This window comes from Streptopelia decaocto (genome assembly GCF_964273445.1).
Source record: "Streptopelia decaocto genome assembly, chromosome: 1".
Classification (NCBI taxonomy): Eukaryota; Metazoa; Chordata; class Aves; order Columbiformes; family Columbidae; genus Streptopelia; species Streptopelia decaocto.
In genome coordinates, this window is record NC_138663.1 from 157,580,286 (window position 1) to 157,724,464 (window position 144,179).

The 144,179-nt window shown below is 41.3% G+C and overlaps 1 protein-coding gene across 8 annotated transcripts; it reads right to left on the reverse strand.

Moving 5' to 3' along the window:
- Positions 1-769: 769 nt before the first annotated feature.
- MBNL2 (muscleblind like splicing regulator 2) lies at positions 770-113,209 on the reverse strand. 8 transcript variants are annotated; one of them, XM_082050000.1, is made up of 9 exons: positions 113,060-113,209; positions 74,722-75,528; positions 34,759-34,923; positions 31,523-31,723; positions 30,074-30,337; positions 25,850-25,903; positions 25,029-25,182; positions 19,344-19,438; positions 770-3,753 (listed from the first exon to the last, which is right to left on the reverse strand). In XM_082050000.1, exons 2-9 carry the CDS (start codon positions 74,893-74,895, stop codon positions 3,739-3,741), a joined length of 1,122 nt encoding a protein of 373 aa, XP_081906126.1. In that variant the 5' UTR covers positions 74,896-75,528; positions 113,060-113,209; the 3' UTR covers positions 770-3,738. The 8 variants fall into 8 exon arrangements, with proteins under 8 accessions (XP_081906126.1, XP_081906124.1, XP_081906122.1 ...); XM_082049998.1 differs by lacking the exon at positions 19,344-19,438 and adding an exon at positions 93,713-93,799; XM_082049996.1 differs by lacking the exons at positions 19,344-19,438; positions 113,060-113,209 and adding exons at positions 93,713-93,799; positions 96,405-97,376.
- Positions 113,210-144,179: the final 30,970 nt, after the last annotated feature.

A 144,179-nucleotide genomic window follows, 5' to 3' on the forward strand; every position in this document is an offset into this window, starting at 1 on the left:
CCACATCACTTCTGACCTTGGGCTCCCTTCAAACCAGCCCTGTGCTGATGCAATGTTTACAGCCTTATAGCACAAACTCTTTGTGATTCTGCAGCAACTGTACCTCCTTTAAAACATTAAAAAAAAATTTAGAGAAGATTGTGTGAAAAAACCATGGAGCTGCATGCCAGAGGTTTTAATCCCTCCTCTGTCACTAGCTTGCTGCGTGATCTCTGCCCTTGGGCACACAACTCCTCTGCAACGCCGCTCTCCCAGGAGGAACAAGTAGATAACGGGGATTTATTTGTTGGTTTAATATTCTGAGATGTAGGCAAGAAAAGAGGATGGAGAGGATGCGCCAGTGAAAAGGTCCCCCAAAGATTAGGCATCTGCGTGCCACACCGCTGAGATAACCACAGCCTTCCTGCGCCCCAGCGCGCATGGGCAGGCAAAAAGGGCACAAAATCAGTGTCTGGGACTAAAGCCGGGCAGTGAGGTGGTGTCCTCGGCACACCATTCCCAGCAGAGGAGTATGTGCTGCCTCATACAGCAACTGTGGGCATCCCGAACCAGGGGATTGCACTTAGGGATTTGTTCCTGGAACGTGCAAGTCAGAAAAAAAATAAAAAGAAAAGTTTTTTATATATATATATATATATATATAAAATAAAAAAATACAATAATATAATTATGTACTTTTAAAAGGCTCTTCCACTTCAGCTATTTTTTGTTACCCCAGGCCCCTGTTCCCAGAGCCGTGCCACGAGAAAGGATCGCCCCGACTCCACTCTCATTTTAAAATGCTTCTTTTTATTTCAGTGGTTGTACATTGGGTGAATGAATTTAACGTCACAACAGAAATAGAATGGCTATTTAACAGACCACTAGTAGTTATATGCTGAAAAAGAGTGAATGGAGGGGTTTCTTTTAACTATTACTGAAATATTCATCGTACGCATCGTCAATTATGCTGGATGAGAGAGGCAAACAAAATGTATTTTGGTGAAGTGCTGTATCCTTTGAAGAAAATAAACAGTGAGACATCTCAAGTAACTTGAAACCATGTCCCAGCTACAGTATTCACTGTCTCTGTGTTGGCCCATCTCATGGTTCTTTTAGGGGGTTTTATTTGTTGGGTTTTTTTTGTTAATTAAACATAGCATTTAAAATTTAATCATTTTCATTAGACTTTTTTTTTTAAATATAAACAAAGTTTTGGCAAATAATATTTATACAGAAAAATAGTTTTAGATCTTCCCAAATTTTGAAATAGTCTATAAAATTACTTTGTAAATAAATAAAATGCAGAATCTGTTGTACACATATTTGCACATCTGTAATTGCCTCCTTACTGCTAGCATAGGTTTGTACTTGTACAGTTTCCAAGAATATTACAAAGTCATAAAGTCGGAAAGTGGATCTCTTATTAAAAATACATTTTCTCTTTTTGTCTGTCAGTTTATCTGGATGAAAGACCTGATGTATCTGAAGCTTCGTCATCCATGGGCAAAAAATAGTAGCACTGGATTAATTGTAAAAAACATAGAATAACAGTTATTTTGAAACATAAAAAGTTCACACAAAACAATGTCTTGAAGTGTTATCTACATAAAATATTTAAACAACATGGATAATTTACCATTTAGTATTATACAGTACGCTACCCAAATGCCTAAATTAACTATTATAAAAAAATAAAAACAACTTTGACAGATATAGGCAAGTTGCAGTGTCAACTACCTAGTTATAATGACTGAGAAAGTCTACAAATATTAGTGTTTTAATATTATATAATGGTGATACCTTAACTGCTAAAGTAACGAGTTAAGATACATTGTTTTTCCACAAATTAAAACTAACGCAACGTTACAAGCACTATGTTAATTTTACAATCGAATTGTGATTATTTGCTTTTCTTTCGGATGATCAAATCTCCAGCTTTATATATAAATAGATAGTAATTAGACATCGGACAAACAAGATTTAGCCCGGAAGATGATTTCCTGGGCAAATAATTACATGGTTAGTGCCTTCAGTCTTTCAGAACAGGCAGTGCTGCCGAAGTTTAAAATAGTTTACAATCAATCTGAAGAGGTTAAGTTAAAATACTGCAATCACTAATAATGTCCACATAGAAAACTTATGCTGCAAACAATTATACATAATATCCACTTATAACAGCTGTCCTGTTTTTTTTAAACAATAATTTAAAAACTATGTCATTTATGTGATACATGTGCAACATACAAAATGTGAAATATGAAATATTTGGTACAATAGTGCTTGAAACAAATCTCAAATCAAACAAATGAAAGTTTAATTATACATATATAATTACCTTGTGAATCAACAAAGTATTTAAAAAAGTAAACAACATTAAAATCTGCTTCATCCATATATATGTATGTATGTATGTATATATAATATGTATATAATTGTATTAAAGATATCTTCATACTTTTGTGACATAAAATATGTTTTTAAACAAAAACACTTAAAAGAACTATTTTTTCTCCACTCTAATCTGGTTACAATCTTATAATCCAATTTTAAAAAAATGCAAGTACAGTAATGATTTATTAAACTGAATCTCATTCTACATTCTTAGTGTTCAGTTAATAGTCTAGATTAAAGTCACCTACAAAGCTTCAGTGACTCAACTGAATTTAATTAAATTAGAGTATCATACACATCTCTTCATCTACAGCTGTCTTTTTCACCTTTTGTTTTGTTAGTTTGGTCTTTGTTTGTTTGTCTGTCTGTTTGATTTTACACTCCTAGAAGTTATTTCTTAACAGCTTGGCTCTTTTTGGTAACCTGACTATGAGTTTGAAGGATTATTCGCTTCTGGTGAGATTTGACTGTTGGCATCAGGCTCACTTTCATCAAGTCTGATGTGACAAAATTTAGGCACTTCTGCAAAGTCTCTTTTAAAAACATTATAAATATACTCGTAAAATAATATTCTCAAGACTTTGTTCTTTTGGGGATTGAAAGGGGTATGAAGTTCATACTGTGCAAAATTTTTAGATTTTCTTCTGCTACTCTGCTATGATTCAAATGCAACTTTCTCCATACAAGTCAAACACCAACCATGTGCATCTAAACAATTTGTGCTTTACTTTGGGCTTCTGGCTAAAAGTATTCAGATTGGCAGGGTGACGTGCAGGACACGGGGCTGCATTTCACTTCTTCTGTCTTGGAATCAACTCGCAAGGGGAACAAAACCAAGAGTGTTATTTTAACCGAGAAGAAAAACCCCAACCGTAGTTAGGGTGAAAATTAAACCTGCAACTGGGATAAGTTTGTAGCCAATACAACTTAATTATTGCTGAGCTCGAAAGACTCATAAACACTGAATCTCGCGAGACTAACTTAACTGGACCATTTCCGTTAGGTATAGTTATGGAGAAAAGACAATATTTGCAAGAATTAAACTATGCTTAGAAAACCTTTAAAACTAAATGTTACCCTTTATGTCTTGAAACATCACAGCTGGTATCAGGTAGTTAACTATTTTAGGTTGGAGTATAGTAAGCATACCATATTTAATATTCATATATGACATAGCAGCACTAGCTTTTTTTTGTTGTTTTTTTTTTTTTTTTTCGAGTTTGTGATTTGTCCATCAGAACAAATTCTTGACTTAGCATGCAGTTTGTGGCAACTCTAGAGAGGAGGAGACGGGGTAGTATGTACAGTAGCCGTGCTTGGCCGTCCGCAGGGAGGCTTCGTGACACTCCGTTCCGCTCCTGCCGGCTATTTCAGGATTATCTGCCAAGAGAAAGGAAAGTGTGATCGCGCTTTTTAGGCGACGCGGGGAGGGCAGTTCGCCCAACGGGACAGAGCTGGACTAACTAAGCTTGGGCGCAGCTCATCCGGGACAGCATCCCATAGGGGACGGCATCCCGTACCCTCACGCTGCCTGGCATGCGTTTGCATTTCACAAACCTGGTCGTCCTCCTCCCGCGCACACGTCCTCAACGTGTGTGAGAACACGCAGAGGGGGCTATTTTACGTGTCAAAATGCAGGAGATGGCACCGAAGCCACAAAGGAAGGGCCCAGCTCCTCTCGAGGAGGCTCATGAGCGCATCGGTGCCTGGTGCGAGGCTCCAGCTCCCAGCCTGCTCCCACCAAGTCAGGAATGACCAGGGAAAAGGTGGAGGTGGAGCCCCTCACCACTATCAAGCAAAAAAAAAAACGTACGGCGTTGTGTGTTTTCAGCCAGCTAAAGTGCCTTTTCAATGCACTTTTAGCAGCTGCTCATTTCCTAAAAAAAATCCAAACACCTGCACGTCAGCAAACTTGAGAGATTTTTCACGCTTCCTTATGTCAGTAGATGCAGGGGGATGATGGCAATGGTATCTCTGTGCACCTAGCTAGTCACTAACCTTGCTGCTTTACTTCCAACAATCTCTCAAACTGAGGGTGAAGCAACCATTATACAGATGCAAGCTCTCATGCTTCCAATATTGCGAAGGTTAAATGCACAATGTGCCCGGCAACCGGCTCAACCTGCTCACAGTATTGGAAAACAGTCCAGATTTCCATCACCTGCCTGAAATAGCTGTCGGTGAAAGTCATGTCAAAAGCCAGGGGCGTGATGTTTTATCACGCCACTGCTAGTCTGTGCTCCAGACTTCAGCACAAGTCAAGGAATTAAGAGTGCATCACCTGCTCTTGCTGTTCAATCTGGCACTCGGCGTATTTTTAAACTGTATTTGTAGGTGGTGTGCAAGACAGTCATGACAGCACTTTGTCCCACTTGCGTATTATGAAGCTAGACCGCTGCTTAATGCGGTGTTTATTTTAAAAGGTATAAAAAAAGGTGTTTAGAAAATAACTTCAGCAACATACTACCTCTGACATACAGATTGCCAAAAAGAAACACCCTCGCCTCTGCCTGGAAAGTGCTTGTTGGGGTTCCCTGCCCCATTGTACCTGCAGTCTCTACGTGCAGGCTCCTCTGGCAGCACAGAGGATGCTGTGTCCCAGGTACAGCGTGGCATGGTGTGCCAGCAAAACTCCTACCTGCTGCAGACAACTGCTCAGAGCGCTCAGTTCAACGAAAATATTGCCAATGAGATGAAGGAAGCATTTGCAGGAGCGAGGAGGAGGGCAAGAGCCCAGTCCTGGAGAGAGGCAGGATATGCAAAACCTTTGTACCCCAATTCCTAGAGCACCTATGACGTGTCCCTTCTGCTCAAGCTTGGCACTTGACCCACATTAGCAAAGGTGAGACCTCCTGTTGCTCTAGGGGGCCAGAAACCTTCTGCCATCGCTGTTCCCTTTCTACACACAACTACCAGCCTCCTGACCCCACCTAACCTGGTGGTGTGCCAAAAGGTCACCTTTGATTGCCATCAGCACTGAAAATCTGGTGACACACGAGGCCCCATTGTAATGGTACAAATGCACAAATGTACAAACACCTGCTGCTCCAAAGGGCTCCACATCCAAATACACCATACATACAACAAGGGCATACATTTTTAATGAACTTTCACCCATTGTGAGTGTTTTAGCTTATCGCCTATCTTCTGTTTCCTACTGAAATAACAAATAAATACCTTTGCTGACACAATAAATCCCCGCCTGCGATAGCCCTGGTCCATCTACAACACTGTGATTTGATGGGGCACACAAAGAACGCAGCTGTGCTGAAAATAAGAAGTGACCAAGATTATCAGCACTGATATTTTTAGAGTGCTACAACCCAGCATGTCAATGTAATTAATAAAGCATCTTTAGCTATACTGGGTTAGCCATAATCACACAAATGTATTTAAGGGATCCTAAGGTCTGATTTAATGGAACACAACCTGAAATCTACTCAGTGTAAAAAATCTGAATTTCAGACACTGCAGCCACTTCTTTTGTCTGCCAACTTTTGGGAAGATAAGCTTGCATTTTCCTATAGCTTTTTTCTCCCTGTACCATTTCAGAAACACAGAGAAAAGACAGAGGCAGATCACTGCTCCTTGTGCTGAGATGTCCTAAAAGGTCAAACAGCCCCACAAGACTGATGCTCCTATTATAATTCCTCCAAGACGTGTGACAGAGGAGGCAGAGGGCTTAACTTCAGGTTGTATCTTGGGAAAAGGGAGGATTAACCCAAGTGCAACTCACTCTACAGGGTGTCAGGCAGGACAGAGGGGCCCTGGGCAGTGGGAAGGAGCGGAGACCCCATCCCTGCCCCGCTCCGGCAAGCGGCAGAGCCCAGGTAAGGGTTTCCACTGCCCCGTCTCCATCCCCGACGCTTCTCCCCTCCTCTGAAAACTCAGGGAACAGTAAAGACAATGCGAACACTTTCCTTTTGTGCACCAGCACGTCCTGTTTATGTGGCCGTGGGTGCGGGAGGAACAGCTGGAGCTCTTCCCTGCTTCTCCCACCGCCAGCGGCCATGGGGCCAGCTCGTTCCCATCGCATCGTCCTCGCTGCGCTGCCGCCCGTGCAGGGATTTAACTAGGACATCTTGCACCCTGGCTATTTCTAGCACACGTAGGAGTCCTCCTAGGAAAAAAACCCCTCAAGTTTCTCCTTCAGAACAAGCTTCTCCAGCACAGAGATGCAGAACTGAAGAGCTACTTGTTTTTTTTTAATCTTAGCCACAAAGTGTAAAATGTATCCCGTAGTCTTTAATTATATGTTCACACCCTATTTCTCAGAAGATATCACAACTCTGCCATAGCTACATACACAGGTAGCAGCTTCTGCAACTGTTTTTTTTCACTGTGTCTGACAGAGAAACATCAAATGTTAAACTACTCTACATGGAAAACACACTGTGAACCTCTTCTGTTTAATCTACAAATGAAGTAATAAACTGTGATGGAAGACAGAGGCTAAGTGTGCATTGCTGCTAATTGCTCCATCGCTTGCATACTGAAAAAGAAGCTACACAGAACATACCGACCAAGGAACATCCCTGCAAATACCCATTGCAGAGTCTGCACTCCCTTGTTACTTGTAAATATGTCCCACAACCTTCACGCTTTCTACTGTTTGAAGGATTACAGCTCAAATGTACATACATATGACTCATACTTGCAGTGATACTATTATAGTCTTATATTTCACAGCAACTTGATATAATGTATTGACATTTTTACTGGAGTATATATAAGCATTATAAAAATGAAAAATAAGATTATACAATGAGAGTGTGTGTGTGTGTGTGTACATACGCACACCTGCAGACACAGTTCCCTGTACACAGCTCTACAGGTCAAGCATGGGACAGCACCTTCTCATGCTCCATACGGATAAGATCGTATCCATGTCCACAGGTGTGCATACCGACATTCCAGAAAACATATTTTTGCTAGTGCAGTAAGAGATCTGGTAAGAAGACCATTTCAGGCAGAAGTAAAATGGCCTGGCACTTACAGCCTGGGGTAGTAATGCACAGAAGATTTACTAACAGCAAAGGGCATTTTTTGGAGGCAAACACAGACATAGAGCATTTGCTCTTCCAAATTTTCCAGCTCTTTAGAGGTGGCATTTTCAACTCCCAAATGCCAAGACTTTCCCTCTTTTCTATCAGAGCATGGTTCTTTTAGAATGCTACCTTCAGGACCTCTGCGTGACCACAGTGGTCATCAAGCCTGCCATGCAAGACAGAACATCCCTAAATTACGCCAGGGTTGCTGCTAAGGGCAATAAGAGTTCTGCAGGGTCACCCACGTGAATGACAACCAAGAGAGACGTTGCCACCAATGGTTTTAGCTTCTCTCCAAACTACCAACCCATGGAACACAGCAGATGAATTGACATCAGCTGGGATTTTCCTCAGACCCAGCAAAGGTGTCTGTGACTGGTTATTGCCTCAAGGCTTAAAAAGTAAAACTGAGATTCTCTTTTCAATTAGGGTGGAAATTTCACCTTTGTGAACCCAGTTTTCTGACACCCAGGTTACTATGTGCACTGCTTTAATTGATACAGTTCACAGAATTAACCAAATTACCCAGAATCATGACTAGGTATTATGAATTTCAAGAACACCATTTGGCTTGAGATTTTCTGTTTTGAAGCTGCAACTCACGAAGCCTCTTTATTCTCAGTGTGTTAAAGTCTGTATCCACTCCCAGATTTATTATACAATGATGAATACAGAAAACCTACCACCCTGCATGAATTCAGTGTACATGAACTCTTGTTCAACTAAAGACCAGTCACAGTGGATCAGCTGGAAAACATGACTTGGCATCTACCTCTGAGATGTTTCTCTTTCAGAAGTTCTGAAATTATTTCTCCAAATCATACTTTATATTAATAGATTTTAAGGGGGTATCGAGATCAATTTTGACTTCCAGATTGCAAGCACTTATCCCTCCAAGAACATTTTAGGCTGTTCAGCCTTTCATTTTAAGAGCCATATAGTATATTACTGTAGTGTATTTTTTTCTTGTACACAAGATTAGTCTCAGATGATTTCAAACATGCACGCCTCAAATGGTCACCTATTTTACATCTTCCTAGCCTACCTTGGGCAACTTCTTTTATCGTGAGACAGATTATCAACTCATTATGCCTTTTTCCCTTCCACCCAATATAAGAGTTCTGCAGCAAACAGTTCACACTGAGGTTTTTAACTTTTAGACACCTGCGTCAGGGCAGATGAATCCTTCCACAGTGACATTTTCTATTTTCATGTTTTTCACATGAGTAGCAGACTGGTCAGATATATCTAGGGTATACATTAAAAACGACAGATATTTTCACACAGCCAACTCATATCAGGCTGTCTCATAACTTCTCCTGCTTTCTAAAAATAAAACTAACACCAAGTATTTTTTCCCTTTGACATGAAACCCAGGACTATTTATATTCCTCCATGCCTTTGGGAAATCTTTATTTTTCATTTTCTCTTAGAATGCTCTTTTGTGACATGCACCCTGTTCTTTTTCTTCCAAATAAATCAATCTTCTTTAATCAAAAGTGGAAAAGGATGAGTGAATATTCAGGAATTTACTGAGAGTAATCACTATTTCAACAGTTACACTTGGTCTTAATTTTTACATAGCCTTACAAATGGACTTCTTCAGCTCCTGTTTCTCCATGGAGCAGCAGCACCTCCGTGGAGCATCAACCCAAGCTTTCCAATCGCCCACCCCAGGACTTCCACCGACACTCCCCCCAGGATGGGATTTGCCCCTGTCCTCAACTGGCTGACAGCTGAGATGGTTCCAACTCTCACTTGCCTCGCTCGTTTGTCCCTTTCTGCTTTCAAAGTTCATGGTTACCAGTTGGTACCCCTGCAAAACTAGCACCAAACTAGCATCTCCCTACAGGGTCATCTGCAAAGACTGAAAAGAAAAAAAAACAAACCCAACCAAACAACAACAAAAACAATGAATAAACATAATTCCAAATAAAACCTAAAGGAACTACTAGTAGGGTTGGAAGGAGCTGCTGAAAGCAATTTGTTACCCGCACTGTCACTGCCAAATGTGCTTCGTTTTTCTCTCTAACTGTGGACCTTTCCTTAATTCAGGGGTGAAGGAGGATTTTTATCTTGTTGCCTCTCCATTAATCCAAGGCATCCCCATACATTTGCCTACTTTGCTTATCAATAAGGTGACCTCTGATTTGTATATAAAGGATGAGATGTCTAGGCCGCAGATAAGCTCCTTGGTTGCCTGCCCATGCAGTGATTAACATGGGGACATCAGTTGGTTCCTGAGGGGTGGTGGAGGTCCTATTTGCCTGGCTTTCTCATGGCCCAGCCCCTGACATGGTAATTCTGGTGCCCTGCTCCATCATCTCTTTCCTCCCCTAAATCTGAGTGTGCCCAGTTCTGCCTGTCCCATACATTGCTAATATGCCTCTAGAAATGTCTGAGGCTCAGATGTCCATGCTGAAGTGGACACATCTGCTAGCACATTTTCATTCCATCAGGCACAAGCTGTTGGCCACCAGGGTGTCATAAAGCTGACAAAGACCTTGTCTGAATCCAGCTCTTCATGATGACCTAAAAAAGCTATCAAGTCAACTATGTGATCCCAAAAGGCTCAAGGCTTCAACGGCATCATTCTTCTCACTTAATATTCGCAAGGTCCTGAAAGAGAATCCGAAGCCATCTATGCTGCCAACTCCTTAGCATGCTTATGAGCTTCAGTGGGTATTTACTCAAGTAATAATGTATAATATTTAAGTTCAATTTAATAGGCATTTACTCACTCTGAAGAAACAGGACTAGTTGTTTTAAAAATGAAAGCAATCTGGCTTTATTTATTTTTCTTTAAAGTAATAAATAATGCAGTACTAGAAATTGATCATAACACACTCTAATATATTCTACCAAAATCTATTTTAACTACTCACACAGGCAGCAGACGGACTACACAGAAATGAGAAAACTGCTGCTGTAATATTTTAGGAGCAACTGTACAGTGACTGTTTCGAACAGCCATTCAATTTCACCTTTCAGCAGGTCTGAGCCACTGCAATTACCTGTGCTCTTTACTTCCTACTTTCAGGTCATTTTCCTTCTCTTCCTGAATTTTATAAACTCTCAGAATAGGCTTATGCAGATGAACTGAGAGCACAAAGGAGCAAAAGGCCGAGCACAAGTTGCACATCACCCATGAAATGTCTGTATTCCTCTTGTAGGGGCGCTGCTTCTCCAAACCCACATTCTCCTAGGTGCCCTCACCTAGCATTTCTTTTTCTTTTAACAAAACCTGCTTTTTATGTTCCTCTTACACACCATGCAGGCCCAAATCATGCGAGATGAGGCTGCACTTCTGCAGGTCCCCCAGCAGTAACCACCGCTCTGAGAGATGCTGTCTCCCAAAACTTAACCTGAACACAGAAAGGCAGCAAATCTATAGTCAAGGTTACTCATCAGATATCACGTGTACAACACCTGCGTCAGTTTTATAAAATTCACTATACTTATAACTTCTCTGAGGAAATCTTAATGTTCCTGATTTTTGACTGCTTAACGCTTCCTTAACTTTCTTCTTATCTGAATACTCTCACATAAACAGACATACATACTATTGTCTGTCACTGCAGATAATATTGCACCAAAAATGAAGTCAAAGTTAACGGATCTCTGCCTCAAGTGGAAAGTCATGACAGGTGCAACAAAGAAATAAAAAAACCCAAATAGATGTTTCCACTGCAGTTATGTGGGCAGCATTCTGTACACTCTAAGTAGAAGATGGGCATTTCTGGTGGGCAATAAATCATACATTGAGATAAAAATACAATATTGGTTTATTTCAAGGGCAAATAGTTGGAGCAGATAGAGGTGTCCAGATGCAATTGTTTCAAAGAGCAGAGAACTACATCGGGAGTCTCCTTCTCTGGAGGCATTCAAGACCTGCCTGGACACCCTCCTGTGTAACCTCATCTAGGTGTTCCTGCTCCGGCAGGGGGATTGGACTGGATGATCTTTTGAGGTCCCTTCCAATCCCTGACATTCTGTGGTTCTGTGATTCTGTGAGCTCTGCACTGCACTGTGTTGTTAAAATTTTATGATGGAAAAAAACAGACTCACATGAGCTGTGTCTACATGCTAAGCACAGTGAAACAAAATCAATCTTCCCCAAATGCCTACAAAATCAGTTGACCTCAGAAAAAAATTTCCCATGTTTAATAAATAAATACATGCCCCAAAAGACTTTTACTCAACTTGTCAAAGTATCATTTGTTGAATAATTGAAAGTAAGAAGACAAAAGGAAGTTATCATATAAAATATAAATACTGGGTTTTTTTAAATTGCAAGGATATGAAAGCTAAAACAGTCTATAACAGGAAAGGGAAGTATGTCTTGATTTTTGTTATATGAAAGAAATTAGTGTTTGCCTTTGCTTACTGCTCATGTTATGCGATACTGCCATCTAGCAGGCTATCAGGCAAAGTCAGGTTTCAGCCCTCTGCTGGACCAGGGGTGTATGAGGGGGGAATTTCTAAAAAAATAAAAACGAAACAGAACAGATTTTCCATTTCTTCCCACTGGCTTTCTATATGAGCATGTGATCTAAAATACTGTATGCAAGCCTGCCAGAAGGCTTTATCATCTACACAAGAGGTTCCACTTAGATATGAGAAGAAACTTCTCAGTGAGGGTGCCAGAGCACTGGAACAGGCTGCCCAGGGGGGTTGTGGAGTCTCCTTCTCTGGAGACATTCAAAACCCACCTGGACACATTCCTGTGTAGCGTCACCTAGGTGTTCCTGCTCCGGCAGGGGGATTGGACTGGATGATCTTTTGAGGCCCCCTTCCAATCCCTAACATTCTGTGATTCTGTGATCTACACAGAAAAAACGCACTGTCTTAGGAGACCAAAAAATTTGATTGAAAGTAAAACAAAATACTTGGTTAAAGTCTACATGAGACTTAAAACAGAACTTCTTCAGATTTTCCAGGGTAATTTTTTGGCTTTGCTTCTTTGCTGCCTAACTGTTCACAAAAACGAAGTTTTGCCACATATTTCATAACATCACTTGTTTTAAGGCAATTCAAAGCGTCTTTTCTTGACGCCGCTTGAGATTTGTTGTGGGCTTCAAGATTGGAAACTCACTTCTTGAATCTGCAAACTTAATTCTGAACTTTACAGCTACTTACACATAATTCAGTGTCTTCAGACAACACTAACTTGATTGAATTGAGGCTTGTGATTCTTGGGTGTCTAGCATGAAAGAGGCAGCGAGTGGTTTGCATTTGCCTTTCCTAACGTGACAAGCTATTGCTATTCAGATACCTGCTCTAGAGAAATGACTCTTCATAATCAAGGATTGTTTAGGTTCACTTTTCCAGCCTGGAGCAGACAAAAGGTGAGATGTTCTGCCCAGGGCTTGCTCCCTGCAACCATCCCCTCTGATAATGTATCTGAGAAAGGAACCTATTCTTCTATCTCTTTGTTGGAATTTTTCATTTAAATCGCCTTTTCCATTGTTAGCACAGAATCTTCTACAGGAGTATTTAATGTGGGACTTTATGGATTTTCTAGACCAAATCTTTCAGTCAAAAAAAAAAAAAGACAAAAATTGGTTAGATAGTTATTATTCACAGCAGAAGTTCTTTCCTACCTGTTCCCTCATTCCCTTAGACACTGAAATTAAAGCTTTTCAAATCACTAAAAAGAATTTTGCACAGGCTCTTATTTGTAACATTGTTGAATATTGGCACTGAAGATGTAAATAACATTTGTTCCCCCTTCCTACCTTCCTTCTCAAAAGCCAGATTTTAACCAACAAAAAGGCTGTTTCCTACTACCTTCCACATTTTTTCGATACATTTTCTCAGTATATTGCTACTCTGTTCCCCATTTACAAGTTCAGCAGGTCTTCACAAGGGAGAAAGGGAACGCGAGGCAGAAAATGCTCTGGCAGCCATGCTGAGGACAAACCTCTGCCCTGCCAGGTGGCTTCCTGGGGCCAGATGGGTGGACCGGAGAGGACGCCCTTTTTGGGGACACCAGGGAATATTCGCAAGAGGGAGCAACTGGCGCTTCTGCCTTTTGCAGAAGGGGAAATGAGCTTGAGTAGGTGTCACATGAGATTTTGGTCTAAGGAGAATCTGCCTCCTTTGGGAGCGGTGGCTGCCTTTGCAGGCACCTTGGCAAGGAGAGATGCTCTGATGCCGCATGTCCCGGCTCCCCTCCCTTGGGAGCTGCCACACGTGGCGCCTCAAATCCCCATTAAATGCTCGGCACGTTCGTATTTTACGCTATGTTAACTACTTTTTTGAATTCTCGGGCAAATATTTTAATTGTCCTTTTGTCTGTGGCACTCAAATGTAACACAACTATTTTTATTTGCATTGCATTGTAGTTTTACAGATTTTGACAAAACTGAAGGCTACTGAATGATTTCATAATTAATAGCTGCATAATTGCCACCTAATTTAGCGTAAACGCTGATGCATAATTTAAAACAGCTGTGCTAGATAATCATAAGTCTTAGCATGAGACAGCCTGTTGATCTCATATTTCTTTTCAGACATGGCCTATGAGTATTTCATTTTCTTTTGATATCATTTGCCTTTTAATTTTTCCTTCTTGGTGAAAGGTCATACAACGAGTAGAATAATGTTGTCACTAAATAACATCCTTAAGCAGCATTTTCTATAATGCTATTTTTGTACTGTCAGTCTTTGGCCCATTTTCTTTGCTACAGAACTTAAAACCACATACTGCTCTATACTGAAATGATGGGAGCGAGACTATTTTCTTTAAAATCATTTGGAATTTGGTAATTGCCCTGTAATAATCAAGAACTAAGGAAGCATCCACTGAGCTTGAAGACCCAGATTAAGACACAGAAATGCTAGTGTCTTAACCTCTCATTGCAGTCAATGGTGTGATACAACCTTGTCAGTTTGCCAACAGAGCCTGGAGATCATTTCTCGGGATCAGTCTTTTGGGCTAGGGTCTCCTGCCCGTCATCCAGCTACCAGTTCAGAATTCTGCACGTCTGTCTGTATTGCATCTGCCAAGCTTGTCAAAATGTTTTGGATAACCTCGACATCCAAGATCACATTAAATGTCAGTAGACACACGTTTAAGCAACTGAACCAAGCCCTGTGTGACTCTTGAAGGGTGAGCCAAGCTATTCTCCAGACTTCATCTGACCGTGTTGATAACCTTCACAGTCTACAATGGGTACTTAAAACTTCCAGCTTGCATGTAGATATCCACACTCAGACACCAACACTTAGGTGTCTTAATTTGGGGCTGAGTCCTAACCTTTTAATTCTTGTAGGACTCACCAATACATATATATACAGTGTCACAAGGATGGAGCCAGGCTCTTCTCGGTGACAACCAACGGTAAGACAAGGGGTAATGGGTGCAAACTGGAACATGAGAGGTTTCACTTAAATATGAGAAGAAACTTGTTCTCAGTGAGGGTGCCAGAGCACTGGAACAGGCTGCCCAGGGGGGTTGTGGAGTCTCCTTCTCTGGAGACATTCAAAACCCACCTGGACACATTCCTGAGTAGCCTCATCTGGGTGTTCCGGTTCTGGCAGGGGGATTGGACTAGATGATCTTTCGAGGTCTCTTCCAATCCCTAACATTCTGTGACATATATAAACGAAGCAACAGTAAGGCTTTCTACTTAGAAATTTAAAGCTCACCATTCCCCTGGCAGGTGTTGGCATTATTTAAAACTGAAATTCCATCCCAGAATTCAGAATAACACCTCTCTCAAATAACATTAGTATAGATCATCCTTTGTGTATGGCTACAGGTGAGTGAAGCTGAGCAGGTAACAGTTTCCTTGCTTGCTCCAGTACTGCTAGTCCACTAGCTACAGCAGTAACAATTAAAGATCTCTGAAGTATCTATTTACACACAATTACTGTATTAATATTTTAAATAAGATGTTTTACATACTTCTGCCCACAGGCATGCACTAGAGGGAGCCAGGACCAAACCCTCTGTACACACACCCTAATGCTGCTTCTCACTGTCATTTCACGCTACTTGGAAATTTGCTGGTTCCATCCTCCAAGAAAACGCTGTCAAGCATCTCCAAACAACAACTGGACTTAAGTTCATTAAGGATCTAATCCTGAAGCGAGGTTAAGCAGCTGTGGCTTCCAGCCACACTGTGGTGGAAACGATTAGAGCAGTTGTGAAGGGAGGAAAAGGGGAAGCACCTCTCATCTGTGACCCACCATGCTCCTGGACTCTGCACATACCTTTGGAAGTCCACCTGCCTTTCACTGGAAATCTCAAACTGAAGCCTCCCCTCCATCCCCTCTCATCACAGCCTGGCAGCCAGAGTGAGCGGGGATACCCGCTCACAAGATGCCCACACGCAGCGACCTGCAGCACCACCAGCTCTTGTATTGACAGAGTTAGTTTTTTTATCAGGATTTGTAAAACAGGGTTTGCTAAAGCACTTTTGCTCCATCCTGTTTCCATTGCACTGAGCCAAAGCGATTCTCCTCTCCTCCGAAGTAAACTGCAAGAAAATTATTTGGGTTTTAAAACTAACTTCTTTAAGGCAGGAAAAGCAAGAGACTTCCAGTTTTTCATATATTCTTAACTGGTGTCACCCTCCATGGATGTACTACAGCATAGCCTTGAATCTACACAATCCTCTCATCTCTCGTGCCATACACTGAACACACAACACATAGAATTTCTGGCCAAGCCTGACCGACTGTCCATGTGTCAATGCAGGCACGTTTTGAGTTATTACTCCTGTTATTTTCAGAAAGAAATGACATACAGAAGACCTGAGATACAGTTCATATTTTTTCAAAATACAAGCTGATAGCATATACTAAATAATTTACTGGACACAAAAGAGTTGGTAGGGTTTTTTAGCTGTCAGCTGAGACTCTGTAACTTTTGAGATGTTGACTTTTCCTTCCATCGGTGCTTCAGGGACACCAGGATCATCACACTCAACCCACGGAAGTCCAGCAACCTTTCCCCAAGCCGAATAATATCGAGCTAAAGGATTAACCCCTGCTACAATTTCTTGTCATGCGTGGCACTGTAAGGACAAGCTGCGGGAGCTGAAATGGGACAGGCTGAAGGCTGCAGGTTGATTTAAAAGGGCAGTAGAGACACTGCAAAGAGGAAACTGCATCCCAGAGATATGTGAAGTAACATGGCACAGATCATGGGCTACCATCGGCCCCTCTGGCACTCAGGAGTGCAGGTGGCAGAGTGCCTAGGTGGCATTCCTACACTGGAGAGGGTCCCCAGCACACCCCCACCCCAAATTTTATCTAGATGGGAATAAAAAAAGTAGTTTTCTGAAATACGCAGTAGAGTTTAAATCTATAAAAAGGACATGAACAACTGATGTTAGAAAGAAGTCTCAAGAAGAAAGTCTTAACTCAGGTTAATTACCTGCTCCTTCTGTGCTTCTTGGTCTAAAGAAATACTGAGTTAGGGCCACAGAGTTACTATGGGGCCTTTCCCAGTGTTGTAGGTTTGTCTCCAACTCTTAAGAGGTTGTAAATAAACAGCAAATCTGAAGATTTGCCTCTTACAAAGCAGAAGTAACTACTACTACTTTACCTACTTCCAAACACACAGTTTTTTTACAGTAGCTTTTTTTTTTTTTCCTGCTACATTTGCGATGACTAAAACAAAGACAGGAGTGAGAATAAAAAGACAATGATGACACATGCTACAGAAGCCAACGAGAAAAGCTGCTGGATGGGACTCATCTTGTCCATGTGCAGCAGTGCAGAGTTCTGGGTATGTACCTACACTCCTTCCACAGGCAAGAGAGAGAGGCAGGACCCTTCAGGGCAGCTTAACTTGCCCTAACATGGACTTCCAGAAAAGCAGATGAACTGGATACCGAAGTTCCAAACAGCTGAAGTTAAAACAAGTGGAAACCCATCCCCATGCTAAACCGCCTTTTAATTTCAGACGTATACACACAGACACAAATATATGCAACTAAATAAATACAGACAGACACTTTTTACAACCCCTGTTAAATTTAAAATGCTCTGCTCCTCCAAGGCAAACAAAATCTGCGCTGGGAAAGGAAGGGCTCTGCCTGCCGTCCTGCTAGGTGAGAAAGTGCATTTGGGGACACCTGTGCCTCCCCAGCGGCACCGGTGCCTTGTGTGAAAGTATTCCCACTAGCTAAACAAGGACTGCTTACTACTCCCTTTTGTAGGTGGACGGGTACTTCTGCAACTTCAGCTACCATCGGCCCCTCTGGCACTCAGGAGTGCGGGTGGCAGACTGCCTCAGTGGCATTCCCACACTGGAGAGGATCCCCAGCCCACCCCCACTCCAAACCACCCCCTTTTCTCATGGTCCCTTGGCACCTTCAAGTCTCTCTGACACCTCTTTGGGTTAATAAAATTACACTGGATTCCGCAAAAAAGTTTTCTGCTGCAGACACTGTTCCACAAAGGGCAATGAAATGCACCATTTGCTTGCTGCACTTTCCTCCTTGAACCAAGCATTTTTTCACTAGAAACAAGCTAGCTCTCAGAAAAGAACATACAAAAAGACAACCCTCTTTTGAAGAAAATGCTAGAAGCACGAACACCACAATTTTGGCAAATTAACCTTTAAAAAAAAACAGAGAAAATGGACTGGCTTGTGTTTCTTTAAGAAAGCAGGGTGTATTTCAGAGGTAGTATATTTTTCCTAAATTATTATAAATAAACTCTTGCGGCAACTTCTGTTTTTCCATGGAATACTTAAATAGTTTTGTGCCCAACAGTATAACTAACTAACTAACTAACTAACTAAATCTGCTCGTATGACATAATTAAGCAAAACATTTTCACTGATTTCTTTGTAACTCCTTGGCAGGTGGAGGAGAGTCAATCAACAGGTGAGCATTTCTACTGGGTCCGCTGCAGCTTGTTGGTCTGGCCAGGAGTAACCCAAGGAAAGGCGATAGGGACTTAGCCTTCTGCTTTCCCTTGGTGAGCAAACCTGCTTTGCTTCCCCCTCGGTTTGACCTCTCAAAATCTGAGGGAAAACAGCTCTCGGGTTCAAGTGCTCGAGTGTGGTCCTGAAGCAACAGAAAAGCCAGAGAGACCCAAGTGCTGCGCAAACCCCTCTCCGGGCAGATTCCAGGTGGAGTGGGCTGGGAATCTCTACAGCCCCAGCGCAGGAATCAAAGCTGCACACTCTGAGCTGCCACAGATGTGGCTTCCCTGGGAATCAGGTCCTACAGGTGGAGGGGGAGACCCTACCAAAATGAGAACTGTCATTAACATAACAAAACGCATAAGAAAAGGAGAAAGTGTCACCTTTCCTAGCCTGCCTCTGTCAATAACCCCCGGGGGTTCTTTGTACAAAATTCCTAGGTTAAAGATACACTTCCAAACATGAAGCAGGCATCGTCATAAATATCTCAAGTGCTGTTTTGATCACTAGCATTTACAGAAGACATTCAGTTTTGTTCCTCTCTTCCTTTGTTTTTCAGCTGCTTTTTCCCACTTGTGATTTTAGACAGCTTCCATGCTTACAAATTAGTCGCTTCCACACATGGCATGGAGAAGGCTACATTAACACATCAGAACGTTTGAAACCTGTGATGATCTTCGTTTTTGAACTCAAGAGTTCATAATAGATTTTTGTAAGCAGTCCAGTACTACGGTGATTCTAATTCCAGCTTGGTTAATTACACAGTAATTAGGTACAAACATCGCAACACAAAACACAGCTACATCATTATTTGCAACAAATGTTAACTCTAAATAAGTGCAACCTGTCCCACAAACACTTGCTATAAACGACTTAAAAATAAAAGTAAAATTTGATGGGGTAAACACAGAAGAAAAAAAAAAATTCTCCGTGAGAATTTTTTTTGTTAAAAAAAAAATAAATTAAAATAAAAAAATCTCAGCACTCATTTAGAGTTTGGGATCTTGTGAAAGAAAGCTTTAAAAGGAGCAAACCTGATTTGCTGTGGCTGTTGCGGCGAAGGGAACACTTGTTGCAGGAGTTGTTGCTGCAGAGACAGTGGCGGCCGTAGCGTTGTGCATCATGGGTACTTTCAGGAGGGGAACCATGGAAGCAATGAACAGGAGGGTGCAGCATTATGGTAAGAGAAGTGGTATTTTTTGGCATGGTGAATATCAAGAGCGGCAAGCCATCGTCATGGGTTAAAACCGGCAGATGGCATGCAATCACAGTGCAAAGCGAGAAAGCGTGGCGGAGAAATAATAAAAAAAAAAAAAGAAAAAAAGAAAAAAAAAAAAAAGGGAAAATAGCTTATTACAAGTACAATTAAAGGAAGGTTGTCAACACAATCGGCGATTCCCAGAAAAAAAAGAGCGAGGACCATTAAAAACGCAGGGGTTGTCTCTAACAAGAGGATTACTTGTGCAAACGAGGTCTCTACCAAAACAGCCCAGTACCTGAGAATTGTTACATGAGCAATTTGTTTCCCCCAGTATTGATATAAAGCACTGCAAGCCAAAATTCTACTTGAAAAAATATAGTGGCTTGTACTGGGAAGGAAAATGATAAACGTTTATCTAAGTTTTAAACACAATTTAAAAATTACTTTCATGTATCTTCATTTTGAATTAAGCCAGATACTTGCCGTCTTTATAATCCAATTTATGCCTTTTTTTTCCTACTAGCACTGCATAACTGTTAGACTTTATCAGAGTTAAATTACCGTCTGCTTTGAAGCAAAAATCAGGAGAAGGATGATAATAGTTTTCCTGATTTAAATACTACTTTGTTTGATCTAAAAAAGCAAGGTCGATTTTGTGAAAGTCGCTGCTTTTGCTCATTTCAAGAACAAATTTAATCAGCATCTTCATGAGAGAATTATTAACTTGATGTTTTAAGGCTTGATATTTTAACTGCTCATCTGAGTGGTCACTGGGATAGGGCTATAGAATAACAGAAACATTACTTTTCTGTCTTAGAGGCTGTTGCACTGGGCTTGCATTTTGCTTGTTAATGTTAATTTCAAGCTGCAAATATATTTAAAGGAGGAGCAAGATTCAGATCATGGGTTTCAACAGAACCTCTGCGGATCAAAGTTGGCATTTCTGGGAAACGCTGATAAAACTTTCTAACACACAGCAAAAAGGAGAAATAGGCACACCACTATGAAACTTTAAAACACTGATGAAATTTGCTGGCTTTTCCCAGTATTTTATGATTTTACAGTACTAGACAATATAAAATATAAAGAGAAATAAAACTTGAAAACTGAAAAGCAGACTGGAATTCATGGTATTATGCTTTTGCAGTGTAGTTGTTATAGCAGGTGATATCACATCTAAACTCCAGCTTTCATCTACAAATCTAAACACTCTGCAAAGTCAACCAGAAGGACAAGCGAACTTTTAATTCTAGTCAGTGTCTAAATCCTTGCCTAGGGTTTTTGAAACAAGTGAATATACATCATATACAGTATAAAAAGAGATCAATAAAGAAATTTGGAACCTACCAATACTGCTAGCGGGTGTCATGCACAAAACTGACCCTGCGTGTCATGCAATGATAGGTGAAAAAAGTGGATAAAGGGAAGAAACAGGTTAGCTGTTTAGAGTTAACATTCAAAGTGAGATTCAAGCATAACCACAGAGAAGTACGTTAGTTAAATGAAACTGTAAGGTCATTCATAGTTTTGCTTTAACACAAAAAGGTGCTTATGTTCCTATCAAACTGCTATTGAGTATACTCTGGGACTTGTGGCATGTTCCTGTATACACACAAGATACTTCAAGTACTTTTATCCTTTCACTTAGTACTTTCGCAGTGACAGGGTTTTGTTTACAGAAATGTCCTTGGTTAAATATCACATTATTTGGGGATTCTAGAACTCATTGCGTAACTCAGCTCAACATCGTGCAGATCAACTTTCACCAACTTTTTGGTGTGTAGCAGAGTAAGAACTTAAAATGGAATGAGCTGACACCGCTCTGCAGAGCCTTTGCCAAATTTGCTCTTGATGCCAATGTGCTCATTCTTAACAAAACACCTGAGGTGGAGAGGTTCTTCTAACCAAAAAAAATACTACTGGGACAAGTCCCCAAGATAAACACCTCCAAGTGTGTAACATTCCAGCAAAAGGCTCCCAGTGCACCTCAGAGATGCTCTGGAAGGACTGTTCACCCACCATGTGGTTTAGTTTTGGTGCCTAGTCCACTTTTAACCTTTCTGGGAAGACCAAACGAAAAATAAGAACAGCTTGTTTTCAGTACAGTGCATACAGCGAGCTGGTGAAGGTGAGCATGTAAGGAGACAAGTCCCACATACATGCATATTTGATAAAAAGTCAAATATGCTATTTGTATTCCTGCTTAATTACTAGTGCAGCCTCTTACTCAACATCATAGTAGCAGCATAACTATGAATGACCTTACCCAACAGTCCCCGGAGAATACACATAATTCCTCCTCTAGAGGCTACCAAAACACTAACAAACAGCAATGGGAAGAGAGAAAAGATCCGTTGTTTTTAAGACCATTCACCAAACAATAAGGAGAAGGTGACAAAGCAATCAAACTGATGTAAAACAAACAAAGTGCAGAACTTTGGAGGTAAGCCATGCTAAGTCAAGCCCCACACTTTTTATTAGGGGAGCAAGTGGTTAAGAAAGCAGAGAAGTTATATAAAACAGCTAAGTTTTATATATATTCCAGCAGCAAAACTTGTCTTAAAATTTAACTTCACACACACACACACACAGGAACACATTTGAAAATTATACTAATTCAGAAAACATCACATAATAATTTAAAATCCAACAGATAATGTCATGCATTGCTCCTTAGACCTGGGTGGCGTGACAGGCCTTACACCCACCAAATCCAGCCTTCCCAGGAAACATGGGAATGTCAGATGTAGCATCTTTAACGAAAAGCTCATGACACCCACTCATATAGAGGGGGTTCCACTTTTCCTAACCTCCTCCCATACCCCGCTACTCTCCCCAAAATCCTTTCCAGGTGCTGGTGGTGCTCGCACAGAGCAGGAGGTTCAGCACCGTGAGGAAGATTTTCCACTCTGGGTCTGGGCTCCATCTGCTATGTTACCCCTCCGTTTCTTCTCTTTTTTTTTCATGCACTTGTTTTGGGGCTTGCCAACAACCTGGCCCTTAAGATTTGGTTCCAAGATCCACCCTTCCTACAGTCAGAAATTTGTAAGATAAAACTATAATTACAACCGTTAGTTGGAAAGAGGGATGGATAATAAAAAGCACAAAGAACGAGCTACTTAAGGAAGCATGAGCGCTCCAAAAGTCTGGAAAATATCCAAATGCTATTTCACTGAAAAAGGTTTCAACTGCTGTATTTTCCATGGTTAATTTAAAATCCTTGGCAATTGCACATAATAGTGATAAGCCCTGAAAGGGACTGCTTAAGGAATAATACATATAATACTGCAAATTCATAGAGTTATGATGTAAAACGAATTTGTGGAAGTTTCTGTACGTTTGTAAGCACAAGGGCAGTCTTCCATTCATGTCCAAATAGGCAGTCTCACAACTTTTCTTTTTTCCCAAACACTCCCATAAACGTCAGTATGTTTTCTGCCACGGATATTTTGGTGCACCAATGTGCTAAAAATACGGCATGCTATGACCTACTATTATAAATACAGGGGCAGGCTCCAAGGTTGTTACTCAGGCCTTATAGCAAACTTCCATGAAGTCAATGCCATCTGTGTTTGTTTTTATCTTTAAAAAACATATGGGAATGCTGATAGATTGGGAAATCATCGCGTATTGCGTTTCACTTCTTGTTTAACAGACATTATTTCTATAAACTAAAATAACATCACTGAAATGTCAAGTGCATTTGCAAACACGTAGTTTTAAACAATTCTGGAAATTCACACTCAATAACATTCTGATACTAAAATACGTAATTTGTTAATTACAAATTAAAGCACAGAATTCATTAGGCAGGGTATTTACCTTCAGGAACTTTGGGAGTGGGGGTGACTGACATAATTTAGAGGCTTATGTTGTTATTGTTTACACAGGCACCTAGCACATTCCTTCTCTTGCAGTGTTAAAGAGAAGCCCAGTCACCAGTCATGGTGCAGTTCGAGCTATCTCTGAATGCCCTGATTTCTACAAAGTTCTGAGCACTGAAATGCAAATTACATTCACTTCTCTTCAGATCACGCCTAGGAAGAATTATAACCTCAGCAGTTATTAGTGCCAAATGCTAAAAAAAAGTTCTGGTGACGTTCCAAAACAAAAACCATGAGGTCCAGAGGGACCTGGACAAGCTCAAGAAATGGGTCCATGTGAACCTCAGGAGGTTCAACACAGCCAAGTGCAAGGTCGGGGCAACCCCCCGGTATCAATATAGGCTGGGGGATGAAGGGATTGAGAGCAGCCCTACCAAGAGGACTTGGGGGTACTGGTGGATGAAAGACTGGACATGAGCCAGCAATGTGCGCTTGCAGCCCAGAAGGCCAGTTGTATCCTGAGCTGCATCAAATGGAGTGTGGCCAGCAGGTCGAGGGAGGTGATTCTGCCCCTCTGCTCCACTCTGGTGAGACCCCACCTGGCGTCCTGTGTCCAGCTCTGGAGCCCTCAGCACAGGAAAGACATGGACCTGTTGGAGCGGGACCAGAGGAGGCCATGAAAATGACCAGAGGGCTGGAACAGCTCTGCTGTGAGGACAGGCTGGGAGTTGGGGTTGTTCAGCCTGGAGAAGGGAAAGCTCCAGCAGGACCTTATTGCAGCCTTTCACTACTTAAAAGGGGCTTACAAAAAAGATGAGGACGGACTTTTTAGCAGGGCCTGTTGCAATAGGACAAGGGGTAATGGTTTTAAACTAAAGGAGGGGAGATTCAGGTGAGACATGGGGAAGAAATTTTTTACAATGAGGTTGGTGAAGCACTGGCCCAGGTTGCCCAGAGAGGTGGCAGATGCCCCATCCCTGGAGACATTCCAGGCCAGGCTGGACGGGGCTCTGAGCAACCTGACCTAGTTGCAGATATCCCTGCTCATTGCAGGGGGCTGGACTAGATGACCGTTGAAGGTCCCTTCCAACCCAAACTATTCTACAATTCTATGATTCTGCGATTCTAAAACACATCTGATGCCTCCAAGCCCTTCAGCGCAGCTGCAGGGAGCAATGTGTTTTGCCAGTGACTCCATGCAGGTATGGATGAGAAGGTGGTGGCTGGTGCTCCCCTGCTTGTTCTGCTGGTGTGCGGCTGAGGTCACCCCCAGGGCTGTGAAACAGCACCCAGGGGCACAGAAGGATGTGCCACAGCCACAGCACAGCTTCCCCACGGCATCTCTGAAGTGTGATGCTTTTCCCAGCATTTTTGTTAGTGGAACTTGGCCCTCTCATCTCCTAGGAGAGCGAGGGGAGATAAAAGTCAAAATACAGCTGATTTAAGGTAGGAAAAAAAGGGTGAACTGTGGACAATGATGAACGAGGCTATGAACGTGCAAAGCAGCCTAACAGCATACTGTAATTTCTGCTTGAATTCTTGTACTTTGCAGGAGGAATTCACATCTATAAATGTCTGTGCAGACTTCACCTCAAGTAGGGCAGGGAGCATAATAAAACCTTCCGTAAAGTGCAACTGCCTGGCACGGGAGCTATCTAAGGACACAAAACTGACTCTATGGGGGTACAACATACCTGTCGGGATAAACGCTGCATGTTGCTGCAACTGAGCATTGGCAAGAGCCTGTTGATAGTGCAAGACACTGGGATTGAAAACGGCACTGGCACCATTGCTTTTTTCAAGTGCTTGTCTCTTTGGTAAAGGGTGAAGAACACCAGGAGGAAAGGCCTGCAAATAAGAAAGTTAGTTAAAACGGTGTCATTTTTAAGATGTTGTCTGTAACATATACATAAATACAAAAACTTATTATTTTTTAAAGCGGCTAAAGATGCCTCATCATGCATATTAACTCAAAGCACAGCAATGTAAAATGAGTGAAATTTTGTTATTGATAGCAAAAGCATGGTACTATTAACCTAAAACTGTAGCAGCACAACTACTGAAAAGAAAGGCTTTTAAAGCAACGAAAATGGCATTGCCTTTAAATAGGTTTTCAAATATTATAGGGAGAAAAAACCACTTATGTTTCATTGCCAAGTATTTTCTTTTTTTTAATTTAAATATCATTTCCTATTATTATACAGATTAATGGATTACGTTAAGCGTTTTCAATTACAGAAGCAGTTTTATCTCAATTGGACTTTTCATGATAGAATATTTAAAAAAATGAAACCATGTTAGGAACCAAACTAAATCATCTGCGTTTATTACGTATGAGAATGAGATGGATAAATATCGAGTTTCCAGTAAATTAACGAGTATGTGAAATTATTTCCGGTTGATGTTCAAAAGTAAAGCGATACAAATTTCATTAGTTGCTTCTCTGGAAAAAAACAAAAAATAAAACAACAAAAAAAAAGCTACATGCAAAGCAAAAGGTGAAAGGTCAAAGTACCAGGTCTACAGTTGCTTCGAGAGGTCGCTTCATTGCTTTGGCAGTCGACTGAGTCTTTTAATAACAGGCAGCGAGCACATGATGGCAGTGGGCCAATGGGATTCAAGCGAATTAACATACAGGTAAACAGCAAGCAGAGGTGCATCATGGGAACGGCATTGCATTTGTGGATAGGTGAGAAGGAAAAAAATATTCTGAATGCAATATACAACATACAAAACACTAGGCATGCACAACAACAAAAATGTCTTCTAAAGAAATGAATATTACAGTTCGAATTAGTACCGAAGCAAAAATGCATCTACTATACCTTAGTTAAAAGCATATAAGAGAGTAAAATATAGATGTTTGAAATTCAGGAAAGTTGAGTAAAACAGCAGCTTGCAGAGACTATTAAGCATCGTATAAACACTTCACAGAGATGCAGAAAGTTTTAAGGATACAGCTATCAGAATTCCTGATAAGTTAGTTGAGTCCCATTTTAAAGCAGAAAACTCAATTTGGAAGGCTACATTTTCAAATACAAAGCACTAGTGCAAGTTGTAATGCGTTACAAACGCTACTAATGTCAGTGCTTTCACGGTAAGGGTCTTTCAATTAAGAGAACTAAGTCATTTGACAGATTTGGGGTCCAAAATGAGAGAGGTTCTCCTTTTCCAGTACAAAGTAGAATAAGTAATATGTCTAGTTACACTAACTTATCATTAATTCTTTTTTTTTCCACTACAGCTGGATCATTTTTGTAGATTTTTTTTCTTTGTAACTTACCACATTACTTTGAGAGGGAAAAAAAGTTTTTCAGAATTTAAAACATATTTCCTAAATTTTGATACAACCTTCAGGAGCAGGGAGTAAAAATACTGCTCTCAGTTCATAAGCAAATGTTAACGTATGAGTTAAGATACTAGTCCAGCATTATTAATTTTTTTAGGCATAGTACATAGGCATATACATTAATGTGTACTTCCATAATACGATCAAAGTTATGGCTGATACGTTGGCATTCCGTAAAAAAATCTTCTCATATAAAATATTACTTTTAAGTTTTATACTGTAAGTAATTCTTACAAACCTTTAGAAAGGAAAGCAAGGTTTACTTAGAAATCAGAATTTTTACTTTTGTTTTTTTAAACACAGGCGGATATTTAGCTCTTTTGAGGATATGCAGATTATGTCTATCTTGACATCAGTATGTGGAAATATGGAACAAAAGTGGAAAAAAAAAAAAGAGGACAAGGCTCAAAATGCCTACAAACAGCTAATGGCCACAAGATCAGCAAGTGCCCACAGGGTATTCTGCAAGACAGCCCTCACTTTGGCTACTCCTTGTTCCTGGCTCTGTTGCACCTAAGTTGCATGAGGCTCCCAATGTCCTCCACATCTCTCCTTCAGTGCACTTCTGGATTACATACCCTAATCTATAGGAGCTGCTCGTCCATCTGGGGTCCAAGACTCAGAAATAAAAAAGGAACACCTGGTGCAAAGTGAGGATCTGGAGAGCCTTCTTGTGTCTAAGCAGGGTGCTGCGCAACCGAGGTGTGGTACCCCCATGTGCACCCCAACAGGAGACATCCCTCAGACCCACTCTTCATCCACCATGGATGGAGGCGAAGCATCACAACCGAATTCAGCATTATGCGATGATGAAGTCCACAAATTCCAATCAACATCATAAAGAGTAGAGGATTTCAGCTAATTAACTTTATTATCCAAATGCAGATTTTATCTGATCTCACGTGTTAACTTATTATCTCTGGGTTTATGATTGCCTTTCTCCACTTCTACTCCATGCTGTTCTTAACCTCACCTCCCTATTTGGAAGCTTTTTGCTGGCTTTCCTTGTCATCTTCCACAGCACGTTCAGTCTCACAGCTTTCCCAGCCTCAAGGTTTACAGTTGATCTGTTTCTAGACATGCTCATCAACCGTGAAGTCTCCCACTCTTTTCAGGCTTTCAGACCAACTGTCCATTTTTCTCTCCCACCTCTATCCGTCCTTTCATTTTGTCCTAATAGTAAAACCTCCTTTGCCTCTTTCTGTTGCATCATGAAATCATAGAATGTCCTGATTTGGAAGGGAACCACAAGGATCATCGAGTCCAAGTCCTGTCCCTGCACAGGACAACCCCACAGTTCACACCATGTGTCTGAGGGCTTGTCCAGTCTCTTCTTGAACACTGTCAGGCTTGGGGCCGTGACCCCTCCCTGGGGAGCCTGTTCCAGTGCTGCACCACCCTCTGGGGGAAGAACCTTTTCCTGACATCCAACCTAAACCTCCCCTGGCACATCTTGCTGCCACACTATTGCTCTCTAGATCCAACTGAGCATTCTTGGTCAGCCTTGCTGGCTTGTGTCTTTTTTTGTTGTTATTGCCATTCAGGTGATTTTTTCATTCATTCTGACTGTTTCACATCTATATTAGACAAAAAAGTAGCTGGATTTTAAAGAACCTTTTCTGTTTGGTAGTCTAAATATGCCATTAAAGTATTTTGTACATAATTTTCTGCAAAAAGTTACCCTGAATTACAGGTCCTTGCATTCTTCTACCATGACATTAAAATGCTAACATTTCAATTGTGAGTTTCCAAAGATGCTTCATCTTGCTTAGAGGCTAATGCAATTCCAATTACAGCTTATTTTAAAGCATAGGATATATATACAACCATTACTGAAGGACAAAAAAATGAATCCGCTCATGCCTCTCCCTTCTTCTGTAGTATATTGCCTAGAAATATTACTTTCTCTCACTGGACAATAAATATTGCACAATAGAAGATAATTAGAATAAAAAAAACAATCTCCTTTGCTTTAATTTCCAGATGGCATTCAACTTCTGCAAGCACATGAAAGTTTAACTAAAAATCACCCTGCTTAAAGCAGAGACTCGGGATACTATAAGAGAAAGAATATTAAAACTTAAGAAACGCTATTCTGTTCAGAGGTTTACTTTCTTGCATAACTTACCCTTTGTCCCTCAAAAAGTCCAGTCTTTGCTAATTTGCTAAATACAATAGCTTGGGGTAGTTATATACTGTACTGTTTTGTGTTTCTGGTAGGCTTCTTACCCAGAAAATAACTGTATTGTCTGTAACTATTACATGTACTGCCCACAAGTCCACAAACCACGTCTGCTTAATTATTCGTCCACTGCCAGCAATGAGGAAATGATTCTTTGATTTGCTGTTGGCCATTTTGTCTCCCAAGTCAGATCCTGCAAGCTTGATTTATTTACCTTTATCAATATCACTCTATTTAAATTTACCAGCTTTCCTGGTAGCAACTGTAAAATATACCTAATAATGGTAAATGGGTGGGTTGACTTCTCTGAACAGTTTTCAGTAAGAGCTTAAAATAACTGAAAATATAAAGCCCTCAGTCTCTTCTGACTACAGCTATTAAGCTTTTTCTTAATGATTCCCGTTTTAGTTTACTACTTTTAAACTTTCTTTTTCTCATAGAAAAATTGTATCATAGAGAGATTCCAGTAACTCGTCCATGACAGCAGGAAAGGCAGAAGTCTCTAGGTGTGAGATTCATCATCTAGCTAAAGTTAAAAAAGATATAGTCAAGACTTGTTAGACAGTGAGGACAGATGTGTACCTACAAAGGGTAGTTGTTTCTCATCCTCAGACAGGCACTAGTGGTAGATCAGAAGAACATGCTGGTTCTTCTCCACTACCTATAAAGTGAGACCAACATAGCCAGGCTCAGGTCAGATATCTGTCTGACATCTAAGGTGGGGCAAACTGAATCCTAATACAGTTTTCTTTTCTACTACCGATCTTTGAGGCAAAAGCTCTCTCTTTGCTTTTCTTCCTTTTCTTCCAAATTTCCACACATGTATCTGCCATCAAAGAGCTAAAACAGCGAATGTGCCCCTATTTTCCAGGGGTTAATAAAGCTCATCAGTTTATTTCTGCTCAGAAATGCTAGGGTCAAATTTAACATGTGATCAAGGCAGAGAACAGAAGTGGTATAGAGTGTCATTTGCTTCACTGTCTTGGATAGAAATACAGCATTAAAATACGGGCATAAAGAAAAAAAAAAGTGCTTCCTCCCATCAAGCAATAATAATAATTTTATAAATTCTTATCTTCTACCAAAAAAAAATAATAAAAAAGAGGCAAAAGAGAAAAGAAAGTACAAGCAAACAGCATTAAATTGAAGCAAAATAGGCATTAAAGAGCTTCTGTCAATAAAAGGCAGCTGTATATGGCAGCACTTACCATCACAGTCGCAGCTGCCGCAGCTGCCTGGGCTGCCACCGCAGCCTGGTTGGCTTGGTGTTGCGCCGCTTTGATTTTGGCCTGCAAATGTGCAGGAGGGTGAAAATACTTGCATTTCTCCCTCATGCAACGACCTTTTATGTAATCCATACACACGGTTACGGTGTTGTCGTTTGTGTCAATCATGGTGCTGTCTGCCGGGTGGGCAAAGCGGCAATCAGTCTCTCCGCGCGCGCAGTTTCCCCGCTGGAACTCCCTGCACACCTACGTGCAAAACAACACGCGTTGCAGGGGGAGAGCTCGGTGCCAACGCCAAAGGGCAAGGGCAGCCCCGTGCCCCCAAAAGACAGACCTGCCCCCTTCCCTGGTATAGGTCAAGCTTTTCAGCCAATTCAATTTAATAAAACCTTCATCATATTCTGGGAGAGGGAAATGCATCTGTTCTACCTTACGTGCTTGGCTCCTTGGGTAGCTCTGCGGGATGGCAGTTAAATGAATCTGACATGCAACAGAAGCATTCCCAAGCGCCTTTCCTTTTTCCTGTTTAGAATAAAACACCTGGGAAGGATACTTACTGAAGTAACTTGCCCCTGCATAACTGGAAATCACAAAATATCCAGTCCCTTTCTGACTACACTTTACATTCTTGCAGCTCCACTGGTAGGGAGGGAGTTCCTCTTGCTGAACCCACAGAAGACATGCATCAGGTACACTGTACTTTTTATGGAGTCCACAAACAAAATGAAGACCTTCCTTAAAAATAACTTTCAAAAACAGGAAAAAACAAACATACTGATTTTCCTAAGAAGAAATGTGCTCTCGACACTGGTGCTTGGGCTTTAGGGCAAGAACATTCATTTCTCGCAAGAGCCATTTGGCCTTGTCATGTTCTTGGATCACGGATTCCACGGAGCCCCGCTGCGTGGAGATCCATCAACACCAGGGAGGCTCTGCACGTAGCTGGGGGCTTGTCCCTTCAACCTACTGCAGGCTTGGTAACACTCGACAGCTCTATTTCTAGCTCAAGACTGAAGGGCTATAGAATTCCTCTGATATTGATCCATAAGGCTATAAAAGTCCCTCAGTAGCAACGCATAAAAACCATGACAGAATAAATACTGAAATAAAAATGTGCTTGTTAGATATTTCACCAAAGCATACCTTTGCAGGCATGTATACCTGAGGTACGTCGGAGGAGATGAATTTTAAGAAAGACGAAACTCCATATTGATGTCTACGTATTAAATCTGAGCAAAAGCACTACCTTAAAAATAACATTGTTTAACTACCACTGGCTCAAGCATAGAAATCCTGCCTAGTTACAAGGTCTTTTATTCATAGCGACTAAATTCAAGCATCGTTTCTAAAACAATAGAGTCCTTCCCTCCAGGATCTTTCACACAGCCTAACAGAGGATTGTATTTCTAGTCACGGCGGTGTCTACAGTACCTCCAGTTTATCAGTCCTGAGGAGTTTCTGGGTTGCAGTTGAACCGGGGACTGAAACTGGTGGACTTCCAGGAACAATGACGGGCGGCGTGGGTAGGATCTCGGTCGGGACTAAGCCAACTCCCGGTGTTACTGGCGTTAGGTAAGGAGCAAAGCTAATAGCCGTGTTCGTTCCTATTGTGGGACCCACTGGAAATGTGGGCTGCAAAATGAAAACATAGACCAAAAAAAAAAACCAAAACAAAAGACACCACAAAAAAAAAAAAAAAAGAAAACACAACAACCAACCCATTAATCAAGAGCTTATTAGTTGTCTTTTGCATGTTTGTTCTGGTGCCGATTTGTTTTCTTAATCAAAACATGTGAAACAGCTGGTAAAACACACAGCATACTCTCTTCTTTTAATCATGTAACACATTCCAGTGGCATACTAAGAACCACACTTTATAGCTCTATTATTAGAAAAGAGGCTGCCGATGCAAAGGGAGTCGTAGTTTGAACCTGAATCTCTGTGGAGGTCCAGCTTACATTGCGGGCTTATTTACACATCTAAAAGTAGAACTAACATAGACTTTACTGCTTTTTCTCAGTACCTGTTTTCCTTGAGAAAACAGGCTATTTTTCAAAGTACCAGATTTCATGGGTGAAGCATTATTAACTATATTAAAGCCATATTTTTAACAAGAGTATATATAATGAGCATGGCATGTAACTTCCATCTGTTTTCATGCTGTATTTTGCCACCTCCTGCAATTATATGTTACTATGGCCCACACATCGGAAAACCTCACCTTTGCGAATGTTTGTGTGCTCAGCTGTCACCAGTGGCAAGCAGAATAAATATTATAATCTCAGCTGGACACAATATTTAGAAAGGGATTATTCAGGTTTAGCTAGAGTTCATCTTACAAAAAAATTTGACTGGAACGAATGATATGGGTCTAAAAATCTGTTTCATGCCTTCCTACAGCGAGTCAGTGAAGTCATGACCAGAAGAAAGAGCACTTGTGTGATGCTAAAACGCAGCCAAGGCAGAATGGTGGGTTTGTTACCATCAGCTCGAGACGGGGGGAGGCAGAACATCACCATGGTCAGACCTGGAAAGTGCTTTAGTTCTGCAGAGCTGACATTTACCCTGGAGAGCGAAGCTACAATTACAAAATGAGGAAAAGCTATGCAGAAAAACAGGACAAATCTCAGATTGGCTTTATCAAAAATTAAGTTCCCAAATAAGTAGGCAGCTAGAACTGAACCACGCAATAGCAGAGAGTAGGGGAAGACTTAAAGACACTTAATGAAGCAGGAGTGTCGTTCTGTTCAAGGTGGCCCCTGCTGCCAGAGAAGGGAAGCCAGCCATGGTGTATGTAAAAAATACACAAGAGAAAGCACAGGAGCTGGAAGGGTTCTTTCTAACTTTTTTTTTTTTACTAAATTATAAATGAACGTGAATTAGTATCAGGAAGATGCTTTGAGCAGCACATTTGCCAAGATAACCAACTGTACAGAAACGGCATCTACCTGCCCCAGAGAATTAAAGGTGTTTTAATCAGAGATCAAAACTGCTTGATATCAAACAGCAGGGTTTATATGCCAAGTGCGAGCTAAATTCTTTAGAGCATAATAAGGAACATTTATATGAAACAACAGTTCAGGTATGCTGGGAACAATATGTGTTATGTAAAATATAAAAACCAGCTTTGTATCAGCTATAATTTTAAGAATAAATCCACATGTCGAATGACTTCTATGGAATTTTCTTTCACTTTTTATCCATTTGGTCAAGGCTGAGTCATCTTAATCTGGCAATTTATGTGAGACAGAGAATTGAAACCTGACACTTCGATCACAGCAATCAGTACAGAAGGCATTACGTCAATGAAATTGTAAAGTTCAAACAATGAAATGGGTGAGAATAAAAAAGTATAATTTTGCCACTTCATTTTTTCTTATAATACTACGAGGTGAAATCTATTACTTCATGACAACTTTTCTGGTGAAAACTCAAGCAGTATAAACTCTGGAAATATCAAAACACATTACACCAGTATACCAACATACATTTTGAGGAGAATGTACAAGAAATTCAGGGACTCCTGACACTCAGTTTTTGTTCATGCCTCCCACCTTACAGCAGATGTTCGAAGTGTAAAAACACATTTGGAAGAGGCATCTGGGGTGAGCTTCCTGTGACCAAATACAGATGTCTTCCTCTGAGATGCTTATGCTTGGCTCTTGTGACAGACCATGGAAAGACAAAGGCACTTAAAAACCCAAGTAATCTAATCCGAATGTAAACGTCTGAAACAAGCCAAGTGAATAGTAATTAGAAGTGCCTATTTCTTTTGATAAATGGTAAATAGGCCTTGGAAGCCCAACACAGAAGTTGATGCCAACACTCCAGATGCCCCAAGTTAGAGAAAGAAATCCCACTCCAGTGCCTCACACTAGACATTTGGATTGAGAAAACATCATTAGCAGCCATGTGTGAAGAGTTTAATTCCGATTACTTGCCTAACTATGCTTTGGAAATCTGGTACAACTAAGGAGCTCAACCGCAAAGGCAGCCCTAAGCAATTGACCGTTTTCATGTATATCCAAAGACACTGCTCATGCCTGCAAGACTCCAGGTTTATGTCACCTTCTGGATTTGAAGTGTCCTAGGCACCAGACACATTACCTCAAGAAAAAATGCTGAGTTTGTAAGGCTGCATGCACCAGCAGTTCTCTGTCTTATTCTGGGACACTTCAGATTTCAAGAGAGTAAGAAAATGCTACCCAGAATGCCATTAAGCTTTGTTCCTGGTACTGGGATTAAATACCATTTAAAGCCATTCAAACCCGCAGACTCATGAGAAACTTTGCATCCCAATTCAAATAGCTTACTAGCAAATTATTATTATTATTATTATTATTATTAAAATTTTCACCTCCAGAAGGATTATAGGTGAAAACCTTGCAAATCTAGACTAAACCTGATGTGAACTGATTGAAGAAAAAAAAAAAAAAGGAGGAAAAAAATAGCAAATTAGTCTGGGATCAAAAAAAGTATCAAATCTACAGCAACACTCCATTATATCTTCAAATTCAAATAGAAATGAACATATCTCTAGCATCTTGGCAATTCCTTAAGTCAACAGATGGGGACTATTTTTATCAATACTAGTTTAGAGAAGTTTTGCAGCTCAATGCAGTCTTCAACTTTACTTACCAATAACACCATCACAGAAACATACTTACCACTGGCTGTAGTGGTGACCCTGGAAACATGAACTGCATTTGCTGGGCAAGCATTGCTGCTGCAGTTTTTTGTTGGATTAAGTTGTTCCTGCCATTTATTTCCAGTTGAGTTTTTAAATGTGTTGGTGGATGAAGGTACTTGCAGTTCTCCCTTGTACAACGACCCTGGAAAAAGAAGTCACAGTAATTGGTCTACTGCTTTTGATGATAGTTTAATGCCTTCAAGCAAAATATTACACCATAAACTAAGAAAGAACTAATGAAATCCAGGGTGTTTCCTGGGAACTATGCAGCAAGCTGGGAGGAGCTGATGGCCTTGAGCTTTGCCTCAGCCCACTGCCTCTGATAGATCATTAAGGCTACCCGCCACAAAAATATAAAGAGAAAGGCTTTGAAACAGTATTTTCATGGTTAAGTACAGATCACTGCTACACAATTAATACTCCGAGTATTATCGAGACTGCCTGAACTGCCTCTCACGGTATCTTGGCTAGAGTATCTGGTCAATCACAGGAAGTTCCACTTAAATATGAGGAGAAACTTCTTCTCAGTGAGGGTGACAGACACTGGAACAGGCTGCCCAGGGAGGTTGTGGAGTCTCTTACTCTGGAGACATTCAAAACCCACCTGGACACATTCCTGTGTAACCTCATCTAGGTGTTCCTGCTCCGGCAGGGGGATTGGACTAGACGATCTTTCAAGGTCCCTTCCAATCCCTAACATTCTGTGATTCTGCGGAATTTAAACATCTTTAAGAGAAATGCAGCTTTCAAGCACGTATTAAAAAAATGATTGTGTGTTCATGGCAGTAAGGATCTAAACAGGCCACTTTCTGCTTGTGTTCTCTTGTACATTCACCCGTATCACAGTTCACTGCCTTCTGGCCTCCTGTTTTTACTACATCAGCACAACTTTGAACTATTTCCACTCAAGTATAAAAGAACAGAAGTCAAGCTGGTACTTTCACAGCCTAAATTTAGAAGCAGCTCATGGAACCAAATCCAAAAGCACACAGCAAAACAAGAGCTCTTGATCAACCCGAAAGTACTTTTTAGACAGTTATGAGACGATAAAAATAAGGGTGGGCAGTCACCTCTAGGGTGGCTTGTGCTGGAGAAGATGAACGTGGAACACACCTCTACAAGCACTGCATGCTGACAAAAACATAAGTAGAACAGCATAAGACATGCTGATAGTTTTTTTCCACCAGAAAGGGAAATTGTGGGGTGCACCAGCAGGTTGTGCAGCTGCAGGGTAGGATCTGCTGAAATCAGAAACTCCTCGACGGCACAGCTCACAAACAGTCACAAAATTTTAAGAGCTGTGACCAGAGGACCTAGAGCATCAGACAAACTGCATTTGACAACTTGTAGGAGGTAAGTTTCCAAATCGAGACATTTTTATAAAGTGCTTTTTAAACTTTCCATTCACTGGCTTTGCACTTCGCCGCTGAGCAGGAATATCCTCCTAGAGCCAAGAAAACACGGAGATCCCTACGCAAGAGCAGCACACACGTATGCTGACTCTGCATACACATACATATGCACATACTCTGCTACAAAACCTTCAGTACACTTCGAATGTCAGTATTAGTGTCATGCTTTTTACTCAGACATTGAAACATTGGCTGATTCTGCCTCTAATCTACTATAAGGATGTAATGACTACCTACACAGAAGTAAATTAAATGTGTCTGGGAAGGTTCTCCCATACCCAGGCCAAGAGGAATGCAAACAGCTATGTTTATGCTACTAAACTATTGAGATCAGCTTTTAGCTGAACTGTGCCTGGTCACTTTTTGGGAGTACACTAAACAGAGGCTGGCAGTTCAGAAAAGCTAAAAATTTAAGGAAAAAACCCTGGTCATGGCACTGAAGAACACTTCTTACTGCTGTTTTAACCTGCCAGTATAGGTGCAACCACTTTCAGGACATTGTGCCTTCTTTCTGATTTCTGTCATGCAGGTCACTAATTCTGTTTTAATGGAGTATACAAAAAGGAATATTACTTTGTCACCTGGCATGAGCAGAAACAGAAATAGTCATGATTTGATGGACACAGAAAAAGGCTGGCTGTTCCATTCAGGGGAATAAGGCCTTCATAACGTCAAATCAGAGCACCCTCAATGCAGGTAATGAGCATACATATGCTTTTGTGTTGGCTGATTTTTTAACTAAGACCTGTTTATCCTTAATCTATTTCCTATATGAATGGCTCATACAGCAAATCTGAAAATTAAAACAGCAAAATCAAATCAAACTACTCTACTTGATGGAAATAATCTACCCGTGAAAAGAAGAGTGCTCCTCAAATAAGGACTGAGAGCAACTCTCAACCACAGTGGCTTTTGAAGCTCGTGAAGCCTGAAGAGTTCCTTCAGTGAGCCCTCCGCTCCCACCCCTGAAAGCACACGGCTTCTACATATCATCACTTCAACCTCTGCAAAGCAACCCACAGTGCACAAAAGACTGGTTATTTCAGAAAACTTTCCAAAATAAGCCAACCATACAAAAATGTACTGTCCTCTCTAAACTTATTCATGTCTGTGCCTCATTTACTAGTTTTTTGAGCTCCTGGTTAGCAATGAACGTACTATAAAAGAGTTGTGTGGCCCCATCACGCTACTATAGATAGTTCTGTAAACAGATCAAGCTTTGTTGAAATGAAATGACCCAAAATAAACCACAGTGGAATGAGCACTGAAAATAGTGAGCAGATTAATCCAGCCCTAGCTACCAAAATTAAATAAATTCTGAAGCCAGCTTTCACTTTTTTGACCTACAATCATTGGGGGAAAATGCCTATATAAGCAACTTTTCATTCCTTTTTTAACAAATGCTCCATGTCCCCATGAACTCTTGATGAAAATAGTTTCAGAGAGGAAACAGGCAGATTCTCAACTATCAACCAATGCAGGAACAAATATTCAAACTCAGTTCAATGGGATCCTGGAATTTTGTTTATTAAAAAGTCAAATATGACTTGACTCAGTTCAACTGAGACAGCAGCACGTATCAGCCAAACAGAACAGACAACTGTACACCACATGCAGGAGCATTCAACATGTTGGGTCAACATCTATAATAAGAGCCCACTTTGGATTCTTGCAAAAAATTATTATGCTAGTGAGCTACCTCGTAATAAATACAGAGACAAAACTGAGTGCTTTAACTTTAGGATGCATCAGTATGAAGCCTCTGGAGGAAGGCTTGGTTCATCATAGCTCTTAAAACCCCGGCAGTTCAGGAGCTGCTCCACAGACATTCAGTCCCCCTGGCACATGGCAGCGCAGACACTGTCAGCAGGATGGGGCAGGCAGCAGGGGAAATAATTGCTCCATACAACTTTTAACCTGCTCCCACATATAAGCCAGAGTCCAGAAACGGAGGGCGCAGACAAATGGGTTTGAAGCTCGGGCTCTAGAAACTCTTGCCACCTGGGAATTGAAGATTACCAACAAGCATATCATAAGCTGTTGTGCACCTCCCATGCAAGTTCACCCCCCAAAAATCACCTTCACTGAGCTGCCTCCTTATCTGCAATGGATAGTAATGACGAATCACAGAATCATTTCAGTTGAAAGAGACCCTCAGGATCATCAAGTCCAACCATAACCTAAGCTAACTCCAGCAGTAAACCATGTCCCTAAGAACCTCGTCTAAACGCCTTTTAAACACCTCCAGGGATGGTGACTCCACCATTTCCCTGGGCAGCCTGTTCCAACATCTGTCAACCCTTTCTGTGAAGAATTTTTTCCTAATATCCAGTCTGAACCTCCTCTGGTGCAACTTGTAGCCATTTCCTCTCATCTTATCACTTGCTATTTGGGAGAAGAGATCAACACCCTCCATGCTACAACCTCCTTTCAGGTAGTTGTAGACAGCAATAAGGCACCACACTAAATTCCCAGCACCCTCTTACTCCCCTCATCCTGCAAGGACGGTACCTCCCCTCTGACCCTTCATTCCTGCATCTTTGTCCTTACACATAGTACCACATTTTAGACAGCTAACGGAAAGTTTTAGCAGAAAAAAACTGCTTTTCTACTACTAATTATCCAGAACCGGAACATGCTGTGGCTCATGTCGGGGCTGTGCCACAGGCTTCGTTCCACTAAAGAAGTGGGAAAGGGAAAGATTGCACCAAGGAGCTGGGAACTCCAGTGCCCACCAGCCAGGTGCCGCATTGAGAGGCTCTGCTTCTGCAGGAGCAATGGTCTTGCAAGCTGCTACCTCACTTAATGAGCCATGTTACACCATTGACTTGCTTTTTGTTTTTTTAAATCAATAGATTTCCCTATTGAGAATAATAACTAGTTTACTTAAAATCATTGGCACAATACAGCCCACAGACTGGAATATATCAAAAAGTTAGGTATGTGCTAAGAATTATTTTAAAATAAGCAAAATGAAGCGAGTGCAGAAGTAACACTGTGAAACTCTGGATACTAAAATAACTACATGTTGTACAACCACATCTCTGCCTTGAATGTTTTACAGATCCATAGTTTTCTTCAATATTTTACTATTGCTCTAATAGTAACAACAGTAATAATTCATCCAGGCCCAGGCTGGGAATTGCTTATGCACAATAATGAGTTAGTTTTCACTTACTAAAATTACCTTTATATTTCATCAAAATAAGATGTTCAAATTAAAAAGAAAAAAACAGGCAAAACAATGTTTATCATGTTACACCATTGACTTTTTCTTTTTAAATGAGCAGATTTCCTTATTAAGAACAGCAGGTAGTTTGCCTGAAATCAATGGCACAAAACAGCCCACAGATTGGAGTATATTAAAAAGCTAGGTATGTGCTAAGAATTATCATTTTAAAATTAGCAGAATGAGGTAAGTGCAGAAGTAACACTAATAACAACTAAAGCATCCACAACCATTTTGCTCAGGTACTGAATTCTGCTTTTAAGATGGGAGTCAATACATATTCTTGGCATGCTAATCATAAAATCACACTAGTAAATATAAGAGCCCAAATCTACAGTCAATCCACAACTGCTGAAAAACACTTTTCTGCAGCACAACATGGTGGGGTTTTTTGGCAAAAGGGGAGGCTAATTCAGGTTGGAAGGGATCATGAAAGGTCCCCAGGCCAACCTGCTCAGAGCAGGGTCAGCCCTGGGGTCAGGCCACGTTGCTTCAGCCAGGTCTTAGATATCTCCATGAGTGGAGGCCTGCATAACCTCTCTGAGGAGTCTCATCTACTGCTTAGTTGTCCTTATAATGAAGATTACTTCCTTTATATTCAGTCTGAACCTGTCTAGTTCCAGCTTACGCTGTCAGCCTTATGTCCTCCCACCACACACAGCTGCAAGGAGCTGGGCTGCACCTTTGGACAACCTCCTTGTCCTTCAAGGCTGATCTCACAGGAGCAGCATCACTGCACAACGTTGTCAGGTTGTCTTCTGTTAGTTTGCCTGTCTCAGGTTTGAACCCTGAGGGATACATGTTAGGTTTTTTAAACCATACCAGCTACATTAAGACTCCCTCTATGCTTTACCTCATAGTTAGTGAAGGAAGCAGCCATGGTTACCTGCCATCCTATCAAAGCAGCAGTGTCATCCGTCATCAAAACAATCAAATTTTTTGTATTTTCCTTAAATACAGTTGAAATGGGGAAAGTCCAGCTTGAAGCTAAGCGTACAAATCCAAAGTTAACTGAGGCAACTCATTGATACTATTAGTGAGAAACAACAGAGCAAGCCTCCCCCACCTCACAGCATAGCCTAACATCTGACGTGGACACCCCATCATATTTAAAAAACAGATTATCCAATGAAGAGCAGAAACAGGGAGGCCTCCTTCTTTGCAGACATCTGTCCCTTGTGTCAAACCTCTCTCCTCAGGGTGCTTCCAGCTCGCCCTCAACTCTGCTCTCCCTAAACTCACAGCTTCCTTCTGCATCCCCTCCTCTCCGAGAACTCTCTCCCACCTCTCCTAACTATAGACCAGGAAACAACCCACACGATAAATATAACTTGCTTGAGCCGCATGTGTCCTGAAGGACCAGCCAAAACATGCACGTGGCTGGCGGACCACGCTCGAGAGCGGCTCAGTGCACGCTCGCACCTTTTCCTTAACAGGGTAGTAATTTGGATCTCTCTCTTCTACCCAGACATTGATTTTTGGATAGCCAGTTAGAATTTTACAATATGTCTTTGAAATGCCAGTGTCCAGCAACTTCGGTTGAAATTGGCCAGGGTGTTCAGAAGTTTTTAAGGTGATGCTGGCAAAAAAATATGGGTAGTGCAATTATGCAAAACCTGTTTCCTTAAGAAAACAAGCTAAAACTAACAAATGCAGATGAAATGGTATGATCTCTCACTATTGAATATGCAGTCTTATTAAAAAAAGTATATGACTTCAAAGACACGGATGGTTTTAGAAGGCATCTGAGCAACTGGTTGTACAAGGGCAAAAAGACTTTCTGGTTTCCAGCTAGACACTCTGAGATCCCAGCATTTGCTGGAGTTACAAAAAACACACACACACACAATTTTTTTTAAACAGAGTAATAATTACCTGATGTCACAACCACTTATCCTCTTGGAAAAAAAAAAGAAATTTGCAATTTTCTGTATCTTGCAGCTTCAGCGAACATGTTCGTAAAGATCAGATCACATTTTAACAAACTAATGCACTTGCAACTGTGGGCATGCAAGCTAGCTAGCTAGCCATCACCTGTTTGTTATTGATATTAGATACCTGGAGATATTACATAGTGTTCAAGCCTTGGCAGAGCGAGAGTGCCACAGGCTGCTGTGTGGGGCGGTGGCAGCACACGGCAAGAATAGCCACAGAGACAGCAGTGTCAGCAGCTGCGGAGGTACCTGAGCCCTAAATACTCCTCCGGCAGAGTTTCTGACAAGAGCAGAAACTGCTTCTTCTCCTTCGGGGTTCCTCCTCAGCAGCCCCCTCAGCGAATTCTGGTTGGAACGTGTGTGGCCCGACCCAATCAATTTGACAGTTTCACCATTGCATAAATCAGGAACTTCTCAATTCCAATAATCCCGGGCTCCCTGGGGCTAAAAATAGAGCCAGTCAGTAGCAGGGCAGGGTATTTTGAGATACTTAAGCTTCTGCTTCTGTCCATAGACAGCCACACTAACTCTACCACCCCAGAACGTCCAGTTCAAATGTTATTTTTCAAAAGCAGAAACACCAAAAAGGAAAAAAAAAAAACATGAAAAAAAACCTGTGTATTCATATGCAGAGAGGGATGATTCCTCTTGTTCTATAGGACTTGCATTCATGCATTTCCCTATATATTTTAATATGTCAGAGCTCAACCACCAGCAGTACTTTCAACGCTCAAGGAAAACCACTGGACTTCAGTTCGGGCTGAGTTAAAAAGTATTTTCTACCTAGGATCACAATGCGAGAATGCAATTTTCCAGTGCAGGTCTATCTGCTTCCTAATTTGTCTCAGAAAGTAGAAAAACAGATACCACACCTCCATTAATGTATTTCCTTTGCACTTGCTATGAATCTGTACCATCTCACACAATCTGTAGGACTACACATGCCCGTCAAGTTAAGCATATATGCAAGGGCTTAGGAGATTTAGTTAAGCCTCAAGAATGACAAGTCATAGATTTTTAAAAATGTAACTTAGCACTGTATTTCTTCCTTAAGGTATACAAAAAGCTTCAAAATTTTGTTTGTCTGTTTTAATAAATGAGACACACTTCCAAAAAAAAAGGAAAATAATTTCAAAAAGACCAAAGTGTACTAGTAACAGAAATATTAAGCTTTTGATGGAGTGTTCAAATGCCTCAAACTTAACTTGTTGTCATATGCCTTACCAGCACAAAGACCTAAAGGAAAAAAGGTATTTAAAAAAACCACAAGCATCTCTTATACTACACTTGAAATATTTCAGCTGTTGGATCTGTTTTACTGGGAAGGAGGGAGAGGGGTGGAACACAAACCCAAAACAAACACACAAACAAATAAAAAACACCAACAAAAGCAACTTAGAAACTTCACTGAGAAATTAATTCTCTATTTCTAAAGCCACCTTGCAAGTCCACCCACCAACGTTAGTGAGTGTGCATACATATTTATATGCACCTACACACTTTTGTTTCAAGAAAATGTAGAAGGCAAATTCACTTTCTTACTTTAAAGTAGAAAAGGAAAAGAAGGCAAAAAATTCTCAAGTGACTTCAGCTTGATTCTGTAGCCAACACGCTAAGAAAACCCCTTAGCTGCTCTTCTAATGGTTTCAATTATTTGTAAGAAACTAAAAGCTGGTAAAATAAAAATGGTCCTTTTATTCACAAAGTTAGAGAACACGAACTGCCTGTAACTGACATACGAAACAGAAAAATATTGAAGAAAAACTGAAGTCTTACAGAAAGATGGAATGTCTAAATGATATAAGAGTCTTAACACGAAAGACTTAATAGAAGATATTTATTTAAATGGAAAAAGACAAAATGTTCTATTGAAGAGCACATTTGCAATGCACAAAGAGCTCCGAGTCTCTCAAGATGCTCTTTCAAACTAATGTGGACAGGATAGCTATAGAGAATGGTTTAATAATTTGCCTTGCAATATCAAGGGAAGTGTACTCAATATTAAATTGCTCAGAAGAGAAAGAACTCAAGCAGATATTGCAGACATCAAAAAAAAAAGAAGGCACTTATGAAATTGTAAGTTGACAAACATCCTTGAGATTACTTTAACAAATAAATCAAAGAAAATTCAGACAAAGAAACAACAGTTTAAACTAATATCCATTTATTTTATTTCTGTGTTTACTGCCTCAAAAATAATTCAAGAATAATAAGGAAATAAAGATTATTTCTTGCTCAATTATGTAGCTCCATTTCTTTTTCTTTTCCCATTTTTCCCCCTCACTGGCACTGAAAATCTAAACCAGTTATTTTTACCTTAGCTCCATGTTTGGCTACCAGCATCAACAAATAGATTACAAGCAACTGTGGACAACCCTTGAAATAAATCTTCACTCTAATGCATACAGGCAACAAGAGGCAGCCAACTATTAGTACAGGGGAAACCCCCTAAGGAATGAACATAAAAAAGTAGAGGGAAGCGTGACCTCATTTAGCTAAAATTCCTCAAATGTCTGACTTCTATTACATGGGTGGTGAGACTTATCACAGGATGGGTAAATCATATCCTGAGCTGCATCAAAAGCAGTGAGTTAAGGGAGGTGATTCTGCCCCTCTGCTCCGCTCTGGTGAGACCCCACCTGGAGTCCTGCATCCAGCTCTGGAGCCCTCAGCACAGGAGAGACATGGACCTGTTGGAGAGGGGCCAGAGGAGGCCACAGAAATGATCAGAGGGCTGGAACAGCTCTGCTGTGAGGACAGGCTGAGAGAGTTGGGGTTGTTCAGCCTGGAGAAGAGAAGGCTCTGGGGAGACCTTATTGCAGCCTTTCAGTACTTAAAGGGGCTTATAAAAAAGATGAGGACAGACTTTTTAGCAGGGCCTGTTGCAATAGGACAAGGGATAGTGGTTTTAAATTAAAGGACAGGAGATTCAGGTTAGACATGAGGAAGAAATTTTTTACAATGAGGTTGGTGAAACACTGGCTCCGGTTGCCCAGAGAGGTGGTAGATGCCCCATCCCTGAAGACATTCCAGGCCAGGCTGGACGGGGCTCTGAGCAACCTGATCTAGTTGAAGATGTCCCTGCTCATTGCAGGGAGGTTGGACTAGATGAGCCTTGAAGGTCCCTTCCAACCCAAACTATTCTATGACTTTGTGATCCTATGTGAGGTCGCCTTGTGCAGGCTCTAACAAACATACAGCTTCTTCCATGGCAGGACCAGGTGCAGCCTGTCACGTGGCTCGGGATGGGTTGCGGTAGCAGAGCAGCGATTGAAACCCTCCAACTCTGCCCATTCAGAGAAGTCAAAGTATTTGCAGATTCCTGCATTACATAAAAAAATGTCTAAAACCTTTATGAAGTCTCACCATACAGCATTACACACAGTTAACTGATGACTGGGCAGCAATAATGCATCCTCTCATCACAAGGACTGAGTATTTTCATGGAAGACAGAAGAGAGCTGTGTAAATTGCAGGTGTGAACACATGGTAGCTGAGGGTGCCATAGATTTTTTGCTGGTAAACAACATACTCCACCATTAAGTTTAACTTAACTGAACCGAAAAAGAAAAAGATAAGAGCTTGGAAAGAGGCAATTTTCTTCAACTTTTCTCAATATTTCAAGAGCTGACGAAAATAGCCATTCCAGAAGTAACGCCTGTAAAGGAAGGTAGTTGTTTCACTGCAGGTCAGCTGGCAAGAGAAAAGGCAATGAAGAACAGCAGAAGAGCAAGCAAGAGGATGGGCACGGTGCCACTCCCTGATGTACCTCTTTCCTCACCTCCTTTACAATTCCCATAAAAGCCTTCAAGCAAACATGTGCTGAGTTTACTGCAAGCTTACTCACACAAACAGGGCAGATTAAACTCCCTTGGTTTGGAAACACCACCTTGCAGTGAAAAAGTAGGCAAAGATAACTGCAGAACTGACAGCCAAGCCCTGAGACACCTTATTTCTCTCTCAGTGGCCTGTGAAAGAAAGTCACTATGTCTAGCACACGGACTACATCCATACCACTGTAAGCAGGTTATAGAACAAAGAGCAAGTCGTGAGTACAGATCTTTGCCACTGTGAGCGCAAATGGTGAGTGGCCCAGCAAGGACCAGGCTGGCACGCCAACAACAGTTCCCTCAACAATGCAATAGGAATCTTAACATCCCTCAGAAAAAAACATAAAATCAGTTACAGAGCATCAAAAAAGAGCAGGAGACATGCCGGCTGTGAGGAACCTGGCCGACCAGATCAGAACAAAATGGAAGGAGAGTTCTGTAAAATCGACCATGTCAGCCTCCTACAGTGAGCTGCCCGCCCAAGGGAGGCTTCAGAAGATACTTCACATGAGAGTTGCATGAATGAAAAAGATTTAGAAAAGGCCCATCATTTGGAAGAGTCCCATCATGTGGATAAGGCACATTGGCAGGATTTAGCAAGCTCCTTATGTACCATGGGACCCCACTGGTGTGCTATTGAGAAAGACAGACTTAAAATACTGGGAGCAAGCGACCACCTTGGCCACCAGTGTGTCACGGCCCCAGCTATTGAGCTGGAGGCCCAGCAGGCATGAACCGCTACGGAGGTGACCAGATATGCCATCAGCAAGTCCCTCTGACACTCCTTGTAGGGACACTTTCACCCCAGCAGGGCCATCCCACACCCATGAGTGTGCCAAACAACATGCCGGGGCTCCCAGTCAGGCTGGGGCTTCCTGGGCCTCTTCCTCCGTGGGCATTTCGTAGTTTCTTGGCTGGCCAATCGCTTGACAAACAAAAGTAAAACGCAAGGGCCAAGTTAAATACACAAAATGGCCAAGGACACCTTACATAATTGCAGCGATGGAAAGCCTTGTTCCTCGGCAGAGAAGGAGTGTTTACCCACCCTTAGCGGCAGCGCCGGAACCGCAGCTGCGTTATTAATAAATCATCAGCTTTGCTCCCGGGACGAGCCAGCGAGGGCTGGAGTCTGACACCAGCTCCCAACTCACTGGAAAGTTACTGAAAACACACAGAAACTTCTCGGTGTTTTAGAAAATCCATGTACTTGGAACCACATTAAAAAAAAAAACCCACAAAAATTAAAGAAAACACTTGTAAAAAATGAAAATATATTTGCATTTCCAAAGAAAAATCACATGGAATATACACTGTGCTATTCCTAACTGCAAGAAAAGGGGCAAACAAATTATCAAAACAAGATGAAAAGACACTGTGTCACTATGCGACCATGTACAGAGAGCAACCAAGTGTGCCCAACCTGAAAAGCAAAAGGTAAGCAGGCACCTTTCCTAGCCTTTCCCCTACCCAGTCCATGCTTCTCCTTCTTCTGGGAACTGGTTTCTTAACATCAGTGATAAGTTTCAGTTCCTATTTTTTCTTGAAGTCTGACACACCTCAGATTTCCCTTTTCAGGGAATGGGGAAACTGGCACTACCAGCAGGAGGGGCAGTGAGACTCCTGCCCCAAAGCAGCAGAACATGAGAATTATCACTGAGAAATATCCAGAGAACCAAACAACTAGATCAGCCTAAAAAATAAAGGGAGGAGGGTGACAAGAGGTCCAGAAATTAAAGGAAGAGGAAAGAATGAAGCCTTGGCATTCCAGTAACCAAAAAAAAAAACCCTTTTCTTATTGCTGAAGGGCTCTCTGTCCCCCTCCACTTGGTATTAGGAAGATTCCAGAAGATCTAGCAAAAATAGCAAGAATTATAAAGTAGTTACATCTATCTCAAATGGCAGCTTACAGAAATAGGCAGCTAAATCACAGTTATGAGAAAAGATAAGACACATTAAGAAGTTTTATTACCTTCCTTGAACACTATATTCATCTAAGTACTATAATATGTGATTGTGATCTTGAGAGTGCTTATACCTTCACAATACTCAGTTGAAGGATCAGATAATAAGGCGGAAAATAAGGAGGTGATTGGTGACAGCCAACAAGGCTTCACTAAGGGCAAATAGTGCCTCACAAACTTAGTGGCCTTCTATGATAGGGTTACAGCATTGGTAAATAAGAGCAACTGACAAAATCTATCTGAACCTGGCTGGACACGTTCCCGTGTAGCCTCATCTAGGTGTTCCTGCTCCGGCAGGGGGATTGGACTAGATGATCTTTTGAGGTCCATTCCAATCCCTAACGTTCTATGATTCTATGAACTTGTGCAAACCATTTGACACTGTCTCGTATGCCATGCTTCCCTCTAAACTGGAGACACGGATTTAATAGATGGACCACTCGATGAATAAGGAATTAGCTGGATGGTTGCACTCAAAGAGTTGAGGTCAACAGCTCAATGTCCAAGTGGAAACCAGTGAGGAGTGGCATTCCTCAGGGGTTGGTACTGGGACAAGTGCTGTTTAACATCTTTGTTGGCGACATGGACAGCGGGACTGAGTGTATTGCCAGCAAATCTGCCAAAAACACGGAGCTGTGTGGTGCAGTTGACATGCTGGAGGGGAGAGATGCCATCCAGATGGACCATAACAGGCTTGAGAGGTGGGCGTGTGTGGACCTCATTAAGTTGAACAAGGCCAAGTGCAAGGTCCTGCACATGGGTTGTGGCAATCCCAAGCACAATTACAGGCTGTGCAGAGAATGGATTGAGAACATCCCTGAGGAGAAGGACCTAGGGGTGTTGGTTGATGAGAAGCTCAACATGACCTGGCAATGTGCACTTCCAGCCCACAAAGCCAATTGTATCCTGGGCTGCACCAAAAGCAGTGTAGCCAGCAGGTCGAGGGAGGTGATTCTCCCCTCTGCTCCACTCTGGTGAGACCCCACCTGAAGTCCTGCATCCACCTCTGGAGTTCCCAGCACAAGAGGCACATGGACCTGTTGTGGCCAGAGGAGGGCCACGATGATGATCAGAGGACTGGAGCACCTCTTCTATGAAGACAGGCTGAGAGATTTGGGATTGAAAAGCCTGAGAAGAGAAGGCTCTGGAGAGACCTTATAGCAGTCTTCTAGTACCTAAAAGGGACCTACAGGAAAGCTGGAGAGGGACTTGTTACAAGGGCATGCAGTGATAGGAAAAGGGGTAATGGCTTTAAACTGAAAGAGGGTAGATTTAGATTAGATAGAAGGAAGAAATTCTTCCCCATGAGGGTGAGGCACTGGAACAGGCTGCCCAGGGAAGCTGTGGATGCCCCATCCCTGGGAGTGTTCCAGGCCAGGTTGGATGGGGCTTTGAGCAACCTGGTCTAGTTGAAGATATCCCTGCTCATGGCAGGAGGGTTGGAACTAGATGATCTTTAAGGTCCCTTCCAACTCAAACCATTCTATGATTCTATGGTAATTTTTCTTTTCCTTAAGACAGATTCAGCGCTGACTAAATATAAGCCTAGGTTAATCTCAAATTAAAATACTGCATTTAGGTTTTCCAACATATATATCCACCACTTTCAGGGAAGCACACATATTGGACTCCCTACCATCTATAATACTGTCACAACATTTTCAGTGTGTTCCAATGTCCATGCTACCTGCTTTTGTCAATGTCATGAGTAGATGCGGTGACATCAACTTCAATTACATGACCACATCTACTATTCTACACAACCTCCTTTCCCAGACTGTGAATACATAGTTGAATGGTATTTCTTTTAACCCTGACAGTCAGTGGGTAGTAGTACTGTACAATTATCTCCTGACCTGAGTGCAAAATATTAACTTCCTTTTAGGTCTATCTATAGGTCTGGCTCTACAGGATCACATTAGGAATGGCTTTGTTAAAATTATTAATGGATTTCTTGGTCTTCTTGTTACACTAAGCAGCATTACTCCCACTCCACACAGTACAAACTGAGACCAAATATGGTTCAAGACCTGAGAAATGCCTGCCTTTTTCGGCTGCAGACCTCTACCCTCCTTCCACTTCACCATTGCATCTGCTTTGCACATGCAGGTGCTCCACTAGACTCCTACTGCTCTTGGATTTTGGGAGTTCAGCCACCAAAGGGCTAGTGGTGAAGATGCCAGCTTGAGGGACTTGCTCACTGGTCTCCAGCAGAGTAGTGAACGCCTGACCAGGAGGCCACCTCCTGCCAGCTCTGCCACAGCCTATCTTACTCAATGTACAAGCACCATCTGGATGGGGACCTGACCCCTTCCACAGGATGTGTACTGTGACGTGTACTCACTGAAGGCAAAGCTGGAAAACAGCAAGAACTAAAGTTAGCTGGGCAGCACATCTCCGACATGTTTTCCTCAACTCTTGTCTTCCACCTAGTCCAACTCCCACCTTGTCCCAGCTCTCCTCTTCCTTTCCTCACCACTGGCATCGTCTCTTCCCTGCTCCTCACACCGGTGCCTGACAGCAGATGGAGCAAAAGCCGAGAGAGCTGCGTTTGGTCCTCAGTCTGGAGCCAGCTGGGTGCGCACAGAGCCTGTCTGATCCGCACACCAGCCCGCGCACAGCCTCTGCTCAGCATACAAGGATGGAGAATTTTCACGCTTACAAAATGACCAAATTTGGGTGAAATTTCATGAGAATAGCATAAGGCAAAATACTGATATCACAGCAACCCTTCTGCTGCTAGATCTTGAGGTTCAGCTGTAAACAATGAGAAATGAAGTTCATCATCGAACTCATTTTAAGAAACACTTCAGAAGGAAAAACAAGGTATTTACGTCTCAGCTGTTTCTCAAAAACGGTTCAAGTGTTTCACCAAAACTTTAAATAAACACTGTGAGTCAGTCACTCATATGTTTCAGCCCAGATAATTGTATTTTGAGAGTCTTACAAACCACAGAAAGGGAAGATATTATTTGGAAAATGGTGGGCAAGATTAAATCCAGGTGATGATGATGGCGGCACACTCTTGGTAATAAAACACTAATGTGCCTCATCAACACACCCAACCAAAGGCTAATGATCACAAGATCTCCAAGCACTTATGGAGAAATAAAAGTATTTAAACACAATGACTGTAAACAAAACATTCAGTAATGTGTTAAAAATGAAATCTGCTGGACCATTTGTCCAGAAATACTTTGGTGTAAGTGGTCATTACACATCCCAGCTTATGTGCTCCACAGACACAATAGTTACCAAACATAATTTCAAGGCAAACTCTTTTTTATATTTCAAATTACATCAAAAGGGATCATTTACTAGTGTACCAAGGCTTTCCAGTGTCATAACAAAGCCCAAATGACCTAGGCAGAAAGAAAAAAAAAGTCATGACCATTTGACCTGAACAAGGATGACTTCTCTGATTTGTTTTCTTTAGCATTTTGAAGATTATACTTTCCCACCCTAGCTCTCAGCAGGTAAAAGTAGTTCATCAAGTACTGACAGGCTATTATGAGAAGCGTGCAAACCCACTTGGATGAAGGAACCACCTTTGTGACTTGTTCTTCCTTCCCCTTAAAGTGTCTACAGGAGACAAGTAGGTTCCCCTGCAACAGTGACAAACTGCCTGCTTTCACCATCCATCTCCTGGAAGCCTTCAGAGGTTTGGCATCCCTCTCATGTGTTTCTTGGGAGAAACTAACACAGGTTCTGAAATACTGTCCTCTAAACAGGAACCAAAGGACCAAATAATTTATGACTTTCCTTTGTGGGTAAATTGTTTTCACTGCCTGCACCTTATCTGAGCAGCAGTCACAAGACGGAGATTCCCATCAAACATCTTTTTTTTCTCAAAATGCTTCCCCCTGTTTGGGTGCCAAGTAGAAGGAAGAAGCAGGATGCCATCAGAAGCTGAGGGCACAGCCAAGGCTTCCGTCACTCCTTTTTATGCCAAAGTGGCAACAACTGAGTGAGAATCTCTAGGTGAAGATTACACCACCTGTGGCTGACAGACCTTCTCCCTCTCTGTGCCTGAGTGGAGAGAACAGAAGCACTGGGAACTTTGCTCTTTGGAGAAGGAACAAGAAGAAGACCACAACCACCAAGACCTCAAAACTGCATGCAGCATTTGTGAAGGTACCTGGCTCAACACCCAGACTGGTGATGTGGATGAGCCGTGTCTTCATCATTCCTGGGAGAATCATTCATCACAGCTACACTGCAGGACTTTGGTTTAAATATTCATTATAAATGTCACAAGGCTGAAGGATATATTAAACTAAAACTCCACAAACCAAACCAAAGTTTTATGGAGGAAAGAAAATGCATCATGATCTCATGCTTTTCAAAGGGGTAGTTCTTTTGCAGCCAGGAACCATGAAGTACTTGTTTCTATTTTCTATTTTTATTTGTCTGATACGCACATCACAAAGTGATCAAAATTGCCATGGCACATCAAGTTTGATCTGAAGGATATTCAAGTTAAAATGTAGTATGGTAGGAAAAGCTAATCATAATTGAAACAATCACGATTCAGATTTTTCAAAAAGCACGCAGACAGTCTGGAAAAGAAGTATTTACATGGCCAAATCAGTGTTTTTTCCCATGCTGCTGCTTTTCAGTGAAGAAAAATTGTGATGGATGAGTACCATTCATCAGGAGAAATAGTCAAAATATGAGATCACTAACCAGAATCTAGACAGGGTTTAACCAACTCCCTTGTTTAATCACTGGGGAGTTGGTGTCTGGATGGAGAGATGTCAGGAGTTTAGACAGTTCTACAAATTTAAAGCTAACATATTAAAACCATTTTAGCCAGCCTATAGTACCCAGCAATATTAATCACGGGTTTCCACCACAGCAGAGAGAGGACTCCCGCTCAACCAGCAGTGGTATACGTAGCACTAAAAGCTATTGTGCCACATTAGCAAGAGGAAGATTAGAGTCAGGCTTTCTTTGCCCAATGTAACGTAAAATCATGCCGAAAAGATACAGCTCCTGATACAAGCCATTGCCTACCTCCTACTGCTTGTTCACAAGCAAAAATATAATTCTTCAAGCTCTTATATCCCTATGCTATATTACTTAGTGAATAAATTAAAGAACAAAAGAAAAAAGAAAGATCTACTTTTGAAGATGTTCTCACATCTTCAGGCCAGTCTTGGGGGCACGTAAGCTGCTCTGTAGGGGGCAAGTATCAGGGTATCCACAAACACACTATGGAAACGCGAAACTCATTAGGGATCCTCTGGAAGACCTATGTGCCAGATGGAGCATCTTCACACCAGGGCAAAGCTCTGACTGCAGGCACTGTTAAACAGATCACAAGCACACAGATAAAAGATGTGAGAGGCTGGAAGGACTGCACTCATCCCCCCTCAACTGTAGGCAAGCCATACACTCAGGTTGTATGGGTTATATTCAGGCAGACCAACAACAAAAGAAAAAGTGAGGTTTTTATAAGGGTACCCCTATAACTCTAAAGATGTAGTCTCTGATGGAGAGATTGCTTTGGAGAGGAGTTAAACGTGAATGTTCCCCAAGCACGTTATTATTAGCTTTAGAATTATTTAGTTCCATTTGCTTTTGTAGATTTTTAGATACCTTAAAAGCAGAGTGATTAGAAGCATCTTGCCTTCCTACAGCAGATCATGTAGAATATAGTAAATAATCTCAGTCTTCCTTGGCAAGTAACTTCAGTAGAAAGGAAGAAACTGGCAACGGGGAAAACATCTTTTAATTAATTTTAAATTGACATTAAGACTACAGCTGTGCTGTTAACATTTTTAAAGAAAACTGTATCCCGCAGTAGATGTCACTGGGCTTTTTATTCATTTAACTTTACCATCCCACACTGAAAAGCCAAGTTTCATCAGCAAGTATTTATCTGAGTTCTTCTCAGCAATAGTAGTCCCAGTCTCAAAGTTTCAGTGAATAGAGAATGCCAAATTAGCTTTATATGTCAACTCTGCTTTGAGAAGAAGAAACACAATGAATTTTAAAGGTATCGAGGCTTCAATAGATGGTTCATCATATGCACAGCCACCTTCCATACTGTAGACCACACTTTATTAGTTTTCCCATGCTATAATCCTGAGAACAATGAAATAGCGAGACAACAAAGAATGGGGATACATGCCTGAAGGATTCTCTTGGATGCTTGTATTTAACAAATAAAGTGTTCAGTTTTAACTAGTTAAGGAACACTTGATTAGCATATCATAGCAAAACCAAAGAAAAGGTAGGAGCTAAGAAAAACCTCTTCAAACATCAAGAAGAAATGAAACAAGCTTATAAATAGAGTTGCCCGCAAGCAAACAATTTCTGGAATGTACTGGGGGAATCAAAGAAGAATCCCACAACAAAGGAGATTGCAAAAGCCAACCCAGTTTAACAAGTGGAATTACCAGTTTGGAGACTACAGGGACACAATGCAAAAACACCAGCAAGTCTGATCCAAAGAACTTTTTCTCATCATTTCACGAAAACCCCAACGTAAAGGCCAATCACTAGGTAATTAAACATGGCTTTTTGGAAATACAAAGTCTTCTACAGACTTGTTAGCTACTCACGGAGTACTAGAATTAATGAGAAACTGAAGGTCTCTCAGAGTAAAGCTGAACAATTCAATCGCAGTTGGAAAATGTTAAGCTATTGAGTACCAGACAACAAATTATATATCATTAAAGAGCTGTCTGCCAATTTATCATGTACTTCTTGCAGACACACAAAGAGCTGATAACCTATGAAGACCTCTAAAACGTGATTCTAATGCTTTAAATCTACCTTTTATGCTTGCTATTAAAACCAACACACACACTAGACTCTAGATATCCAATGAAGTATTTTTCAGATCTCTCTGCAGCTAAGAGGATGATGACAGCCCTTCTATGATGGAAATGTGATGGCTACCACTGCTCTCCAACAATCTAAACCACTCCAAAAACCCCCTAATGCTGTCAGGGAGTACTGGCAATTGAGCATTTGCCAGTCTGGGAATGAAAGAGTCATTTTGGGACATTTCTTGGTGTCCGTGCGTGGCCCAAACAGGCCCTGTGGCCCATGGATCCAGCTGTCTATGAAGGCCAGTGGAGTCCCTCAGCTGTTGGACACCACACCATACTCCACAGCAATATTCAGTGCTCCCAAGTCCCACTGCCTCTTCCCACACGGACAGAGGGATTATCCAGGATGGCTCCAAGCAGCTGCACTGGGAGGTGTGGGATTGCTAGCGATGACTAGAAAACAAGGCCCATCTCTGAGGACTCAGCAGAGAAGATGACCAAGAACCCTGCCCAAGCCAGCTCCCCTCCCCTCAGCACTGGCAGATCCCACAAAACGTGGGGTGGGCCAGCCTGAGCTTGTGTGTTCAAATAATTAGCACCTATTAAATGGTCTTCAGATAAACATCATCTTCCTTTTGGAAAAGTAGATTATACACAAAACCAACTGCATCCAGTCTTTTCTTTTGGTCATGTTCCTAAGTAGATGGGAGCCTAACATTAATATTCCCACATCTCTTTAGCTGCCCTATAGTTAGAAAAAATAAAAAATTTAGATTTCCAGAATATTAATTTCTTTGTTTAAACCTCAAATAAAAATACATGTTGGCATTCCTTAAAAAGAAAGTACTTCAAGGACAGTGGAGTCAGATAAAAATATATTGCCTGTTGGCTAGTTGACCATCACCGGAGAAGTGAAAACTGCTGTTCCAAGTACAGCAGCCAGGAAGTATTTAGGACAGATATTCAGCCAACTTTAACTCCTGAGCAACAAGTCAACAAAGCCCAGTATCTGTAAATACTCTGACAATTTATAACACAAAAAGAAGGGTCAAGGTTTTCAAAATTTCTAGGCCCTTTTAAAAATAATTTAAAAATATTTTTTAAAAAATATTTTAAAAAACCCAGTATAGGAAAACCACTAATCTTGGGGAAAATAATTAAACTGGATGATAGTGCACATAATGATACAATCAGTTCTAATGACTAAATGGGTACAAGTACAGTGAAAGTAACGTAAAAATCTAACTTTGATGTCCAAATGTAGAATTTGGTTAAAAATTCTGTGAATACAAATCCTAATCCCAACAGGAAAGCTTTCAACGTTACATCTGGCTATGTAGCATGATTAATGCCTGGGAATCTTAAAAGACCTTACTCTAAGCCTACCATTTGAAGACTACCTTCATTAGTCCAATGTCATTAACAAAAGTATTTCAATAATTCTCAGCCATGTCTGGGCTCCCTGCAGCATTCCACAAACCTGTTACTGACTTCAGTGGTATATGAATTAGGAGTACAAAATAAATTGACATTATAAGGCAACAGAGTTCACATTTCTATGTCTGCTTCTTAAAAAAACAAAACCAACCAACCAAAACAAAACAAAAAAGCCCACTACCAACCAAACCACAAAAAACCCACACCACGGTAACATTTTCTTATTCTACATATTAAAAGGAAAAAATATTTAAGGATTGAAATTAATGTTAAAATACAGAAGTTTCAAAAAGAATGTGCGAAAGGTTGTGGTCATGGGCCTCTAAAGTTTTGCTAAACTGACTATTTAATGAAATGTACCATCTACAGTTTTGACAAATTATTATGGAATTTGGAAAACTCCTGGTGCTCTCCCATTCCTCTTCCTGAGCAGCAACAGCTACCAAGTCTCGGGTAGATTTTGTTTCCTTCTGACATCCCTTTTCTCCGCTCCAGAGGGCAAGCTGGGGTAGGTCCCCTCTTTCCCTGCTCTTGGGGGTCTCCACTCTTCTCCTCCTTAAACATCCAGACTTTCTGCAAGTTGCACGTTTTATTGCCTCTGCATTTGGTAGAGGTTAGAATCAGGAACACTTCTGTAATTACTTAGATGAGCTGTTGTACACCTCTGAATTTGTCTTCATACTCTCAAGAGCAAACCACAGACTCCCCCTTTCTCACGAGCTACTGCAGCTGCATACAAGCAAATAAATAAAAATCACTTTTTCTGACAAATGATTCAGCATTTAAGAAAATAAAAACAGCTGCACTGTGTTAGACCAAGGTCCATCCAGCCCAGTATCCTGTTTCCAAAAGCAGTCAGCAGCACATGCCTAGGGAGTAGTATAAGAACAAGGAAACCATTTAATGATATATATTGAAAATATTTTTCACATATCCTTGATGGAAAACAGAGATGGAATTTTGACAGAAGAGGGAAAAAAATGCAAAAGAAAACAAAGAGCCCAACACACACACCCTTTGCAAAAGCATGAAACATTCCTTTCAAAATAAAAAGAGAACTGAGGGAAAGATAAATCTTACAGATTTCCTTTTTTTTTTTTTGAAGAAAAGAAAAACACACCACAGAATCTCACTATTCACAGACAGAAACAGTGTAAACCCGTATTGATGCACATCGCTAGCTAAATCATTTTTAAGAACCATTGATTATGAGTGTCAATGGCTTTTCTCCTGCGAAAGGGTCCTCACAGAAACATACAGTTAGGTTTTCATGTCGTGATGTCACAGTTGAGAGCTTCCAAAGTATTTAAATTGATGGATATATAAAGACAGCTTCAAATTGTGTACACCTCAAGGAGGTGTGCAACCTGCTCCACTTACTTGCCCAGGTAGGGGAACAACCACAAAGGCAGCAACACTGGAAACAGGCCAAACAGGCTGCACTCAGAAAGGTACAGAAGATTCAGGGACAGTGAAGTGTCCCATGAAATCAACTGGATGTTTGTGACTGGCTTAGTTGGAGATGGGATCAGACCCTGGAGAAGTCATCCATAGGGACATAGGCTAGAGGGGCTATGAAGTCACAGATGCAGAAACCAGCCACTTTGATTACACTGTCAAGCTTCATATCTCCAGGACACCAGATCTGTGTTTTCCAGAAGCTCCAGATAAGCTGATGAAATGTGCTGATGACTCAAACTCAGTTGGCAATGAGAAGAGAGAAGAATCCGGGTATGACAGAAGATGATAACCTTGAAATCCAGAGAATGAGAACAGTATGAAAGAACAAAGTATCTCTAGCCAGCGACATGAACCTCGCAAATCAGTTCAGACACAGATAGGAAGGTATTTGGCTATAACCTGGGGATGGAGCTGGCTGTGCCAGAGGAGAACATCATGGATGCTTTGATCAACCACTGACTGTGGAGGCACTGGTGTGACAAACCGTGGAAAATGCAATCACAAATGTGGAAAAGGATGCATCGAACAAGGATTGTCTAGGAAAAGCACAGCACACTCTGTGGCAAGGCTGCTTCTCACACGGTGAATCTCTACTTGCAATGCTGCGTGTGCTTCTGGTCACCAACATCCAACTAAGATGGATTCAGCCTGGAGCAGGCAGGGGAGAGGGCTGCCAAGGTGACTCAAGGGAAGGAAAGCCTGTCTTAAAAGCAGAGAGGTGGGGTTTTTTTTGTAAGAGTAAAACAAAAGTTGAGGTATGCATGTTGCCAGTGAGTGTCCCAGGAGAGGCTGGGGTGTCAGGGGAGGGGTGTTGGGAAGGGGAATGCCATAGCTGCAGAGTAACCGTGGCATTTGGCTCAGTGGAGGTAAACTGGCAGTGAATAAATCCATGTTGGAAATGAGAAGAATGCAGAAGAGAAGCGAAGCTATAGGAAAGACTTCTGATGGCAGCAGAAAACAAAAATAACTCCAAAAAAACCCCACCCACGTTTAATATGGAGATTATTAAATAACTTTAGAGAGGAGGTGATGTGACTGCACATGATAGTGATAGGACGAGAAGAAATTCCCTCAAGTTGCACCAGGGGAGGTTTAGATTGGATATTAGGAAAAATTTCTTCACGGAAAGGGTTGTCAGGCATTGGAACAGGCTGCCCAGGGAAGTGGTGGAGTCACCATCTCTGGAGGCATTTAAAAAATGTATAGATGAGGCTTTTAGGGACATGGTTTAGTGACAGTGTTACGATAATGGTTGGACTCGATGATCTTGAGGGTCTCTTCCAGCCAAAATGATCCTATGATAAAAAACAGCATGGAAATCTCTGACTTCCACAACTCCCTCAAAACTATTTTTCTAACCTGTCATTAATAAAATAGGTACTGCTCATATAGAGGAATAGTATCAGGAATTTCAGAAGCCCTTGCTCAATACAACACCGATTAAGCAGAGTACTCAAGTGGGCTCAGGTCCCTCCTCCCTCAGCCAAGCACTGAGCATAAAACACTGAAGCAGGTTGCTTCAGGGAAAACCTTTGCTGCGCAGTAGGTGATGTGAAGGATACTTATATATAAAATAGGTATCACACACGCATATATAATATATGTCATATATATGCATAAAATAAAGAAACAATCAACCTCAATGGAATTTTGAGCCTCCAGCTTCACACCAAAGAGATGCATTACAGGTAAAAATTTAAAAAGGTTAGGAAATAGTGCATTCAGATGTTACCATGTGCCTTTCAAGGGTCAGTTTGATGGCTAGAGCAAACCTCAACAAAAGAGCAGACTTTCCCACTCAGAAGTTAACAGAGAGGATTACATCAAGCTTCAGCAGATACCCTAGCATGAAAACAAAAATACTGTGTGCTTGACAGGTTTTGAGAATCTCTGGCATGCTTTATTTTTAAAAAAAAGCTGAAAATGAAGTCTCACTCCCTGCGGGAGCAGACGTTAGTCTCTTCCAGTGCAAATCAGCACTTGTAACCCACTCTCTGCAGAGGCTGTGAGGTGGTAGGAGATGTCCCTTGCTCAAGGGGCTTCTCGTGAGACCCGCCTCCACTGTGGGGAGCCCAAATTTAAACACCTGGGACAACAGCTCAAAAAGGAGAGACCCAACTTTAGGTAATATATCCAGGGGATCTGAATTAATTACTTGTTTTTCCCCTGAGCATCAGATTCCAATTTACACTTCAATCACCAAGCTGCTAGAGGCAGACAAAGGTCCCTCCATAATTTTGGGTATGAATCTCTTCTCTGAGCTGCAGAAGCAATATGTGGTGTTCTTAATTCTATCACTTCTCCCTAATCTACCAGTTTTTCAGGTGTAAGGAACCCATGAGCAAACTGCCATTGCACTGCAGAAGCGACTCTATGTCTAGTACATCCTGGGTCTACCAACTCCAGTGCACAGCACACGCTAAATACTCTGCATCTCTGTCTATATCTATGTGATCTATACATTCATGGACTCCTAGGTGAATAAGTTCCATTACAGATGCAGCCTCCTTAAGATATTTTAAAATGCTATTTTTTTTTTTTTTGATGAGTGAATATTGACAGGCATGCTCCGTATTTCCAAGACTCTCTACAATTATCTATAAATATGACCCAAAGAAGGGCTTGTGAGCACAATAGTTTGCCTGTTTTTTCCCAGCTATGTTAGCAGGTCTAATGGAAAGGACTGTCTCTCCTTACTAATGAACAGCTAATTAGTTTCTCCTATTTCTAAAAGAAAAAGAGAGGATAAGTAAAAAAAAAACAACAAACACAACCAACCAACAAACCAAACCACACACACACACACAAACCGCAACAGATTTACATACCTTTCACAAAGGGAAAAAACAAAGGGACCAAGATGTTAAACAATTTGCTTCGAATGACACAGCACCATTTGAATAAACATCTTCCAATACCCAATGTTATCTGTTATCCAACAGAGGTCTGCTAAGACGTGAGTGGTTACAATGACTTGCAAACTGAAGATTATTTCAGCTCAAAACGGGCTGACACAAGTATTTTGCAAGCAAAGGTGTCTTTATATATACATACGAAGAGTGATACCTTCTGATTTACCACTCACTAGGATTGGTATAAGAGAAAGCCATACCCATCGCAGAACTATAACTAAGAAAAGATTTACAAATACTGTAAGTTTTATACAGATTTTTAAGAGGTCTGCAGCCTTATAAAGAGAACAGACAAAAATACAACATTTAGGAAATTGTAGTTAAATGAAATTTAAGCATTTCCCCTCTATATTCTTTGGGGAAGAGAAAGAATGTTAAAGCTACTGTATTTATATTGATAAATCATAGTTATCTATTTAAACTGGGGTCTTAACTGCACACAGTATGCACATAAGAAGTGCAAAGTCAAAAAAAAAAATCAAACTAATAAATTTTAACAACAATCCCGCAGATACCATATCAGTAAGTCTCGCCCCTCCCTTCAGATCACTTAAGGTCTTTTAGCATTTTTGCTAGTGATGACACTGTTATCCAAGTCAGTCTGAATGAAACAGCCAAGCCAGAGAACACACAATACCATCTAAACATCTTCATAACACTGGCATTCCTGTACTCTCTGCTAGTTTTTACCATCACAACAGAAAAGAGAGTTTTGAGAGAAATTTGCTTCACATTATGTGTAACAGCACGTGCGCTTGCTTGATTTTTAAAAATGCCACTAAGAAAAGCAGCACAGTGTTTCCCAAACTGCGTTGTCCTCTCTATAGTCTCCTCCTGGCAGCCACAGGGATGCAGGGTACCAGTATCTACTATTGGCCTGTGCCACCTCAGCAGTGATTCCAAGCAATAAAGCAGTCTAAGATCACAAGCGTGCTCAGATTAGCAAAACCTGTTAGGTATACCAGTTAATGTCTGTTGAGCTGAAGCAAACATCCATTTGCCACTCTTTCTTCTTGGTGTCTAAAGAAGCTACACATTTATTAATTTATTGCACTGCTTTTCCATTTGATAATTCCACATCTGTATCAGTAAGTCAACCCACTAAATAGAACTTGGCCGTGTATACAGATAGGTTAAGAATTATTTGACCTTCACTTGCTACTTAATTAGCTGGTGATAACATTTCTCATTTCACATAAAAATCTCGCTGGCTGCTTTCAGACCCCCGATCCTCATGTGCATCACTGCAATGCACAGCTGCTTTATAGCAAATCAAAGCACACCAAGATACAATTGACACAGATCACAGCGGATCTTTTTGCAACATCCAGGACTGAAAGGCAAATAACTAATTAGAAAGAACAGCCTTATTCCATTACCTAATAATAAACTCCGTTGCTCATTAAAGACATTACATGCATTGTAGCAGCTGGCATGCTGAAATATCTGATAAAGGAAAACCTGCTGATAGTATTGTTGGCTTTAGGGAAAGCTGGCTAAATCTGTTTTTTTATAGTAGTACTTGTTTATAAGATCATCTACACATAGAACAGTGGAGGACTTAATTACACGGCAAAAAATGTCAAGTTTGGGGAAAGAAAGAAAGAGCAAACATCTCTTGGGCCAGCCTTGAGTAATGCCAAAGACCAGTTCACTCCTGTACCAGGATACAGGCAGAGCCTTGTGGGTTGCTGCCCTGAAAACAAAATGAGATGCTAAGAGCTCAGGACAAAATGGCATATTGTTCTTACATAAAATGTAGCCTCCTCTGCTTCCACAACAGTTTTTACCTTTTTTCATCAAGTGGCCATCTAAAGAAAATTGTCTCAAGAAACCTAGCAGCAGAGATGGTAACAGCAAACTCCCTCCTGCCAGATGAGCTCTAACCACATAATCCACTCACTCCATATTTGCTCTCTTTATTGCCTTTTGTAATTTCTGTGGGGCTTTCTATACAACAGTCAGCTTCACTGAGGGATGCCACCTTCCCCACTAGTTATCACAGTTATCACAGTATCACAGTATGTTTGGGATTGGAAGGGACTTCAAAAGGTCATCTAGTCCAATCCCCCTGCTGGAGCAGGAACACCTAGGTGAGGTCGCACAGGAACATGTCCAGGCAGGTTTTGAATGTCTCCAGAGAAGGAGACTCCACAACCTCCTTGGGCAGCCTGTTCCAGTGCTCTGGCACCCCCACTGAGAAGAAGTTTTTTCTCAAATTTAAGTGGAACCTCTTGTGTTCCAGCTTGATCCCATTACCCCTTGTCCTATCATTGTTTGCCACCGAGAAGAGCCTGGCTCCATCCTCGTGGCACTCACCCTTTATATATTTATAAACATTAATAAGGTCCCCCCTTAGTCTCCTCTTCTCCAAACTAAAGAGACCCAGCTCCCTCAGCCTTTCTTCATAAGGGAGATGCTCCACTCCCTTAATCATCTTCGTTGCCCTACGCTGGACCCTCTCCAGCAGTTCCCTGTCCTTCTGGAACTGAGGGCCCAGAACTGGACACAATATTGCAGATGTGGTGTTATCCAGGATCCTTTCACTGCCTTGCACACCCATCTCAAATAAGACCTAAACCTGCATTCCTAATGGGAATTTCCTTCTCCCTGAAGAGAAAAAAGTAAAGTTAAGTACCAATGACTCAGTAAAACGTAGCTGCTATTTGAAAAGGTCAAAAAATAGAAAAAAAATAATGAAAACCAAGCTTGACAAGTAAGCAAAGGCTAAAGGTAAGAAGGAATGACTGTAAGCAGTCCTCTGCAGTAGCTCTGCTCAGCACAATGACCACTAGTTCCATTAAATGGGTAGTGCTGCGAGCACCAGCACAAACTACATCAGGGGCTTTATACATTTGATTGCAAATCCCAAAACCCAACCTCCTTGTGGCTAACTGAATTTTGAGTATCTCCTCTTGCCTGCACTGAGAACATCTTCTTTCATTTGGGATGGTTTAGAGGTCTCTCCCTCTTTCTCCACCCACCATTTGGTTGCCCAGTTACACAAAACCTGGAGGAACTTAATTATCCTTGAGACTATGATCTCTTTGTCAGACTTCACTGAAATTGGCCAGTGGGTTCACAAGTCAGTGGGAGCAGAGGGAGAGGCAGCCTGACTGCATAAGCCTCATTTCCTCAAGAATCCAGGCTAAAAACAATTATAGCCAGAAGGTTCAATTAGAGAGGGGAACCATAGACTTTTCCTGCACTTCAAACACAAACTGGTTCATGCATACTAACCAGCTAACACTGCTCTCACTGAAGTAACGAGAGTTTGCAGCAAATTAATATTTGTATTGATTTATACTGATGACAGTCACAGGCTGAAACTTCAGTGTCATTGCCATGTTCAGCAAAAACACAAAATCACCTTCATTCCAATAACGTAATTTACAGATGCTCACAGTATCTCCATAGCTATATCCACATATCTCCATCGCTGCACAAACAACCCCCCGACTTTGTTTTTAATAACACTGATAGATTTTGTATGACCACTGCTAAAAAGCACACAGGGAAGATGTGTTCGGGGAGCAGCCTGCATTTTCATGGCATGTGTCACATAAAACCACTACCTTAGGAAAATCACCATTAAGATAGTATTTGAAAAGCAAGTATATTTTTCTCATTTTGTATCAGAAACCAACTATATGGATATCTGATGGCACTTGACATATGTTCACATCTGCAAATGAAGTAATGGAGAATTATACTTCAGAGGAATGGAGTTTCTTTGTTTTAACTTTCATGTTTTTTTTCAAATGCATAGACCATCTTCTCATTAATTCTCAACTTTAAAATCTCCATGAAGAAGTAGTTATGGTTGCTGTTCAATTTAAATTTATGAAATGTTGCCTGTCTTTTTATTTTAAATAGACTGAGTTCATTGTCGTAAGATCCCTGTGCCTAGAAAGACTTTCTTTCTTGTCATAGATAGCAAAGGATGAGCCTACTTACATGAGTCACACCTATTTCAAATTAGTAAGTTTACATCGGCTGTTAGCATTACTAGTGAATTATAACGTACATGCTGAAAATGTTTGTCCCCGGTCTCCACAAGGGCGTTTTTCTGCTACAGAAGACAGTTTCTTCTCGGTTTGGCCTATACCCCAGGTCTCCTCTCAGCCAGGTCATCACTGTGGCAAATGCCACAGTGACAATGTCCCACTTTTTACTAAAAGCAGTTGACGTCAGAGCCTCCAGTGAGCACAAGAGCAAACGCTGCCTCCCGAGAAGGGCTTCACTCTGTTGCCATAGAGAAATCAGCAGGACCATTTGGAGCACCCTGGGACATCCTGGACCTCTGCACGGTGCCAGCAGATATGACACACTCCACTGACATGTTCACTGGAAAGCCATCAAGAGCACTGGAGGGCATCTCGGATAGTATCAGATGCCTCTCTTCAGGCAAATGAATCAAGCCCAAACACTCGGGTCCTAACCACAGCAAATAAACGCATATTAATTTTAAAGTGATGGCCTAATCTAGAAAGCACTCTTAGGAAATAAAAAATAAAAAAGCATCATATGTCTCTCTACTTTCACATTACATGTAGCTGAAAAAGTTGGCTTTTTTACATTTTTTCACTTGGCTGGGCGTGGAGGCTGGGAGGACTGTCTGACAACAGCCACTGGGTCTTAGCATAGTGTGTGACACACTGGATTTTATTTATTTTATTTCTCTCATTGTGAACCAACAGAGAAAGGCCCAGCAGTTCTGTTAGCTTCCCAGTTACAACAGAGCTTTTCTTATAGCCACTGCATTATCTTCACAGGTGCCACCAGACCGGCGTTCAGTAAGCTCCACTCCTTACAGTACATAAGGCAGTGCATGAATCCTTTCAGTCAGAGGTATAGCTTCATTGCAGCGTGTTCAAGGCCCAAACTGAATTTCAAACTAAAGTTAATAAATTAGGTTTTTAAAAGTTTTAAAGGTGCCTGGCCCATGGCAGATGCAGGGGAGGCCGTAGCGGCACACCTGATGGGCTGCTAGCCCGAGCCATCCACGCAGCATGGATTCCCTCTCGTTTAAGCCAAACAAACTCAAGAGGAAGCAAGGGCTTAAAACTTGTAATGCTTCATGACAAAGGACATGTCCACACTGTGGGGATGGCACCAAGCCACCTTTCAGTGAGGAGGTGGCTCTGCGCAGTGCCATGCTGTGGAGACGTATGTCCTGCAGGCAGCGGGATGGTTCTTCTGGCACAGGAACATTACACCACAGCTCCTACATCTCTCATACATTTTCATACTGTTTTATACTGGTTGACTGCTTCTTTCTTTTTATTCCTCAATTATTTGCATTTCCACACGTTGAGACTCTTTGACTTTTGGGGCTTTGTTCACAACATCTTGCCATATAGCTCTTGGTCAAAGTGGATGAGAAGACAGTTTCTTTTCCTCATTATTAATTTCTTCTTTGTTGTAGTCAAGTCCTTGCAGGCATCTAATCCTGGGTGGCACAGCATACCCACAGCCACCAGAGAAACACATCGACGTGCAAGGAAACAGACACTTAGGATTTCCTCTGGCATTTCTGTTGTGGGACGGGTACCTCACAGCAGGCCTTCAACATTCCAACATCTCTCAAACCATAACAGCTTTCCTTTTTTTGCAGTAGGTTTCCAATACAATCCACCTCCTCAAAAACAAGGTGCCAGTCTTCGTACGAGGATATATGAGTTGGGAGAGGGCTGTGGTTGTCAAACAGAATTGCAAATAAACTCCCCAATTCTTGTTGTGTTTGGTTTTTTTTTTTAGATTTAAAATATCTTTGCAGTGCTGGGGATGACCTGGGAACATGGGCCTTGTCTCTGCTAGGCTTCTATATCAGGAAGCTCCTGACATCTGAACACAACCTTGTCTTTTGTATCGATGATGCAGTTGAAGTATAACAGCTTGGGAAGAACAGCTGATGCCTGAGCTGAGAGAAAGCTACATACACAGGGCCAAGGGAAAAAAAAAAAGAGCCTGGAATGAAAGAGGAACCACCTGCCAGAAAAATAAAGAAGTAGGTGGGGAGACCTGGAAAGAGCAAGCCGGTGGGAACAGTGACCTGAGTTAATAGGGAGCGTGGGGGAGGAGTGGGCAGTGAGCAATTGCTCTTGTGTTCAAAATCCTAGTGATGGGATGACTCAGAGACTCTGATTGAATTTTGCCTTTGCTACACCCACAGACTGGTTATTATAAAGCTTAGGGGAGCATGGGTTGGTGCAGCAACTACAGTGAATTGGGTGGGTATATGAAGCACCTCCAAGTGCCCAAAAATCTTGAGAGCATCTGCCAGACACTGTGGTCTTTCAAACGAGGTCTCCTGCATCTCTAACCTGTCTGCCTACCAGCTTTTCATTGTGTAAACAGACTTAGACAGTTAACCGAGTGGCAGCTACCAAGGAATGCTCTTTGTGAGTCTCTACCAGGGCTCCTGGGAGCAGCAAGCTCCAGGAGTTAACCCAACCCAGCAAGACCACTGCCCAGGAACTACTAGAAGAGTAATGGGAGTCCCTCAGGACAACACAATTCAGTGAACAGGAAGATATATTCATATTACATCCTTCAGTGACTGTGCTTTAACTGCTTTTTCTTTCAACCATTTCTGCTTATCCTCCTCCCCAGGCCAGGGACCCAGCAACCTGCTCAGCAACTTCCACCACACTGAAAACGACAGTGAAAACTGCCAGTAAACACCCACTCGCTCCCATCGGGTGGTTGTAACGGGCCAAAGGAGGCACAAGCTGTTGCAACAGGTCTCCTGCTTGTGAAAAGCATCTGCTCTGATCACTGAGAGGCTTCGCCACTGAACCGTGAGATTGGGAAGAGGGGCTTCCCATACCTTCAGAGGGAAGGAGGATTTGGGTAGCTCAGCGACCAGGTGTCCAACCAAGCTCTCTTATGAGAATGTAACTTACATCAAGTTAAAACAAGCTGCCCAGGTTTAAAATCTGATGGGTCAGGTGTGATAAGGAGATACTAGTGACAGACAGGACAGCTTTGTGCTCTTAGCACTGCTGCAGAGAGACAAATGAGGAAACAAAACAGGGCCTGAAGGAGAAACCCAGCTTTTCTAACAGACAACAGAATGAACCTCAACTGGTTCAACCTCTGCTTTTCACAGCTTCGGTTTGAGGGCAGGTTCAGTGACAGTGGGTTAGCACTTGCTCCTCCGAGTCGACTTGGTGGCTAGTGTACCTTTTGCTGCAGGGCCCAGCTCCTGGCTCAGCACTGGTTCCTGTCCCCATATACTCCTGCTCGCCAAGCACCCTGGGTGGCGCCTCTGGACTTTGCTCAAAAACAGAGAAGAAATGTCTCTCTTGAAAGAGGGACAAATCTTACTGAGTGGCACAGCCCCCTCTGCAGTGAACAAACACCCATGGCTTTATTTTTAACTGATCTTTTAAAAAGCTAAACACTGTGTAGGACAACAGTTAAAGGCTTATTTCAGTTTTGTTTGACTCTCTCCTAAACAATTTAAGCCAAGCTCGCAGATTTTTAAGGGTGTCTGCCCAGCAGTTCAGCTAGCTGGTTTTTAACCAGCTCAAACAAGTTGCAGGGCTGCACAATCACTTGAACAGAGATAAAAAACGGAAAATACGTGTGATAGGACACAGGACTGGATGTAACCATCTCTTTTTAGTAGCAGCTCATGGTTGCACAGGTTGAGTATAAAGTGTAATATAGTCTCAGAAAACAGGATGGCATAATTTCCTGCAACATCTGACCCCTTGCACTTTATTCTGAGCCAAAAAGATTAACAAAGCCTGAAAAAAGCAGGGCCTTCAGGAACCACACCTGTCCTGGGAACAGTGTTTTCATGGAACACATTTAAAAGAATGAGTCTTCTCTCATGAGACTTCCCATTGAGGAGAAACATGCCCCTTCCAGAGTGAAGTCAGTGGGAAAAAAAAAAAAAAAAAAATCCAGATTCATCCTTAGGAAAATTCACAGGAGATTTGGGGATATCCATGAAATGAGGAAGCTTGAAATGAACAACAGAAGCTGATTCCCACACTGTGTGTAATGAAGTTGTGGAAGTCCTCAAAGTGGCATGCTGTGGGTTCCAAAGACATACACAGTTCAAAAAGCAGCGAGACAAATACAGTGGAAGGATGGTCACTGAGAGCTATTACGTACAATCATATTATGCCTGGACCTCCATGTCCCTGAGCAGCACATCACTCCAGCAAGCCACTGCATGTTTACACACCACCTCCTAAATATCCACTACTGGCCATTACTGGGTCACTGGGCTACATTGGGCTTTTTGGCCTGACCAGGGTGGCCATTGCTATATATACAGAAGAAGCCTACAGAGTTAATCCGCAGTCATCTAAAAGTGGCCTTGACTGACATTTTCTCTTCGTGATCACACTTCGCAGCAACTAAGAGAGCTGCAAAGAGAGTTGGGATTGTTCAACCTGCAGAAGAGAAGGCTCCAGGAAGACGTTTCAGTACTTAAAAGGAGCCTGTAAGAAGGATGGAGACAGACTCTTTAGAAAGGCGTGTTATGACAGGACAAGGGGTAACGGTTTTAAACTAGAAGAGAGGAGATTCAAGTTAGACATGAGGAAGGATTTTTTTTTACAATGAGGGTGGTGAAACACTGGGTTAGGCTGCCCAGAGCGGTGGTAGATGCCCCATCCCTGGAGGCATTCAGGTCCAGGTTGGACGGGGCTCTGAGCAACCTGACCTAGTTGAAGATGCCCCTGCTCATTGCTGGGGGTTGGACTAGATAACCTTTGAAGATCCCTTCCAACCTAAACTATTCTATGATTACAAGACACAGGAAAGCTTCTGCCAGGTGGTGTTCTCGAGCTACTTGGAACTGGACTTTTTAAAAGAAAAAACAGAGGTGGGTGAAAAAGAAGGGTTTGACCAGACTCGCTGCATTGCAGGAAGATGGAGATCTGGATTCTGCATCCCTCCCAGCCTGGAAGATTTTGGCCTGCACCTTCCACATCCCCAGAGCCTACAGCTACTGAAATGGGCAACCTGTTCCCCTGTCTTACTGTAATTATGCCACTGTGCAGCAAAGCACGCAAGATCCATGGGTCCAGAACAAATATGCCATTCTGTCACCCAGAGTTTTCCCATTTCAGTTGTTCTTCCCTACCCACTGTAGGCATGGCCCTTGAACTCACCTTGCTTTTGAACAGTATAACACCACATAACTGGGTGATGGGCAGAAATTCAGCCAACTGGGACACTATAGGCACCCATTTAAATGCTTTCTAGTCTACACAAAACTAGCCAATCCCCTCTGCCTATAGTGCACATCTACAGTCTGTCCAGACTGCCTCACCTGCCAAGTGAGAGCAGGTATCAGCTACTTCAAAGTGTGAGAGGATCCCAAGTCCTTGACCTTTGTAGAATACCAAGGACTTGATGTTTGTGAAACATTTAGAGACCTACAAAAGAATGGCAGGAAGGCAATTGACTACTTACTGCAGCCTAACTGAGCTCACTCTCTTACTAACAGCCTGCTCACTTTACAAATTTATTTTTTTTCCTTTTTCTAAATAAAGCTCAAGCCATCTTAAACAGATGCTTTTCAGTTCCAGATATTTCACCAAAGTGGATGCTCCTAAAATTTCTTTTCTTTTTCCTGGAACCCTTTTAAACTTGGTAAACACGTCTCTGTGTACAGCCTTCAATTACCATTTATTCTGTGGTGCCAAATGACACCAGATAGGCATATTCTTAAAAGGCTTTCAGGAAAATGCAAATTAACAGTCCACAGTAGTCTGCTGGCTCAATAAACAGAACAATTCCAAGTGTTTAGACACTAGTAAATAGATTGAAAAAATACAGAAAATAAATCTGTAGCCCTAAGGAAGCTTTCATTTTATTGTTAACAGCATAAAACTTGCAATGACAGTATCTTCAAGATACCTCCTCTGTTATCTGTATCAGCTCAGACAACACATCCTTTTAGTAGCTGACCTGCAGAAAGTGTATAAATCTGAGCTGAGAAATAACACCATAATTTAAACCCCAGACTTGACTGCAAACATGAGAGTCAATTCCCAGCAAAATGCCTATTATCATATTTTGTTATCTACCAAGCTCTTCCCCTCTCTACCTCCTAGATGTCACCATTCATTTCAGTGTTGTTTTTTTGTAATTCCAGCTCAAATACAGCAGAGTCTTACATGTTCTTGTCCGTAGACATCATATTATATATTAGTATTCCTTTGAAAGGATTTTGTTCTTTCCTACTAGCAGGACAGGGAAGCCTTGAAAACAGGTTTGCTTATAGTGTCCAACTTGAAGGACTCCAAGTGTGATATATGAAGTGTTATATATCCAGGTTCTTCACTTTTAAATTAAGCTACTTGAACCCAGTGGGAAGTATGAAAGTATAAACAGAGCAGTTCCCGCAATTCAAACTTCCCAGTTGGACAGGCATCTTCACAGACCCTTCCCACTGCACAAACACTGCAGCATCCAAAGAGGAGACTGAAAGGGCTCAAAAAAGTCTTCAGGAGGGTTTAAGGCAGCAGACAAGGCTCCAGCTCTGGAAGCGTTTCCTCAGCATCGTCCATCTTCCTGGCCATCAGCGGGCCCTGCGCCTCGCCATGGAAGTACGCTTTCCGTCACCTCAGGCACGGTCAAACAGACAAGCTCAGAGACACTTTCATCCTCAAATAAAACTCACCAGGGCCAGTTGCCTGGTACAGTTTTGGGTATTTCCATGTGGCCGCACCAGCTGGCCAAGTCGCAGGGGACTTCTGCTGGAGGGAGCCCCATTGCTGGAGGTGATGCTCTGACTGGCTAACAGGCGTGCATCTGTCTGACTGCTGCATCCATCAAGCATCGGGTGCACAGGAATGAACCATCTACACTCTCCTAACACCCTCAAAATGCCCTGTTTATGACAGAACAGGCTCTGTTCTTCACCAAAGAGCCGGAAACAAAAGCTGAGCCACATCTCAGAAGCCCATGCGGCAGAACCTGGCTTGAAATCAGCAACTCTCTGGCCTGAATCTGAACCAGGCTCATTAGTCTTTAGCTATTTCTGTCTAGCCTGAAGCATCTCACAGATGAAGGATATTCAGAGCCCAGACAGTTTTTAACAACTAACATTCTGGATCGCCAAAACTGCAATCAGTCCAACGGGATGTTGTTGCAACTTTCACTGGGTTTAAAGTCAATTTTTGCAAGGCCGAGTATTCAAAGCCAAAACCCCCTTTTGAGTTAAAAGCAAACAACACCCATTTAATTCTGTCAACCTTTTACTGGCAACCAACAGACCTACAAATATACTTCTTTAATACAGGAAAATTCAGATTCTGATGCAATCATGTTACTCCAGAAGCCTGGCTTAAGGCCACAGCACCATCACTGGCCGAGGTGACCCAGCACTCTGCTGGTAACACACAGCCCCTCTCCCTTGTGTCAGCAGCAAATACAGCAACTTAGTTTTAACCACAATCAATTTCCCAAGCTGGTGCACCACACAGCCACAAAGACAGCAGTGGGAGCACAAAGGAGGATGTGGCATGGCACAGAGGCGGGTCCCTGGCTGGGATTACTTCCTTCAGCCCCAATACCAGCTTTTGTTAGCTTAGAACAACCCTGAAGGCTACGGGCATGTCAGCGTGAAGATGCTTCTGGTCACACCATCACAGGATGGTTGAAACTGGAAGGGACCTCTTGACATCATCTATCAAACACCCTGCTCAAGCAGGGCCACCTAGAAACAACTGCCCAAGGCCCACGTCCAGATGGCTTTTGAATATCACCAAGGATGGAGAACCCACAACCTCCCTGGGCAACCTGTGCCAGCACTTGGCCACCCTCACAGCGAAAAAAAGTGTTTCCTGATATTCAGAGGGAACCTCCTGTGTTTCAGCTTGTGCCCATTGCCTCTGGTCCTGTCCCTGGGCACCACTGAGCAGAGCCTGGGTCCGTCTTCTTTGCACCCTCCCTTCAGGTATTTTTGTACATTGATGAGATCCCCCTGAGCCTTCTCTGCTCCAGGCTGAACTGTCCCAGCTCTCTCAGCCTTTCCTTGTAAGATGCTCCAGACCCTTTGTCATCCTTCTAGCCCTTTGCTGGACTCTCTTCAGTAGTTCCATACTGGTGCTTTGGTAGTCTGAACCAGCTGGTAGGCACTTGTACCATGCTCCTTGTCTATCCTGAAAATCCAGAAAGAAGGTGGCATGCAGGAGAGAGCACATCCCCTCCCCGAACAGGGGCTCTTCTGATCCATCAGCAGGTAAAGGAGAGCCTGTCTCAAGAGTGCTGTATGTTGTTCTGAGGGAGCAGCTGTAACTACCAGGCATCACCTAAATGTAACACATACCTCAATCTGAGCCTAAAAAAAAAAAAATCTGTATTTTCTCTGGGTAGGAAGATGTTTATTCAAAGAGACTCAATGTACTCACCATAATTTATTTTTACAGCAGGTACACGGAACCAAGACAGTTAAAATGCTAAGTCTCCAAAGCTCTAGATATTATGTAAATAAACTCTAAATAATTGCCTGCATTAAAGTGTGGTTCAGTGTTCAGCAAGAAAAACAGCTCTTGTTTTTTTTAATTAAATTCTGATTGTATCTATAATTCTAGACTGTTCTGTTTATTTACATGAAACATTATCCTGCTTGTTGAGTGCCAAAGCAGTATTCTGAAACTGTATGATTAACACCAGCTATTTCTGAAAGCTACAAATCAAACAGATTTATGGGACTAATGACATAAGTCCTTCAACCGGCAGCATATGCAAACCAAGCTCACCAGGAACATTCTTGCCCTACCTATGGCAATTTACAAACTTCTGAATAACGAAGGAAATGGATGCAATGACTCCAGTTGGCATAGCCAAGAGCCATGCACTCGCAAGGATCCCTAAAAGCTTTTTAAGCACCAAGAGGTCAGACAGCTCACCCAAAAGCTCAGCTCAGACTTGCACTCAGCCACTAGGAGCTGCAGCAATTGAAGACCTTGTTGTCCCGTTATCAGATCTCCCTCTGCCTGCAGCAGTGTCGGTGGGAAGAAACTTGTACCTCCGCCTCCGCTGCTTGAGGCCACAGTTTGGTTTCTTGGTACAAACCCATCTCTACTGCCAATTTACCACAATAGACTCAACTAGAAAACACAAGACAGGAGGCCCATGTGCCTGCTCCCTTGGGCAGCAGCATCGCTTCAGCCCCTAGATCCAGGCTGAAGCAAACTGGCCCCTTGGAGCAGATGCCTGCTAGGACAAAACACGCCTGCTTGCTTTGACTACATTTTTTACATGGCATTGGACTTCTCTCCATTGAGCAACGATGCTGCCTGTCAGTAAGCTAGCCACTGCGATCCCTCAGGATTTCTCTTTATGGTGTTATTAGCTTAGGCTATGACTCCAGTTTTGATTCACAAGCGATTACTATGCCTGCACAAAAGTCTCTGGCTAAAATAACTGGCACCTCCGCTGCGAGCACCCTGCACTGCCAGGGAAAGAGATGCTGGGCACGTCGCCGCTTCGGCCGGGGTGCTGCAGCGGCAGCAGCTCTTATGTTGCAAACCCACTGCCCTGTAAGTGACTGAGCCCTGCCACCAGCCACCCCGCCACCACCCCAAGGCTTTACAATGATTAAAACTATATTTAAAAAACAAACAAACAAAGCCGCAAAACCACAACAACAACCAAAAAACACAAAAAAAACCCCTGCAGACACTAGCCTGCCTGTTTAAAAAAAAAAAAATCCCATTGGCAGGCAACCAATACACAAGAACATCTACAAAGAAGCTGTTACAGTTTATCGTGCAGTAATCCATGGATTAAGGTCATTAATAGCACTCAATGGCATACTGCCATGACTACAAAGGTGCTGTTCTGGCTTGTAGGATATATAGAATGAAAACCCCTCACAAACATTTACACTGAGTTAGTTTCTTCTGAATCTTCAAAAGAGGAGAAGAAACAAGAAAACTCAGAAGAAAGATAACTAGCACAATATCTTGCATTGCGAAAAAAAAAAAAAAAAAGAAGAAAATAAATTAACATTTTCAAATAACACTGAATTTGCTCCTCATTTACACTGATGTTTTCACAGTAAGAGAGTTCTTGGTGAGTAACCAATATTTTCGTCTACAGAGCTAAATTTAAAAAGCAAGCCAAGACATTTTTCCATGCCCAAAAGACAAGGCCACAACTAAAACTTTCAAAACAAGATCCAAAATGCTCAATTTTGCCCTTTCATTGTTTATATGAAATAAGCTTTTTCCTTCTGTTGACATGAGAACACAAATGTATCATCACAGAAAACACTGTGTACTCCCCAAATCCCACAGGGTCATTAATCTTCTTTTATGCAGTACACGAAGTATCTTCACAGAACTTTTAAAGTAGTTTTCTAAAGCATGCCTGATGTCATTAGCAAGTCAGAAGAAGCTGACGGCCTAACAACATAATTGCTAAATAGTCTCCAAAGGAGAGAATCCTTTCACTCTGTTCTAAATTTATGCTACTGTCTGCACTACCCATACACGTAATAATCAATGATATTAATTTATCTGAGAGCCCCAATACCAAGGCGAAACAACCCATTGTGTCAAAATTGAAGTAATGTACAGGTTTTTCTCACTTCTGTTGATTGAAACTAAAGAATCTGCATACTTTCCATATGATTTTTTTCATTAGGACTCTGGTAATGGTCTAGTACTGTCGCACCATGTATTTTCATTTGCCATGGAACAATGATAATTCATAACATGTACTCGGGAGAACACAATTGTCTCCCCAGCTGTAAGCAATGATATGCAATTTTTGTAAACAACATATAGACTCTGGAAAAGGAAATCCCTGGAAAGGAAACTTTTCAAAGCTTCATTAAATAAAAGTTATGACAAATATAATTTGTATTAATAGACACATCTTACCAAGAAGAAATAACTTTCTGATTTACCTGGTTTAGTTGTAAGTCATCATTTCACATTTTACTTTCAGTACAATGTACTAGCATTTTTACTATACGTGCAATTCTTTTTTCCTTACCTTTAAGGAATCAAAGCAGGCAATAACTCTTCCATTTTCAACCTGGCAACTTTTAGGGGGGTGTGCAAATTTGCATTCTTCATCAGAGCGCGAGCAAGTTCCCCTCTGAAATTGCCTGCACACTTCTAATGTTAGCCATTTTGTATCTCTTACAGGAGCAACATTCAAAGCCATGATGAAAAGCTGATTTTGAACTTGCTGTCAAGTGAGTTACGACAAAGAAATTCCCAAAAATAATGACAAATGAGAGAATAAAAAAAAAAAAATCAATTCCAATTGAAAAAAGTTAAGAAAAAAAAAAAAGTGGGGTATGATTAACAATGTCCAATGCACACAAAGCAGAATAAACAGAGAAAGTTCACCAGCAAGCAGTCACTCATCAATCATTAAGTCCCGCTGGTAGACTTTTGGCTGGGAAAAACCATGCTCAGTCGCATTTCTGTCTGTAAAACACGTGGGCCTGGTGATTGTATCACGAGTGCAGCAGTTTTACGCCAAGATCCTTCAGTGCAATGGCACTCTTTGATAGAATGTTAATTCTCTGACAGTCACTTGCTGGTATTGATTACACACAAAAAGCAATGCAGTCATTTGTTCATGTCCCAAGAATAAGAATAGTTCCTCTTCCTCTTTTCCTGCTTTCAGTTTCCCATCAACTAATTGGCAAATGGAGATGGCTGAGGTATCTTCCGCCAGGTGTGAGGTGAAGGCAAAGCCTGGCTGGCAAAGACGGGATTTTGAGAACACGGGCGTAGCAGTCCTCGCTCATACAAGTGACTTGACAAAGGCACTTCTTAAGTCACTGACCTGACAAAACAAATACAGTATCAGTTCACATGCAACTCATTCAAACCAACATTACGAAACCGATCATCCCTCTTTATCAGATATTATAAACATATTGCCAATGCTTGCTTGGATTTCTCTTTTTCCAAACAAAATCAGCCTCCTTCATGAAGTAACCAGTTGAAACACGTATTGCAGTAATATTCTAGGCTGCAGTCCAGAAGTTGGGAATGATTTAAATAGACGAATGTGGCAGACACAATAATTAGTTAGGCGTGCTGGTTGTGAAACAATTCAATCTAATGTGCTTAGTCTCCAAAACAATATACAAAAACCCATTTCCACCCAATTTATCATTGGGTATTTTTGATTATGCTACTGCATTATAAGTTCTTACTTGTTATTTGTTCCTCCTTAGACATGAGGATGGTTGTATTCTGCGCAGATTTTTTGTGTCTCCCTCTCAAGGGTGTGGAATTGTCACTCTAAATCTACAAGGAGAAAACCTCTTCCATATCCAGAAAATAGAGTTAGTTTTCCGGTTAAGCTAAAGCCTGTTTCATAAAGGCTTCATGAAAGGGTTCATCGCTAAGACATCATCCTCTAATGAGTTCTTTCTAATATGAAGCAGTCCTTATCTAAATTTTCCTTTGATTAAATTAGCTTTCATGTATTTTTACAAATGGTCTAGCATCAAAATCTAAGACTTAAATATGGAACTTAAGCTACATGAGGCCTATAAAATACCTAGGCTATTTTCTAGATAAACGGATCTGAATATCAAAGGGTTAGATATTATAAATATTTTTTAAGAAATGACTTTATTGACTTTATATGCAGATGGTAAAACCATGAGCATGATGTTTCCTTATATTCAGCTTCAAAGGAACACAACTCTCACTTTGCAGATACCAGCCAGAAACAGTTGATGGATTATCTTTATGCAAGAATAAAGCAAGGGGGAAGGAATGGAATAAGTAAGGTTTATAAAACGCGTCAATAAAAATAGCTCTAAAAACACTGTCAGCTTTCCCATGCCAGAATAATTACCATTTTGTGCTTGGATTCATCTGACTTAATTGAAGTCAGCATTGTTAGTAATGTGAGTAAGAATTACTCACACACAGTTTCAGGAACAGATCCCAATTCTGACTTCCAAGTCTTCACATCAAAAGGCTTTTCTATTACTTAGTAATGCTACCAGAAAGAGTTTTACTACGTGACTGATACCTACACCAAAATTTGCTACAGCTATTAATAGTGTGAATAAAGGTAATGCAATGCTAATTGCTCAAAAACTCAGTTTTAAGGCCAACATGCAGTAAGATGGGTCTGGATGATACTTAGCTAGCTTTTCCATGGTCATAAAGAATAATAAGTTCCGAGATAATTAGTACATTTTTAAATAATTCTACACAACTGTAGTATCGCAGAGCACATGAATTAAATATTCATCAAATCAAATATTCTATCAATGTTGTCCCACAGCATCAATGAAGAGCGAGGTTAAGCTGAAAACATACAAAGAGGTGAGGAAATACTCCTAACCGATGAAAAGGAAAGAGAGGGGGAAAGACAAGGAGAGCCTTTCTACAAGAGCTTGTTGAGCTGATAGCTTGTTGGGCTGATGATTTAGCTGGCTAAATGTAAAAGAGGAAATATTCCCCAGAGAGCCACACATTCCACTTCAGAAATGTCAGTAACGGTTTTCAGTAATACATATAGGAGACAGATGGAAAATTTGGGAAAAAGGGTAAATGTTACACTGCACACTGCTGAAAGTCACAAGTAGTAATACTCTGCTGGGCTGCATACTACTAAAAACAACTAAAAGTCGTTTCTCAAGTAGCAGGCGTTAGGACTGAAGAAAACCAGACACTGCACATGGCGGCAAAGCAAACAGTACACGTTATGTAAATGGCAGTAGCCATGGTTTTAAAAAAACGTGCACAACAGAATCACACACGAGATTAGTGAGATTGCAGAAAGAATTAATACCAAAAAAGCGTTTGAGGGATAGAGGAGGAGTGAAGTACAGCATCATCCTATTTCCTATCTTCTTACTACAGGAACATCTTCTAATGAAAGGGAAGCATGAACAGTTTGTCTCAGAAATCCATGTGTTGTCAAAAATAACATTATTATCTGATTTCTCAAGAGGTCTTGAGTGCTTCAGCAGTTTTTCCTGGTGCAGGCTTAGGAGAGGGCGAGAGACAAGACCTTTCTGAAGGAGGCCAGGCCCTCAGTAGAAGGCAGGTGCAAACGTGATGGGGACAGAAGAATTTGGAGTGCCCCATCTGTAGCACTTACATGGTCTGTGTGTCCATGGCCACGTCCTTCACTAGGAAGGTGAAAGAAGAGATGCCACCAGGAAAGCCTGAACACGAGAGGGAAGCAATACAAGGAGAAGCCAAAGATAACACTCAATATAATAAGTATAAAAGGACTAATTTTGTTTCGTTGTTTTTTACAACTACTGCTATTTATTTTCAGGCTCTCATACACTTGGATCAATGGAATTGATCCAGAATACACATCTATAAATACAGTTTTTCATATCCTAAGTGGCATAAATTCATGGACAAGTATTTGTAAAAACTATTTAGCTTCAGGTCCTGCTATTCAGATAAGCATCACTTCACTTTTGCAGAAAGCTAGCAAGGCATGGAGGAGTAGGTGGCTTTTGCCAATCTCATGTTCTCCTGAGAGAGCAGGAAAGACCCTATGTTAGGCTCCAGATCTTCATTCTGTTCTAAATCACAAAATAATTTCTCCTTTTCCAAGTGAAAAAAACCAACCAAACAAACAAACAAAAAAAACACCCCAGGTTAAAAAAAAAATAAATCCTTTTAATTATTAAACAAGGCAAAGCCCACAGGCACTAGGAGCCCCCAGAACAGGTTCTCATCCTGAGGAACAGTAGGCAGCCAGCATCTTTAGGAGTTGTGAGTGAGCACAAAGCCCTGCCCTGTTACAAATCAGCTGATCTCTCAGCTGGAAAGTAGGAGCTCTTGCTATATGCAAAATATACGCTGCCCTGGTACAGTACTTTTACTTATCAGATATATTATGTGGCAATGGATTAGTAGTATCTGCCTAATGGGGAACCTGAGGCTTCCTGGACATGTTGTATTCATGCTTCAGTAGGTAACATGTTATAACGAGCAAAGGCTTCATCTTCAGGAAGTCAGCTCTGAAGGTGATGACTCTAGTAAAGAAGCAGAATCCTCTACATGGTCCCAACACAGAGTTTTAATGGAACCATTAAGTTAACTCAAAAGGCAAAAGTTCTTCATTTTACTCTTAGAGAATTAAGCCCTCCATATTACTCCTCACATTAGAATCTTCACTAAGACATGTCAAGACTGGGGCTGAATTAATTTCTCCTACTGTCAAAGTTTATCAATGCAATCCATATATTTCTTCTATCTATATATACCAGAAACTCAAGAAAAGTCAGAAAACCCTCAGTTGTACCTAAGAGGGACTGCAGTTTAAAGTATACAAACTCATCTTTCCCAGCGAGCTAGAAGAGATGTGCTAAATATACATAGCTTTACAAGTCTGACCATTTGCAATGGTCTGTTTTAAAAAATAAGGAATTAAAAAAAAAAAATAAAATAAAGATCCAAAGACTCACTATACTGTGGAACCAGGATGTTCCTCCTTTAGGTCACTAGCAGGGCAGAAACCTTTTGACTGTCAAAATAGATTGCTGCCCAAATTTAGTTAAACACCTGAAATCAAGTGGGAGAAAACTCACCTTCAGGACCTGCCTGCAGTCACCAAAACTGGCCTGCTGGACACTCTAATGCCAAGAGAATGTCTTGAGAACCTAGTTTTCAAACCCAGCATGTGTATATTACAACTCTTCAGAGAGAGACTGCTAGCTGAGCCAAACGTGGGAACATTTTCAAGAGGACCAAAGTCGCATCTCTAATCCTAGGGAAATGGTCGTGACCAATTTTAAGCCCTTGACCCAAAACAGGTTGCTGCTACAACTTTTATACGTTTACACGTAAACAAAAATTCATGTTGCTTACTTCTAGAAAACCATATCCATAGTCTTAAATTCGCTTCAAGAATATTTCAACAAAGAAACAAAATAATGACCCTGCAGAACACACCAGACACATAGAATTTCAGGTTGAAATTTTAAGCTCTGGCTGGAAGTTGTAAGCAGAGAAAACAGGCTCTCTACCCTTAGACACAGTTAACCATAAGCATCACTGGCTTCATGCTCCACAGTACAAGTTCACGAACCAGCAACATCTTAATCATGTGTTGCCTTAACTCAGATTCTCAGGACATTCCTATTTGTCCAACAACAAACTAATTTATAAGAAATAATACCCTTGGTTCAGCCACTCCCTTCAGCCTGGACTTACTAGTTTCAAGTGAGTAATTTTACCTGGGATAAGTAATGTGGGACAAAATACAACCATTCCTGGATGTCCCAGGACATTCGATGACATTCAAAGACAAGGATTAACCAATGTGTCCCAATCTACAGATAACATCTTCAGGCTCCTGACAAACCTTGTGTTCCTTCAAAAAGCTGCCAGTCCTTCAGCAGCTGACCACATTTGCAAAGGAAACTCGCTTTGCAGTTCACTATGTTTATTGCCAAAACCTAGTAAAAAGACTCCCTGTTTAAGTCTAATATATGGGGATCCTTCTATAACCAGATCAAGTTAAGCATCTCGAGCACTCACAATGGAAATACAGATATTGGAAGACTGACAACTACTGAGCCCCCACCCTTAAGGCCAGGAAAAGGCATCCAGATCCCACTAAGCCATACCTCTTGTTTGCAGCTGCACGGTGGACTCCACTTTCAAAGCACTCAGGACACAGCCACACATTTAGGAGATGCTGCAGGTGCTTTATCCCAAGAGATGGTGGGACTTTGCTTCAGCTTTTCAACTAAATCTCACTGTTCTATTTTTTTATGTCCTTCTTTGTTCCACGCATTGTTTGCGCTTTAAATAGCATTCAAGGCCTCCAAACCGAAGAGAAGCTCCGCACCAAAGGACCGCCATGACCCCACGAGCACACTCCAGCATTGCTTTCAATTCCAGCTCCCTGTCATTTCCTTGACTCCCTCGCACTGTTTTCTCTTGCCCTCTCTCAGGCTTCCTGCTGAGGAAAAGCAAGGCTGCAGCTTAATCCTAGGCTAAAGCTGGATCCGTGATGATCTGCCTCTCCAGGTGCAGAACAAAGCCAACACAGCAGCCGTGCAACCCACCTGCGGCAGGTCCAGCTCCTCGTTGCAAGCGTCTGCAATTACGAGGCCGTGTCCCATGGGACATGCTCCCTGTCCCTGGAAAGCAAGGCTGACTCCCAGTCATCACACACTAATTTAAGCCTTACCGTGCAAAACCTCCTGCTCACCAATGGAGAGGATCTTATTTCAAAAGATGCTAACGAGAATTAAAAGAAAAAAAAGAAAAAGAAAGGAATTTTACAGAAAAATAATATGACAGTCGGTACACTTTTTAATCATATTTGAATAAATTACATTCTTAAAGAGATTTTCCTTTGGTGGATAGGCTTTTTTCACTCCATCAGCCCACCAGATTAGGAAACAGGACCACAAAGTGATGCGAAAGCACAGAGGTATCATTCATCAGTGAGTACTATGCCAGCTTCATATTCTTCTCCTCAATCAATTTCTAACATTCATATTTTTTATATGCAACCTAATACTAGATATCTAGTAAGACTAGACAACATATGGTGGAGTGTAATAATGTCTTTGCATAGTTCAGTAAAATTACAGCATTAAAACCAGCATCAGGCTTCTGGCTCTTTTCTGAACTGCTATGAAGTCACAAAAAATAACATCCTTATATTCAAGAAACAAGAGAAAACAAGACAGACTTCCATGAAACATCATCCAGTCTTTGATGGAAAATACAGATGGAAAATCTTTCTGCCACCTTAACGTTTTATGAAAAAAATGTTAAATTACAGTAGAACACAATGAATGCATTTTCTTCCACAAATTTCAAATGAAACTTGTAAAGATTTATTTAATCATTTCAAGAGTTTTTCCACTTTGTTAAGAATGTTAAACAGCTTCCATTTTGCAGCAAGCAAACCAGTATTGCTCAAATGAAGAACAAACCAGAACTGCCCTATCAGAGAAGCAGCCCACTGGTTTGGCCAAGCAGCCAGGAGCCAAAACCACTAAAATTCAAATTCCAGTTCCTTTATTAATTCAACCTGAACTCTGCCGAAGTCAAAAGTGCCTTGAATTACAAAAGAACCATTATTTGGTTTATTTGCTTGACTTGGAGATAACTATTGCAACATCTCTCTTTGCCTGTTATACAACCAGAGATGAACACTTGTCAACTGTAATTCAGATGAAAGCCTCACCCATAGTCAATTCCAACTGTTTTAGTTAAGCCAGCAGTCCAGGGACAGGCTGGAAAACACCAGTCTGTTTTATTTAAACTGAGCATGACCTCTAAGTATCAATTTTGCTAAACGAGCCATATTCTCCTTGTCAAGATCACTAATGTGCCAGGTTCAGGCTTTTTAGTATGCCCCATGCTATTTACAGTACGGCAATGAGCTTCTTATTAAAACCCGCCAGTTCACTTTGAAGCTGGCTTTACAATATAATAACGTTAATGTCCTTTGTCCCCGGGGAAGCAGGTGAGGAGGAACGTGTGGCATTGGCTGCAAAACAACAGACACAGCCTGGGACCTTTTCAGCAATCCACTGTACTACTTTGCTAATGGACCATGAAATATTTCTGCTGAACTTTAAGTCTGTAGATGGCTGGAGCACACAAGAGTATTTTCTAACATCAAAGTGCTCTGAAGTCATGCTGATAAAACTAATGCTCATTATGCTTCAGTTAAGATGCAATTGCAGAAAACAGTTTTTCTTCTAGCAAACTTTTTTTTTTTTTTAATAATGATATTCGTCCCAATCCACTTAACCTTCACCTCCTCTCTCAGAGTCTGTAACTTAAACACTTCTTCTTTCTAAGTCAAAAAAAGTGTCTGGTTTCATCCTCTAGGTGTGTGAATTTCATAGACAAAATTATGTTCCCACCTGGACAAGGTGGCACAAGCAAGTTCTGTTTCTGTGCCTCTGCAAGCGGAGTTAATCATCCCCGGCAGCAATGACGTTATCACTTGGCCTCTTGTGAACACAAGTGTTTTGCTTTTGGCAGAGAGCACCACGTAATAGCTATTAATCAAACCAAATTCTGCAGGGAGGGGTACCCTAGTGCATTAGGACCTTCTACTCACACCTGGCTGCAGACAGGCATTGTATTTATTTTTTTTTTTTTCCTGATTGTAAAAATATTTATAGAAAAGTGTGCTTATGTACTGTGAAATTTTTATAGACTGGCATGGAGGGAACACATGATCAAATAACTGTTCTCACCTGCCAAAGGAACGATAACATGCTGTTACACAGGAGCACAATTTAAAAGAGCTCAGGCTGTTGTCGATTTTCTATTTTTCCTACTCCAATTTTACACTAAGCCCAGAAGGCAGAACTCTTACCCATGTACTTGTTTATGTGAGAAACAGCATCCCTCTGCATTGAAAGACAAGGACAAGTCTGAATAAACCAAGGACTCCGTGTAAATTAAGATATGTTGAACTCGCAAGCAGAAAATATGTTTAAGACAGCCAATAGTGTTATTAATAATATATTCCTACAAATTACCGAGCTCTACGAAGTTGCATGGCGCATCCAAACAAAGCTCTGGAGGCGACGGCAGCAAGAGGGCCAACTAATGCTATTAACTCTGACTGTCTCTTAAGCGCTAAACCTGTTCTGCTGAACAGATTGCCTGCACCAAACCCAAGCAGCATCACTGTTCTGAGATAAAATACCTTCATTTCCTTGCTGTTTTCTCCATTCGCATTTTACCTGAGAGCAGGATACCAAAGCACACAAGGATGACTTTAGCGGGTCACCCAAAAAGTCCATTTCACCCCATATCCAGTCTCCAACTGTGGCTAACACCAGTTTTCTACAGCAGAGTGCATAACTAGGGCAGGCAGAGTGTGATAATTCCCGTGAATCTTTTCCCAGCAACCTGTGACTGATGTCTTTGTATTTAATAGGTCTCGCTGGATTTTTCTTCCATGGATTTGCCCACCGCCTTTCTTGAACGCTCCTCTGTCAATAAGTGTCTTTCATCATCATGTGTGTGGAAAGGAAGATACCAAGAGGGAGCCTGACTGGTTGTCACAGTTGCTGACAAAAGCCTGGACTCTCAGGAAAGGAATAGGGATATGGAAGGGAATACACCAGGACTTTGGAGATTTACAAAAATGTGAAAACATCAAATGGAGCTGGGAAGTAAGAAGACTGACTACAAAAAACCCTTAAGTAAATCTTCATCTTTTTATTACCCCCAAATGGGTTGAACTAGGAAAGAGGACGTGACTTTTCCTTCCAATGAAAGCAGAGCTTGGAGAAAAGCACTTTTAAAACCCATCAGAAGAGGAAGAAAGACCAAGATCCCTTCTTCTGCACCCCAAACTGCATCCCGTAGGAGCGTTCCCAGAAGCAATGCTTTCTGAGCAATACAATGAAGCAGGAGGAACACCCAAAAGCATGCCCAAAGGAGCCCAAGTGAGGCACTGCCATCACATTCTGCCAGACCCTGAGCGTTTCACAACCATCTCAAATACATTTTGGAAGCAGCAACTCATCACAATGGGAAAACGCTTCCAACAGGGAAAAGCAAAAACCCCAATAGTGTCTTTACTTATCAGCCAGTTGCCCAAGCAAGCCTTCATCAGCACCCATTCTATCACAACGGTGCAATTCCCCTTTCTCTCGTCATTAGTAGTGTGCATGTAACACACAACAACAGTTTTATTTACTTCCAAAACTAAAGAAATCCTTATGAAGAAGAACACATGCAAGTATTTTATATCTTACATATCTCTTGGGACATACTGCAAAGCCAGATTGTCTATGTCGGAATACTTCATATCTTACAGCAGTCAAAAAGATGGAACAGCAACCTAACTTTAAAGTCACCTATGGAATAGCAGATTGTTATTCAAATACCTTCAAAGGCAATTCAATTTTTTTTAATAACGTTTTTATGCCAACATTCAGATAGCAGATGCTTTATATAACAGAAGCTGAAATCTTCCACCAAAAGCCACTTTTCAAAGACCCTTCCCAGTCCAGGAGAAACCAGTGATCGGGTTTTTTTTGGCATGGCCCTGGAGAAAATAAATAAGTAGTATTCAACAGATTATTGGACTCTTCTGAAGGTAGGTTGCTGTTTTGTATTTTGAACAGAGAGATTGCTTCCTGCCTGATTATATTTGGTCCTCCAAGGCAAATAAAGAAAATATCTAATCAAGCTCACTGTGAAGATGACAGCAAAAGACATTCTATTGAAAATTCATGCCATTTATTTGTCCACAAAGAAAAAGGAAAAAGGAAAAAGGAAAAAGGAAAAAGGAAAAAGGAAAAAGGAAAAAGGAAAAAGGAAAAAGGAAAAAGGAAAAAGGAAAAAGGAAAAAGGAAAAAGGAAAAAGGAAAAGGAAAAAGGAAAAGGAAAAGGAAAAGGAAAAGGAAAAGGAAAAGGAAAAAGAAAAAGAAAAAGAAAAAGAAAAAGAAAGAAAAAAGAAAAAAGAAAAAAGAAAAAAGAAAAAAGAAAAAAGAAAAAAGAAAAAAGAAAAAAGAAAAAAGAAAAAAGAAAAAAGAAGAAAAAAGAAAAAAGAAAAAAGAAAAAAGAAAAAAGAAAAAAGAAAAAAGAAAAAAGAAAAAAGAAAAAAGAAAAAAGAAAAAGACAACAACTCAAGAACCAAAATTTACAAGTTCAGAGGCTACCTGTGTTGTGTTTGACAATAAATAATGGAAATTTATTCTTCCTGGAATAAAATAAATTTGTGTTTAGTGAACCATTATTCTGTGGTCAATAGGTATCATGAGTTCAGAAAAAGAATGCTTTTCCTCTAAAATTGTTTTGGAACTGGGGGCAGAGAAACAAGACGGGCTTTTCTCAGAGTAGTTGCAAGTACTGCTGAATTTCTGTTTTCCTGGAAATCTTGAAAACTTCTATTTAATCCTGAGGCAAATAATGGAGTTAAAACTGGAAACAGCGTACAGTAACTGTCTGCAGATACTGCCTACCAGAGCAAACTTCTTTATTTTTTTCTGATCTCTAGGATGATGAATTTTGGGTTTGATGTGCAGTACTGCTCCTGACCTTCCTTTTTGCTTGAGTGCTGATTAAGATGCACTGACCCAATAAAAATGGGTCATATCGATCTGTTGTTTTAATTTGTGTAACACGTCTCCCTCAGCCCAAAAAGCTCACCACCCCTTGCCACTTGAAGAAAGTTACTTTTTAACCCAGTGTTATTTTAGAAAAGAAACTTTGTTTTTTAAATAATAACAGCAGACGAAGTACTTAGAACAACAGACAGAGCCGATACACAAACTCGGAAAGTTTATTGGTCTACAGTACGGACATCAGATGAGTTCATACTTGTTTTTCTGCCATGTGCGTAGCTCAGTTGTATGCAAAAGTAACAGGGGACGTAAAATTACATTCCCATTTCTGGAAGGAAAATAAAACAACCCCAGCGTGTTGTAACAGCCACTTTAATGTACAGACCCTTCCTCTTCGTTTCTGTTAGCTTAAAAAGTTGAAAAGGAAATGGATTCGAGCAGCAATACTGACTGGTTAGGCAGCGTTAGTCCAGTACTCCTAGGTCCCAGAGTCAGGCATGTCCCTGCCTTAAGTAAGAAAGTTTCTTAATATTTAAATGACAATCCCTCTCTATTTTAATTCAGCTATTTAATATGGAAAGAGAGCAACAGGAAAAAGTCTTTCCTACTCTCCCTAGGTCTTGTTGAAAACCTTCCTGAAGAAGATTTTCAGCATCTCAATGCCTCCTTAGGCTGGAAGGTGAAAATACTGGGGGAAAACCAGAAGTATTTTAGCAGTATTGAAACAACTCCACGTCGACACTTTATTTTCATAGGGTTAACTCATTTTATCATAACATAAATATCATGGATAAGGACAGAGTTATTCAGGAATACCTTGTAAATGGTGTTTCAACAGGGAAGCTGAGAGTTTTCTGCTCACATTGCGGCGGAAAATTTGGACTGGTTAAAACAAGCCTCGACAGTTTTGTCCTTTTCAAAGGTTTAATTCATTTGTTGTACTTCAAGCTTAGTCCCAAGTGGGCATTTAAAGCCACATTTTGTTTTGCGCTGTATGATTTGTATTGCCTTGCACCACTTCTGTGTTAAATCGTAACTCAAAAACTTCCTTTAATCCTGCATAAATCTCACCTTGATAGCGCTATTTTTGAAAGACAGTGTCAAATTTTCTGCGTTTCAAAGCCAAAGAGCACAAAAATATTTTTGATTTGGTCAAATAAATAACAGCGACAACATTCAGTGATAAAAAAATGCCCATTTATAAACACGGGCTGCTGCTGTTACGCTTGCACACGCTTCTGTTCCACAAAACAACTTTGCAAAGTGTCTTACCAGATTTCTGTGCTCAATGGGCCTCATCTTAGAGCAATATTTGCTTAGCTTGTAAATAAGAGGTTTTATATTTTCTAATCTCCAGCCTATGTACACACACTGGCCCCTGAGGCTTGATAGGACTTCTTTCCATTTCATACAACATTTCCAGGACAAAGCAAGTGAGAAAAAAACAACAACAACAAAAAACAGACCAGAAACAAACAAACAAATTAACCAACTCTTTCCCAGTCAAAATTATGCCCTCCAGTAATCCTCTGCAACTCTACAGGCTGCAAAGTATACATTACCAATATTTGGTGTTCACAGAGATATGCACTTTATTACAAAGCATAGACTCTAGAAATCCTGAAAACCTACTTGAAATGCCCTTATCCACATTTGTCTCATCATCTGAAATAGTAACCATGGTATCACTTTATAGCAACCGAACAGAACTGCCTGCCCACTACCAAAAAGAGCATTATTATATTCTGAAAAGACAGAAAAGGGAGCGACAGAAAGATGCAGTGGTATTCTAGTTCTGTGCTTGGAGGATTTCTTATGAACAAAGTTCACACAATTTACATACTAAGAGGGTTTGAGTTGGTATGTTTTTTTGTTTGTTTGGTGTTTTGTTTTTATTTGGGTTTTTGTCTGTTTTTAAATTTAATTCTTACAGTTCTGTGAGGTCGGATGGAAATCCAAAATTTAAGGTCCAAGGTTTTTTTTCTGGCTTCATTAATGCCAAATGTTCACCAGGCAAACAAAGTCTGCCAGGAAAATTTTAAAGAACAATCCTGCTGATGCACAAGGTACAATGCAATCTAAAATTCATTACTGCAGCACTGGAGTCTATAAAGGCAGACAAATAAAAAAGTTTAGTACTTTCAAATCAGAAAAGTAGAAACTTCCCTGCTGTTTCTGAAGTCCTGTTTCAGGGCAATCATTTTTACCTTCCAGGGAGCACTCCAAAGATGAAAGCGATCACATTTACCTTTCCCCTAAGTGAAGTCTGCTAACATTCTGGTGTCTGGAGACCAAGCGGGTTGGGACACAGGTAGTTACCTTTATCAACACAGACTATTACTACTAAGTCTGTTTTAAATTCATTTCTCTGCAAGAAAAAAAAAGGACCACCTATATGGATTCCTATAACACGAATACGCAAGTTAAAGGACCCACTACACAATCCTGCTGCAGCACAACTACCTCTCACCCATTTCACTGGAAGCCTGAAAACATCAAATGCATTTCATAAAGCCTTGTCACCTGCAAGTACGCTTACAAGGAATTGTCAGTTTTTATTAAAGAGTACAATTCTGATAACGGTAGGGAAGGGCTATAAAATGCAAATCCTAAAAGCTCAAAATTACGCAAAATAAAAGCTAATGGAACATCTCGCCTTTGTAAGATGGTGATTTTTCTGGCATCTAGTCCTCATGATGACATGAGTCTTACGGATGTTAAAATAAATGTAAGTAAAAAGGGTAACTAAAAGTGCTACTCATTTGCAGATGGCATGATAGCTAAAGTCAGAGACTAAGTTCAGGATCAACAAATTCTACAAAAGCCCCCAAACACAACAAACTCACATGGTTAAATATCATTCTTTTACTTCTAATAATCTGCTGTAATTTTCATAATACAGTTTATTAACAGTGTCGTCCTCCTCTGCTCTGCAAGACAACCATAAATAATAAAGGACAGTTTGTAGTTAACATTAATTTTTTGCAAAGTCATAGCTGAAGCCAATTGTGAAGAGTCACAAAAGGATGTCATGATAATGAGTACACTGGATGATAAAATGGCATACATTTAACATAAAGATAGGCAAAATAATGCAGATTAGGAGAAGAAGAAAAAAAAAATAGTACACACACAACACTAGGTCCAAACAAAACACTACTACAGAGGAAAGATCTCGTGGACATTACAGGCAATTTGACGAAAACTTCAGCAGAATAGTCAGCAGTTGATGGAATATAAAGCAAGCAAACCATTTGGCAATATTAAAGGGAAACAGAAAAGAATTATGCTACTATGTACAGTCATAGAGCATGTAAGTCTTGAGTGATAAATCAAGTTTGGATCCCCCCATCTCAAAGAGATTACCACAAAGCTGGAAAAAAGGGGGAGAACAGCAGCAGCACCATCAGCGCTATGGAAAGACTTACATATGCAAAGAGACAACAGTGAGGCTTTTGACAACAGAGAGAATATGACATTCATACAGGCTGATGCTGAGGACCACTAAAATTTGAGTAGAAGGCAGGGGACACTCCGTGAATTACCAACCGGGACACCGTACAACAGTTGTCTTTGCAGAGGGGAAACAGCAAGGGCGTGAAGTTCAAATGCCAGGTGATTTACTGAAGGTCAAAAATATGAACAAGTTCAAAATAACTTTTCAACTTGAAAATCAGATTATTTGAACTGTCATCAGAATCACTTATCGCTACTAAATCCCATGTTTGAGAAGGAAAGTTCCCCTCAGAAAGCCACTCAACCTTAGCAACTAACTCGAGTCACGCGCTAGCCAAGGCACATACCCCTGTCCCCAGGTCACCCCTTCGCCTTCTCTGCCTCAGGATGACAGCCCTTGACAAGAAGCCTCGTCCTGCAGCCAGGGCTGGCTACAGATCCATAGGGGCACATTGATCTTGAAACTCTTCCATGAGAAACTCAACACTTTCATCTCCTATTTCAAACAGATTTCAGCGACAGCAGACTTGTACCACCTATCTTCAGGCACTTAAGTACGTCACTGGTGGCCAAAAAGCACAGTCTCCTTCATCGCCCTCATGTCAAAGGGGAGACAGGCACCTCCAAAGGATGATTCAGAACATGAAGGCACAGCTTTATCTCCTGAAGCCACCATGAAGCAAACCAACCTAGTTGGACAGACACATGCTCACAAGGATTGGCAGATCACACGACCAACTGTGCCACCTGCTCTGCACTCCAGAGGGATGATTTACTGACTTGGGAAAGCAAAAAAAACCTCATAGAAACACGTGTTTGTTCTCAGGACACACTCCCTCGCCCTTCAGTGGTTGTGTCCTACTCCTCAGGAGACTGGGGAAGAGAGAGGGAAACCAGAGAGAGTGAGAGGAGGGAGACTGGATCCCTCATGTCCTACAGAAGTATCCAACCACATCCTATGGAAGTGTTCAACCATTTGCAGTTTCACAAGGGTCCAGGTCCAGGAGATGGATTTAGTTTGCAGTATTGCTCTCCACCTTGCACCCTAGTTACGGATGTTGTCGCTTCTTACCACTTAGGACCTTTTACACCAAGGATTAAGCTACTGGCTTGTCCCCCTGCTGGCGTTTTCACTTCAAAGAGCTGCTACTGTGGATACCAAAGCCTTTGAAAGTGGCCTCACTGCAAAAAAGTCACAATCATTAAATGAGGTCTTTAAAAAAAGGCAAAAAAAATAAAAGCACTGGCTTTATAAACACATAAGTGCAGCCACTTTCAAATCCTTTCATGCCTTCCTCATTGTGGCAAAGAAAATCTTAGGGGTTTTTTGGCTTCCCCCACCCTTTTAAAATTATGGCAGTAAAGCAATCCAGCCCCAAAGCGTCTCTCAGGATTAGCAGAGGGGGAGCAAACTACACAAGAGAACTGTAAAAACAAAAACAACAACAACAACAACAAAAAAAACACGTGAAGAGAAAAGTTTTTAAAGACAAGTGCCAGAGCTCCAGGAGAGCGTCGCGCCGTGCTGCTGGCACGTGTTCAGCATGGCAATAAGGACTGCAGCACTGCAACCCCTCACACAAGCAGCCCACACACTGGTGTCCTCCTCTGCAAAAGCCTCTGACAGACAGAGATGCCATAACCAAACCAGGACACCAGGTCCCACTGCTTTTGGGCTGCGGGGCAAGGAGACGAAGGTGGGAAAGCCAGCGCTGGTCTCCTCACAGCAGTCAGAGGCCGCAGCTGGGGATGCTGTGCCATGGGTAAACATAGCTGTGAGGGAAATCACAGAATGGTTTGGTTTGGAAGTGACCTCAAAGATCACCTAGTCCAACCCCCCTGCCATGGGCAGGGACAGCTTCCACTAGACCAGGTTGCTCAAACCCCGGCCAATCCAGCCTGAACACTCCCAAGGGATGGGGCATCCACATCTTCCCTGGGCAGCCTGTCCCCGTGCCTCACCACCCTCATGGGGAAGAACTTCTTCCTTCTGTCATAAAAGTGAGGCAACGCTGAAGTCCTGAATCATTAACCGGGCACAGAGGTACGCTCCTGCAGCGGCGGACCTGCCCGTCCCACCAGAGACACAGCCAGAGGTGTTTGCCGACAAACCAGTGGGGCTGCGGGTTTGAAATATCCATATAGCTGCTGATAACAGCACCACAGATGGTCAAAAAAGTGGGAAGGAGTATCCAAAAAAAAAAAAAAAAGATTAAAATGGACTAAAACTAGGCTTTGATATCCTACAAAGCAGTCGTTACCCCCATCTTGATGTCAGGAGGATTTTCCCACTGAGAGATACTGGAGGAGAGCGTTATATAAACCCAGCATGCTGAAACCCAGCAATGAAAACCATCCTTTTGAGGGCCCGAAAATGAACAGAAATCTTGCCATTTTGCAACTCAAAGCTAGTTTCAGACTAAGTTCAGTACGCTGCCCGTAATATCTATAAAGTGCAAAAGTCATGACAGATTCAGGAGATTAGGGGGCGAGGGAACCTGAGCCACTTGGTATACCTGAAGCATACACGACAGAGCACTAAAAAGAAAAAAAAATAAAATAAAAAAAACCACCACACACAAACAAGCAACAACAAAAACCAAAAGACACATAAAATCATCAGAAACCCAGGAAAAAAAAAGTATTCAGTATTCATAGGAGAGAATGCTGGAGGTGTATAAATAAATAAATAAATGTTTGCTAGGCTTGTCTCCTAAAACCGATCACGCACGAAAAACCATACTGAAAAGTTGTCTTCAGAATTCACAAAAAGGAAAACAAACAAACAAAAAAACCCCACAAAACCCCAACACCATAGTATTTCTAACAGTCCTAGCCTCCTTCCATAAAACTACAGAGGGAAAACATTTCTGTATTTTTCCTTACCTGTATTCTCTAGTTCTCCCTATTGCCAGAGTTGCTGTACTCTCTGCAGGAGAGAAGACTTTATAGCACATGAACCTCCAGACCGACCTTGTCTCTATTTACAAGTGCAGCAACGTGCAACACCCAGACCTCTCTGAAATGCTGTTTATCATCCACTCAGAAACTGATAAAAAATTACTGATACAAAATAGAAAAAACTAATAGACTCTGATATGAACCATCTGTTGTATTTCCTGATCCATTTCTTTATGCAACAACTGTACCACTAAATCCCTCCTACTGCCTTTATTAGCTATTGTTTGTGTATTGCAAATATCACAAAAATGAAAAAGCATACTTTAATGGCTGCGTGTATCTTACATACGTGTGTATGCGTTTGTGGACATAGATCTAGGTATAAAAATGCGAGCGGGGAGGGTGCGAGCGTGCGTGTTTATCCCTTTCATTTATCAGAACTACAGCCGAGCTTTTCTCACTTGCAAAGTTTAAGGTATCACAAGCCCGCCATGTCCTTTGCCAGCCTCACGGCTGCAGAAATCCCACAGGTCTCCCACGGAAGCAGCAAGTTGCATGCTCACCATTCTCAACAGCTTTATTAATCATCACCAGCACAAAAAGTCCCCTACATAATTAAGATTTCTTTGTGTCAGTTATAAGGATTTTTTCATTTAATCTCCTTGTTGTGTATGCTCTTCAATTTTCAAAGCCCCAATGTTTTCCCTTTTTAGTGTGCCCAAAATACTGAACTAAGAACTTAACATCACCAGCATTGTCAGAGGCAGAGCTCAGCATTTTAATGGCCTTATTTAAAAAAGAAAATGTTTTTTAAGTGGGGAGATTAAGAAGTTGGCAGATTCTAGCAACAGGCTGCATGATTTCTTTTTCCTCACACACCTTCTACCCCAAATACAGCTGAAAAGTTTGTTTTTAAAAGGAGACTTTGGACTCTGTATATCAATAACCAACAACTGTCACTGAATTTGCTAATAATGTATAAGAAGATTAGTTTAATTAGTCAAGCAGTTAATACTACTATTATTTGAACTAGTATTCAGCACTGACACCCTTTTGAAATTAGTTTTGTTTTCCTCAGACTATAATTTCAGCGTGTTTACAGACTAGTTAACATCGTGCTGGTTCACACTAGGTAACCATAACACATTGTATTAACCATATCACATTAGCTTCCCAATCAAAGGCTGGAAAATGGTTTTAAAAATAAAATACATACTAACAAATGCTAAAGCAAATGATTTTATTCTCTTTTGCTACAATTTTGTAACAGCCATGGGTTTTTATTCATTAAAAAAAGGGGGGAAGAAATAATTTCGTTTTTTTTAAAAAAAAGTGTTTCTTCCCTGAAAGAGAAAAAAATCCTCAAAGTCAGAAATTTCTAATAACATTAGAAAACAAGGTATCATTAATATCTATTATGTGAAACTTAAATCTTAGCAATGTGTCTAACTAATGATTTATAATATTAAAGCCATACACAAAATCATTAATGAGAAATTTCTTTTGAACACTAAGTCTTTTTCTCATCTCTTAGTACTATAAAACCAGATTTTTACAGAGCTTTTTACAAATAAGCAAACACAGTACAGATTATTCCTGACATACGTGTGAACAACATTCATTCACAGCAGAGATGAGTTACCAGACTTAAGTGGCTGAAATCCCACACAACACTGAGAGCCACTTTTCTTGCTAAAAAAAAAAAAAATAAAAAAAAAAATTAAAAAAAAAGAAAGTAGCACGTGATTATTATTTTAGATTTCTATAAAATATGTGCTTAGAAATGAAGAACTTGATTTGGCTTTACAAACACTTTGCAGTCACAACACTATACTTGAGTACAAGGAACTCATGAGTAAACCCTGCCTCAGGAGAATGAAGAAACTAATTCTAAATAAAATAATTATTCCTTGAAAACAGGCAGACTGCACACAGTAAGACGTTACTGCACCAGTAGCTCTAATGAAATTCACAGCGCAGTTAAGCGGAAAAGATACTACTAAACAAAAAGAGTTACCAGAATCTGGTCCAAACTACTTTTATTACCAACTATTTACATAACAAAAGTAAACACAGAGTATTTACCATCACCTTTACCCTCCCAGTCAAAAGCACACCAACCTATCAATATAAAGTATTCCTTGATCATGTAATATTTTTTTTAATCCCTTTGTCACTTGATTGTCTGTCAATAGCTTGATACAAATCATTTGATTGAGTGATGAATGCAAATTTTCACTTTGTAATGTATAGCATTATCCTCCTTATGCCCAACTGCCAATCTCAAAGGTAAGAAAAACAGCCACTTCAATTATCTGAAAGGAAGAGACAGTCTCAAAACATGAGACTGAAAAGCTTTCTCTGTAAGCTGTACATAAAAATGATTTTATTTGCAAAAATTAAATCTTTAGCTCACATTTTCTAGCTTGGAAAATATTCGTTTGACTTTTAGCAGCACTTTTAAGCATTGACAGTATTAGATATTTAAACATACATCCCTATAACCCCATGGATTTTTAATAATAACGCTCTATACCGTGACATGGGTTTCACTTGTTAGCAGTTTGAAATTCTCAGAAGACACGAGGCTGATTTTACTTAGAAGATCACAGCATTTCAAAATAACCGGTTCATAAACTGAAGATGTGCCGACAACCTGGCTGCAGGTCTTCAGCAAGTATATAGCCAGGGAAGGGGGAATTTGAATCAACCTCCTCAGAGAAGAATCAGCTCTGCGGAGCCGGGAGGTGACACCGGCCCATGCCCTGTACTTCTCCTTGGAAAAGAGGAGGGACGGTTGGTCTAGAAGGGCCTATTTAATGCAATACTTTTAAAACTAGTGTAACTTGTTCCTATGGGAAAATAAATAAATAAATAAATATCTTTAAATTTTGTAAACCTTCCCTAAAATTACACCACTTAAAGCTTTTCTAGGCTGTGAAAGGTTGTTTTGCCTCACTTGTTCTTTAAGACATTCATATTTAGCCCTCTTCAGGTCATACACTTAATTTTTCTACCTGCAGCCTATCCAAATACAAATAGTTATATTAAAATGCTCACGACTATTACAGGAGAAATAAGATAATAACATTTTCTTGCTGTTTCATCAACTGAAAAAAAAATATAAAAAGCCAACATTATATACTGCACATAGAGATGACGCTGCTATAATGCAACTGAAGACAGAATGCTAATTTGGGTTGCTAATTGGGTGGGATCCTGAAAGGTACTGAGCACCATCAATCCCTCTGGCAGGCTGGGCAAGTTGAAGAGCCTTTCAGCACGTCACAGGATGAGGCAATGTCCTCAGACCCCTCCCGCAATATGACGGTGGAGTTTGCTTCTAATCTAATCAATAATAATAACTAATAACTCCTCTATTCTTCCAGAATTTTTTCAAACCTCTGCCTAAATAACCCTCTTCCTTCTCTCTAGAGTATTTAACACAAATCTTATCCGTTCTTTCCTGAGGCTCCTCCTCAGCAAGAAAGTTGATGTGTCTCAGCACAGTAAAATCATTGCTCTGAAAGCCAGCCTGCTCATTAAATTATTCTGCTAGCTGTGTGTTCTCTCATTAAAAATGTATAAAGATCAGATAATTGCCGCACGTATTATTAACCTTGTTTTCCTCGTTTTTTGTGTACAGGTTCTGTTTTGCTGCTGAGACAAAGACTTGGAAAGGGCAGGGGAAACATTCAGCTAAACTACAATACAAAAAACTCTCCCGACTTGCCTTTGAGAGCACAAGGAATCACAGCGCAGTCTAAAACACCAGCACTTTTATAATGGGGTAAAATATTGTAACCTCATTGTACAGCTCCGACAAGTGTAAGACAGGCAGTCTTGGCTTTAGTTAAAGCCTCCGACTGGGAATTATTTAGATCAGCCAGTCTAATTCACCTAAATCTTCAAACATATCTGCTATAAAGTTCACAGATTTCCAGGTTGGCTCCTTCTCAAAGCTAGGAAGCACCACCAGATGACAACCCAGCTAAAAATCCAATTAGGGTAACAGCACTTCTGAAACACACTGACCTATTTCTTTTTTTACTTGCACTATTTTAATATGCGTATACTCGCATTCTGTTTCTGAAGAGAGCTATTTGCACTGGAAATTAATTCCCTTTGAAAACAAGTTACCATAAAATCCACCTATTGCACCCCAACAGAATATATTCACCGGGGAAACATTGTTTCCCTCATTCCCCCAGGCAACACATAGGGTATGCAGCACACTGCAGCAAACTCCTTAAAACATTCAAAAAAAAAAAAAAAAGAAAGAAAACGATCCTCCTACCTTCTTTAGCCCTGTCTATTCCGCACATTCCCAACGTGAACTGGAACATCCGATATAAACAAACAGCCGTATCTTTCCCATCGCACCATGGTAAGTAATGTTCACATGAAACGATGAGCAGCCTGGATTTTTTTTATTTCTTTTTTTTTTTTTCTTTTTTTTGGCGCTCAGAAAGCCTTGTGCATTATCTGGGGATTTTTTTTTTCCCCCCTCAGATGATGAAGCAAAGACACAGCCTTAAACTCTGTTGCTGAAAGACTGCAGCCCTTCCTTCTCCCAGAGCCCTCCCAGCATATGGCAGCCAATCACACCCGGCTGCGTCAGCCCGACTGCTCTTAAACTGATCCGAACGGGATGATTGACAGGGCAACGCAGCACTTCTAATGTGTAAAAACAATGCATCCATACTGATGAACCAGGAATTTCCCCTCGTGCCGGGAAGGAGTTTTACTGGCGAGGTGAAGCGATACCTCCATGAAATAACACACGCAGCAGAAGCAAACGACCCCTTCCCCTCTGCTGCGGCGGCTCCATGTCTTTTGCATGGGGATTTTCAAAGCTTTTGCTAATCATAAATGCTTGCACAAACATCGTTTTCAAAATTGCAGAACTGCAGTGATGCTGGTTTGGTTGTAAAGGTGTTTGGTTTGTGATGCACAGCTCAATCTATCCTTTATTTTAACATGCACTCCGATTCAGGCAGTAATACTCTCATTTTAATACTGCATAATCTTACTGTGCAGCATTTGCACTTAACAGCGATATACACATAATCTCTTTCCTAATATTTGAAACCAGTTCTTAGGGACCACAAGTATGGGATGCCTCTTCATTACAACATAATCTATACGACGGCGTTTTAATATTCTTGGCAGACAAATAACACCAGCAGCATCTGAACTGCAGCTCCTGTGATTAGCTTACAAGTGATGTTAATTTGTACCAAGGTTCTGGCATAAGGAATATGAGACCAGTTGCCATTTTCAAGTCAAACTGTGGGCAGCTCGGTAACGCTTGGTACACAAGGTCTGCTGTCAAACAGTTTTCTCACAAATTTTGCTGAAGTTTTAAAACAAAAAAACCAAAACAGCCAAAGATTATTGAACGAGAGTTGCAGTTAAAAAAATACAAAAGGAGCTTAAGCTGAAAGTCAATCATTATCCAGAAAGGGATAAAGATTGCAGTGCAATACTACGTTAGACAGCAGTTCATGCAGTTCAAGCCATTACATAGAAAAAAATGTGTAAAATGTGTTTAAAATGCCACTAAAACTTTAGAAATATGAATAGACAAGAGGAAAACAAAGATCTCATTCACTGGCAGCTCTGTCCCAAGGCCCCATTGTCTCCTATGGACTGTTTTGCATATTATAAACACAGCTTTCCAAAAATCGGTTATTGTTCTATCCTGCAAGCAAAACCACCCCATCTCCCACTCAACTGGTGAAAACCCTCCCCTCCCTGGCATGGCCAAAATGTGCTCCTACCAGGGAGGCTCCTGCCAGCCAGCCCTTGCTCTCTGCTCATTCACCCCCCCACACTCTCCTCTATTAAAAATAATAATAATAAAAAATAAACACCAAACCCTAGAACAAAATAAATCCAAAAAAACTCTCGAATAGTTGATTCTGGTGAGACTCAAGAGACCCCGGGGACAAGGGGTGGTAACTCCATCCATTATTAAGATCGTGCATCTCATAGTTATTTTCCACATTCTTTTGACTTGGCCAAACTCGAGCGGCCCGTGTTAAAAATTTTCCATGCTGGACATCTGCTGCAGGATTTATTTACTTTTCTGCCAAAACACAGTTTGCCCATTTCTGAGATTGCCTAGACAAAAACATGTTGCTCTGGCCTCCTTATAGCTCATTGGGGGGAGCTCCGGCTCCCCTGCCCAGGTCAGGGCAATCTTGAAATTTGGCAGAGCACTGATCCCTTGCTTTTTTTTTCTTTTTCTTTAAATCAAGGCTATGCTTTTTGCTATACTTATAAAAATATTTTCCTGTTTGACAAAACTTTAAAACCTGCTAGAATTCAGCTGACGCACACCATCTCTTTATTTTATTTTCTGATCCCTAACCAGTGCAAACCTCAGAAAATACTCTGCAGTGAGCGTCCACCGCCTCCTCCCGCCGTCCACCCGTCCGTATGTGGCTGGAAAGGCACCAGCCCCACGGTGCGACTGAGCATGTAATGGGCTCAAGTTACAGGAGATTAGCAGGATTTCCCCTGTAACTGCTGCTCCATCTGCCAGAGACCAGACATTGGAGCTGACAGCAGGAAGACAACCTCGCCTGTTGCTTTCATGACCCTTCAGCTGGTGCCCCACAGACATGTAGGAGACAGGCTCTTGAGAGAGCACTGCAAAGAGGGTGTGAGAAAGGTCAGATGGACCAAAACATGACATGAAGCTGGGCAGAAGAGGCAGAGACAGCAATGAGAGGGAAAGGGAAAAAGAGATGCGACAGTCAGAGCCTGGAAATCCTGGGGCTGGTCGAGCAGAAGGTTACAAGTGAGGAAGCCCAAGTCAAGACAAGGAGCTGGGGCGCCACCAGTCAACAGGAGTCAGTCACTCTCCCCACGGACCACAGGCATGTTCATACAGCAACACGTGTTGACAGCTTTTGTGGTCCCTTAGTTCACTTCCCACAAGGAAGGAAACATGCAAGTTACCTCAAAAAAAAACCCACAAACCCAAGATGAGTCATTAACACAATCCCCCAAAAGGTGAGGGTTCGGCACCATCACTTCACAGCACATAGGCCAGTCTTCAAACACTGCAGAGCTTCAACCGCAGTCAAACGGGGTTGAGGTGCTCCCAGATACTATTCCTCGGACTCTCCAATCACAAACACAGAACTAGCAGCTATGTGCCCACCCAGTTCCTCATATGGGTTATTACATTTTAGTTCCTCCCTTGCCCAAGGATCAGAAGCCCCTCCACACAACAGGGCATGATGAAAATACTTCATGTCACATTTGTGAACCCTTTGGCCAGGCTCCATCAGAAAACTCAAGAGAAAATGTCTGATCTTTCTCAACAATGGCGCTTGTGTAGCGCACAGCAAATAAGGTGTGAGTTCATGAACAGAAGAAAACGAGATTTTTAAAAATACCTGCTCTGTACATTGAAGGGTGAGTTCCAAAGTGACTGATATCAAATTGAGACGTTCTCTTGTGCACATTCATTTTTTCACAGCAGTTACAAAGAAAAAGGCCAGGATTTCCATTTTCAGGCCAACTTATACAATTGTATTATTTATTTAATTGCAAAACGACATCATCTTAGAGAAGCTGAGAAATCCAATGTCAAACACAATGAATAACAAATAGAGGTAAATTCCCAGCTCAGAAAATGCCATCTGCTTTGCTTGACGTGCTCCTATAATTAATGAATCAAGGAAAAAATGCTGCTAAAGGTGACTATTACACACAATTTTCTGAAGGGTGTAGATATAACTTTTGGAGAGAAGTGGACCATTTTGGAATTAATAAAGAGGAGAACTGGAACAAGTAGAACCCGCATAGTTGTTTTCCCTTCTCTACTCTTGAATCATAGCAACAAAACTTCTCAATTTAAAGGGGGTTTTGCAAGCAGTGGGGAATATATATAAAACTAACATTGAAGACACTAACCAATTTATGTGACATTCAGTACAGCAGAAAGATGATTTTGAGCCTTGCATAGATGACCTATGGCAACAGCGACATTTTGATATGTTCCGCAATGGCAAGAAGAACCTCAAAACTATTTTGTGTATCAGTAACAGACTCTTCCCTAAGCAACTTCCCCCAAAATGTTAATACCAGCCAAATTCAACCTTGGTAGCTACGGTCTGCATGACAGCATAAAGTCAAGGCAGTTGCCAAGATTTTAAAACCAGGCACCTAAACCTATTCATGCATAATACCACTGATGCCAGCCTTTGCTCTCTCTCTCTCTCTCTCTCTCTCTATTGGGGCTGAAGTGATGGTAGAAAACATTATAAGTTACAAAAATAAACAGTAATGCCATAATTCAAGTTACTAACTGGAAGCAGGCATGCTGTTCCGAAAGGACACCGCTAGGTTTAATTTTGTTTTTAAAAATATGCTTATCAGAAGAACTTTCAGTCCAGGATTTCACTTGTTTTAACTTCCTAGCACCCAGACATCCCAACATCTCCCTAACTGAGGAAAACTGGAGATAGACTGTGCACAGACACGAAAACAGACTGTTCTATTTTCATCATACATGCTGAGAGAAATATGAAATGAAAACACACCACAGAAGCAAGCCTATATTCAAGTTACATGTTAGAATTCAATCTTACCAAAATTAAGGTGGCTTCTGGAGGCCTCCCAGATCCCCTCTCTCCTTCCGCTGGTTGCACAAGGAATTTAAGCCGCGTCTAAACTGTGAGATCGAAACACATGGGCTCAGGCACCCATCCAGTCTGCATCCTGACTTTATTTTGGGATGACACCAATTCCCCATCAGGATGAAAACTGAGTACACATGTACCGTTCCTTCACGGGGTGGTTCCAGTTGGGAAGGGTGGTGAAGGCACTAGCCAGAGGAGAGCTGCAGGACACTAAAACCAGGCTGAATGTTTGAGAGATATATCCCGGGTGCCATGGAGAGCTGAGCTGCCTCTGGACTGTAGCCTTATGCACTTAGCTTGAAATATATTTGACCAAATATAAACAACCACATCTCACTGAGTCATTCTACTCCCCCTCTCTCTTTATAGTCACTGAAGAGAAACAGGCATTTGTGGGCTGTGATTCATCCTATCCCAATGTAGCTATTCTAAGAGATTCCATCATATCCTAAAAGCATCTGTGTTTCTCTATTGGTTATGTGAGACGGTCACCCTTAGGCTCCTTCTATCATGTCCTTCATTAAACATATAAGAGGTGAAATCTTACTACAGAAGAAGCTTCATTGGGAGGATAAATATTTAGACACTTAAGTTACATGCACTGGATACCACTTTTGATTTTCAAAAACATTTAAAATAACTAAAGATATTAGCATATAGCTAAACACCTGTATTTTGACAATGTGCAGTTACAGCTTTGGTGTAAATCCCCAGCTTGCCATAAGCATGTTCCAGCTATGTTGCTATATAAGCTACATAAGCTTGTTCTCTAAGCTATGCTGAACATGTTCCAGGGTTTTTTTTCCCCTGACTGAACATCCATCCTTGCACTCACTCACGCTTTCTTCCTCTGAACAACTGATTGACACCAAATTAACCTAAGAGGAGTTAGACTGGGATCCTCCTCCTGATTTTCTTCTTGTTTTTAGAGGGGCATTTTCAGAGGAGGGAAGGTTGGTAAACCAACCAATATCTTGCTGACTTGGTCTATAAAAGCTAGGTAATGTAAACTGGCAAAATAATAAGCCAGGTAAAATAAACTGGCAAATCACCTACACTGCCTTACTCTTAGCAGAAGTTTTTTCAGGTAAGTGATTCTATTTTTCTTCATGACAGTTGAAAGAAAAAAACGTTTGCAGTTTGCTGATCTGAAATATCAAACATTAACATTTAAACTTTAAGTCATCCAAACCTAGACATTTAGTCCCTCTGAGACACCCTAGGGAAATGCTGTTGGCCTCCAGTGGCCACTGGTGGAAAGACTGGCTTACTGGTATGTCCTGGCTTACATCTGCCAGCCCCGTGCAGATGTCCCAGCTATAAAACAACCTAGTGTCATTTTAAATGGTCATTTTAGGTACCTGTACCCATCCAAAAATGTAAATCATTTCCCCAAAACATATCTGAATAGATCTTCCCAGCTCTTCTAGCAGAATGTAAAAGGGTTACCTACAAACCAGAAACCTTTTATCTTCAACTGCTGAGGCCTACTCAGAACAGGTATTTTATGAATCACAAGGAATCACAGGGTAAAAGCACAAGCACTATTTAAGCCAGCAACATATATCAATTCAAGATAAATCCTTCCCTTTGCAAACCGACTTCATGTCCCTCTATTTTGTACAGCATCCACCACAACCAGGGAATTATCTGATGAAAGTCTCTCAAGTCTCTCACTCCAGCTGAAATAAACACCAAACGCTTAAGCCTTCATAAAATGTATTTTTGAATCCATGTGGTTATGAAGAATACTTTCCAATCGTGCCAAATTAAGAAGACAGCAAGTGTTGTACCCTTTAGTCTTCAATACACAGTTGGAAACAATACAAAGGTGTAAACTGTCACTACTCACTAATGCCTAAATAATCTTTAGCGAGACCCCTGTGTATTGGGAAGTTCTTCCACTGCTGATAAAAACATGCTCCTTCCTCCTCAGATCCCTCCATGACTAATTTCCTCCATTGCTATTGTTCTGGCCTCAGATTTGGAGTAACTCCTATTCAAACCCACAACAGGAGGAAACCATTTGATAAATCACCTTGTCAGAGAACCTCCTAACCTCAGCCAGAAAGTCACGTGGGCTTAGGAAAACCCTCTTATGTTTCAGGGAGCATAACTGGAGGATGCATGTACTAAACTTCTGCCCCTTATCCTGAGAATTTCTTGGCTTCCCATACTAGCCAACTACTGGGAAGACACAGGAGCAAGATTTGTCCTCTAAAAAGTTCCTATTTGCCAAAAATAATACTTCACATAACTACATGAGAGAAGTATTCCAATTACATTTTCTGTAGGTAAACCAAATATTTTTTTAATCTTCTACGAAGCTTCAGTTATCAGTCTCTAACTACCCCAGATCCTGCACATAATTCAAGCAATGGCTGCAAATAATAAATCTTCCAACCAGTGATATAATGAGGACTCTCTAATTATCCTTTAAATCCAAGAGCTCTTTTTCATTACTCAATTATAAACCCAAAGGGAAAAAGATGCCACTGAAACTAAGCTACATTTTGAATTTTCCCATCTCCAATTAGAACAAAAATAATTCAACGCACTCCTTCTAATTTATTAAAATTATCCTATTGGTTTTGCACACTACTGCAACACAAGTATTGCTATTTAAGAGGTGATGCTAGCTCCCATTTCCCTACAAGCTGCCACTTAACAGCCTTAGTCTGTAGGGTAGATGCTCAGGGGCATGCAGCAAAATCAACAAGCAATCTCCACTATAAGCAGAGAAAACAGGCTCCAGGAGACTACACAGAAAATGAGAGCCAATTGGATAATTTTTGTTTTTTAAAATCAGTAAGAGTAGCATTCAATCTCTCACCCTTTTACAGCAATTAATGACCTATACATGTAAGAGGAGAGGACTCCATATAATTACCAAAGCGTTACTTTGGCAAGGAGGGAAGGCCTGGAGTATGTAAGTACAGGGTTTTATTTCTTTCTGTGAAGTATGGATGACAGGTAGAAGAAAGCTATGCCAAGTGAACTGCTGGCAAGCAACTAGTCTTCTGGTTAGCAGGCAGCTGTTTTGCGAAGTCTATGAGTTTGTGTTCACATAGGCAAGCTTTTCTTTAAACATCAGACTTACAACCATTCAAACAGTCATGAGTTTTGCACCCAATTTCCATTTTCACCTCAAAAGAGATTGTTTTGTTTCAGCTTGCTCTCCGACTACTGTGAAGTGCCAATAATACTTTTATTTGTATAATGTTTTCAAACATTACATATGGATCTTTGCCTAATTACTCTGCCACATAATGTTGCGTACATGAACATGAACCTTCATTTTTCCCAATGTCATGTAACAGAAACCAAAAAATAAGTAGCTGTATATACCGGCAGAAACAAGAATTGTTTTCACTCAGGAAAAATAAGCAAACAAGTCAGGGTAAAGAAAGGCAAAGAATAAGGTCCTCTGGCAGAAGCACTAGGTGTGGGATAAAACGGCATCCAAAAGCCTGACCTCTGACAACAGCATGTTTCAAGCAGTGCATGTCAAGATTTAATCCCACCACCTCAAATACGAAGTAAATTACAGAAAGAATGCCTCAAAAATCAAAATGCACACAGGACTTCATTCACCAGAGTTCCGAAGATAGAACAGAGAGTTTATTTGTAGGGAAAAGCCTGTAATGGAACAGCATTCAGCTTTCTAACATGGCGTACTTTACCTCTTCTGCATTTTTCTCTGACTCTCCTCTTCCTCTCACAAAAAAAAGTGTTATAAAATTGACAAAGCCATTCATTTGGCTATTCCCCCTCATACCAACTCCAATAACGATAAAATACAAGCACTAATACATATTAGTAGAGCCAAATAAGATTAGAAGGCATCCTGTTTGTCACCTTTGGCGTACTTAAAGGTCATACTACACAAAGGGGACTGCAGGGGAAAAGCACACAATGAAGATTAAACACATCTTTTGCTGTGGGGAACATAGTCTTACAAACCTAAGATCATAAGGCAAATTTCACTGCAGTACACCTGCCCCCTTGGTGATTGCAATGGCACCTCATCCCCCAAATCCTTCTTCAGCAGACCTGCAAGAAGGGTTTGCCTGTTTGGGCAGTACTGGTCATCAAAGAGTTCTGCTCCTTCCCTCTGACCTGGCTGAGACCAAAAGAAAACTGTTGACAAAAATAACCTGCAGGTCCTCAGGTCATAAATACTTAGGCCAACAAAACTCATCACAGTCACTGAGACATTATTGCATGAACTACAAAAGCTACACTGAGCACATGAAATTGAGTTTATCACCAAGCATCCCACAGTAACTGACCATCTCAATTCAAAGTTGTATAAAAAGTCTTTATTTTGGGGGTGATCTGGGCCAGTTTCCTAGAAATTTTGGTTGGAAGAAACCTCTGGAGGTTACCTAGTCCAGCCTCTGACTCAAAGCAAGACTGTCACCAACAGAAGATGAGGTCAGCAGTAGCTTTGCCTTGATGAGTTCTGAAAAACTCTGAGGACAGATATTAGCTTCTCTGGATGACCTGCTGCAGTGCTGCACTACCCTCCTAATAACAAGATTTTCCCAACATCCAAGCTGAATTTCAAATGCAACAATTTCTTGTCATTGTCCTTTGCTGCCGTATGGCACAACTAAATAGAGTTTGGCCCTATCATCTTCACAACCATCCTGTAGTAGCTGTAAATCGCTGTAAACAGCTATTGGATTGTCCTTTAGACTCTTTTTCATTCAACTGAAGAAGCCCAGCTCCCTCAACCTAGACCCCTACTCATAATAGTAGCTTTTCACTGCATCTAGACACAGCAACATGACTTCATCTGAGCTGGAAGTTCTGCCTTTGACAAACGCAAGTGACCATAGGCTAAGTTCCCAATGGATGAACTAAAGAGACTTCGGTCTCTAGCTTTTCCCTTTACTGTTGGCAGAATATACAAGGGAATATCACATAGATGTTTTTGCATTTGCTTCTTTTGGTTCTTCTTTTAACTGCTGACAGAAGGGTAAACACTTCAGATCCTGCACAGAAAGGTCCACAGAATTTTGGACCTTACTATTTCAGTCCTCTCGGAAATTTTGCATATTGAATGCACTTCTATTTTACAAAGATATTTACAAGCAAGCCACCTAACAAAAAACTGAAGCTACCAGTGCTTACTTTCTAGAAGAGTTCTTTATAGGTCTGTCAAAACACAAAATTTGATGCAAATGCCTCCAATTTTGGCCATCTTCAAAGATCTCTTCTTGAGACAACAGAACTTCTAGTGTATTGGCAGCTCAAAAAAAAAAAAAAACCCAACCTTTATAGATATCACATTAATTCTGCTCCTTTTTTTCAGTCTATTATGTGGAGAGCAACAAAAAACTATGACCCCATTGACAAAATCCTGCTGAAGTAAGCAAAGTGGAACTACAGCAGTTTCAGTCATTCCCCCTGTTCAGAAAACTCATCACCTCAATCCTAAAAGCCTTCTGCACAGTTCTACACAAACCCACATTTCCCCCTTTCCAGTTTGCTTCCAGCAGCAGACTCCACCAAGGACTCAACAGCAGCAGGGACCAGCTCTAGCAGGCTTGGCACTACTAGCACCATACAAGAAAAAGGGCTTCAATCATCTTTGAAATCTGCAAAGAAGAATGAGGTAAGCTTTATAGAAACCAAGAACAATGCTGCGATAATCGTGATAATCCTCCTGTCAGCCCCAGGGCCATCAACACAATTCAGATGACCAAACCTCTCTGCTGCTTCATGAAGGAGGAGAATTGAGCTCCACCCAGCTCTGGCCTCCTGTTATTGCCACACTATTAAGAGGTCTCTTTATACCTCAGAAAGCATATTGATTTTTCTTCCCCCTTCCCCTAATTCAGACAATGGTGAGGACAGGTTATTTCCATGACTGACTGAAGCCATCAACAGCAACTCCTTCTGCTGGGATGGGCCCTAATCTTACCAATATGGCTATTACACCTTCACCTTTCCTGTCCACACTCACCACTGCTCCCACAGCATGCCTATCTAGGTCTAACCATTCCCAGGATTCAAGAGCTTGAACCTCCAAAAAGAATCACAGGGTGTCCATGCCTCTCCCGTGGCACCCAGCAATCCAAATGGCACAGCCCACTTCATCCCTAAAGGGATTTAAAAGGCACATAGATGAGGTTCTTGGGGACACGGTTTAGCACTAGAGTTAGGTTATGGTTGGACTCAATGATCTTGAGGGTCTCTTCCAACCAGAATTACTCTATGATTCTATGATCTGCCATGGTATAAATTGGAATGGGCTGTTCAATGAATTAGGAAAAGAACCAGAGAAATCAGATACCTTCTAAAATCTGCAAGTAGCAGAAGAAATGCACTCCACCACAAACAGGAAGCAAAGAGCATAAAGCATTATGAAATTAAGTTAATGAATTGAGTAACACAAGACCTACCTCTCACTGCCAACAGGCACTGCACAGTCCCAAGAGTGAAATACTTGATATGCATTGCATCACCCAAAGCTGTCTAAACGAGACCTAAATCCTGTGTCTTTTTTTTCCCCTTCCTGATACCGAGTCAAAGACTCAGGCATAAGCAGATGGCAGGAAGCACTTCGTTCACCTGTTCTGCAAACATGAAATCTAAGGTGCCTCTAGTAAAGCATCTTCATTAGATTTCATTAATCTGAAAAGCTAAAGCTAACATTTACTCACTTAAAGACTACAATAAACAAATGGCTTTAGCATGGCTAACACTAACATCTTTTAACAGAAGGTGGCAAAATGCTCCAGAATTTGGGGAATTTCAACAAATATATTGACAAGGTTGAACATGTTTAAGTCCCCAAAATCCATTTTTAACGTTCTGTATGAAAAACCAGTTTCTTCATAGTCCCCTTGGCACCTTCATAGGTTACTCTGGTCTAACCTGTGGAGTTGATTGTATTTTGGACCTGACCCTGGACAGAGAAGCTGAAGAGTAAGGATATCACAACACTACTGCTGTTATGGAAAGAGCATCACCTCATTCAAGCACGAGAAAGAATCTCCAGTTTCCCAGCAACTAGAGGAAGCTTTATTAGAGCAAAGACCAAGAAACTCCAAAATCTTCTCCAGCTCACAAACAGCCAGCAAGGCAAGGGTCTCAGGGAAGCCCTGACTGGTACCACCAGCAACGACAAAAAAATTCAGTCAGCCCCTAACAACCACTGCTCCAGCAGCAAACTCCAAAATCATCTTGATGTTTTCACATCTCACCATATACATGCACAGAATAGAAATTCCAGATTTCAGGATGGCAAATGAAAGCCAAAATAATTAATTCTATGAGAGCCTATGCTCAGGCCTTCAATGCTCAGAGCATGACGTCCCGACAAAGGGCACAAGGAAATGCTCTACTTCGTGAAAACCTTTTGCACACATGGAAAGCCCTCTCAGGTAACAAGAACACATTTCACCCATATCCACCAACAGCCAGCTTATAAAACCCGACTTGAGTACATTTAGACATCCCTATACCTTAAAACACTTTTTTTTCCTCTGAGACCTGTGAATTCAACCCGTACTCCTTCCAGTCTTAAATCATTAACAAAATACTTAGAAGTTTCCTTCCTTCTTGAAAATCTAACTGTCCTACCATTGCTGAAGAAACTTGCCATGGGTATATTGTCCAAAGCAACCACTGACTACTGCTAAATCTCCTGTTCCTGGTAAAGGTCAACAACAAAGCCAACTAACAGCTCGCTTAAATGGACCTCACACTATAGACCAGGGACACCAAACAAAAGAGAGGACATGGATCTTCTCATAATTCAAATGACTTCTTGTCAGAGGAGCTGTGGGCTCAACCTCCCAGACCTCCTCCTTCATACCATTAGGTATGAAATATTTGTCTGTCTCCAGGGGATTGAGGACATCTCACAAAGGCCCACAAAAATATTACAAATGGCCTGGGGCCTTCCTGGATAAACTAAGAGCAACGAGAAAAGAAGCAGCAGCGGGAAGCTGCTCCCACATCACTCGATCCTTCCCCTGTAGAGACCTACACAGCTCAATTCCCTCTATACTACTCTCTAACATCAGCATCAAACCACCAGGTGAACCAGTCAGACATAGTCTCAAATTCTTTCAGTGTGGAGACACAACAGACCTATTTATCCTTCAGCCTAAAACAGATGAAGCATCATGAAAACAAGGTGTAGCTGAATTTAAACCTAAACCTGGAATTCAGTGGTGAGCAGAGGAAAACACTGTTGAGAGTTTGCCGCTACAGACAGACCCTGGTCGTGTCGCTTTAAGATACATGATCCCAACTGGTCATAGGTCACAAGTATTTCTGGACTTTACACTGACATGATACTTTCATACTGAACCATTACTCAACGCCGGGGTTGCTGTCTCAGCTCCATCTAGGCAAAGAGTGACCCGCATCTCCAGCACACCACAGGCAGGCTGTGAAGCCTTCCAGCCTAGGAAATCTGATTGCTCCACAACATGCTATGTCTTTCCCTAGAAATGGCTGCGTACCATCACCCTCCACCATCTCCCAGGTTGCATCTCACCGTGCTCAAACACCCACCTGCAATCTTACGGCTTCTCTGTGTTCCCAGCCCTGGGCAGCAAAAGTGCCGTGTCAGGCTCCACAAGGGAACAGTCCCTGGCAATCACCATCATCATCAGTCTCCCGAAATGTCTGTGTGCACATGCACATCAATATAAGCCGCCGAGCTACTCTACACACCAAATCTCCTCCTCCTTTATGCCTGGAGTGGTTTGAGCCATACCGACTACATTTTTATTCCAAATTTAGTTGTGTTGCGATATTGCGTTTCTCTGAAGCTTTAAGTAAATTGATTCTGTAAAACTCAGTTATCACCAATAATGCAACCACAATGATCAAGACAGCAAAAAGCTCAGGGAAAATATCACCAGTAGAAAAGAAAAAAAAAAATTGTTGTTTTTAAAGGTTTATTCACCAGAAATGAGTGACTCGAAACTGAAAAGCATTTTGATCAACACTTTTCCTGACTTTCACTTCAATGACATTTTAATGAATACTTTCTAACTAAGTCTTCTTACGTAAAGTTGCAAATGAACGTGGGAGAATATTGAAAAAAGGTAATGGGGAAAAAAAAAAAGAAAATTCCATCATTCCATCAGGCATTTTATTTCTTGGATGCCTCTGAAAAAAATGAATAATAATTCATCTGTGGAAAAGTGATCCAGTAAAGATTAAATTGGTAAAAGACATCTGGAAAGGAGTAATAAGCAGACAGTCTGAATCACGATAGAGGGACATGAAGAAAGACACAGTGAGATCTTGAAGCCAATTAGGTTAGTTTGTAATTCTGCAAAGATGAAGGCAACATGTTCACATCTGTCCCGAGTACTTCAGTCCCAGACAGCTAACAATAAAATGCCAGAAAAAAATTCAGAGAAGCTCAGTAAATGCAGTTGTAGGGCTGGCTGGAGCCATCTGAAGTGAGATTTCGACCCTGATAACTGACAGTGTGAAAATACCTCCTTCGATAACAAGTCCAATGTGGTTCATGGTTCTCTACTTCTGTTTTTACTGGCAGGTTGGACCAAATTCTGAAACCTTCCAGTAGAACTGCAATAAGACCTATGAGGGCCTATTAAAAGTGGGGAAAAAATGGCAACATAAACAAGCAAGCTGTTCATTCACCTAGCGTGGTACGAGTTCCAGTGAGAACATGCCAAACCTAAATAAATTAGGCTGTATAATTTTACTCAGCAGCGTAAGGACTAAATAATAATACAGTGTTGCTGAGATTCCAAGAGCTATCCAGAGGATGCAAAACCATCTAACACCATCAGGCAGCAAAGGGAATAGCAATGTAATACGCTTTTTCTTCTTCCTGCCATAAATTTTTAACAGAACTTATTCCAGTGTCTTGTAGCTGAGCTTTTAACCCAAGAAAAACCAAGACTAAGAAGGTTCCCAAAATGGCAGTCACATGCCACTGGTGGCAGGATTCATGTACCACTTTTGCTACGGTAGGTATACCACAGTTTAAGAATCCCTAAGTTAGTAGAAAAAGTATTCTATTCAGTACCACATACTGCAGTTCTAGGGGCTCTGGAACCAGCAGGGAAACTTACAGAGCAGCTGTAATAGAACAGATGAAAATTTCACCCACCAAGTGTTAGCTGCAAGTTGACTTTATTTTTAATCTTCTTATAGCAACTTTTATTCTATAAAAGCCAAATTTAAGAAAATGATGCTTAAATGAAGATTTCAGCATCATAATCCCAAACACACCAGTGCCATAATAAATGATAAAGGAGATAGGTTTCAGAGGGAAAGCATGTTGAGGTGACACCTCATGTCACCCACCCATCTATCCACACACTGCAGAAGTACCACTCCTGTGGTGACGGGGATACCGCAACACAACTACAGTATCGCTACCATCCTGTGAGCTACCTTGGACAGACAGACCGACCCTTACACTAACGCAAATCACCACTGTAGGCCACTGCTTTTCACTTGCACGTTGATGAGTCAGAGCATACGCCAGCAACTACAGCAAGTGCCAAAGACTAACATGCCCCAACTCGGAGCTCCAGCCTGGGTCAGAAGTTTTGTTGCTAAGATCCACAATGACCAATTATCAGTTGGCACCCCCCGACCACCTTATCACAGATGAGAAAAACCACAGAGCTCTACCTGGGGTTCATACGCCCTCTAAGAGCGTACAAAGTTGACACTACACAAAAGGGCCTTGTCCATAGCAGGAAGAATTACATGCCTTCCAGCAGCAGTATCAGCTGTACTGGATGCATGCAAATAGCATTAACGCCAAATACAAGTTACAAATTGGCATCACTGATGCTGAAGCAAACAGATTTTTTTTTTAAACATACTCAAAAACCGTATGAAAGCAGCTTTCCACTAGTTCTTGACAGTAACTTTAGAGCATTTCCCAGAAGAGTTTAAATATGTATTTGGCCCTTAAGCCTACCAGAGATACGTTTTTCATTTGTGCAGCGTGGCACACACATGAAGGGAAAAGGGAAGACAGATGGCTAAATCTGTGTGTATCTACCAAGGTATGAATACCACGTTAAAATCATAAGCACTAGGCCAAGTCACATGCTTAAAATTAATTATACTTCCGCTACTACCTACAAGTCCACACTGCTTTAAAAATCTACAAGTCTGAACAAGACACGTCAGTGTGACATGATCGCTTAAGTATATTAATCCCACATGGATATCCTCTGCAGCTGCATTAAAGGCACACGAGTTGCTCCATGCTACTGTTCAAACACATACTCAGCAACATTACTGCTGTGCCTGTTCCCCTACCAGCAGAAATGCAAACATGCCTAAAAGAAACGGAAAACAAAACATCTGGGAACAGAAGCCTATAGGCAATGTTCTCATAGCTCGAAAAAATATGTGTACATATTCCATGTAAACATAGATAAATACACATATATGTACATACAAGGAATAAATATATAGGGTTTCTGCACAAAAATAGTAGTAAGAAAAAAAAAACAACAACAAAAAAAACCAGTTTCTGACAGATTTTCCCTCCCGTCATGCTCACCTTCACGGGCGGTAATTCCCCTCACCCCCCGCCAAAATCTGCCCAGCGCTCCCCTCTGCCCGCAGCGCTGAAGCGGGGGGCACAGAGGGGGCGATTCGGAAGCAGGCGCTGGGGCGGCCGCGGCCCCACGGAGCCCCTTTCCTCTCCCTTCCACAAGTCACAAAAACTTAACGCCCCGCTCGCCGCTGCTTCCCGCAAGCACGCCGGGCCGAATGCTGAGTTAACAAAACCATAAATCACTGCCGAACCAGATGCAATGGGCAGGCAGCAGCGCCCGCCGCCCCGCCGGCTCCCCCAGAGAGGTGAAGGGGAAACAAACGACGTGGGGGGAGGCACCCCAAACAAGTGCCGGACTCGGGGCGCCTTCCCGCGCCCTCGGCGGGGCGGCAGCAGCAGCAGAGGCCGAGGCGGGCTCGGGGGCGGCCGCCGCCCGCCCAGGTGCGGCGGGACGGGCAGCGGCTCGGCCGGGGACGCTCCGGCGGCCGCTCCCCGCGCAGGGAGGCGCCGCGGGCCGCCGCCGCCAGGCTCCCCCGGGGCCGCCAGCACCGCCGCCGCGACTCCTCCCCGGGGCGGCGGAGAAACGAAACTCCCGCCGCCGCGCACCGGCGGCGTCCCCGCACGGCCCGGCCCCGCAGCGAGGGGGGACACGGAGAAGCCGCGAGACCCGCTGTCCCCCGCCGTGTCCCCGCGGGGCGGGGGCGGCCGCCGGCGCGAGGACTCCGGTGGCGGCGGCGCAGGGGGCGGCAGCCTTACCTCGAAGCGGGGCGCGGAAGGGCGGCGGAGGTTGGGGGCGCGGGGTGGGGGGCACCCGCTTCTCCCACTCGGGCGAAGGCGGCTCCGCGCAGCGGCTTGTCACCTCTCCCGCCGCGACCGCGACAGCGGCGGCTCCTCGCGTAGGGGCAGTCGGGCCCCTCCCTGCCGGGGCCGAGCGCCGAGCCGCACCGCCCCGCCGCACCGCCCCGGGGCCGGGCCGGGCCGGGCCCGCCCGCCGCAGCCCGCACCGTGTCCTCCCCCCCGCCGTCCCGCGGCGGCCAGCGCTGGGGCCCGGGCGCCGCCGAGGCTGCGGGCCGGCCCCGCGGTGTTTTGCCGAGAGCGCGGCCCGCCCTGAGAACAAACCCCAGCGTTTTCTCCGCAAAACAACGGGGGCGGGGGCGAGGAGGGATGCTGCGGAGGGGGCAAAATCCTGGCTTTCAGGCATGTTGTTGCGCTTCCCTTTTATTTCTGGAGCCATGGATTGTCACCATTACTGCAGGCGATTTTCTGGAGGAAACAAACGCATGGTTTGGCTCCCAGGGCTCATTCTTCCCAGATTTTGACCCGAATTCATGAACAGTTTCTGTTGCCCAGAAGTGACGTTCACAGGCAAAAAAACAGCAGCCAGCGCAGGCCTGCAGTGTCCCTCAGCCCCTATCCTCCAGCAAGCCGCTCTCCCTGGCACCTTTCCCTAAAAAACAGAGAATATCCCCAGCCAGAGGGAGGGGGGCACCTACAGTGGCTCCCGGGTTGCCCCCAGCACATCTCTCTGTGCTCTTGCTCTGCCAGATGAAACTAAAGGTGGTGTTCAGCACAGCAGTGAGGGCACTCATGACTCTGGCCGGGCATCCCCTTTGCCCCCAGCATCTCAGCTACCCCCTGCACTTTGGGCTGGAAGAGCTGAAGCCTCATTTGACGAAACTCAGAATTTGTTTCCAGGCAGTTTAAGTCCCTGAGCAGCCTCTCCAGAAAGTCAGGCAACAAGGAGATGGTCAGGCATGGCCAGGAGTGGATCTGAACTGCTGCAGCATCACATTGGGGTAGAGGAGGAGCATCAGGAAGCATCTGCACTTCAGTTTCGACTAAATTCTGTCCCTGAGGTCTTTTGCAAGAATCAGTAACTGAACTTTCAGATTTCTGCTACTGCAAAATGTATTAGTTTTGAGAAAGAAAGTGAACCTTTCAACTTAGCCACCTCCTTTGGCAACTAGAGGCTGAAAAAGAAACACAAAGAAAACACGTTTTTCTCTTTCTTTCTCTTTTCTCTTCTTTTCTTTTCTTTTCTTTTCTTTTCTTTTCTTTTCTTTTCTTTTCTTTTCTTTTCTTTTCTTTTCTTTTCTTTTCTTTTCTTTTCTTTTCTTTCTTTTTTCTTTTCTCCTTTCTTTTCTTTTCTCCTTTCTTTTCTTTTCTCCTTTCTTTTCTTTTCTCCTTTCTTTTCTTTTCTCCTTTCCTTTCCTTTCCTTTCCTTTCCTTTCCTTTCCTTTCCTTTCCTTTCCTTTCCTTTCCTTTCCTTTCCTTTCCTTTCCTTTCCTTTCCTTTCCTTTCCTTTCCTTTCCTTTCCTTTCCTTTCCTTTCCTTTCCTTTCCTTTCCTTCTCTCTTATTTTTTCTTCTTCTTTCTTTCTTTCTTTCTTTCTTTCTTTCTTTCTTTCTTTCTTTCTTTCTTTCTTTCTTTCTTTCTTTTTCTTTCTTTTCATTTTTTTTTCTTTTCTCTTTTAAAGAAATGAGCAGAGTGATGAATTAATATTTTAAGGCTAATTGGAAACCAGTTCTAACCAGTCTGTTCAAGGCAACCCCATGGATAAAGGTGTTTGAATATAACAAGTGAGAAAAGGTATGTTAATATTGCTTTACTTTGAAAGGGAAATATAATAAATGGAATAAATACAAAGCCCAGCCAGAGCCCAGCTGAGTCTGCCACCAGGTACAATGAACACCCTCCCTCAGTTGGTAGGAGAATGGCTTTGAAAAGTCCAGCTTGGCGTACTGCTGAAGACAGTGCTCCCCAGGTGACCACATGCAGCAAGAGCAACATCTCTGTCCATTCTTTCCCTCCATGTAGAGGAGTCTGGTCTTGGTGAATGGCAGTTCTATGAAGGAAAACAAGCAAGATCGTAAGAAATTTTCCTGGCACATTGTTTTTTAATCTTCATTAAATGAGAGAAGGTAGAACTGAACAAGGTGTTGTTAAATATGCAAAAAACCTCAACTTCCACCAATAAGACTTTAGTACACAGCTGATATTGTAAAATGCAGGATCTCCTGAGGCCTTCTATTAGGCATCTACCCATAGTGAAGCAGGATTAAATATATTTCAGGCCAAATCCAACACGTTTCTTTTACCCTGCTTCTAAAAACATCAAGTGAAGTGCCTATTTTCTTCAGGCAATTTGTTGTGTCCATTAACTGTTTTTGCATAAGCCCCTCTTTCTGCAAATTAACCCAATTAAATGTTGGTTTCCTCTTGTGATTTTGGAGGACAACTGTATTATTCTATTATAACAATCTTTTACATATATGTCTAAAGCTATAATGAGGTATATTTTCCTTTCAGACTTCTCTTTTTTATTCAAATTGTCCCATTTTCCCAAACTTGTATCATTGTTTTTGCTCTCCTCTAGATACTTGAATGTGATGTCCACAACAGGACACTGTGGAACAGCAGAGCCTCGACTGTAATGAAGAAAGTAGAATAATTAATGGTGACTTACATATAGTGTATTTGCCAATAAATTGCTTAATGAGATTTGTTCTTGTTGCAATGGCAACTTTGCATTGACTCATTGAGTAGGTGGTCAGTGCCAACAGTACCCTTTCTTCACCACCTATTCCCTGCATGAATTTCATGCCTTCCTAAGTGCCTACCCATCACTTGTCCTCATTTCACTCATTTTGGATACTCTCCACCAATTGAGAGCATCTTTTAATAGCGATAGTTCATCAATTAACTGTCTGAAGTAGCTTATTGGTATTAAAAAATGGATCATTAATTTTGCATTTTTCTTTTAAAAATAATTTCTAAATCAGCTTAATGAGGCTTGGTCAATATTATCCTGCTTTGAAATGTGCAGCCTAGAAAACTGATGAGAAAGAAAGAGAAAGTTAAATACCATTAACTCTTTCATATTTGTGAGATTTTTTTTGTCTTATTTGTGTTATTACTTTTTACCAAGAACATACCACAAAGGCTGAAAGTATCTTACCATTCAAACAAGATGTACCAATAGTGCCATTCATATTTTACAAGATTATGACATGATATTCAGAAATTTTGCATACGCTTAAAGATGACCTGTCAAATCTTTTCACAGAGCATAAGGCACATTCTCCTGGTCTCCCCTGCTGCACCACCTGCTTGCCCTAAGGCCACCAGCCACCTCCCCTGCTTGGAGTCCAGGAGCATCATCCCAGCCAGCCTGCAGAAGTTGCCGATAGACATCAATTTTTGCATCAGCAGCCAACACCCACCCAGTGGTGCCCTCATGTGTTTCCACATGTGAATTTCAAATACTGGGATGCCAGGAATGTATTAGACTTTTACGTGACACAAGAAATCTGGCATATGCAATCCGTACACTGCACAGCCCCTTCCTCTGAAGCCTCAAATCAATTTGGGAATTTCATACAAGGGAAGGTGCACAGAGTGAAATAACTTGAGCTGTGCTTTTAATTGAATTAGAGTATGTACCAAGAAAATCCAACGACCTGTTTTGGATCATGGCAAAATCCTAAGTTTAGACATAAATTTTATTTGCCTCTTAATTTTCAAGTCTACCAATAAAAAGAAACTTTACAAAAGACCCTTTTTATTATCTATATATTCACCTGCTGCAGCTAGGGAATGTTGGCGTGCTTTCACTGAAGTTTGCTTGTCTACACAAGTGGAGATTAAATTGTAGTTTCAAAAACAGTCAAGTCAGTTCAACTCATTTTTTTAATTAATCTCATTTTTCGTAAAGAACAGGATAATTCAGCTGAATATGATGTCTTCCTGTATGTGGGCACCTATATGTACATACAGAGGCCATTAAGATCATAGCCAGTGCTATAACTAATTATTTTTGTTCCTTTTTTTTTTTTTTTTATGGTGAGGGGAAAACACATGAAACTTAACCTATGAACTCATGCAAATTAACAGCACATATTGCTTATTACTTAACACTGGAGCATCAGATTTCCGAAAACAATTCACCCAGAATTTGTGCAATGCAATCATCCAAGGAAACCAAGTCTGCAATCTGCTTCTTCTGTACAAGTTTTGCAATGCCTTTTTTTCATGTATGCAGCGTTAAATTTGTCACACGATGATTGGGGCATCTGCCCCATCTGTTCAGGATGACTTCTTGAAATAATGCTTCACAATACATCTGTTAGGAAGTTTGAGAGACCTTCATGGTTTTGGCACTTAAGGTCATGGTGGATCAATAGATTCAGACACTGTATGCCATGTACTATTAAGTTTCCCCAAGACGCAGCCACAGAGAGCCATCCCCATGACTTTGTTGCTCATCTTCAGCAGTCACAGCAGAAGCCATCTCATTCTACAGCAGACTGAGCTGTGCGTGCCATGCTCAAAGAAAAGGAGAAACTAAGGTTCACCAAGGGCTTGGTAGGGGCTGGTTTATTCTTTAATCTGGAGTGGTGCTGTATATCCAGATGATCCCAAGAGAAACCACATGCTCCAGAGGAAGATACGATCCCCCTGGCTTGTAAGCAAATTCTTTCCTATTTATACATATATTGAATGCTTTGGTAGTTTGTTTGCTATGTGAAAAAGCAGTAGCAGACAAGCATCTGAGAAGGAAGGTTCTCCGTACGATCTCAGAAAACACGTGCTTTCCCACCGATGTTCCAGCTCTAGGAGAGACTCATTTCCAGCCTGCCAGAGGGAGATAACCCTCTACCCACAAAATACAATCGGGCTATTGTGCATCATAGAGGAGCCTTTCCTTACTGTGACAGCCAACCAGCTGAAGACCAGACATACAGGATTTTAATACATTCATTGTCTTAATGAAGAGCTGCAAATGTAATGAACGTGCTCAGGGCAGTACAGCGCTCATCTCCTCCAGCAGGACTGCAGAAGAGTTATTTCCTGCGCTCAGGGGATGGTGGTGTCTGTTTGCAAGTTCAGTATTGTCTGAAAGCATGTTGGTTGTTGTGTAACTATATGGTGTGTTAGGCCGTCATTTAACATTATGGACTGATGCAAATGGCCAATGCTGAGCCCGTATCCTTGCCCTGTGCATTTTTCTTGTATACATGTAACCTCACAGAGTCCTCAACCAAAAGAAACACACAGCACTATGACTATCCATCCTGAAACAGGCTACATTGTACATGCGAAGAAAAATTCTGATTAGGTTTTCATTCACTTAGTGTGAGTCCTCCACCCTCCCCACTCACCTATTCCCACAGTTATGTTTGCTGCTAGACTGCCATCTCTCATTTCAGCTTTGTTTTTAGCCAGCTTCAAATTTCCAGCCACCAAATAACATTGTACCTTTGACGTCCAGGTTGCAGAGCCAGCCATGAGCCCTCTCCTTTGCATGTTACTATACCTAGCGGTCAGTTTAATTCTCTTCAGTCTTTGATAAACCACACACACCACATTTCTCAAGCCTCACGCTCTGTAGATACAGCCAGCATTGTCATGTCCCATGTGTAATACATTGTATTTGGCCCTTTTAATTTGCCTTTGTGTTGGATTGTGATGCTCGACGGGATGATTCAGCCCCACTGGCAAAAATAGTACATGCTTTCCAGTATCTACTATCATCTGCAAACTTTACCATAAAAGTAATCACTGAGAAAAAAACAGTCTCTGGGAAAAAACTCCTCATCACAATGATTTTCTTTGTTTATGTCTCTTCATTAACAATGACATCTGGAGATCAACCAGTGAGTCAGTTTTTAATCCATGTAATGTTAATTTCATATAATGGAAGCTCTTTTAAATCAAAGTGTTATTATGGTATTGACTAAAAAGCTTTGAAGAAATCAATGGCTGTTATGTGAACACAGTTGTCTTCAGCACTCAGAATTACACCCTTTTCAAAGCAAGCGAAAAAGCACAGGCACATCCCCCAGCAGAAGAACAGTAGTAAGATCTGCCTTCTGGGATGCCATGTTGACTGATCTTGATTATATTTTAAACTCTAATTTTTCTTAGTAAGACCCTAAATTAGCAATCTCTTTGCTAGGGTTTAGGAACGACATCATTAATTATTCAATAGGTCCTTTCAAGCTTTCCAAAACTGATGCAATTTTGACAATACCCTCCTGGAATTACCCATGACCTAGGGAAACATCTTATTAACAGCTGAAGACAGGTACTCGTCTAACTCTGTTAGGACTGAGTTTAATTTGAACGGATCATGTCCTGCTTGCTTTCTTACAGGTGGTAGGTTTTTCTTTTTCCTCTTTGCCACGTAGCTACGTAAACCCTGTGCTCCAAATATCAAACAGAAATCTCTTGTACTGTTTACCTACCATACTTCACGTATAGTTGATGTAGGATTCTTCTTTTCTTTTCCTCCTCATGCTTATTTAAAGTGCTCTTTAACTGCATTTAATCCAGTTGCCCGCTGGTACTCTAACAAGTAACTTTTAAAAATCTTGTTACTTTTAAAAATCTTGTTACTTTTAAACCCTGACGTTAATTTCTTTGTTTCCCACCTGAGTCTTTACAAATTGATTTTCTATTTTCATATTTCCTCATTTATTTTTTCAACCATGGTGGCTTTCTGCCCAGTAAAAGCTTTACATGCTAATGAAATCATGGCTATCTACATATTCAGCTGGCTATCTTTGAACAACTGGCACCTTCTCTTAACACTTCCTACTTCAAAGCCGTGTTCTCTGTCCATTATGCTGACAATTAGTCTAAGCTTTGGGTAATTAGCTCTTTTAGAGATTCATAGATGAATATTAGTGCTACTGTTACATGTTTACGCAAATGGAGTGTAATCAGATTCTAATCAGAAATACATAAACAGAAGAGTAATTTTTAGAGTGACAATTAACTATTCTTTGTCAAGAGGAGGTCTGATAATGAGTCATTCCCTTTGGCAGCAGTGCATACTGCATTAAGAAGCTTTAAAAAGAAAATAACACTTCTCCTTGAAGTTTGTAATTATTTTTTTCCATACAAACTATCCAGCAAATATTCCCTAGGTTGAATTAACCAGTGGCATGTATTTTTCATCTTGATGTTTTATATGTAGTTTATTAACTTTAGCATAAAACAATGTCATTAAGTAAGATCTAAATGTCTTCACATCTCATGTATAGAACATATTTCATGTGTTTTACCCTATAGCTTTTTAAGGCTAGTAGAGACCACAGCAATAATCCAATCAGACCTGCATTAAAACAGGACCTACATCCAGGCCGTAGCCCCCTAAACTCATCGCATCAAGAGGTCAGATGTTGCACTAGTTATTCCTACTGCCATGGCATTGTCTACATCAGGAGAGAATTTAGTGCTGCAGGCGTTCATCTGCCAGGGAACTTGTATTTTTTACATAATATTATTTTTGTTTTTATAGAAAACTCCATCATGTATCTGTTTCTACATATGCTTTTTAAAATATCATTTTTGTTATCTAAATGTAACCAGACTGTATAACACTGTTAAATGATAGCACACGTATTTTTAAGTATTGTTGGTTCCCTCCCAGAGAAGTTTTCTCAGACTTACTAGTAACTAGAACTTCATACTTTACAGTTTCACCTACATCTATTTAATAATTTGTGAGGTGGGAATTGCATCACCAAATTCTATTTCAACAAAGCACTTAACTTTAAGCATTTTTTTTAAGTTTCTCACTATTTATTGGGCCATGTAAATAAGTCTTGAAGTTCCAGTGGAGCCTCGGTATGTTTAAATGGCTTGCTGAATAGAGATGAATTTAAGTACACATTTGGTTTGGGGTTTTTTGTTGTTGTTGTTTATTTGTTTGTTTGTTTGTTTCTGAATTAGAGACTTATTCTGCAATTTGATACACACTTTCAGTGTTTCTCCTGCCAAATGTGTAAGAATTATAGCTATTTAAGAACTTTGATTTTAAAATTATGTAGGAAAAATATGCAAATATTTTTTCTAATTTATCCTTTGAAATACAGAACAAAGCATTGAAATATCCAGTGGCTTATAAACTATAGTAATTTTTTTAAATGTGCAAATCACCCTTATAGGGATGTACTCAATGAATACTTAACAGAGCCCTAAAGCTACTGGCACAACTTCACAGAAGTTATGTCACAGTTTTATACCTATGCAGCACTGATGCAAATGGGTGAAGTTTAAATAATTAATTCTGTTCTACATGCAATGCACTGACAAGCCTAGGTGCTCTCTGAGCTACCTGAGCCTCAGTTATGGTGTGAAAAAAACAGCTGAGAGTTTCTGGAAGCACAAAAGTGCAAAAGTGACATGTGACAGGTGCGGTCATTTGAATTCTGACATGAAATATGAGTGTTGAATGCAAGAGAGGCATAATCCATGTAAATTTTTAAAAATCTCTTTACAGTAAAAATAAAATAAAAAAAAATAAATAAAATAAAATAATAATATAATATAATATAATATAATATAATATAATATAATATAATATAATATAATGTAATGTAATGTAATGTAATGTAATATAATGTAATATAATGTAATATAATGTAATATAATGTAATATAATGTAACATAATGTAACATAATGTAACATAATGTAACATAATATAACTACTACTAAACAACTGTACAGTATAATTGTCCCAGCTGCAACAAAGCAGGTTCACAGTATCACAGTATGTTTGGGATTGGAAGGGACCTCAAAAGATCATCTAGTCCAATCCCCCTGCTGGAGCAGGAATGCCTAGGTGAGGTCACACAGGAACATGTCCAGGCGGGTTTTGAATGTCTCCAGAGAAGGAAACTCCACAACCACCCTGGGCAGCCTGTTCCAGTGCTCTGGCATCCTCACTGAGAAAAAGTTTTTTCTCAAATTTAAGTGGAACCTCTTGTGTTCCAGCTTGATCCCATTACCCCTTGTCCTATCATTGTTTGCCACCGAGAAGAGCCTGGCTCCATCCTCATGGCACTCACCCTTTATATATTTATAAACATTAATAAGGTCACCCCTCAGTCTCCTCTTCTCCAAACTAAAGAGACCCAGCTCCCTCAGCCTTTCTTCATAAGGGAGATGCTCCACTCCCTTCATCATCTTTGTTGCCCTACGCTGGACCCTCTCCAGCAGTTCCCTGTCCTTCTTGAACTGAGGGGCCCAGAAATGGACACAATATTCCAGGTGTGGTCTCACCAGGGCGGAGTAGCGGGGAAGGAGGACCTCTCTCCATCTACTAACCACCCCCCTTCTAATACACCCCAGGATGCCATTGGCCTTCCTGGCCACAAGGGCACAGTGCTGGCTCATGGTCATCCTGTTGTCCACCAGGACCCCCAGGTCTCTTTCCCCTACACTGCTCTCTAATATGTAATTTCCAACCTATACTGGAACCTGGGGTTGTTCCTGCCCAGATGCAGGACTCTACACTTTCCCTTGTTAAATTTCATCAGGTTATTCCCCGCTCAACTCTCCAGCCTGTCCAGGTCCCGCTGGATGGCAGCACAGCCTTCTGGCGTGTCAGCCACTCCTCCCAGCTTAGTGTCATCAGCAAACTTGCTGATAGTACACTCTATTCCCTCATCTAACCCTCGTCTAACCCTCACAACCAAGTAACACTGAGTGCCCCAGCTCCATCTGAGGTGGGTATTGCCACACACTCAGTGCAATCAGGGAGCAAAGGCTGGGACAGGCCAGCCAGGAGCTGCCGATGAAACAGCAAAGTTGGCCGACCCTGACAGAACATGGAACTGGAACTGAGCAAACTGATCGGAGCAAAACCAGAAGGGTTTTTATTTCCAGGTCAGTAGAGAGGGCAATGCAAAGCGAAGGTGCAGACGGGAAAATGACACATACTTTCACACCTACATCATCCACCACTAATGTATGATTCATATAAAAGCTTTCTTGTGGATAAATCCAATGCTACACTGTGAAGAAGTGACGTACCTGTAGGTCAGCTAATAGGGTATTTGGCACTGAACCTGGAAATCTTGTACTTGATTTTACATCTTGTACTGATGTTATGTATGGAATAAAACTCTGATTTGACCAATCTAGAGAATGTAAAGTATGAATTATGTCTTAAGTATGTTGAATGTATGCTTTTACACTTAGATGGCTGTCTATACTGTGTTTTACAAACCTGAAGAGGCACATATGTTGGATATAATCCCCATTATTTTATCTTGGGCTTTTCTCTCCTACGATTTATTGAGTGCCTTATTTTTTAATTTTATTTTTTTTAACTGGCATAACTTCAAAGAACTGGACAGTGAAAGTCCTCTGCCTACCCAGGTTAGAGTCTATTTTAAGAAGTTAAATAGAGCTTCATTTGGGAAAAAGAAAAACCACAAAACTTTAAAAAAAAAAATGAAACTGTGAAACCTGTTTCACCTGGAAGCGTTAGGAAACATTGGACTTCACCTGTGAAACTTCAGTTGTGGTTTGTGATGCTAGAATATGTTAGATGGTATATAAATATACACTATTAATTAATTTTATGCAAACTTCTGGATAGAACACCCATCTTTAAAAGTAAGGTTATTTTCCAGCAACACATCTTAAAGAAGCTTCGTAGACTTGACATTGCATGAGGCTGTTTCCATTCCTTTTTGATGGATTTTAAACTGGATTGTGAGACCAGCTGCAGGTAAAAATAGCAGCCATATGAATTCCTAGATAATAGCAAAGGTTAGCAGGATATAGCCATTCTTATTCTGTTATTTTACCTACATGTAAAAGTACTATTGCTGGGACACTTGCGTTCTCCACAAAGAAAATTTAATTCAGTGGAACTACAGTACAAAGTAAGAGTGGCACTATAGGAAAAGTAAGTCAGACAAAATGGGTATGAAATCTCTGGATAATAAAAAAGTGTGCTATGGATAAACTGGGGGGGGGTTGTTGCAGAAGTATTTCTGTTACCAATCTTTCTGATAAATTTGGAAACAAGGAGATTACACAGAATAATTAACTCAGTGGACATCTCAGTTTTGAGCTTCAATTTCTCCGGGCCAAGAACAAGAGCTGGGAGACTGATACAATCTTTTCTGTCCCCGAGTAAAACTACCACAGTCTTTTTAAATACTCAATAACATCTTTTTCTGCATGATCAATACTTCATAGCACTTTACCTCTTCAAAGTACAACGTAAGTGCTACAAATTCAATATAATGTTAGACTAAATAGGCTAAGGATAATATTCACTTAAGGGAATGCTATCAAGTCAGAAATTACATTAAAGTAAGTCCTCTTATTTGTGATATCGATTAGAAGTATCTATGTTTTCTTCTAAGACTCAGTCCTATGCCCACCTATATGCATCTTGTCTATTTTAACACAAGACTAACACCAATCCTAAACCACCTTATTTCTTTCATTCTTTCACTGCCTGGGCTGTCATTCATATGCTTCATACCAGTACCACAATATAAACAAATTCCCTGTACATTTAAAGAGGCAAAGACTCGCACCTTAAACATCTGCATGGACCTTAATTCTTTTTATGGAATATATATTAACAGATTGTCTGTCACAACATCCTTTCATCCCTTTTTTTTTTTTTTTCCTTATTATCTTTTAATTATGGGTGTATCTCTCTATATTAGAGGATTTTCCTATCTGCTCCTGTTGCGCCTGCAATAAGTACAGTAGAGGTTAGTGGTAAATATTACTGGTTTCAATCTACGTCTTCTGTATAGGTTTCCTGAGATGATGCCTCATATGTCAGGGAGAAAAGGCAGCAATGGCACATTTCCCTTTAGGACAAGACATAAAGGCTGCCTGGATGGTGGCCAAACAGCCTTGGTGCACACACCACAGGTACATCTTCTCAGTGCATCAGGCTGCCTGGGCTCCAAAGCAGCCTAAGCAAAAGGAAGACTTTCTTTCTAGGCCCTGCAACAGAGCTAACAAGCAGTGTACTAATCCAGAGCCAGAGAGCCAGGAGAAAATGATGGTTTTGAGAAAACATGGCTTCTTCAGGGGGAAAATGAATGTGTGCAACAGCAACAGAGGCTCTGGAAAGAAAACAGACATCCAGATCCCAAAACACTCTGGGCTGCCTTAAGGATGGAAACTGTATCTGTTCTTTTCCTGTATCTGAAAAGGGCCACTCCAGTAATTAGATGAGATGAAAATGTGTGTAGGCTGTTTGCAGAAATAAAAAAAAAAAAAAAAAAATCTAAGCAGCACATAGCTCAATTTGCTAATAATTTTCAACTTGCTTTCAGAAGGTTTTTTTTTCTCATCCCTATCATGACTGCTGTGACAGTGGGAGGTTGTCCCAGGAGACAGAGAACCATCTGATTCCAGCCAAATGGGAGGAATGCTATGGAATTCCACACCTACCCATGAAAGGGACTTAGACCTAGTGCTTAAAAGTGCACACTCATTTACTCTTCCAAATCACACGCCACTGCTTTACTCATTTTATAAAATAACTGCATGCCATGTGGAATTAAAATAGCATCTGGGAATTGGCTCAGAATTCCAAGTTTCCATATAATCCTCAGCCATATCTCTCCTATTCAGAGATATAACTTTGATATCTCCTGAATTATTTATAATGTCTACTTTCTAGATGACGAAAAAGGGTATCTGTGTGGTTCTCAGGAATTGTGTGGCCTGCTGTATTTTTTATTCCAACACAACTTTGGAAGGTTATGTCCCTTTTTACATCTAGCAGTCTGTAGAAGACCATCATTACCACTTCATCTTTGTATTCAAATCCCCAGCTAAAAGATTTTCTGTGATAATCTTATCAATAGTACAGAAAACAGCACCCGTATGTCTGTGTTTCCACTCTTGCAGATAAGGCTGAAGACCCTCACATGCGTTCTGCAGCTGGGTACCAGCGCTGCAGTGCTTCCAGCAGATCCTTCAACGCTCAGCACACACACATGTAGAGACAGTCTTATTAATAGTCTTGATCCTTTATAGTGATGTTTTTTGAACAAACAGAAAAGTGGATGTTTACAACTGTTTCAGCTTCCCAAAGAGACATGTAAATCAAGCCTGAATGGACAGGGTCTATCTGGATCAGACAGATCCAGAGAGAAACAACAGAGAAAGGGATAGATTTGGACATATTGTTTTATTATGCAGGAATTCCTAACAAGAGGAACTGTGATACCACAGTCTTCTTCAAATTGTCTTCTGCAGCATGTGAAATGGCAATAAGCAGTGACTGATATTACACTTGCATTATTTACAACTCTTTAAAAGGCAGATTTAAATTATTCTTTTAGTTACTATGGTAATCTAGAAGACCTTTGCAGCCTCCAGCTTTTTTGAGTGAGGAATGAACTGTTGCTTCAAAGCACTTTCAATATTGCTGCAGAAGATTATTTATGATTTTTTTTAATCTTTTCCTTTTATATTCATTTGCCTGGTAACACATTAGATTGCTCTCATCTGGAGTGGTGACTTCAGTATAGTAATTCTGGCACCAGGTCTGTAGACAGCATGGGTTAAAGATGCTCAGACTTTTATCCTCATGTGTAATGATGTAAACCTCGATTTCCTCCGTATCAGATCATAAAGGTACTCCTGATTAATAAAATATGAGGTAAAGCATTTGGATTTTTTTTTAATAATGTTACATAGAATTTTTCATTATTTTTTTAATATCTTCAATGAAGGATTTACATTGGAGGTAAGATTTAAGTTACAGATGCTCTTTCTCTGTTGAGACTTATGAGAAGCGTTTCCAACTACTACCTCTGAACTTCACCAAAAAGTACCAAACATTGGTAAAATGCTTTAAAATATTACTCTATTACTCAAGTTTAGTGCAACCTGGATGCAAATAAATAGATGTTTTAAAAGAATTACGTGTCTGCAAAGGGTGACAGACTGGGAAAGCCCCAAGATCTTAACTCACAGACAAGGTGCAACAATGAAGTGAAGATATTTTGTGATACACCCACCAGTTTTCAGGAAAATCAGCCTGACATCACCTCAACTGTTTGAGGGAATGGTCATCCTGATGATAACAACTTTCAGTCATTACTGAACTGGATTTGATTTGAATTAGAAATCAAAGAATTAGCTTTAAACTTGATTTATAGTTGTTTTTTTCTTGTTTGAATGCCAGTGAACGCAATTTGTATTCCTTTCATCCTGATTAGAAATGATAATATACATTTTTAAATTCTCTTCTGCTGCATTTTTCCCAAGTTTGCAAAGGTGTACGCTCTTAAGCATTCGAGGCATTTAGTTAGGCTTTGTATTCAAAACACTTTCTTTGTGCCATTTCCTGTATACACTGCATGGAAAATTTCACAAAGATGTAACATAACTTGTAAGTTTGTGTAAACAATCATGTTGTGTTGGTAGCTACCATCTCAGAACTTGTGATAGCTTAACTTGTTTCTCTGGCGTTTAAATCCATTATCTGAGCAGCATCACAATGTAAGTGAAATTCATATTGTTAAAATTCATGCTGTTTTCCAGAGGAAGCCATTGAAATAAAACATTTTGATTTTTCCACGTCATTATAGCCTGTTCTTCAATTTCAAGCTACTTTTCCGTGCTCTTTCAAGAGAATGCATATGGAATGTCACTGTGTTTAAGATACATGAATTGTACACATCTTGCTGATCTAAAGGAAACACTGAGTCAAGTGGCCGAATATGATTAGAAAACTAATTCAGCTGTGTCTGCGTTGACACTGTCTTGGACCCTTAAAACAGTTTTGAATCAAATTCCCTGGTTGTTCACTTACTGCACATTGTTGCCTAAAAGGAATGGGATTTGTATATACAAAATAGATTTCTTTCCAATAAACTAAATCTCAAGCCCCACATCAGGTGTTCCCCAAATGTGCTCCAACCCCATGAAGGGGTCCAAACCACAATGTCCAAGCCAAACTTTGGACAGTTTCTAACTGCATGTGTGCCAGAGACATTCAGCCCAGAACACCAGAGACCTACTCTGACTCAAAACCTCAGAGTGCATTAATTGAAGATGTAGAAGGCTCAGAATCTGACAGATCTATTGATCTACTCCTAATGGATCACATTATTGGTTGACATGCACATAGCCTCCATTTTCTCTGCACCTGTAGGCCTGGTGCAGCTAGAATCATACAGTAATTTTGGTTGGAAGACACCCTCAAGATCTTTGAGTTCAACCATTAACCTAACACTGTCAGTAAACCACGTCCCTAAGAACCTCATCTACCATCTTTTTTTAACAAGCTAGAAGGAGGGATGTGCCTGCATGCTTTTTTTGCAAACCAACGTGCAACCCATCGCTGAGGTCAGCTGAAATCACAGCTACTAAACCTTGCTATGAGATATGCCAATCATCGCTCTAACATTGCAACTTGGCTTATGTGCGGCTCATCATGCAGGTCAGCTCACGCCTGCCCACTGAAGGCTGTGTGCCCACCCTCAGGGCACTGCTCCACATCTGGTGGATGTGATTCTGCACGGAGCTTCCTTAAGAGCAGGAAGATCACCCAAAAGACATTGCTCCCAGGCTTGGGGCTTGTTCCGGTACCCCTCGAAGGAATGTTCTAATGATGGCATGTGAAATTATACAACGCTATCAGATTTCAGCCAGATCGGGACCATAGGTCACGTACAACACAGGGATGTCTGGAAAACAGATGCTCCTCATAGCTCTGGTTATCTAAATGTATGTTGTTGATTGCCTTTCTCACGTTAATTAATAAAAATCACGGGAAGCCTTCAGATAAGAGATTAAAATAATTGTGACTGCAGTGGGTCCAAGAGGTCCAGTGATGTGTTGCAAACACACTTAAAAATGCAACAGCTCTGAAACTACAATGAATACTTTACACAAAGAGTCATCTCTGTCAATATGCGTAATGCCCCCTTATTGTTGTTGAGGAGATATTCAGAATAAATTTCTGAGGCTTATTTTTAAGCCTATTTGTGGATTAATTCCAGCAAGTTGGTTTTACAGAACCATCCTAACAAAAAACACACGATGTAGCTCATTATAGCAATTTTTTTCCTATTCCTCTTTTTTTCATAGATACTTTGTAGTCCACCCATCTTATAACGTAAAAGGAAAAACACTTTCATTACTGACAACTGGCTTTCATATGAAATAGCATAACTCAATACTTTTCTGCTAGGAGAAAAATGAATCCTCCCTTGTTTAAAAAAAAAAAATAAATCTGTTTTCATTTCACTCTTTTCTCTTTATCAGCCAAAGTAAAGATGAACAAACTTCAAACATATGTTCAGTATTTCTGCTAAAAATCCACCAATGTATTTGAAAAAGCCAAACTTCAGACGGGGCAGAAGACTGTTTCTCTCTTGTGACACAACTTTGAAGGACACTTACCAGAAGACCCACTTACTTGGCCAGAAAATCTTTTAGTAACCAGAAATGACAGTTCAAGCATACATTTAAGTCCTAAATTCTAATGCCCAGCATTAAATGCTCATCCATGTCTATAGCCACCACTCAAAAGAGCTTCGCTTTCTCTTTTTTCTGTCCTTCAGTTAGTTCAGCTCTTTGCCTGTACTCATCTCTTCCTTTCTTATCAGACATAGAGACATTGTAAGATTAATATTTGTAACAGCTTGTTCAAAAAATAGCCTTATTACTGCAGGGTACAGAGGACTGGATGGCCAAGCAGCAAATTTTGCTGCTGTGAGATTTATTTATATGAATGAGGGACAAGTCAAGAAATTATTTATCGCCCTTAAAAGACAAATTCTGAATGCAACCTTGAAATGCTTTCTAGCATTTCACAGACACAATTTTCATTTTCATTAAGTTGATCTTACTGCTTAAAACATGAAGCAAAAGAAAGAGAAAATGATAGAAAAGCTCAGCTTAGTAATTCCTGACTGTCCTAGACCAAGACAAGTCATCTTTATTGTTCTAGAGGTACTCACCAAACTGTTGTCGCTTAGCCAGAGATTCAAAGTCATCATATGGCTCAAGGCATTTTAAGGAGATGTACAGAAGCACGAGGTAGTTGCTCTAGTGCAACTCAACAGTGAGAAAAGGGTGAGCTGTGTGTAAAAAAAAAAGGGCCTCTTGCCCTCAGCAATTCTTCAAACACCCTTGCTGCACAAATGTAAGCACTTTTTTTGCTGCTTTTGAGATTGAGTGTTAAATCAGCCAACATAGTCCTGTTGGGTTCAAGCAAAATTTAATACCACCTAGTCCTAATGTGACCTCAGCTGGCCTCCTGTGGGCTGCTCTGCCCACCCATGGTTAAGAAAGAGGAGCTGAAATTCCAGTGATATTCAGATAATCCAGGGAGGGTAGAGCTTGTTTGACAAGAGGAAACTAAAAGGCTTTGGATTGCTTAGTCTAGCAAAACGGGTGACTAGGGGTGGAATATGACTCCTGTCATGTGCTTGGGATTGTTCCAAGCCCTGCAAATCCCAACCAGCAGGTCAGTACACACGTGCTAGATGGCTAACAGGCAAACTGAACTGATCAATGTTGTGCTGGAGCCTTTCCAACCACAGCCTGCCAATGTGGCTGCCTACCTAGCAAAACTTCTAGCTCCTTGAAGCTCATGAAAACTTAATACTGGAACTTTTAAGCCCCCTGACAAATGCAGCTGAATCTGAGCTGTGGCTTCAAAAGATACTGAGGCTAGAGCAGACTGAAACGGTCTGACTGACAGGCAAAGAGACAGAATCAATAGCTTCTTAGGAAAGCAGCTGTGGATAACTTATTAAAAATGTATAGTGACAGTAAACATGTCTTAAACAAGGAAACAATGGTGAGATGGAGAGGTGAGGGAAGAGCAAGAGATACTTGCATGCATTGAACAAACCAAGAGAGAAGAGAGCTCTTTCATTACTTTGATCAGTAGGAGTATTTTGAGCTTCCCCATTAAACAAATATAGACTGCAAGTAGGAACAACTGCATAAAAGATACAATAAACAGCGTACTAAGTTATTGTTTCAGATTACAACAATCATAGTTTAAGAAAATTCACTGAGGGGAAAAAATCAGCAATGTGGTTAGTAAATACGGTTGCAACAGTCTAGCTACTATAGGTGCTACATTTTAGCATTTAAACACTTATTTTAAGAGGACTGGTTCACCAAGGTACCAATACAAAGAAAGAGATTTGTGTCTCTGAAGAACTCTACACCTTCAATTCTTAAAGAACTTAGGCCCCTACTTCGGGAACGGTGATTCAACAGGCATCTAAAATTGAGATACAAGTCAAATATCCAAGATAGGTGGACTGAACATGATCCTGACAGTGAAGTGTGGTCTCAAATCCTATTTTTTTTTTTAATCAATACCTTACCTATGGCAAAAAAGCAATTACTTTCATTATTTTTTACCCATACACTGTGAACAACACTCTTTCTTGGTTCCCAGCATTATAAAGTGTAGATCCCTCCCACATGCATTTAACATTTCAACATCCCACTGAAGCATTTCAATCTACTTAAGGAGTTGACTTGGAAGGCTGATAGAATGATCAAACATTTAATTTTCAGCTGCTGTCATTCATGAGTTTCCATAAGAGAATGTTGTTTTTTCCTCCCTTTCACGTTGTGAGGGAATTCAATTATTTTTCAGTCACATTTATTTACAGGAAGCAAGTCAAAAGTTAAGGACCCCATAGACCTCTGAACTGGAAGGAGTTGTTGTCAAGAATTAAGTTCTTTTTGAAATACTCAAACATTGTTGTCTTGTACTTACAGCTTATAATCAACAAGACTCATTGGTGGAATTTTCTGCTAGTGGCCAGGGCTTAATTAGCACTAGGTGTTGATTGTAAGAGGTTGTCAGTGATGTGCAGAAAGATTTTCTCAGGGCAACAAGAAACGGTGAAAGAAGATTTTATGAGTAATGGAGGAGGTCCACATACCACCTGCAATGGGAGGACTTCCAGGAGGGGTGGCTTCTGCATCATTTGTGTGGAGTGGTATGGCTTCTGAGACACACGCAGCAGAGAACCAGGGGAAAAAAAAGGAAAAGAAAAAAAAAAGAAAAAGAAAAAAAAAGAAAAAAAAAAAAGATGAGTGCAGGGGTTTCCTTGTCACTCGTGGTCAGCTACAAGGAGGAGTGCCACATAGCGTCAGTCAGCAGGGTGATACACACAGCGTTCCCGGCAGCTAGGAGTTTGGACTGAAATCCAGATGTTGGGAGCTCTCTAGTGGCCCTTGTCTTCTGGATTTCTACCAGATAACACAAGATAATAACAGTGAACATGCTATGTTTGTCTGGCAAACATATCCCCATGAAAACAAACAAAAAAAAAAAACACAACAACAAAAACAACAAAAAAACCAAACTCAGAATTGCAGATTGACAGAGTTTTTACAGAGTTGGGGACTTCTTTTCCACAAAATCTTAACTCCTTTAAAAAAAAAAAAAAAAAAAAAAAAGAGAAAGACAAAAAGAAACAAACAAGCTGGCCTTCTCTTCTCTTCTCTTCTCTTCTCTTCTCTTCTCTTCTCTTCTCTTCTTCTCTTCTCTTCTCTTCTTCTCTTCTCCTCTTCTCTTCTCTTCTCTTCTCTTCTCTTCTCTTCTCTTCTCTTCTCTTCTCTTCTCTTCTCTTCTCTTCTCTTCTCTTCTCTTCTCTTCTCTTCTCTTCTCTTCTCTTCTCTTCTCTTCTCTTCTCTTCTCTTCTCTTCTCTTCTCTTCTCTTCTCTTCTCTTCTCTTCTCTTCCTCTCCTCTCCTCTCCTCTCCTCTCCTCTCCTCTCCTCTCCTCTCCTCTCCTCTCCTCTCCTCTCCTCTCCTCTCCTCTCCTCTCCTCTCCTCTCCTCTCCTCTCCTCTCCTCTCCTCTCCTCTCCTCTCCTCTCCTCTCCTCTCATCTTCTTTCTTCTCTCTGTATTCACCCACTGGTACAGAGATGAGCCTGCCTTTTTATTCTGTGCTGGTTTGCAGCCCAGTTCTCCACCACTGCCTCAGGGTGACCCCAGGCCAGTGACTGACTGGAGCTGAGCAGGAAGACCAGTGTGTTGCTATAAAGTCCCACCAAATGAGACCACCTTTCAAGGTCAGGTCTACCTAGCACCATAATTATGAAACAGTGTTTCAAGTGAACATGATGTATTTCAAGGAATGTACTGTATTTAAGACTTATGGTATCCTAGCACTTGCATGAGACATTAGAGAGTGTACAGTAAAGCACAGTCTTGCCAGATGGACTGGATGATCCAACATAATGAAAACCTTTCCTTTCTAACATCTGTAACAATGCCTCAATTTCAGGCATTTGTGACAATGATCTTTACTTGCTGTATTTTGGATTAGTTGTCCAAGTGATATCCTTTCCAAGTATCAGCAGACAGAATAATAATAGCTCATCGTTGTAGGTGGCAGCAGACATATACAGTAGGAGACATTAATTATCACCCTTTCGGTTTACAGCAGCAGAAACCACCATTAAAAGAAAAAGAAAAAACCCTAAGTACAAGATAACTCTTCATTACCAAAGCTTCGTTTCCTACCAAAAGGTGACCTAAAAAGGAAAATAAAGTTGAGGTTATGCCATATTTGTCTTTTTCTAATGAAGTACAGATGTAATCTGGAAAAATATTTTTGATCTTCTCATTTGGTATATTTGAAACTCTGACATGTAATATGCAGAGAATAAGAGGGGTGGTGATCTAAGACATACCAGTGGAAAGTGAGCAGAAGAAGGAAATTACTTACTCAGATTTAGTGTTTGCCTATCTGTTAGTAGTGACAAGTCCAGAGTAAACTGGGACAAGAGGATAGATGGTGCAAAGCATAAAATATGGCTTCCACCTCTGTTGAAACACTCCAAAAAAGTAGCTACATTCTCTTTCTCTTGGTATGTCAGCAGGCTGGTATCAAATCTTCTTTGACTTAATTGCATTTTCTCATTTTCATTATTATATTAGTAAATGTGCTTTTTATGCTACAAATATTTTGGGCATCATTGCAGCAAAGACTTCCATAAGTGCAGTGATTTTTCAGTATCAAATCAATTCATAGCAGTTGAAGTATCGTTCCAATCATTAAAAGTGTAAGGTTCTCTATCTGTATCACGCTTCCCAACTTTATTACTATTTCTGTGAGGAGACAATTTTCATCAAGGTTTTAGAAAAGGTAATAAGAAGATCATGTTAGCTCTGAAGTCTCCCTCAGAAAGATATGGATTAGGGAATCTTCTCTCAGAAGGAAATGTGATTAAAGCTGAGATTATAAGAATATACTAGCAACATTTAAAAATGATTGCGATAGAATTGAACTTAAATCACGTAATGCGACTTTACTCTGGAGATCTTTCAATGCCAAATCTCCATCTTGAAATAATCCTGCAACAATTCTGTTTTAACAGTTTCATATATTTTAGATTTTCTACTTGTAATCCTGGAGTTGACCAGGTGTTTGATATAAAGGCTGCATAGAAGCTGTTCAGGAAGGAGCATGCATTAAAAGCAAAATCTTTATCCCACACAAGATCTGTCACTGATTCAATTGACTCGTCACAGTATAAACAAATGGCTGCTATACCACTTCAGCTTTTCCAAAACCGACCTGTGTGATTTATTTGATTGTATGTTTGTGATCTCTTCCTCTAGGTTTTCAAGGCTAGCGATTCTTCATATGCCTGTTGTCTGAAATTTCTAATAGCCCTTGCTATGTATCTGACATTTGATATATATCAACCAATTCAATTTCATTTTTAATGCAGCACCCACACTCCACTTTCCAACAATATCTAATATAAACATTTGGATGAAAGTTCTTTACATCACCCTTCTGATGGCACTGCAGGAGAGTTCTGGGGCATGGAGAGGCACACATAGCAACCCTCCCTGTGGTGTTGGGCTTCAGGTGAAGTGCTGAGCTCAGTAGTCATCAGCCTGTTCATTGACAACAGATACTTCTGCACAAAGCTTATTCCAACAAAACCATAATTTGCCCTTCTTAAAAAACACTCTAAGTCCAAGAGTGTTTAGCAGTTTAAAACAGAACTGCTCCTGAAAGAAGGGGACCCCAATCTCTTCCACTCTCTGCAGCTCATTCCCACCTCCACATTCCTGCCACCCTTTTGTGGACACAGCTGCTCCCACGGCGACATGCTCCATCAGATGGGAGAGCGGGTCAGCCCTGTGTCAGCTTTCAGCTTGTGGCATAACCACGCAAACATGTGTGACTCCATAAAGCAGGGAGCGAGCAGCTGGGGACTAGTGAAAGCTTATTCTGGCTTTAAGAGTTCCTCAAATTACAGACTTGGCTATGAATCACATGCAGTGATGGCTACTCAGGCTGGTGAAGTCCTGAAAAGACCCCTCAGAACACCAGAGGAACTTGCCTGGTGAGGTAAACAAACAACACACTGTCAGACTAAGCTCAATGTTGCTAGAGAATCCACATGTGAAGGGAAACTTGGAATTATTTGTGATTCTTATTCAGGAAGGACATCTGCTTACACCAGAGACAGTTCAAGTGAAAGCCTTTCTTCAGCCCGCAACTATATTCAGAAAAAAACCCGGCATTAGATTGCCTGAGAACAGCACTGAGAAAAACACCAATAAATACTACACACCCATTATATGAAAAGAAAACAGGTTGCAGAAGTGATTGCACCATCTGCCAACAGAACACGGTACAAAGCAGAGGTTGTGGGTATTGAGAGGAAGGCAACAGGAATGATTGGGAGGACAGAAAATCCATGCACAAATTGAAGTGATTGGGATTGTTCATTTCACAAAGCAGACATTTAAAAGAGAACACAATAATAGTATTTAAAGTAAGGAATGGTACAAGCAGGGTAGAAAAAAAACTTTGTTGAGACAATTTTGTTCCCTGGCTCACCACAAGACTAGGGAGACATTTAGTGAAATTGTAAGGTAGCAAATTAAAAACTGATAAAAAGTAACACATTTTAGTACAACATGTAATTAGAGGACCTGCTGCTGACACAGGCAGTGGGGTGTATGGGGTACTTTGAGGTTTCTTACCCCTCAGTGGAAAAGTAAGCTGTTTAGCATGCAGGGTAAGGTAAAAAAGCATGAAGATATGCAGTTACTATAGAGCAACACTGATTGCCATTAGCTGCTGACCTACACCGGGCTTGCTCTCTGTCCCAAATTGTAACCATCCACCTCTTGTCTTGCTGGGGGGATTGTAACTCAACAAACAGCAAGACTCCTGTCTTCTGAGTAATGTGAGAGGTGGGTATCCAAAGAAAGTAAAAAACATTGACTTTATGGCATTGAATGTATGCAAACACAGAATCATGTAGAAGGGGATTTCCTGAAAAAGAATGGCCTACAAAGGGACCTGCACTGCATACAAAGGGATACATCACCACAGAACATGTCTGGTCCGTTTCAGAAGAGAGAAACTGTGGTGTCTAAAGATTTAGGTGAATTTGATGCACCTGGACACTCAGTACAGAGCTGAGGTGACAACTCCTGTTTTCCCACTGTTGGGCAAGCAGCAAAAACTAACATATGAAATCATCCAAATAAATCACTTTGGAAACAAGATCTAAAGCTGTATCTGTCAGAATTAAATAAAAATCTGTGCATAAAACACTTTATGGAGAAAAAAACCCAACAAACACAACATTTCAAAGCAGACTGCTGACAAGTGACATTATCCTGTCACCTGCTGATGACAAATGACTTGCAGCACACAGCCATGCTGGATGCAGCTATATTTCACCTGTGGTTTTTTTTTCTGGCTCCTGTGGTCTCTCGCTATCAAAATGTGTGTCCATGGGACTGTGACTTAGCCTCACCACACCAGGCTTTCCAGAAGGCAGGGTTTGCTGCATGCCAGTCCCCAGCGCATGTCACAGGGGGCAAGATGATGGCCACCAAACCCTGCACCATGGCGGCTGCAGAGCTGGGTGCTGGGAGGAGGCCCTGTCCTTTATGGACGCTGCTCCTGGGCTTCTTCCCTCACTAGGGGAGTCCGTCTGCCGGCCGCATCTTCTGCCAGCCCTGCTCCCTCTGCTCCCTTTCCCCTTCTGTGGTGCCTCTCCCATGGCGCGGGGTGTCTGGCGGCTCCGGCCCCACTGTGCTCAGGCCACAGGTGGTGGGGCTCCTTGCTCCGGGGTTTTATAGGCAACAGGGATGGTGTCACCTTGGCTGCCCTCAGGGCCGCATCATGAGAGCAGGAAGGTGCTGGCATCCTCACCAAGAAGTGTGACCTCCACTCCATGGCAGTGCAGTCTTTCAGGATTGGTGTTGAGGAATCCTGCAGAAGGTGTCAGGAAGACCAAAGAATCATGCAATGTCCTGAGTTGGAAGGGAACCACAAGGATCATTGAGTCCAACTCCTGTCCCTGCACAGGACAACCCCACAGTTCACACCATGTGTCTGAGGGCATTGTCCAGTCTCTTCTTGAACACTGTCAGGCTTGGGGCCGTGACACCTCCCTGGGGAGCCTGTTCCAGTGCTGCACCACCCTCTGGGGGAAGAACCTTTTCATAATGTCCAACCTAAACTTCCCCTGGCACATCTTCCCGCCATTCCCTCTGCTTCTGTCGTTGGTCACCAGAGAGGAGAGATCAGCGCCTGCCCCTCATCCTCCCCTGTGAGGAAGCTGTAGCCGCCATGAGGTCTCCCCTCAGTCTCCTTCAGTATGAACAAACCAAGTGACTTCACCCGCTTCTCATATGGTTTCCCTTCCAAACCCTTCACATGCCGCATTTACAGTACAGGTGCAGAAAAGAAAGCTGCATGACCAGGTGGGTTCCAACATAAAAATAAGGGATCATTTTATTTCAGTTTCTTGGAGCTAGCAGCACCTTTGAAATAAATGCTATAATTTAAGTGACAAATTTACTTTTTTAGTGAGAAACACTAACAACTGTATAGATTTCTCCCATTTTAAGGTTTTTCTCTGTCTTGTCAACTCCACCTGCTTGTTCTCTAAAACTGTTTTCTTCTTTGATGAGCTGGGTCTACTAGACCAGCCATTCTGCCCCTTCTCAGTCACCTCCACTGATCAATCCTGCAGCCATGGAGGTCGATCTTCCCCCTACCTTATCCAAAATCAAGTTGTGATAGCAGCTCCTTTGCTTCATTTTGGAATTGCTGGCTGCTGTCTCTTTATGCAGCACAGACTCATGTACTCTCTTATTTTATCTCTTCCTTAGCCGAATTTTTCATCCTTAATAATGTTTAGGTTTTATTCTGTCGTGTTCTGTGTTTGGTGATTTTGCTTAGGAAGGAACACAGTTTCTCAGTCTAGTTATGGTCAGATTTTTGTCTTACTGTGATACAATTTTGAATATATATTTTCTGTCTTCTCTCCCCCCTGTTCATGAAAGATACAGCAGCTCTGTAGTAACATATGTATATGGTATGCAAGGTGGACCTTCACTTTTGTAAGTATATAAGCACCTTTGTTTTTAACAGGGCTTCAATAGGGCTGAAAACACTTGAGGATCTGGACTTGATTATCAGCATAGTCACAGCCAGATTATTTTACTTTAGTTTGGTAGCAGTTTGTTGACACTCTGTGAGAACACAAGCAGAAGACAAGACAATCATTTAGCCAAGTCCTTGCAATTTGATAAAGAGCACAGCAACTGTCCGCAGAAGGTTGGGACCTATTTGTCGAAGAGCTCACCAAATCATTTTTGACTAGCAAGGTCAAAAACTCTAGGAAATGGACCAGAAAACAATCTAAATTGACAAGGACATTTTTCAATGGAGATCTGGGGAGCTGTTTGTACAGAACAAACATCTGCCTGAAAGGCTGGAGAAGACTGGAAGAGTATGTTCTAGGGGTTTTATGATGGCAAAGCTTTGCCAAACTAGGTACCTGCATAGCCCTTATAGTGCTTGGGGAATGGCAAATCCTTCTAAATTATCCTTTGTCTTGACTGTTAAAATTTGCTTTAATCTCTGAACAATATTTTGATGAAACAATCTTGTGTTCACAGACTACTAAGAGGAAGGGTAACATCCAGACTGCCAGTATGTTTGGAACACAAGGTGATAAAAGAATTGCAGAATTGGTGCCCCGAAGTTGTCAGACATCACACTTGTGACATACCCAGACAGGAGAGGAGACGGCTCACTTGGTACTAATGACTCCTGTGCCAAGAACTATTAAGTTGTCTCAAGTTTGTGGAAATGTTGGCAGTAGCACGTAACAGTACCTCTATATTTACTGATTGAAGACACAAGAGGGAGAGCAAGACAGTAGTAAATCCAAATGACCTATTTGTAAATGTAGAGGTCATCGCATTCATTCTGTAACAGCTTTGGTTAAGTAATATTAGCTATATAAAAGTGCTCAAAATTGATGCTATTCTGGGCATGTTTTTCTCTGAGGAAAGCTGAAGAGCATTTTGGCTCCTAACCTCAATGGATGTCATGTCACTGTTTTGAAGGAGAGCTACAATAAGCTAGTGAAGTCAATCAGAAAATACTGAGTATAAATGAGAAAGGTAAAAAGAAATCCAGTGTCTCTCCACGTAGCTAAATCAGACCAACGCTCTTTGCTAGTTAAAAAAATAGATGCCTGTTATGTCAGCAGAAGCACAAGGTTCAGAGTTTACAAAGAGAACCAAAGCAGAGGTAAATGTTAAACTGCCTAACTTTTTAATGTCAACACAACTTACATTCAACAATTAAGTATGAGACTGACCTAATGAGACAGGCGATAAACATACTTCAGGTTCAGTGGTTCTCAGTAACAGCACTGGAAGAATACAACTGAGACTGGAGACAACAAGGTTGTTTTTAGAAGCACTAATATTAGGGCAGTGATTAGAAATAAGGATGTTTTTCTCAGGTAATGAGTATCTTAACCAACAGTATAATTCACAACATTTTGAGACAGGACTATGTGCAAGAAGTTAGGACCAAAAACTTATATCGGAGCATACCTCTACGAAGCAAGAAGCAAAGACTAACTGCTTTCCTGCTTGAGGAAAGATAAAAAGGCATGTCTACTATGAGGTTTTCTGTAGGGTAATTAAGAAGCAGCTCTCTTCTCCTTTAGACAGGGACAAAAAGAAAGAGGGGAGCCCAAGAAGCAGACTAGAAAACTTAAGACAGGACATAAAAAGGAAAAGACCATCACTGGCAATTAAATGGGGGATGAGGAGAGAGATCACTAGGGCCATGGCCAGCCGGTGTCTAGAGAATGTAGAAAGTTCTTGACACAGCTCTTTACTCCCAATCAGGGAAACAAGTCCATGCCATCAGCAATCCAGTAGCCCATTGTACAAGCCTCATCTTACAATTAAGCCAAAGGATGCAGCTGTGGCTGGTGGCATAACATGGTGAAGCTCCACATGTGATTGAGATTCCAACCTTGAGACCACTTTTTTGTGCAAAGAAAACACTGCTTATGGGTTTTATTTGGAGGAAAGTGAACTCAGAAAAATACAGTCACCCTAAACCTCAAAAAGAAAACCTATGGAATGAAAGTTTGCTTCTTTGTGGCATTTTTCTCTGAACTCTAAGTGGTTGTACAGAGGTTTTGATCTCACCGAAGACTTTGTAAAAACCAACAAAGCAATGATCAATATTTTTTAAGAGACATTAAAATTGTCTTGATGTGTCTGGCATCCTTGGTTTATTAAACTTAAGATGAGGTTTAAACTAATCCATCGATATTCTGTGCCATTTACAGCTATTAAACCTTTACGTACATTAATGGTGACTAGTACTGCTAAAAACTGGGTATTGTAATGGGGTTATATATAACAAATAAATTCTCTTCACTCCAATAAATATAAAATATTGCTGGGTTTTCAGTAATACCCAGTGGGATGCAGAAAAGCAGTCCTGCTGTTATGCTAAACTGTTCTGAGATCAATAAAAACTGTATGAGAACATGTGACCGGATAAATGAAACTGTCCATATAATTAATGTATTCTCCTCTCCCTGAGTATTGTATTGCTTTTCTGTACCTCTGAACTTCTGTGTTACCACTACATGGCTGTAGCCATTTCACATTTTTATTGTCTGCTATTTTGTTCTGTCTTCTCCCATGTCATTGTTTTGTAGTGTGTCAGGGACAGAGAAGGAGGGAAATAATGTTGTGGTTTTGTCAAAAGGATACAACTGGGGGCGGGGGTAAAAGCCCAAACCCACTAACCAAAACAAATATACTAGCTCTTATCAATGACCCGTTGTCAGAGCAATAGAATGGGAAGGACACCTTGAGCTACCAACAGACTGGTATTCTCTGCAGCTAATGCTCGCTCCAGCTGTGCAGCTCATTAATATCCAAAGCACTTTTGATACAAAATCCTAGGTCTGCCAAAAACCCATACGATGCAAAATGACACTTGTCAACCAAAATGTTCATGCATCTTCCCTTTTGCTTTGCTTTTCCACTGACACTCCTTTGCCAGTCCTGTTCTCATGTATGGGCTAATGAGTGAGTTAAATGAGAGTCATGCCACCACTTGGCATGTCTACTCCAGAAAACAATGCCCTTTAATGACATTTTACTTTGGGGCTTTTAAATAATTGAATTTGGTGAAAAATCAGAGAGTATCAGACTTGTGTCATCTCCAAAACTGCTGATTTCTAGTGGCCAGGTAGAAATGGCCATGCTTTAACGGAGGTGAAATGGCCAAGTCCAATTACATCATTGGTGCTCACGGATGTAATAGCCCCTCCATGTTATCTGAACACATTTAGTAAATCTCATTGCCTATAAATTAACATAATTGTTAGTGTAAGTTGTACTGTGGCACAGATTGGCATCATTTTGGCCCACTGGGGAGCAATGATAGCTGGTGACTCTGCAAATAGCATGCAGTAGCTTTGTGGGAAAGAATGTGTTGAAGAAAATCCTCTACAAATAGTACAGATAAAGTTGGGTTTGTTTCTATATGCCAAAGACTACCAGGGTGTTTTTTCAGCATCTGCCATGCAGAGATAAGGCCTCTCTCCAGAAAGGGAGGACTGGAAAGGTGCAGCAGGGGCCAGCTGCTCGCTAGGATCAGGGTCATCAAGTGGGGAGGGCTCTCTGGGCTGGGGGACACTGGGGCAGGACCCATCAGCCAGAGCCCATCTCACCACCTCAAGGAGGAGCAGGACAGCTGGGGCAGGCCCCGCCCCAGGTATCAGGCACTTCCCTGGGGACAGGCCAAGGCCGTGATGGGACCTCAGCACTGGCTCGAGGTGGAGATGGCTGAGGAAAAATCCAAACATCAGGGTGTTCAACCGAAGCTAGAGTACACAGGCTGCCAGTCCTGGAGGCAGTACTAGGTTTTCCAAACTTTGGTACTGAGAATTCTTATGATTTCAGAAACATCCTACAATAAACACATTACTTAAAGTCCATTTAAAGCAGCTATTTTGAAAAACTGTCTCAGGCTAGACGTGAGGAAGGATTTTTTTCAATGAGGGTGGTGAAGCACTGTCCTAGGTTGCCCAGAGAGGTGGTAGATGCCCCATCCCTGGAGACATTCCAGGCCAGGCTGGACGGGGCTCTGAGCAACCTGATCTAGTTGAAGATGTCCCTGCTTATTGCAGGGGGTTGGACTAGATGACCTTTGAAGGTCCCTTCCATCCCAAAATATTCTGTGATTCCGTATCTCTAAATGAGTCTGTATCCTGCATTTAATATGAAAGTATTTGCTAGCCTCTGAAACAAAGTCCACTAAAGAGCTGAAATACAGTTAATTTGCTGCTGAAAGTAGTCTGTCAGTTCCTAGTACAAGATCTTCAAAGGTTAAACAGCTATATTTAAAGTAATTTGAACAGATTCATGATTGCTGTGAGTGTTCTGGAAACCCTGGGCATGGTGAGAGCTGAAATGTTGCCTTCTTAGTCTTAGAGAGTGAGAGACATCTGAATTCAGTCAATACTTATCTACGTATTTATTTTTATAATTATGGTATCACAGAAATAGATTCTGGGAGGGGAGAGCTGCTCTTTTGAAAAGATCTGTGTCTTTGGCCAATGGGGAGCCAGGGTGTGGACAAGGGAAGTTCCTGTTAGGGGGGCTCAAACTATTAGGGTCAACTGAATGCATGACACAAAACTATAACTACTTAAGTATTGTAAATTAGACAGTATATTATACAGTTCCTTTATCCAATGTCCCCTGAAATGAAAAAAAACAAACACTGTTCAGGTGTTGCTTCTGAACCACTATGCTCACTGAGCAGAAATGTTGATCCACTTTTCCTGTAGGAGCAAGAGACAGTGGTGGTATATGTACCTGTGTGTGCAGCGTGTACACAACTATGCAAAAAATTCCCACCTCCTTCTCCATGGGTACGTTCTCTCCAGGTTTTTCTATTCTGCTGAATGTGCAGCGTGGTAGTTTTTGCATGAGATCTGAAGAGCAAAAGGTTTTGAACTAGACAGTTCCACATCAGATATTAATTTGCTCCAATGTAGAGCAAAAATACATTTCTCTATCACTTATGATAGGCAATTGGTGAAGGAAGCTTCATCCTTTCCTCTGTTTGAAGACTCAACTTTGTTTTACTGGAAGAGAGCAGAAGTTTGTCCTAGATCTTCTCCAAATTCTAGTTCAACATCTAAGTCACTTTCTGCACATACCAAACTTAGAAGTTCACACCATTTAGTTGAAACCATCTAAGTGAGTCACCTCGATTGAAAGCTTAGTCACCCTGTGGGGAAAGTGGATGGAGACAGCCCTCTAGAGGTGTCTATTTTGCCCTGCTGAGATAGGAATTCCTTTCTGGAGATATCACTATAGGAAACATTAAGAATCTGCATTCTCATTTCATTATTTCAGTTAAGTAGCTAAAATGAGAGAACATGAATTTTTCCCAAAACTGTCAAACAGAAATTCCCTCCCTAGGGTTTCTGTTATCCAGGTCTTTGAAATATTGCTCCAAGATGTCTTTAGTAATTGCCCAGGCTCCTTATAGAATTTATTGCAGATGGAGGACTTACACACATCTTTCTCAGCATCCATCATCATCTGCAACTTCAGGACTTCCTGAAGTAACTGCAATGAGGAAGCCTTTGCATCCAGGAGAGGGTGATGTGTGAACAAAGGTGCTGTTAAGCAACCAACAAGGCTCATTATGGGATTTTCCAGGGCAAGGAGAGGGAAAGAGTGGTATTAAAATG

Coding starts and splice junctions, on each gene's coding strand:
- MBNL2 (XM_082049995.1), bottom strand. CDS start 74,895: ATGGCTTTGAATGTTGCTCCTGTAAGAGATACAAAATGGCTAACATTA. Junction 25,904..30,073: donor CGGCAGCTGCGACTGTGATG/GTAAGTGCTGCC, acceptor TGTTATTAAAAG/ACTCAGTCGACTGCCAAAGC. Junction 3,754..25,028: donor TGCAGCGTTTATCCCGACAG/GTATGTTGTACC, acceptor TTCTCTTGGCAG/ATAATCCTGAAATAGCCGGC.